At 41.6% G+C, this 144,179-nt stretch overlaps 2 protein-coding genes across 6 annotated transcripts; one reads left to right on the forward strand and one right to left on the reverse strand.

Annotated features, from left to right (window-relative positions):
* Positions 1–13,232: 13,232 nt before the first annotated feature.
* SLC15A5 (solute carrier family 15 member 5) lies at positions 13,233–79,565 on the reverse strand. Of its 4 annotated transcripts, none has more exons than XM_039324942.1 (10): positions 79,524–79,565; positions 77,437–77,962; positions 75,686–75,908; positions 47,332–47,501; positions 42,713–42,933; positions 42,316–42,502; positions 33,833–34,021; positions 28,326–28,457; positions 15,419–15,527; positions 13,233–13,858 (listed from the first exon to the last, which is right to left on the reverse strand). In XM_039324942.1, the coding sequence occupies exons 2-10, from the start codon at positions 77,795–77,797 to the stop codon at positions 13,711–13,713; spliced, it is 1,740 nt and encodes a 579-aa protein (XP_039180876.1). In that variant the 5' UTR covers positions 77,798–77,962; positions 79,524–79,565; the 3' UTR covers positions 13,233–13,710. The 4 variants fall into 4 exon arrangements, with proteins under 4 accessions (XP_039180876.1, XP_039180875.1, XP_039180878.1 ...); XM_039324941.1 differs by lacking the exon at positions 79,524–79,565 and adding an exon at positions 78,664–78,801; XM_039324944.1 differs by lacking the exons at positions 33,833–34,021; positions 79,524–79,565 and adding an exon at positions 78,664–78,801.
* Positions 79,566–102,110: 22,545 nt separating this feature from the next.
* Positions 102,111–119,967, forward strand: MGST1 (microsomal glutathione S-transferase 1). Of its 2 annotated transcripts, none has more exons than XM_039324922.1 (4): positions 102,111–102,545; positions 111,731–111,879; positions 116,401–116,495; positions 117,499–117,748. In XM_039324922.1, exons 2-4 carry the CDS (start codon positions 111,754–111,756, stop codon positions 117,746–117,748), a joined length of 471 nt encoding a protein of 156 aa, XP_039180856.1. In that variant the 5' UTR covers positions 102,111–102,545; positions 111,731–111,753. The 2 variants fall into 2 exon arrangements, with proteins under 2 accessions (XP_039180856.1, XP_039180855.1); XM_039324921.1 differs by having other exon boundaries at positions 102,134–102,541; positions 117,499–119,967.
* The last annotated feature ends 24,212 nt before the right edge of the window (positions 119,968–144,179 follow it).

The raw sequence follows: 144,179 nt of genomic DNA on the forward strand, positions 1-144,179 counted from the left end.
GTTAGTGATCTGCGATCATTTATTGATGAAATTGTCTAGTTTCTATGAGTTTTTTTTTTAAATGGGAACAATTCTATTATTCTGGACTATATTGACAGAGCAATTTTTATCTAATAAGCTCCAGGAAAGCTAGTCAGACAGCAGAGAAACATTTTGTTGCAAATTCTGTCCACCCTCCCTAGGAACAGATTGCTTCTTGAGTTGTGTTATTATTTGTGCAGGGCTGGACAGCTTGAGTGTGAGAATAATTTATTCCCTGTACATTTCTAATTACAGCAAAAGAGGTTTGATCAATGACACACTTGTCCATCTTCTTCTTTCTTGTCTTTCAGGCATGATTGGCTACAGTTAAGTAGGCAGACCAGCACAAAATACACAAGAAACACAACTCTGTCAGAAAAGGACTGAAGTGCTACTGTTAATTATTCTGGACCATGTGCTCGTTTACAACCCATCTAACATGAGAAATTGTCTCTGAGGTGTCAAACAGCATCACTTACGTAAGTGCAGGAGAAGCACTAACAAAATGTTTGAGTGACTGGATTTGGGTGACCTGCCAGAGACCCACACCAGAAGCTTTGAGATTTAACTCCCAATCTGTGTCTTTGAGTTTGATGTGGAATTTAAATTGGGACTTGCTGTGGAACTGTTTCTTCTTTTTTTTAATGATTTTTTTTAATATATTCCCATGTGTCCGATTCATTTGTTAGAATCTACCTTTTCCTTTGCAATTATTTGTTTAAATCAAACCTAGGTACGCAGCTGTCATTCTCTCTTCATTTCTCGCTCAACAAAATAAGAAAGGAGAACAATGATTCTTTTGTAGCAACTCACCTTCATGTACGTTGAGTTAACATGTGAATGAAGAAGATGTTAAGCATGAAACTGGAAGGGTTGCCTGCTTAAGGATGAGGGGGTCCTGCACATTTCTGATGCTTTGAAAACACTCCAGCTCTGCCTGTTAAAAGTACGGAAGGCTATGTTCTAATGATCAAGGGAAGATGGTTGTAGCTAGAAGCTATATTCGTTCTTTATTTAAATATACAGGTTTATATCTATTTCTCTGTCTACTTCTTGAGAGTAATTTCTTTTTTGCAACCCGTGCTACGGTGAGTTCTCAGTTTACAACCATTCATCTAGCAATCATTCAAAGTTACTGTCATAGCATCTTCACGGACACGGGATCAAAATTTGAGCACTTGGAGAGTAGCATGTGTGTACAATGGTTGCATGATCCCGGCCTCATGGGATCCCCGTTTGCAACTTTTCCAGCCATCTTCTGACACACAAAGTCAATGAGGGAAGCTGGATTTACTTAACGATTGCATAATTCACTTAACAACTGCAGTGATTTGCTTGACAACTATAGCAAAAAAGCTCATAAAAATCAGGCACAACTTTCCTAACAACAACAACAACAATAATAATAATCCCCCAGTGAGGCACTACCTTGACGTGGTTGTGGGGCTTGTGTACTCTGAGGAAGATGAGAGCTATGCCAGAGGTTCAACCATACTGGACAGGTCTCATCAGAGGAGTCAGACAAAGAGTGTCTCTCCCATAAAAAATATGGTGAGACGTAAATTTCAGAATGCCATACCGGCTCGGACGTCGCCCGGGTTAACAAGGTCCGCACTAGATATTGGAGTTCCTGGATATCTGGTGAAAAATGGGTTACAGGACTCAGGACTGTTGGCTGAGCAACCAGGGCCAGCAGCTGCAGAACTACTGGAAGAAAAGGTGTTTACCCGTCGCAGATACACAGTGATGGAAAACAAAGAAATAATGATCTGTTACTACAGATCAAGTCCAACAAGACGAGGATATCTAAAACGAATGCACCAGTTCTGGAAAGAACAACATCCAGAATCAGAAATAACAGAACAGAGACTAGCAGATCAACGCCGATTTATAACACGAAATAAAGTATTCACAGAAACAGAATTGGACGAACTGCAAAGGTTTACCCAGGGCAAAGAAATCAAAGCCTTACCAGAAGTAATTCAGAATGTAGAGGCAAACCAGGGGGAGTTGGCAGTGAAGGAATCCAGCAGAGATATACAACTGTTCTCATTTGGAAACCAGGCACCTCTTCCTCAGGAAGAACAAAACCCTCTAACTAAAGAAATAAAAGAATTGAAACAAAGAATAACTGAGCATCTAGAACAGCACAAAAACAACAGAATAAGGCTGCCTGCATTGAAGCTTGTTCCAAAGAAACAGCTAGCACAAGCATTAAAAGATGCAAATACTGCAATATCAAGTATAAGCACCAATTCACTGCAAGAAACAAACCAACTAATGTACAGCACAGCTGCAGTTATAACAGAATACCTGGGATGTAAAATCAACAAAAAGAAAAACAAACAAACAGTGCACCAGAAAAATGGAAGGTTAGACTAGAAAATAAGATCAGCAAGTTAAGATCACATGCAAGCAAGCTAGAACAGATGAAAGAAAAGAAGCTGAAGAACAAGAAGACCAAAGAATACCTAATCAAGAAATACCACTTAGAAACAAGGAAGATCAAGGAAGCACTGGAAATAATAAAGCAACAAATAACAGCTATAGCCAGGAAAATCAGTAGATATGAAGCTCGAATTGCAAACTATAGGCAGAACCTCCAATTTCAATCCAATCAGAAACGTTTCTACCAATCCATCAATGGAGAAACTGCAAGGAATCAGTCAGTACCTGACAAGGAAGAAACAGTGCAGTTCTGGAAGCAGATATGGGATAACCCAAAGAAATACAACAAGGATGCGGCTTGGTTAAAAGAGGTGGATGCAAATAAAACAGAAGTTGAAATGAAAGAACTAGTAATAACAACAAAAATGGTAGAAAAAAGAGCAAAGAAAATCAAAAATTGGTCAGCACCAGGTGAAGATGAACTGCATGGGTTTTGGTTGAAACATCTAACTGTTATACACCCACTCATTGCCAAGCAGTTCAACAATATACTACAAGGAGGAGAAATTGAAAAGTGGCTAACAACTGGGAAAACCTACCTAATAATGAAAAATCCAGCAAAAGGGGCAACACCAGGTAACTACAGGCCAATTACCTGCTTACCAACAACTTTCAAATTACTAACTGGTGTGGTAGCTGATGCAGTACAACAGCATCTAGTTGAAAACAATCTCTTTCCACCTGAGCAGAAAGGAAACCGCCCCAATAGCAGAGGAACAAAAGATCAACTCCTAATAGACAAAATGATCTTGGAAAACTGCAAGAGAAGGAAGACCAACCTGAATGTGGCATGGATTGACTACAAAAAGGCATTTGACTCTCTGCCACATGATTGGATAATAAAGTGCCTAGAAATAACAGGAGTCAGTAGAAACATCAGAAAATTTGTGCAAAGATCGATGGCACAATGGAAGACACAGTTGCAGATCAATGGTGAGAGCTGGGAGAGGTTAATATCAAGAGAGGAATATTTCAAGGAGATTCATTATCACCATTACTATTTGTTATTGCACTGTTTCCTCTGTCAACAATACTGAATAACTCAGGACATGGCTATCAAACATCAAAAACATCTGCTAGACTATCCCACCTCCTTTACATGGATGATCTGAAGCTGTATGGAAAAACATCATCTGAAATAGAATCGCTGCTCAACACTGTCCGTATATATAGCCAAGATATTGTAATGGAGTTTGGCTTGGACAAATGTGCCACACTTACTATCAAACAAGGAAAAATAGTGAAAACTGAAGGAATCAAGATGCCCCACGAAAATAACATTAAGAGTCTGGATGAGGAAGAGTACTACAAATACTTGGGTATCCTTCAAGCTGACAACATCAAGCACACTGAAGTCAAGAAAAAGATTAGAGGTGAATACATCAAGAGAGTGAAGAAGATCTTAAAATCCAAACTCAATGGAGGAAATACCATAAAGGCAATCAACACCTGGGCAATCCCAGTCATTAGGTACACAGCTGGAATAGTGGACTGGACTCAAGCAGAACTAAAAGCAATGGATAGGCAGACCAGAAAAATAATGACAATGAATCATGCCCTTCATCCACGCAGTGACATTGATAGACTTTATCTACCAAGGCAAATAGGTGGGCGTGGAATGCTACAAGTACATCAGATGGTTGAAGAAGAAAAAATGGCTTTGGAAGAATATCTGAAGAACAATGATGAAGATGCACTGAAATTAGTATATCAGGAAGGCTTACTAACTACTGGAGAGACCAAACTGGCCTACAAGAAAGACCAAATGAAGAACAGAATAGAGGCATGGGAAGACAAAGCACTACATGGCCAATACATGAAAAAAATAGCTGGGAAAGCAGATAATAATAAAACCTGGCAATGGCTAAGAGCAGGAAAATTGAAGAAAGAGACCGAGGGACTAATTCTGGCTGCACAAGACCAAGCCTTAAGGACAAATGCATACAAAGTCAAAATTGAGAAGACAGCAACAGACAGTAAGTGCCGCCTATGCAAAGAAGCTGAAGAAACAGTGGACCACTTGGTAAGCTGTTGCAAGAAGATTGCACAGACTGATTACAAGCAGCGGCATGACAAAGTAGCAACAATGGTGCATTGGAAGATCTGCAAAAAATATCATTTGCCTGTAAGCAAAAACTGGTGGGATCATAAAATAGAGAAAGTCATAGAAAATGATAAAATTAAACTGCTCTGGGACTTCAGAATTCAAACAGACAAGCACCTGCAACATAACACCCCAGACTTAACAATTGTCGATAAGAAAGACAAAAAAGTCTGGATAGTGGACGTGGCAGTGCCTGGAGACAGCAGAATAGAAGAGAAAGAACTGGAGAAGATAACAAAATACAAAGACCTACAAATAGAAATAGAAAGACTGTGGCAAAAGCAAGCAAGGGTAGTACCAATAGTCATAGGCTCCTTGGGTGCAATCCCAAAACAACTGGAGCACCACTTGAACACCATTGGCATTGACAAATTCGCTATTAGTCAATTGCAAAAGGCGGCCTTATTAGGAACTGCTTCCATCCTGCGACGATACCTGTAATACCATCAAACATCCACATCTGCCTATCCCAGGTCCTGGGTAAGGACTCGATAGGTAGACAAAATGCCAAATCCAGTCTGAACATCTGGCTGACTGTGCGATGATTGATATTAATAATAATAATAATAATAATAATAATAATAATAATAATAATAATAATAATAATAATAATAATAATAGAGTTGGAAGGGACCTTGGAGGTCGTCTAGTCCAACCCCCTTCTCAGGCAGGAAACCCTATACCATTTTGGCCAAAGGGCTGTCCAGTCTCTTCTTAAAAACTTCCAGTGTTGGAGCATTCACTGCTTCTGGAGGCAGCTTGTTCCACTGGTTAATTGTTCTAACTGTCAGGAAGTTTCTCCTTAGTTCTAGGTTGCTTCTCTCCTTGATTAGTTTCCATCTGTTGCTTCTTGTCCTGCCTTCAGGTGCCTTGGAGAATAGCTTGACTCCCTTTTCTTTGTGGCAGCCCCTGAGATATTGGAACATTGCTATCATGTCCCCCCTCGTCCTTCTCTTCATTAAACTAGACATACCCAATTCCAGCAGCTGTTCCTTATATACTTTAGCCTCCAGTCCCCTAATCATCTTTGTTGCTCTTCTCTGTACTCTTTCTAGAGTCTCAACATCTTTTTTACATCGTGGTGACCAAAACTGGATGCAGTATTCCAAGTGTGGCCTTACCAAGACATTGTAAAGTGGTATTAACACTTTATGTGATCTTGATTCTATCCCTCTGTTAATGTAGCCTAGCACTGTGTTGGCTTTTTTGGCAGCTGCAGCACACTGCTGGCTCATATTTAGGTGATTGTCCACTAGGACTCTGAGATCCCTCTCACAGTTACTATTATTGAGCAAGGTACCACCTATACTATACCTGTACTGCCTTGCTTAGTAGCAGAAATTCAAGTCCCGAGGGTGGCCATTAGGTGAGAACTACTGAATTGCATCATGTTTGTCCACACTACCTGGAGAAAAGATTCTTTGTGACAGAATCGTAACAACAATGTGAGGAAAAGAATTTACGGGTCATTAAAATTTGTCCAGCATTTATGGCAACTTTTATTGTAGTTTAGGCAATTTATCCTGTACAAAAATATTGCACCAAAATGACTGTGATTTCAAAAGAAAGATTAGCTTATCAAAAATAGGGTATGCCCTACCTAATATAGAAAACGTCTGATTAATACTTTTTTTAAAAAAGTAAATGTTTGTCCAGATGAGCCCTGCCACAGAAAAAGAGTTTAGGATTTAGTATGCTATATGAACTCAGGCAACAGTTAATTGGTAATTCCTTCCTCAAAAAGCTGGATGAATCTTGTCTCCCCATTTTTCAGATCTCTTTCTATATGAGATCCTTTTGGCTCTACAATAATATAAAAAAAGGATTTTTGAATGATCAGATTCAGCCCTAGTTCCTTATTCTAGCAAAATGTTTGAGAGTACTGAAGCAATACAAGCCAAAGCAGATAGACATTATGGTGACTTTCTTCCTGGTTGAAATTATGCATTAGTTATAGCGAATGTTCAGCAAGATAGAAGACAAATCAAACATCAAGAAATCTTATTCACATGAATAGATGCTTAGCCTTATAAAGGTCAGGTATGGAATAACCTAAATATTTTACATTGGTCAGATTTCCCAGGAAATATATGACCATACTATTTCTATATTTAGGTAACATGCAGAACATGTCCAAAACAGTCATGCTATGGATAAATATGTTGATAGTTGGGTTCACGCTCATGCCAAGAAACATGAGAACACCAAACTTCATCTTACTCAGCTCACTTAGACATGAAATCCCAGCCTAAACCTGAATCTAGATTTATTGAATTAATCTGTCCAAATTCATACACTACACCAGCCCATTACATTAATTGCCTAGTCCTATTTCAGTGTTATCTCAAAGCAATCTTCATGAATTGGCAAGCTTACTTTGGCCAGAAAACCACATTATTCAAGGACTGTAGGCAGTGCTAGGATTCAAATACAGGAACAACCCGTTCTCTGTGTGGATGCCGCTTCCAGAAGTCCATTCTGGGCCTGGGCAACAAAAAATTAGCTACCGGTTCTGCTGAAGTGGTGCAAACAGGCTGAATCCCACCGACTGTAGGAGATATGATCATTAGATCTCCAGCATATGGAAACAAATACAAGAAAAATAAAAACAGAAAGAATAGAATAGAATAGAATAGAATAGAATAGAATAGAATAGAATAGAATAGAATAGACCAGACCAGACCAGACCAGACCAGACCAGACCAGACCAGACCAGAATAGAATAGCATAGCATAGCATAGCATAGCATAGCATAGAATAGAATAGAATAGAATAGAATAGAATAGAATAGAATAGAATGGAATAGAATGGAATAGATTAGACCAGACCAGACCAGACCAGACCAGACCAGACCAGAATAGAATAGCATAGCATAGCATAGCATAGCATAGCATAGCATAGCATAGCATAGAATAGAATAGAATAGAATAGAATAGAATGGAATGGAATAGATTAGACCAGACCAGACCAGACCAGACCAGAATAGAATAGAATAGCATAGCATAGCATAGCATAGCATAGCATAGCATAGCATAGCATAGCATAGAATAGAATAGAATAGAATAGAATAGAATAGAATAGAATAGAATAGAATAGAATAGAAATGCTTTACTGGACATACAAGGAATTTATTTTCAGTGCACAAGCTCTCAGTGTACATGCAAAGAGAAGATAGTGAAAAAGATGAGAAGGATAAAAGTACTACAGCCATACTACATGGGTAAATATATTTAGACATCAGACAGAACTGTGGACATTCAGTGTTCAGCAGAGTGATGGCATGAGGGAAAAACTGTCTCTGTGTCTAGTTGTTTTGGCATGCAATATTGCATTGTTTTGCATTGTTTTGGCATGCAATATGTTTTAGAGGTGAATGTATGGGTTGATTCAAAATGACAGTGCCAAGATTCTGGTGGTATATCAACCAGTTTGCTGATTATAATTTCTCCTGCCTCATCTGACTAATGTAATCACTGAAGGACAAATAAGATAACTATAGTATTAGTTTGTGTGGACTTTCGCATTCCCACCCTGTTTGCTATGGTGAGACCTCTTTGAGACAGCAGAGTAAATATGGCAATCGTGGGACAACCTTAATATGCCATCAAGCTCACCTATTTTGAAGGTCATAGTCATTGCGACCATTAGCAATTGAATAAGAGATTGATGGCTCAAAATCTGGGTGAGGAGTGAGACTGCTACTTCATGCACTTTGAATTGGAAGAGATTTCTCCCTTCTTCAGATCTGGCAGATGTATTAAGATGTTCATCCCATGGAAAGTTATAAAATCCAAAGAATTCCCACCAACTAAAGATTCTGAAGAGGCTTCCATATGCCTGCACAGAAACTCCGTTTCTGCTGGAAACACTAGACATAATCTCTAAGCAAAGATTCACAGCTGCTTCCTTTCACCTTTAAAGCAGATGAGGAAAGTGTTATTTCACAAAATAGCTTTGATATGCTGCTTTGCAGAAACTTTTTGTGGAAGTGGAGTTCCCCTGAAAAGCTTTGCCCCAGCCTATGTAAAATGCATATCCTTATTCAAAAATGCACATTCCCTCGATCAGGATTATATCAAAAGGACGTGCCATTGCAAGTCCTCAATTTACAACTGAAATTGACAACCCAAATAATAAAAAACAGAAAGAGGATGATGGACCAGCTGGCTTTCAACAGATTATATTCTTCTGAACAACAACTAGACTGTGTTGTTTCTCTATGTCATATATGTGGGTGGGCATATGCATAATTCTGTATTTATTTATTTTTGTCATATTTATGTAGGGTATATCAAAGGTGGTGACCCTTTGAGAGCTGTATGCAATGAAATGTCATTTTAATGTATGCCAATTAGTGTACATTCAAAGTGACAATAAAATTATTATTGTATTCTAGCAGTTACACAGTCTGAGATCTTTCTTGGTCTGAATTGCCAAGCCCAATGCCTTAACTGCTAGGCCATCATGCGCCCCAGATAGATGAGAGAGAGAGAGAGAGAGAGAGAGAGAGAGAGAGAGAGAGAGAGAGAGAGAGAGAGAGAGAGAGAGAGAGAGAGAGAGGGAGAGAGAGAAACATACCTACACATCACCTGAACTTATTTTAGATTGGCTGATTGCTATTTGGTTAGTAGGTTGCTTAAGTGCTATGCCTCTGTCAAATTTTATTATAGTATTGTGCTGTTTCTGTAATTTTAGATATAAATCAATTTATGATTGCCTTTTGTGATGGAACAGCATGGAATTAGAGAGAGGGAGAGAGAGAAAGCTCCATCTCTCTTCTCCAAAAGCAGCAGGCATCTGTAAAGCAAGCATTCCTTTTAGCTAATTGGTATGACGATAGGACTATCCTGTTCTTATTTACAAAACTACAGATTTATGTCAAGCAAAGCCAATTATGCATAATGTTTAAACTATTGCAGGTGCTGAATGACTTTGTTGCTAGGCGCTGGAGATGAAAAATGCTCTTTTAACACATCTCATTGCAATGGAGAGCATGTGCTTCATCACCAGTACAAACTGAACAGATGGATAGCTTAATCCCTGTTCTGAACTCCCTCTCCCCCTTCCTTCCCCCTTCTTCCCTTGTCTACCTGAAACAATGTCCCACGTGTTTTGTCTTGCCTTCTACTCCTGAAATTATTCACGTTTGAAAAACCCTAAAATGAAGTCACCTGGCTTACATCTACCTTGGGGTATGTTTAACTCATTCAGAACCTGCTTGATCAAGAGTGTTGTGTTGTGAAAGAATGTTGACTTTGCTGCTCTGGACCAGAGAGAGGAGCTAAGCAATCAACTCTAATCTAAAGATGGTCTAATCCAGGAGTGTCCAACTTTGGCAACTTGTGGACTTCACCAGCCAGCATAGCTGATTAGGGAATTCTGGGAGTTGAAGTCGACAGGTTTTTAAGTTGCCAAGTTTGGACATCCCTGGTTCAATCAATCTTATCCAGGGGGTGTGTTGAAAGAAAAGTCTTCATCCTGGTTCATCCAAGCCGGGGATAAATAAACAACATGGCGACTGCTTTAGAAAGAAGGTCGCAGTTTATTGAAGAGCCAGACCAAAAGATGTTTCTGGCAGGAAAGAGGAGAGAAAAGAAGGGCTGAGCACATGTGGGTAGTAGGTTTTTATACCCTCTGAAGCCTTTTGTTTGAAATAGTTTCCTGTTCCTGTTTTAGGCTTTGTATTTCCTGCATCACGTATTCTGACCTGAGTCTGGGTGTGCCCTTTGGCCTTTGTGAGTTAATCCTACCATGTCCTGTCTCAGGTGGGGTATGCAGATTTTAGGTCTTTCTCTTCTTGATCTCCTAGCTGGGGCCTTTCTGATGGTTTACATCTGCATTTGTACAGAGCTGGCCTCTGCTTGGGACAGAGAGACTTGGGGGGTAGGGTTGGTTTCTGCTTTTAAAATCCTTTTGATGAAATATATTTTTCTGCCCTTTTAATATTTCCTTCTCTGGGGGGCTGACTTCTCACAGATGGGCAATTAATTTTCCAAAGGGGCCACATGAGAAACTGGGACTGTCATGGAGGGCTGCGGACACTCCCTCCCCTGTTCATGCCCCACCCCCACTGACACTCTGCTCCCTGCCAAAGCCTCACTGACACCACTGACACCCACCCCCACTGATGTCCTGTCCCACAACCTACACTGTCACGGGCTAAATAGGGAGTGTCAAAGGGCCAGATATGGTCTCTGGGGCGTAAAATGCCCAGGTTTGATCTTATCTAACCCAATCAATGGAAGGGAAGAACTGTTAGGGAGGCCCATTCTAGCAGTCTTGTGTTGAACAAACTGTGAGAATTGTCATGAAAGTTCCAGACTGACTCCTATCAGGTCCACAAACGAAACCAGTCTCTCTTTTTGTGTATATAGTAATTCCACACAGCCATCATTTCTATCTCCTAATCCTTCCAAGGCAGTTTGAAGTTACTCCTTGATTTACTTCTCTTCTGCCGTCTCTCAGTGCTGAGAATAAAAAGCGAAAATTCATGAGCTGCTGCAGATCCTAAACAAGATTTTCCTCCCTCTCACTCCTGCCAAGAGGGAAACAAAATAAAATTGCTTGCATGCCATCCAAGATCCCCTTTCATGTAAATCAGGGGTCTCCAACCCTGGCAACTTTAGGACTTGTGGATTTCAACTCCCAGAATTCCTCGGCCATCTGGCTGAGGGATTCTGCGAGTTGAAGTCCATAAGTCTTAAAGTTGACAAGGTTGGAGACCCCCGATCTGGATGCTTTCACCCCCAAAGCTAATTGTTTCTAATTGAAGAGTTCCCATAAATGAGGCAGGAGCTGCTCGTATCTTTTAAAGAAAAGGAATTTTGCAAGGCTAGGCAGGTATCGGTTGGCTGAGCTCTTCAGCACTGCCTAGGTTAAAATTCTGGTCCCAGTTGTGATCATGTGTCAAAGACTACCTGTATTCTTAATTATTAATTTTGACTCACCGTAACTAAAACTGTTTCAAGATTTTAATATAGTGGTAGTGGTAGATCCGTGGCGGCACAATGGTTAGAATGCAGTACTGCAGGCTAACTCACTGCTCATTCTAAGACAGGGGTCTTCAAACTTGCCCCTTTTATGACTTGTGGACTTCAACTCCCAGAATTCCTCAGCCAGGCACGCTGGCTGAGGAACTCTGAGAGTTGAAGTCCACAAGTCATAAAAGGGGCAAGTTTGAAGACCCCTGCTCTAAGAGTTAGATTCTGAGCGGCTCAAGGTTGACTCAGTCTTCCATCCTTTTGAGGTGGGCAAAATGAGGACCCAGATGGTTGGGGGAACAATACGCTGACTCTGGAAACCGCTTGGAGAGCGCCGTAAAGCACTGTGAAGCGATATATAAGTTTAAGTGCTGTTGCTCTTGCCACTTTGAGAACACCTCCAAACCCATTATTATTAGAGAGCATTTGCAAAGTATATAATTAAAAGGTGTAAGAAAGGGAAAGAGAAGAATGTAAGCTATCCAGTTCTCACACGGTCAATTTCATCAGAAGCAACTTTGTTTAAAGCTAGATCTTTAGTTACCCCCGGGGAAAAAAAAAACATACAGACAAATAAAGTGTACATGACAAATATATTGTTGGTAAAATTCATGCCCTCATCACAATTGCAAGGGATATAGAGTTTATAGACAAAGCCTAATAGCCCTTTCTCCTTCCTGCTGCTTTACTAGTACAAATACCTTCTCCTTGCATTATTGCTAAACTTGACATTGGCAAACAAAGAATGGTTAAGTGCTAAACTTGGAGTTTCAAGCTAAATTGATCCATACATTATTCCACACTTGTGGCTGCGTGCTGCTGCCAGCCATTGTTCATGGTCAATTTTCATGGTTTTTATCCAGCAGATGTCTGCCAGGTGAGTCAGGAACTACCGTATTGCAAATATGCAGGTGTTCAATCACTAGCAGCTGAATCAGTCAGCGGTATAAGATTAATTCATAGAGTTTGAACAGAGAATGTAGTAGCAGGCAGAGTTTAACGTCAGCCCAACTAGCCAAGATATTAACAATAAGGGTAGACCCTCAAGTTCAGCAGAAGCATAAAAGCTGTAGGTAGTAGCTGTATTAGAAACCTCAGGATCCCAGCGATTTGCTCAGAGTGCCATCCATTCTGTGGATCATTAGAAAAGATTTTTCAAAGATTCTATGCATGAGCTGGACTTTGTTCTTGTAAATAACTCATGAGAATTTTAGTGCGTTAGTTACTTATTCACTTGAACATTGGCTGGACATACATCTTTTTTGTTCGCCTTTGTCCCTCTGAGATGGACTTAGATATTGATATATTTCAGTCTGATGGGATATATACAAGGGGGCTGTCTCTAGGGGAATAAAAGTCTTCTGCTTCTGCTCAAGGAATCCAGGAGTATGTGTTTCCTCCCTTCATTAAGTGCTACATCTATCCTCAAAAAAGTAGTCTTTCAAAGGGAAAGTTGTACAGTGAGACTTATAAGAAATTTTGTGAGTTCATTCTAAAATGACTTTGGATCTAATAAAGTCTCATACTGTATAACTCCCACTATACAACTTTTCCTTTGGAGATAAGTATATCTCTACATCAGACATGGGGAACTATGGCCCCTTTATGACTTGTGGACTTCAACTCCCAGAATTCCCGAGGCTGGCTCAGGAATTCTGGGAGTTGAAGTCCACAAGTCATACAAGGGCTATAGTTCCCCACCCCTGCTCTACATACAGTACTACCAAATATAGTCTGCAAAAATCTGGATGACCACTACATGGCAGCAAAGGGAAACAAGAAAACACTTACTCTGTGATGCCAACATCTGGTTTTTGTTTTTTTTTGCAGACAAGATCTGATAGTCGTACTACATACAGGAGCATGACATTAGAAAAAAGTTAACGTGCCTTATTAAAAGGCTTTGTCACCCATGAAGCTCTCAGTGATAGGAAAAGGAATGAGATGTATGGATTTAGAATCGTCCAGGTGTTAAGCCCTGAACTTATAGAATTAATTTTCACAGAGAGAAGCAAACATGAAAAAGACAAACTACAATCCACTATTGCTAAGTCAATCCATAAACAAAGAAAGGAACACATCATTAAAATCTGACAGGCAATAGTCTGAAGACAGAGTAGACCAAGTTCTCAGCCAGTCATTTTCAAAGCGTTAAGTTCACAGGAGAGTCTCCATCTGGGATAAGGGAGAGGGACAAACCAGGATGCTATCATAAAATTTAAGTGATTTCTCGTGCTGTAAAAGCTGCTCTTGGAGAAGGCTCCCTCTGAATCCTTCATCATAGTCTTCCCGCAGATTATTATATCTGCAAAGCAAAAATAAATTAAACCTCTTTTGCGGTACTATAAAACATACGGACATGCCTAACGTCTTCAAAGTCTGATGTAAGAAAAAAATCAGAGAGAAAGGGAGAGTTGCTAAATCAAAAGAAGGGTTCTTCCTGGCTGTCAGGAACATCTGGCCAGATTGTTCGTGTGGAACAGGGGTTCTCAACCTTGGCAACTTTAAGACTTGTGGACTTCAATTCCCAGAGAGAATTCTGGGAGTTGAAGTCGACAAGTCTTAAAGTTGCCAAGGTTGAGAACCCCTGGTGTGGAAGGATAAAATTGTCTATCAAAAGAAAGTTTTAAGAGTGGGAGGTGGAATCACCTGTCAACCCAGCCTGGACAACTTTAAAATTCTTCACATTTTCTTTTGTGTAAGCACCATTTCTGATAGAACTATCCTGGTTTGAGAAAGTTTCACTTCGAAAAGCTAAGCATCGAGCTCCTTATCGTCAGATTCAGCAGTTTCTAAACCAGGGATAGACAACCTTGGCTCTTTTATGACGCGTGGACTTCAGCTCTCAGAATTCCTCAGCCAGCATGGCTCAGCTTGCAAACCTCTCCCTTTTCCCTCAGCATGGCTGGCTCAGGAATTCTGGGAGTTGAAGTTCACGAGTCATAAAAGCGCCAAGGTTGCCTACCTCTGGCCTAGGCCTAGGCCGCTTTATTACTCGTGGACTTCAGCTCCCAGAATTCCTGAGCCAGCATGGCTCAGCTTGGAAACCTCTCCCTTTCCCCTCAGCATGGCTGGCTCAGGAATTCTGGGAGTTGAAGTTCACGAGTCATAAAAGAGTCAAAGTTGCCTACCCCTGTTCTGAACCACGGAAGAACATTTTATAGTCAGAAACCTCTCCCCAGGCAAGAGAGACAGACTGGATACCCAGAATGAGATGAGTCTGTATATTGCTGAAGAAAATTTAGAGCACTTTGTATGAAATTCTTAATGTGTTTGCCCCTCAAGGACCTGTGCAAGATCCTATCAGAAGAATGGATTATGTACAGGTAATCCTCAACTTACATTATCCTCAACCATTCATTTAGTGACCATTATAACAGCACTGAAAAAGGTGACTCACAAAAGCGACTTTCACACTCACAACCATTGCAGCATCCCCATGGTCACGTGATCAAAATTTGGATGCCTGGCAAACTGATTCATATTTATAATAGCTGGAGGATCCTGGGGTCATATGACCCCCTTTCATGCTTTTCTGTCAAGCAAAGTCCACAGGGAAGCCAGATTCAATTTAACAACCCTGTTATAACTTAACAACTGTAGTGATTTACTTAACAACTTTGGCAGGAGAGGTGGTGAAATGGGGCAAAGCTCCCTTAACAACTGTCTCACTTTTCAAAATAAATGTTTAGGGTCAATTGTGGTGATAAGCCGAGGACTGGCGGTAATCTCAAGATCAGATTTACTAGCTGTTATCTGCCCGGGGACCATTTAAAGTAGCCCTGGGAGGATACTCCTTCAATTTACTGACAGACTTGTTCTACAAAAGATTAATATACCAAGAGCTGAATAGTTCAGGACTTACTTGTGTGAAGTGGTCCAGAAGCCTAAAGTGTTCACAATCATTAAGGATGCCAAGAAGAAATAAAATCTTTCAAATTTACCCTCATTTAGAATGTTTGGAAACCACTCACCTAGAAGGATGGGGGGAAAATACAGATAGATGCTGAGTCAGAATCCCCAAAAGAAGAAATCTATTACCAAATTCTGCTTGCAATGGGCTCTTCTGGCCCAGTCCCACAACTGCAGAATTATTTTTCTGTTATGGATTATGGGTCAGTTTCAGTAAGATAATCATCTTATTCTAAGATGTAATTGGCGGCTGATAGTCTTTCACAGAGGCCCCACATTCATTTTTGACATTCTTAAAGCTCCTTAGGATAGCACTGTCAAATTCAGCAGCAACATGGCAATTTTCAAAGGTCCATTTCCCTCCCTCTCCCTTAAAAACAAACAAAACCTTAAACAGTAAAACAGATTTATGAAACCTCTGGGAATCTTAATGTACTTATATCATGTCACAATTGAAGAAAAAGGAATTGAGTTCTGCCACCTCTGGTGACAGCCCATGTTGCCTATCTTAGCTTGAGTTTAGAAAATATCCATTAATGATTTGATTAAGCATTTTGCAATACCATCAGCCCTTGCCCCTCCTATCTTCTATCACCTGTCTTTCTCCACTTAAACAGCTTAATTCTTCTCGATAAATCACTGCATCTTAACCCTCTAGTTCAGGGGTGTCAAACTTGCAACTGTCATATGACGTGTCACGACGTATCGTGACTTTTTTTCCATTGCCGGCAATGGGGTGGGCACGGTTTCACCAGGACGCATCCGGCCCGTGGGCCGGCAGGTTGACACCCCTGTTCTAGTTAGAGCAGTGGTTCTCAACCTGTGGGTCGGGACCCCATTTGGGGTCGAACGACCATTTCACGGGGGTCGCCAAACAACGCAGTCCGCCATTTTTCCCCCCTTTTCCTTAGCTGTGCTACTCCCTTTTATTCTATTGGCTTTTGAAAGCCTAGAATAGACACTCTTGAATAGAGTCTAATTCTATTGGCTTTCAAAAACCAATAGGAATTCTCCAGGCTGTCTCTGCCCTGCTGAGCCCGCCAAAAGTCCCATTCTGCAAACGGTGCTGCACCAGTTGAGTAGTCCTCGGCTTACAACCAGTTGAGTAGTCCTCGACTTACGACCGGTTGGGGGTCGCGGGATTAAAAAGGTTGAGAACCACTGAGTTAGAGGATCTGCAGAATAATCAGCTGAGATTCAACTTGCACAAGTGCTTCTCCCTTTCCTGCCTTTAAGTTCCAGAGAACTAAAGAAAGGTCCCTTATTATGAGATGTTCCCTTCACCGCCATTCATGCTTTGGACTCAGACTCCTCTTATCCTAACATTGTCTAATCTGAGGCTTTTCCTCCTGTCTCTCCAGGTTATTCTCACAGACCACTATATCAAGAGACTTGTTTGCTCTCTTCAAGAGCCGAAGAAGCTTCTTGGATGAGAAGCGAAACGTCTTCCAAGAAAAACAAGAAAGTCCAGTTGCCTCTTGAAAAAACACCTTTGGGACAGCCATGACCTGGAGGTCTGAGACTCACCATACACATTTGCAGGTAAACATATCACCTCCTATTGCAGACATGTTAAACACAAGGCCCGGGGGCCAGATGCGGCCTGTGAAATGGTTTCATGTGGCCCGCGAAGCCATCTTGGAAACAGTGAGGGAACAGCCCCCGCTGCCTTGGCCCTGGCCCAAGCTGGCCAGGAGCCAATGTACAATTTTGTGGTGGCCATCTATGCTGAAACGCATTCAGTCTTAGCTCCACAAGGCCGTCTAGAAACAGCGAGGAACCAGCCCCTTCCATGTTGGCCCGGCCCCCTGGGTGCATGCTGGGGAGGTGTCACCCTTTGTGAGGAATGAAGAAATGGACCATGCCTTGGCGCTTGCCCCGGTCCCACCCCCTTCTGCCAGAGACCCTCAGATCTGTCCCACTCCTGCCCAGGCCCCCACAGGCACTCTTGACGCAAACAATGTAGAGCTGGCCATGCCCACCCAGTAGGCCACACCCACTCCATCCACACCCACCCAGTAGGCCACACCCACTCCATCCACGCCCACCCAGTAGGCTGCAGCCATCCTGACCACACCCACCCGGCCTCCCGAGGGCAACTGCAATGCTGTGGTTTGACACACCTGTCCTATTGGTTTGACTGATGTTCCCAAAGCTATCTAATTTTCTCCCTTTTGACTTTCTTCCACTATTGTCTGTGCAATTCAGATGTTCCTCCCCCCTCGATTTTTCTCCATAATGGCGGACACCACACTGCAGATAGTCCTGGACTTGCCACCATTTGTTTAGTGACCATTCGAAGTTACAAAGCACTAAAAAGGGGACTTAGGGCTGGTCCTCGCATTAACTACTGTAGCAGCAGCATCCCCAGAGACACAGGATCCAAATTCAACCGGCATGTGTTTACGATGGTTTGCAGCATCCTGGGATGTGATCCCAGTCGGCTTCTGACAAGCAAAGTCAATGGGGGAATCCCGATTCGCTTAATGAGGGGACGATTTACTTAACCACTGCACTAATTCACTTGACCAACCATGGCAAAAAAAAAAAAAGGTTGTAAAATGGAGCCCAACTCACTTAACAACTCCCTTGCTTAGCAATGGGAATTTTGGGCCTGGTTGTGATCATAAGTCAAGGACTACCAATATATGAGGGTGGAATCAAAGCCAAATGAAATCAGAGACCATGTTTTTGGAGGGGAGCGGGTTTCACATACAAGTAGCCCTTGACTTACCACCACAATTGAGCCGAAAATTTCTATTGTTAAGCGGGACGGTTGTGAAATAGTTTTTGTCCCATTTTATCACCTTTGGCACAGTTGTTAAGTCAGGGGTCTTCAGACTTGGCCCTTTTATGACTTGTGGACTTCAACTCCCAGAATTCCTCAACCAGGCATGCTCTGTGTGTCTGTGTGGGTGTGTCTGTGTGGTGGGTGACCGTCAGAATTTGAAATCTGGGTCATAAGTAACCCCCCCAGGTAAATCCATTGGAATTTTGAACGGTCACTAAACGATCGGTCATAAGTTGAGGTCGCCCTATACTTAAGAGAAATTAATACCATGAATATATGAGAAAAAAAACTATGTGAATGAAATCAAAATACCTCTCATTGCTTCATGACTGAAAACATTTTAAACCAAGGGTCTTCAAACCTGGCCCTTTTATGACTTGTGGACTTCAACTCCCAGAATTCCTCAACCAGGCATGCTGGCTAAGGAATTCTGGGAGTTGAAGTCCACAAGTCATGAAAGGGCCTAGTTTGAAGACTCCTATGTTAAGTGAATTACTGCAGTTGTTAAGTTGTTAATCTGGCTTCCCCACCGGCTTCATTTATCAGAAGGTCGCAAAAGGTGATCACATGACCCCAGGATACTGCAACGGTCATCAAGATGAACCAGTTGCCATGCCTCTGAATTTTGATCATGTGACTATGGGGGATACTGCAATGGTTGCAAGTGTGAAACGTGATTATAAAGTGGTGTTGTAACTCTGATTGGTCACTAAACAAGTGGTTGTAAGTCAAGGACTTCCTGTACATTCCTAGCACTTTTGAGTCCCTTGCCCACACCTCTGTTGCAGATGTAGCTCCAGCAGCATCAATCCTGTCACCACTTATCCATCTGAATCCTAGAGGCATTATATAAGTACAATTCTCGAGCAAGTGACTCTCTTTTTATTCCTTTGCTCTACTTTCCATAGATCGTTAGATTTATAGTCTTAAGTTTCCCCTGTAGCTGAAGACAGCCTAGAATAGAATCTTTCTTTCTTACTTCTTTCCTATAAGCCTAAAATCCTCAAAAATGCAATCCTTCTTATTGAAGCATGTAAACTTTGTCTTCCTTTTTGGATGCTTAGGTATCTGTCTTCGCATTGTTAACTTAAGATTAGCTAATATTAATTATTTTGTTAATATTAAAATTAATAATTTAACATTATTAATAGCATTAAAATTTAATATTAATATTAATTGTTTAATATTAACTTAACATTAACTCATTTACTCTAACAGTCCAACTATGTGCTTTGCAAAATAGGCAGAGAATGAACTGAACTGAAGAAGCTTCTGGGATGAGAAGTGAAACGTCTTCAAGGAAAAAAACGAAGAAAGTCTGGTCGCCTTTTTCAAAAGCACCTTTGGGACAAATGCAACCTGGATGACTGGGAATAACACATCCCTCATCTCAACAATTACCATAATCACGATATACTGGAAAAAAGCTGTGGGCCAGGATTTTATGGTGAACTAGTAAAATTCCGCTACCATATGAATTAAATGGAATAATAATAATAATACATTGAAAAATCTAGGTTCTTGGGAAGAAGTTAATGTATATAAAGACCAAGCACCAGCTAAGGAACCAGAAGCTGTGATTTCACGTTGTTACGTATATAATAATGAATTGGTTCAGACCAATTTCCTTCACTCTTAGCAACCAACTCAAATCACAGTATTTGAGTTTATACCACAACTTTGGATAAAGTTACTTCCATAACTTTCTGTGTGTGAGTGTGTGTGTGTGTAATAGAGAGAGAGTGTGTGCGTTTATGTGTGAGTGAAACAAGGGGGAGGGTTGATGGGAATAGGAATTATCCTATATCTCATTAAAATGTCAAGGGATGCACAAGAGTCTTAAAAAACCAGCTTCCTCAGTGTGTACTGAAAATACCACTGTCACTTGTCATCTGTTTGCAGTCATCAAACTTTTGAAGAAGTCTTATTTTATTATATTCACATTATCTTTCAGAGATGTGATTTTTAAAAAAGCGATGAGCACCACTTAAGCCTCTAAGTGAATATCTTATCCACTTTGCTAGTAGAACATGACTCTGGAAGAACGAGATGCATTGGATGCAAACAGTGATTAAGCCAGTGTTTCTCAATTTTAGCCAATTGAAGATATCTGAACTTCAACTCCCAGAATCCCATGCTAGCTAGGGAATTCTGGGAGTTAAAGTCCACACATCTTTAAATTGCCAAGGTTGAGAGATCCTAGTTTAAGCATTGGAACTTCTAACTTCTGTGCCCATGTAGGGTCTGGAATATTTGGATTATAAATTAGTTCAGGACTAGTAAATGGGACAGACTGTTATAAATTAAAATCAGGTTGAAAAGAAGTTTTTCCATATGCATGAAAGCACAATATAGCAGGGCTTTTCAACCTTTTTACCTATTGTATCACTTTTAGGATATGGCAACATCTGAGTATCACCAGTTACCTAGCAAGGTGTCAAAAACTTGATGACCCAAAAAAAGAGGAAAAAAGTGATAAAGTACAGGTAGTCCTCGACTTACAACAGTTCGCTTAGTGACTGTTTGAAGTTACAATGGCACTGAAAAAAGTGCCCCCCATGGCATAGCCAAGCAAGACACCTGCCTGCCCGCCTGGCGGTGCTCTTCCTCCTGTCCGAGGTTTTCATTGTTGTGAGGCATTTCTGTTGAGGATTGGCAGTGGGGGTGGGGTGGGGGGTGTTTGGTTTTTATTCCCCCCGTCTACTGGGTGGTTGCAGCAGGTTTTGGTCACTCCACATGACCCTGGGACACTGTGACCGTCATAAATATGAATCAGTTGCCAAGCATCTGAATGTAAATCATAAGACCCTGGAGATGCAGCAACATTCCAGCTGATTGGTACTTCTTCAGGGCTCAGCAGAAGCACCAGGATCAGCGCCGAGCTCCAGCTGGAGTCTGGCGCTGATCCTGGCACTTCCACTGAGCCCTGACAGGCCTGCAGCTCCAGCCATCTCTCGCTCAGGCTTGTCTGGTGCTGCCACCGGTTCAGCTTATTCCCCTCCCCCGCTACCACTTTTCTAGGATGGTCGCGTACCACCTGCCAGGTGCCAATGTACCACAAGTGGTACCCGTACCACTGGTTGAAAAGCCCTGCGATATAGCATTGGTAATACCTTTTCCTTGCTAAAATCTCAGTACAAAATTAATCATGGTCAAATTTATTTGAAATATAATGCTGTACAAAATAGTTCCATCTACATTTTCTTGTTAATTTCACCGGGACTGAAACATGAGTAACTTTTTATGGACTAGGACCTCAGAATGCAATCTCTCATTCAGATAAAAGTAAAAATTAAAAAGGCTCAGGCTATTTAACATAGTAAGCCAAACAGCACAGTATCCAAATAACAGCTATAATATATAAAATGATAAGGTTAATCAATCATGGTTAAAAACTGGCCATTTGTGTGACATAAAGATAGTCCTCGACTTATAGTGATTCGTTTAGTGACTGAAGTGACAACAGGACTGAAGAAAGTGACTTATGACCGTTTTCATACTTATGACCGTTGCAGCACGCCCATGATCAAAATTCAGAAGCTGGACAACTGACTCATATTTATGACGGTCGCAGTGTCCCGAGGTCATGTGATCCGCTTTTGAGAACTTCTGACAAACAAAGTCAATGGGGAAGCCAGTTTCACTTAACAATTTGTTTCTAAGTCAACAATTACCGTAATTCACTTAACAGCTGTGGCAAGAAAGGTCGTAAAATGGGGAAAAGCTCACTTAACAACAGAAATTTGGGGATCCATTGTGGTTGTAAATTGAGGACTATCTGCATTGGAGAAACTGGAGGGAAAATGTCAGCAAGGAGATATCAATTGTTCTCATTTAAAACCACACTGACACTGTTAAGTTGAAGCACCCTTTGCTTTATTTATTAGCAAATTTATATAGCTACTTAAAGGTCTTAAATGCAAGGATTGGTCACAAAGTTACCTTTTCATCCCTATTATAATTGCAAATGGTCGCTGAATGAAATACCAAGGTATCCCCACACCCCTCCCTTAATCGAAGACTCACATTCACAGCAATAGAGAATGGAATTTAAAAGAAAAGTTTCTCCCGTTCATGAAAACAAGGCTTCACCTAAAAGCTATGAACATAAATATAATCCCAGTCGTTGTCACTAAACTGGAAGCAAAGGTAAAATACTGCCTCCAATTGAACTCTACTCCTGGTGACCACATGGGATGGTTAATCAATTTCTTTTGACAACAATGCAACTAATCTGGTAATCTCAATTACACCCGGGGCTCCTTAGAGAACAAGCTTTACGATAATTTATTGACTGCTTTTAACCACTTTTGCTTTATAAGGTTTCCATAGCAGCTTGAAGGAATAAGCTTGCGATTCTTTAGGTGATGGTAGGATTTTTCATGTCGCCACAAAAAAATCCAAAAATTGACTGGAAAAAAAAAAGGAAAAACTGAAACTTCGTAATGTTGTTAACCTGGGTCAACTTTCACTGCTATACTAAGGTGGAAAGGTCTATATCATATCAGTTAGGTTGTTTTACTGAAGCTTTGTCCACCACCTTCAGTCTGTTGATTTGTCAGCCCATAAATCCAAATAATGAATAAATCAAATCCATGGCAACCTTTATTTCCTAAATGTGACTAGCTCACTGCATCCAAAGTGAAAATGAGGATAAAATTGTCTTCTGGAAGGGAGGGTTAACTATGCCAATTGTTTGCCACACAGAACACCCCCCCCCCCCAAAGAGGCCAAAACATTGACAATTCTAACTACGGTAGTGGCCGAAATTGTGGAAAGCTTTTGGGAAAAATGTACAGTAGAAATGCCACCTTTGGTTAAGTTTCCACCAATTTTACTTCTAATTTCTTTATAACTGTAGCCTTGTTCACTTAATAATACTATTTTACATCGCTTTCTGGGCAACCAGTCAACTCTTTGCATCATTACTTTAATTTTATTACGTTTTACAAGCTCACTAAATAAAAGAACACACCCCCCCCCAACCAACTTGATAGCGATAACATATCACACTGACAAATGTCCTCCTCTCAAGTTCAATATATGACATCAATCACTGAACCCTACTGTGATCTGATTGGCTCATTGTCAAAACAAGATGACATCTGATTGGCTCTCTATACACTCATGCTCATTGACTACAATCAGATGAAGGAAAGCTACCTGATATCAACCTAAGCAAGTTGTGCTTCCTTTTTCTGGTTATTTGGCTATAACTTTTCTTGGAATACAGTACAGATAATTGAACAAACTATGTTGCATTACATTCTTGATTAAATTATCTTTCCATTGATATATACTTTTATGGTACTACTCCAAAAAAAGTGGTGTTATTAGCCATCAAACTCAAAAATACACTTTTCCCAAAAGGTTTCCACAATTTTGGCCACTAATATACGTTCTGGAGGTGTGTATCTGTAGGCTACACAAGGTCCAAGAACCGTTTTATGCCCCGTCCAAGCATCCCAAGATCACATTGCTAGTTTTGGGTAACACAACTTGCTACATATAGTCCTCAATTTACAATGGTTCATTTAGTGACCATTTGAAGTTACAGCAGCACTGTAAAAAAGTGACTTAGGACCATTTTTCACACTTCTGACTGTTGCAGCAGCCCCATGGCCACGTGATTAAAATTCAGATGCTTGGTAACTGACCCGTATTTATGACGGTTGCAATGCTCGGAGTCACATGGTCATTTTTTCCAAACTTCTGAAGAGCAAAATCAATTGGGAAGCTGGATTCACTTAGGAGTTATGTTACTACCTTAACAACTGCAGGTATTCCCTTAATGATTCTGGCAAGAAAGTTCGTAAAATGAGACACAATTCACTTAGCAAATGTCTCACTTAGCAAGAGAAATTTTGGGCTCAATTGTGATGCTCGCCCCCACAAAAAAGAGGCAAAGATTACATGCTTATTACCTATGTCAGGGGTCAGCAACCTTGGCTCTTTTATGACTTGTGGACTTCAAGTCTCAGAATTCCTGAGCCAGCATGGCTCAGCTTGGAAACCTCTCCCTTGCCCCTCAGCATGGCTGGCTCAGGAATTCTGGGAGTTGAAGTCCACGAGTCATAAAAGAACCAAGGTTGCCTACCCCTATCTATGTCTCGTGGCTCTTGGTTTGAAAAGTTGCCCATCCCTAATCTATGTCCATTTCCAAATGTAACTACCGTATTTCCCCCTAAATAAGACCCAGCTGGAAAATAAGGCCTAGCATGATTTTTCAGGATGCTCGTAATATAAGCCCTACCCCAAAAATAAGCCCCAGTTAAGATCGTCAGCCAGACAGACACATATAGTACGTCCGTTGCAAGACACGATGGATATATTGAATTATAAAATAATATTAATATATAATTAAATATAAATAATAGTATTGGCGTTATTTATTTGAATAAATGTAAATTGTTGTATATGAAAAAAAATAAGACATCACTGAAAATAAGCCCTAATGTGTCTTTTGGAGCAAAAATTAATATAAGACCCGGTCTTATTTTCAGGGAAATACGGTATATGTGCTAGAAAGTAATAAACTGATAAAAATTTTGAAAGCATACCGAGATAGCTACTGAGTAGAATAGTTGTTTTCTCTGTAGGAAGACTGGCACATTTGTTCTATAGGTAGTCCTCAAGTTATCACCATAATGGAGCCTACTCACCATGGTCCTAGCTCCAGTGGTGGGATTCAGCCAGTTCGTACCACTTCGGCAGAACCGGTAGCTAATTTTTTGTTGCCCAGGCTCAGAATGGACTTCCAGAAGTGGCATCCATACAGAGAACCAGTGGTTCACATATTTGAATCCCACCACTGCCTAGCTCATGATGGTCATAAAGGGGCATAGTCACATGATGACCCATTTTATGATTCATTAAGTGAATCCACAGCAGTTAAGCGAATGCCATGATTGTCAAGCAAATCAATGATTTGCTATGGGTGCGGCTTTACCAAAAACCAGAGGCAAATGCTGGTTTTCAGCAAAACCATCATAAAACATGGTCATGTAACTCAGAATGCTGTAAAAAGGGCATCAATGTGGTCCAGTGAGAGAAGACTTGGAGTGAGATCACATGATTGTGTGTGTGTGTGTGTGTGTGTGTGTGTGTGTGTGGTGGGTGTCCATCAGAATTTGAAATCTGGGTCATAAGTAACCCCCCTTATGTAAATCCATTGGAATTTTGAACGGTCACTAAGCGATCGGTCATATGTTGAGGTCGTCCTGTCTTAAGAAAAATTAATACTCACCATGAATATACGAGAAAAAAAATATGTGAATGAAATCAAAATACCTCTCATTGGTTCATGACTGAAAACATTTTAAACCAGAGGTCTTCAAACTTGGCCTTTTCATGACTTGTGGACTTCAACTCCCAGAATTCCTCAGCCAGCGTGCCTGGCTGAGGAATTCTGGGATTTGAAGTCCACAAGTCATAAAAGCGCCAAGTTTGAAGAACCCTGTTTTAAACAGAGAGCGTTTTAAACAGAAAATGAGATCTCAGTGATGCGCCTGTTATTTATTTTAAACTCACAGGATCCCCTAATCAAGCATAGAAGCCAGATTTTTTTTTCCTTCTTAAAAAGAAAATGAAAAATTCCTTATTCTTACAACTGTTGATGAAGTTATGTTATAATTGCAACTTTATGGTTAACAACCTCCAGAATTTCACATAAGAATTTTGGTGGAAACAAAACTCCAAAATATGACAGTAGTGTCTCTTATTTATGTGAAAAGTAGAATATGTTATGCAAAACAGGCATATACTTAAGAAAGAAAGACATTTCCTCTCCTTAACTGATTTATACAGGTTGCAAAAGCAAGATTGTCTGAGGTTGGCGCTTGAAGTCATACATTATTCAGTTCTATGTTTTGGTGAAGGTGCCAAACTGCAGATTAGGAGGATGGGAGTCGTATTTTTCTCTCGGGCACACAAACCAAATGGGTGACTTTGGACCCATTACTTGAAGTATTGTTGTTGTTATGGAGAAAATAGTGCAGGCACATTATGTACGCTGCCATCAGGCCTGAAGAATCCAGACCACATGTCAAGTTCCAGTTCAGCTGATTTATTGCTCATGCCTATACAAAAGGATCTTGTCAACTAATGGTCAGCACTAAATAGGCTCTAGGTAAGAATCAACAGAATTCAAGAGGGGTTGGATGAAGACCATTTGTGAGAATGTAATGATTCCAGGCTGATTGCTCTTTTGACTCCACCCCCAGCTGTGCTTGTTTTTCCACAACTGCCTTGAATTGTACAAAATAAAGGTGGGCTTATATAGCTAAAAAAAAGGTGGGATATACACCTAATAAAAAAAGGATATACACTCTTCGTGGGCCAACATCCTGACTCCATTGTAAGAACTGTATTTGTAGATTGTCTCCAGCTACTGCTAACAATGTGGAATACCCTATGCCAGGCATGTCAAACTCGCAACGTCACATGATGTCGCGCAATGTATTGGGAGTTTTTCCCCATTGCCGGCAATGGGGTGGGCGCGGTTTCGGTGTGATGCACCTGGCTTGTGGGCTGGCAGTTTGACATGCCTGCCCTATACAGTGTGGTTTAGATCAGGGGTCCTCAACCCCAGTCCGTGGACCAGCACCAGTCCATGGCATGCGCAAACAAGCAAAGCTCCATCCGCGGGATAGAAGCAGCAACACAAAACCACAGCCCCTCTGGTCCGCGGATACACCTTTCTCCACAGAACTGGTCCCTGGTGCCCAACAGGTTGGGGGCCACTGGTTTAGATTATCACCCCTGTGCTATCCTTTCTGTACTAGATGAAGACATTTTAACTCTTCAAGACTTTTAAACATCTACTAATTTTTGTCCAAATTCTTTATCTCTTTAAACTTCAGTGTATTTTCACTGACTGATATTGTGCATTTCTTGCTTTGATTGCCTTCTATGCTGTTCTTTTAAAATTATTAACAGAATAACAGAGTTGGAAGGGACCTTGGAGGTCTTCTAGTCCAACCCCCTGCTCAGGCAGGAAACCTATATTTGATGTTGTAACATGAGATTTGTACTAAAGATTTATGTATGTTATTGAACTATTGATTAACCTAGCCACCACATTGCTTTCTAAATACTCAATTATAAAATTAGAAAACTAATAAAATATTATTAGAAAAAAAAAAAAGAAACGGATCATCTTATGAGCTTAATACAAGCCATCCTGGAGAAAATATTTTGAAATACGGCACGAGCATTTCTAAAAAAAAAAAAAAAAAAAAAGCTGAAATACATTTTTTAAAAAAAGTTCTGCCCACCCTATGCACTGGTAGTGTAATGTAACGGCTTTTAATTCATTTTCTGAGGAGAATTAAAAAAAGGAGTTCTGTAACAGCTCCTATTAATTATTCTACCTTTCATAATCGGAATGATTCATTATATTATAAGGAATACAGCTGTAGCTTAGTGACCCATCTTAATCATGAAAAAAATCAATTCACTGCAGGTTCTTAGACTGCTATTTCTAATGGATGTCAATGTTCAATAGGAAGAGTATAAGAATAGCTACTTAGAAAAGGAGTAAGAAAAAATCACCTATCTTCATTTTGGCTGCAGAAAACTTTTTTTGTGTGTGTGTGAATTACCAACAGATCATTATAGGAATTTTATTGAACATTCACATCTGATGGTCATCCTTTGATTATCAATCTTATTATTTATCTCTCTTTCATAATGGGATAATCAGCTAGGCAGCAAAGGAAGCAGATAAAGAAATAGGAGATGGAAAATGAGAAAGAGGACAGAAAAATAATGTGCAAGGTTTTGAACATTTCCTCACTTTGATTTGACAGATGGAGGTAGTCTTCATTACTGAGAGCTAATGAAGGAGTGATTACAAATACAGACAATGTGGTATAGTGGTTAAAGTGCTTGTCTAGCATTAAGGAGAACCAGGTTCAAGTCTCTCTCAGCCATCAATCAAACTGAATCTTTATTACAGTCATAGACCAGCACTTGGCATTCGCTAAATGGCGATTCCCTTATGTAAGAAAAGAACAGTAGAAAAGAATAGTGAGATCCAGACACTGTCTAAATATACGGGATATTTTACCTTGTGAACCAACGTAAGTTATTTGGATAAGGAAGGCACCCATGATGCAACCAGCTCCATTGAAGAAAGTCAAGATTTGCATGGCAACCCCACGAATTTGGCCTGGCAGAAATCTGAATGTAATGAAGACACCTTTGCAAAGGAAGAGAAAAAATAATTATGAAGGAGAACTACCCTGGGGATGGAGAGAGGCAGGCTAGAGCAGTGGTTAGGGAGGTGGATTGGGATATGGCAGGGGTGGGGCAACCTTGGTTCCTTTATCACTTGTGGACTTCAACTCCCAGAATTCCTGAGCCAGACACAAGTCATAAAAGAGCCAAGGTTCCCTACCCGTGGGATATGGGAATGAAGTGACTTCCATATCACCCTTGATATGTTCCATGTCCATATCACCCACTAGCCTTGGCCATGCCTGACTTCAGTAAACCCCAGGTCACAAAATAAAGAACCACTTAAGCTTTTCTGCCCGTACAGGAAGTCCTCAGCTTACAACTATTTGTTTAGCGACAATGGCACTGGAAAAAAGTGACTCGTGACCATTTTTCACACTTACAACCATTGCAGCCTCCTCACAGTTACATGATCAAAATTTGGACACTTGGCAACTGGCATGTATTTATGATGGTTGTAGTGTCCTGGGGTCATGTGATCACCTTTTGTGACCTTCTGACAGGCAAAGTCAATGGGGGAGCCGGATTCAGTATACAACTGTTTTATTAACTTAAGAACTGCAGCGATTCGCTTAACAACTGTGGCAAGAAAGGTCGTAAAATAGGGCAAACCAGACACTTAACAACTGTCTTGCTTAAAACAATGGAAGTTTTGAGCTCAATTGTGGTTGTAAGCTGAGGACTACTTACACTGGGCTAAACTGACAAAATGCAGCTTTCTCCCGCTAGGAAATTGGCAAATATCAGAAACCCAATCAAAACCATAAGAAATCCCTCAGAATATGGAAATCCTTTACAGATGCAATGAGGTTGAGACTGACCAATGGTTGCAAGCTTATTCAGGTAAACAGTCCTTTCAGGATACCAGAAATTATATCCATTAATAAACAAAGGATCCCTTCCTCTGTGTGACTTCTAAATGTTGATTAAGTTAATTAAGAATAGAATGGAATAGAGCTGGAAAGGACCTTGGAGGTCTTCTAGTCCAGCCCCCTTCTCAAGCAGGAGAACCTACACCAGGGGTAGGCAACCTTTGCTCTTTTATGACTCGTGGACTTCAACTCCCAGAATTCCTGAGCCAGCCATGCTGAGGGGAAAGGGAGAGGTTTCCAAGCTGAGCCATACTGGTTCAGGAGTTCTGGGAGTTGAAGTCCACGAGTCATAAAAGAGCCACGGTTGCCTACCCCTGACTTACACCATCTCAGACAGGGGATTGTCCAGTCACTTCTTTAAAATCTCCAGTGATGGAGCACCCACAATTTCTGGGGGTAAGCTGTTCCTCGGGTTGATTGTCCTCACTGTCAAGAAATTTCTCCTTAATTCCAGGTTGCTTCTCTCTTTGATCAGTTTCCAACTGTTGTTTCTCGTCCTGCCCTCTGGTGCTTTGGTGAACAACCTGTCCCCCTCTGCCTTGTGGCAGCCCCTCAGATACTGCTATCATGTCACCCCTATTTCTTCTTTTCTTTAGACTAGCCAAACCCAAGTCCCGCAGCCATTCTTCGTATGTTTTAGCCTCCAGGCCTTTGATCATCTTAGTTGCTCTTCTCTGAATTTTTTCCAAACTCTCAACATCTTTTTTGTGATATGGTGACCAAAATTGACTGCAGTGTTCCAGGTGTGGTCTTAAGCAGGAAATCAGTTGATATGGTAAATAATTGGGGGGGGACCCATAAGCTCAGCAGGGTGCCTAATCACCAAACACCCCCTTTTGCTATACACTTGAGAACCGTAACTTATACCTACCTTCAATTGCTGTACTGCACATTATGCTGTCGAAATAAACTCTGCCTTTACTCTAAGCAACTTGCCTATGTATTCTTTAGATGTCTTGGCTTGGGTTCAAACCCAGATCATAACCTAAGATTTAGTCTGAACTCCAGCCCCAGCCATGGAAGCTTAAGCAATATTTTGGGGGTCAGTATCTCTTAGCCCAGTCTTTACAATCTCAGCAACTTTCAAATGCGTGGACTTTAACTCCCAGAATCTGGGTGGGGAAAACATGCTGACCTGGGATTTCTGACAGTTGAAGTCCATACATTTTAAAGTTGCTGAGATTGAAAAACACTATTTTAGCCCAATATAGGACAAGATTGATAAGACAATAAGCTTGGAGAAAAGAAGACTATGAATTAGAGCTTGTGTAGGCTTCAAAAATGGTTGGAAAAAGTGCTTTGGATTTCGAAGAGGGCAAAGGCACCAACCACCTCTCGGGTCTAGGACAGGGGTAGGCAACCTTGGCTCTTTTATGACTCGTGGACTTCAACTCCCAGAATTCCTAAGCCAGCATGGCTCAGCTTGGAAACCTCTCCCTTCCCTCTCAGCATGGCTGGCTCAGGAATTCTGGGAGTTGAAGTTCACGAGTCATAAAAGAGTCAAGGTTGCCTACCCCTGGTCTAGGACAACATGCTGTGGCCGACTTGCCCCAACTGAGTCACCACAGGCCAACTCGTTGTGAGACAACTTGCCATGGGACAATTTAATGCAAGGTAATTCAAAAGAGGGAGGAGTGAATTGCTGCGGACCTTGTCTTGCTTCAGATTTGAACCTTCTCAAGTTAGAAGTCCTGGAGGCTAGGGTGAGCTGCAATTCTTCCTGCCTCTCTTGAGTTATCTCATGTTCAATTGTCCTGCAGTAAGTTGTCCTGTGACAAGTTGGCCACCGCAAGTTGACCGGGACCAATTGGCCAGGGTGGAGATGACCGGGGCGAGTCAAATGGGGTGAGTTGGCCCCGGTCAGTTGTCCCAGTCCATCACTCTTCTGCAATTCATGAAAGTGGCCTGTTTTTTTTTTTTCCCCAAGCTTCTGCATGAACCTGAAAAAAAAAGATGCTGCACCTTTAAGGAACACACACTTTTTCCTCCCAAAGTCTATGCAGGAGTTTTTTTTTAAAAGGAAAGTGGTTTAGCAAGTAGCAGAAAGTGATCCTATTATGACATGAACTTGGCTGAAACACTTCTTTGGAATCTTTTTTGTAGTCTGCATGGAACTCCTATGTAATATGTTGCCTCAGAGCCCTATAAGAAACACAGGATACTCAATGCAACTAGCAAAAAAACAACAACAAAGAGGCAGGGAGATTTTTTGCTGCAGCATCATATTTGCCGTGGTGTCATCTTTGTAAGGCAAATGTAATTCTGTGTTCTGAAGGGAAGAAAAAGACAGAAATACATCAAGGGAATGCTACATTTGCTTCATTGCTCACCCAGCTTTCCCTGGTTTTTTTCCTTTCTGCACAGATTAGAAATGGGCAATCTGCCCTGTGAGAAGTCCTCCATCCATAAAATTGCCATTGAACTCTCATAGAAATGACTGTTTGGTTGATTTTGGAAAGTAACATCCTGGGTCTTACAGTATACTGAAGAAAGAATAACAGAAGAACAGAGTTGGAAGAGATCTTGGAGGTCTTCTAGTCCAGAGGTCCCCAATCTTTTGGGCACCAGGGACCGGTTCCGTGGAGAAAAGGTATGTGGTTTTCTGTGCTGCCTGCATCTAACAGATGGGGCTTTGCTTGTTTGTGCGGCCCGGTTGCTGGCATGCCGTGGCTCAGTACTGGTCCACGGACTGGGGGTTGAGGACCCTTGTTCTAGTCCCACCCGCTGCTCAAGTGAGACTGGTTGTCCAGTCTCTTCTTAAAAGCCTCCAGTAATGGAACACCCACAACTTCTGAAGGCAAACCATTCACTACTTCAGTGGTGGCGAACCTATGGCACGGGTGCCAGAGGCGGCACTCAGAGCCTTCTCTGTGGGCACGCGCGCCGTCGCCCCAGTCCTAGGCCTTCAGCTGGGTTTTATAAAACCTTTTCGCTTTAGGCCTCCGCCACCATGTGCAAAAAAAAAAAAAAAGGCTCAATCAGTCAATTTCAACTTCTCGTGGGTAAAAAAAAGATCTTGCAAAGTTGGAATTGATTGAACTTTTTAGTCCCACCCAGTCTGCCATTACCACCGCAGCCACGCCCACGCAATGGGCCACACCCAGCCAATGGGCCACACCCACCCGGCACTCAATGATGCATAAGTGAATTCTGGGTTGCAGTTTGGGCACTCAGTCTCTAAAAGGTTCGCCATCACTGCCCTAGTTAATTGTTCTCACTGTTAGGAAATTTCTCCTTAGTTCTAGGTTGTTTCTCTCTTTGATTAGTTTCCATCTGTTGTTTCTGTTGATCCCCCCCCCCTCTTCTTTGTGGCAACCCCTTACATATTGGAACACTGTTATCATGTCACCCCTAGTCCTTCTTTTCACTAGACTAGACATACCCAATTCCAGCAACCGTTCTTTGTACGTTTTAGCCTCCAGGCTCCTAATCATCTTTGTTGCTCTTATCTGCACTCTTTCCAGAATCTCATCATCTTTTTTTATAATATGGTGAGGTTAAAAGGATGGAAGTTAACCTTCTCTTCAGCTCCTTTGATCACATATAATGAATGGAAAGAGTCCCCACCACCAGCAGTAAATCAGGCACTTCTCTTAACCACAAAGAGCATTATCCTTGAGCGAGCAATCATCACAAGGATGACAAACAAAAGCTCTTTCTGTAGGAATGATCAATAAGGAGGCCCAGAAATGCAGTCGAGGAACAGGGTGACGAGAATAATAAAAGAATCCCTCAACCATCCCTGGTCAAACAGGCATCATTCTGGGTTTAAGACAGTTGATCACGATCATGTGAAGTGTTAATACCACTTTACAATGCCTTGGCAACACTGCATCCAGTTTTGGTCACCACAATGTAAAAAAGATATTGAGAAACTAGAAAGAGTGCAGAGAAGAGCAACAAAGATGAATAGGGGCCTGGAGGCTAAAACATATAAAGAATGGTTGCTGGAATTAGATATGTCTAGTCTAATGAAGAGAAGGACAAGGGGTGACATGACAGCAGTCTTCCAATATTTAAGGGGCTGCCACAAAGAAGAGGGAGTTAAGCTATTCCCCAAAGCACTTGAAGGCAGGACAAGAAGCAACGGATGGAAACTAACCAAAGAGAGAAGCAACCTAGAACTAAGGAGTAACTTCCTGACAGTTCGAACAATTAATCAGTGGAACAACCTGCCTCCAGAAGTTGTGAATGCTTCAACACTGTAAGTTTTTAAGAAGAGATTGGGCAACCATTTGTCTACAATGGTATACCAGTGGAATAGCTTGCCTTCAGAAATCGTGGGTGCTCCATCACTGGAGATTTTTAAGAAGAGACTAGACAGTCACTTGTCTGAAATGGTATAGGTTCTCCTGTTTGAGCAGGGGGCTGGACTAGAAGACCTCCAAGATCCCTTCCAGCTCTGTTCGGTTCTGTTCTGTTCTATTCTATTTATGAGGAAATGGAACAGAAAAGGGGTTCTTACAGGTGGGGGTCACCAGAGTTTCTGCTACGCCAAGCAAGAGATACTGTGGGGCCAGATGGAAACACGGCATGGAAGAAACAAGGAGAGCTTTGCCTGAAAGTGTCTGTTCAACCAGAGGGAAATGCTTCCGACGTAGCTCAAAGAAACCAGCAACAACCATGGAAAGAGTTGCAGAAGTGTTACCTACAACTGAGTATCAAACACAAAGAACAATTAATGTTGTACAGTGATATATAAATTGTAAACTGTAACAAAAATTGCCTGTGCCATGCTCAGTGAAAACAGACTTTTTAAATATTCCAAACATTTGCTATCTTAATCCCCAACTTATACCAGGCATTTTTCATTTTCTGTTGAAGAAATTATATTTTATCTGTATCAATTTTTGTGGGGGGAAATGGTGTATTTTTCTAGACCTCAAATTTTTATCACCATCGCTTCTACAGGTTTCTAAAGCTTTTCTTCTAGAACAGAGGTAAGGAACGATGACCCCTTTATGACTTGTGGACTTCAACTCCCAGAATTCCTGAGCCAGCCACGCTTGTTCGGGTAAATTCAGTCTTTGGAACTGCAAAGGGCTAAGTCCATTATGGCGGAGTCTGGTCAAATGATCTGTAATGTTTCTCCCAAGGTGTCTTGCAACTTGGGCCAAGTTGTCAATGTATGAGATTATGAAACTCATCTTACGAATGAAGGCAAATATACGTGTCGCAGGACAATGTTACAGGATCTAATCTGGCTTGGACACCAGGACTAGAAGTTTAGTCTTCCGAGATTTGTGCTGGAGCCCATTCTCTGCGAATTTCTCTTTCATCAGAATGAGAAGCTGAGAGAGAAGTTCTCTGAAATCCTCTGAAGTTCTCCATCACAAGTCCGAAAGCTTGAAACGTTAAATCTCTGGTCCTGATGACTGGCCAAGATTGGACCCTGCAGACTCATCTTCTCTCTCTTAATTTCTGATGTCGATTGTTCCTTCCTTTCCCAGCCCTTCGCAGCCCTTCCCAATCTCTCCCAACAATACCTTTAGCTCCAATTAATATGTTGTTAATTAAAATATCATCTTTAGGCTACCACAATGCCTTATTTCAGGCATCTATAATCAACATTTGAACTATGAAGTTATTTTCCAAGTAACACATCCAGGGTGAACTGATAGGAACAGGACTTTTGCACCAGTGCTACACACACCTGGGTTTCAAGGTCCACAAGTTTGAACAGATTTTTCTATTTAATTCAGACAACAGCCATGCCAGGAACATTTCTGGTTTAGCCATCCATTCATCCTTCTAGAAAGGGATGCACATTCTGTCATTTTTGTACAAGCAGTCCTCAACTTACAACAGTTCATTTAGTGACCGTTCGAACTTACAATGGCACTCACAAAAGTGATCTCATACTTACAACTGTTGTGGCATCCCCATAGACCAGGGATAGGCAACCTTGGCTCTTTTATGACTCGTGGACTTCAACTCCCAGAATTCCTGAGCCAGCCATGCTGAGGGGAAAGGGAGAGGTTTCCAAGCTGAGCCATGCTGGCTCAGGAATTCTGGGAGCTGAAGTCCACGAGTCATAAAAGAGCCAAGGTGGCCTACCCCTGCCATAGACACATGATCAAAATTCAGATGCTTGGCAACTGACTCGTATTTATGATGGTTGCAATGTCCTGGGGTTATGTGATCTACCTGGGACCTTCTGACAAGCAAAGTCGATGGGGAGGCCAGATTGACTTAACAACCGTGTGACTAACTTAACAACTGCAGTGATTCATTTAACAACTGTGGTAAGAAAAGTTGTAAAATGGGGCAAAACTCACTTAACCAATGTGTCGCTTAGCAACAGTAATTCGGGACTCAGTTGTGGCTGTAAGTCGGGGATTATCTACCTAGCAATGTTTCTCAACCTTGGCAAGATGTGTGGACTTAACTCCCAGAAGTCCCCAGCCAGCATTGCTAGTTTGAGAAACACTGGCCTGCAGTATCACATTCATACACGTTTATAAATCACTCCATGTACTGTACCAATGAAGCCAGGAGAAAGAAGAAGCTGGATATTAAATACCACTAAATCTTTCAAATGCTTGTGGCACCCATTAGATTCTAGGCCAACGTGTAACTGAAAGAATTGTCAGCATCATTATCCAAATCTTCTTTTCTGCAGCTCAGCTGAGACATTATTTTATTTTAAATCCTGAGTAATTGCCACCTGCTGTTTCATGTGTTTCTACTTTGCACAAAGCTTAACAACAAACTTAATTAGGCTAATTCTAGTCAGATTAATATTTCCTGTCTTTCGGCACTAGCTGTGCCACATGCTACGTGCTTGCCAAATTAAATGGAGGGATACAGGAAATGTTGATTTCTAACTATGTGCATGTTTTAAGATGCACTGGAGGATGGGAGATAGCTCAAGCTGGGTGAACACTCCAAAGGTCCAGTTCATGCAAATGGAAAGTGATTTCTAAGCAGGAATTGGGAGCTGATGTTCTACTTTAGAAGTAGGCAGTACTACAGCTAGGAACGAGGGAAGAGCGGCATATCACAAAAGCAGGATTTCAGGAAATAGCCCAAATCTGAATAGAGGGGATCAGGAGCTCTTAGTAATACTATGTTTCCCTGAAAATAAGACCTAGCCAGAAAATAAGCCCTAGTATGACCTTTCAGGATGCTTGTCATATAAGCTCTACTCCCAAAATAAGCCCCAGTTAAGATCATCAGCCAGACGGATGCATTTAGTACCATATTTCCCTGAAAATAAGATCTAACTGAAAAATAAGCCCTAATATATCTTTTGGAGCAAAAATTAATATAAGACCCGGCCTTATTTTAGGGTAAACACGTTAGCAATAGCACTTAGATTTATATACCACTTCATAGTGCTTTACAGCCCTCTCTAAGCAGTTTACAGAGTCAGCCTATTGTCCCCAACAATCTGTGTCCTCATTTTACCAACCTCGGAAGGACGGAAGGCTGAGTCAAACTACTGGCACTGGGCAGAGTCAGCCTACAATGCTGCATTCTAACCACTGCACCACCACAGCTCCAGGACTGAGTCTGCCCATGAATGCCAAAAGCAGGTCTGGGGAATGGTTGATCTGATGATTGGAGAAGATAGCAACGGGAAAAGGCTGAACAGTTTAATGCCTATTTTGCATTTGTCTTTTCACGGGGACGCAGTGGCTCAATGGTTAAGACGCTGAGTCTTAGACCATTAAAGGTCTACAGCTTGGCAATTCAAGACCTGAGTGCCATGGGACAGAATGAGCTACCATCACTGTCTCAGCTCCTGCCAACCTAGCAGTCTGAAAGCATGCAAATGCAAGTAGATGAGGTAGGTACTGCAAATAAGCATGCAGGAATGTAACCGCATCCCATGTTCTGCCATATGTTCTGTGGTGCACCGTGATGTCATGCCAGCCACATGACTCTGGGAATATCTCTGGACAATGCTGGTTCTCTGGCTTAAGAAATGGAGATGAATATTGCTCCCTAAAGTCGGTCAAGATTAGAGGGATAAAATCCACAGGGACACTTTTATCTTTTACGTCTATGGAAATTCTCAGTCATCCAGATCATGATTGTCCCAAAGAGGCAACTGGACTTTCTTTGTTTTTCCTTGAATACATTTCGCTTCTCATCCAAGAAGCTTATTCACTTCTGACTGAGTCATGGGGAATGGAAGGATTTATCTGGTCATCTGGTTGTTAGGATTCTTTCTGAGAGTCACTTAGACCAGGGGTTCTTAACCTTTTTGAACGAATCGCCCCCTTGAGCCAATGAGGAAGTTGTCATCGCCCCCCTCCCCCAACATAACCTCTCAATCACAACATAGGAAATAATTCTTCAATTTATGCAAACACTTTTTTTCTTTTCTTTAAAATTGTTCATCAGGACATATCGATGCAAATAATTTATTTCCAGTCTTTTCCCCATATCTCCCATATTCTGGCTAATGGCGCGCCACTGTACGGGTAGAGGCTGCTGCACAACACGCATGAAGATAAGCAATGCGTATTTACATATGTACGGCGTTCTGTATTGAAGCTAGCTGGAGGAACATTTGAAAACACAATTCAATCCACTAAATAGCGAGCGATCTGATGTTTTTGTACGACAGATATACAGCGATTCACTGTACGAAAAAGTCTCAAAAGTGTCCCCAAAACTTCTCGCTCCATCACCTCCATATCACCCCCTTTTCGTTCCATCGCCCCCCTGAAAAACGAAATCGCCCCCTGGGGGGCAATATCGCCCAGGTTAAGAACCACTGGTTTAGACCAGTTGGAGGTTATCTGTGCCCTCAGGGTCACCTGAATAGTGCAAATGGATATGGAACTGCTGAAAGATCTGTGTTGTCAACAGGAGGTAGACAGGGTCATATCCCTCCCCTTCTTTTGACAGAGGGCTTTCAAATGTAGATGGCCTCTTTACCTTTTCACAAAAGGAAAAAATGACCTAACTTGTCCATACCACAGACAGCAGAAGTGAAATGCAGGGCAAGGAAGCCAGGAGAGAACACTTTGCTGCTTTATATAAATTCAGATCACCAAAACTAGATGTATTCCATTTCATAGGGCTAAAAGAACTGGTAGATACGGTTTCAGGTTCACTGACTTTAAGCTTTGAGAACTCCTGGAAGACAAGGAAGTGCCAGAAGATTGGAGAACCGAGTTTGTAGTTGGATTGGAAAGAAGCAGGATGGGAAGAGTATTGGTGCCTTTCAACCATGGCACTGCAGAGGACTCCTGAGAATACCAAGGGAATAACGAAGAAATCAAACCAGTGGCTCTTCAAACTAATCAACCCAGAATTATTATTCAAGACACAAATGACCAGGGCTCTAATTAGCCTAATTTGGACACATACTATGAAGACCCAGTTCTCTGGAAAAGGCGTATATAATAATATGTTCCTTATTTGAACCAGAATAGTACAGAACTGCACAAATGGATCTGATTGGGGTAAATTGTAGGGGTGAAATAAAAGGGCAATTCAGAAATAAGCCTCCATTTGGTTATCAATGACAGACACTTGCAGATGCAGAACTTTTATTGTACACATTAGAAAACTACAACATTACATTACTTTTCGACATAATCGCTATTCAAATTGAGGCACTTGTCATAACATCTTACAAGGTACAATTCCTTAGTAGTAGTTGCTTAGCGTCAAATCTGGGCTATGGGGGGTGATCAAAAACATCCCAACAGAACTGCTTCAAAAGTTCTTGAGTGCGTCTAGCAGTGTGCGAGCAAGCATTATCGTGGACCAACACCACACCGGAAGTCAGCAGGCCCCGATGCTTGTTATGGATGGCTTGCCTGAGTTTTCATAACGTTTCACAGTAGATTTCTGAATTGATGGTAGAACTACGCTCCATGAACTTCACTAGCAGTACTCCTTTGGCATCTTCACATTTGATGGGATTTTCTATGGCACCACTTACGGTGTGGTGTTGATTCACAATAATGCTCGCCTGCACACCGCTAGACGCACCCAGGAACTTTTCAAGCAGTTCCGTTGGGATGTTTTTGATCACCCCCCCACATAAGCCAGATTTGGCGCTGAGCGACTGCGACTAAGGAATTTCAAACCTTGTAAGACGTTATGACAAGTGCCTCAATTTGAATGGCGATTATGTGAAAAAGTCATGTAATGTTGTAGTTTTGTAATGTGTATAATAAAAGTTCTGTATCTGCAAGTGTCTGTCATTGATAATCAAAAGGAGGTTTATTTCCGAATTGCAAATCATACGATTTGCATTTTCTTTTACTTATTTCTTTTGTTCTATTTTTAATATAGGGTCCTATAACTGTTCTGTTTTGTATTTTGTGTTCTGAGATGGTCTACAGCAGTGGTTCTCAACCTGTGGGTCGGGGCCCCATTTGCGGTCGAACGACCATTTCATGGGGGTCGCCATACAACGCAGTCCGCCATTTTTTTCCCCTTTTCCTTAGCTGTGCTACTCCCTTTTATTCTATTGGCTTTTGAAAGCCAATAGAATAGACTCTCTTGAATAGAGTCTAATTCTATTGGCTTTCAAAAGCCAATAGGAATTGTCCAGGCTGTCTCTGCCCTGCTGAGCCCACCAAAATTCCCATTCTGCAAACGGTGCTACACCAGTTGAGTAGTCCTCGACTTATGACCGGTTGAGTAGTCCTCGACTTACGACCGGTTGGGGGTCGCGGCATTAAAAAGGTTGAGAACCACTGGTCTACAGGCTAATCAATAAAGTATCACTGAATGGGAATGCAAGAAGAAAGCTACAGACCAGTCAGCTTGACCTGCTTAGCTTCCAAGTATGGACAGATATATGGCTAGATTGACCAGGCATTGCTATCTGGTAAATTCACTGGCACTTCAATTTTCTTGGCTATGATATGGAAGTGATTTGCCATCATTTTATTCTGGGATGTTTTTTCAACTTTTCAATCTAGAATACAGTAGTGCAATTTCCTAATGGTTGTCTATGGAGATCCTCAGCCATCCAAGTCATGGTCATCCCAAAGATGCTTTTTCAAGAGACAACTGGACTTTGTTTTTCCTTGAAGACTTTTTGCTTCTCACCCAAGAAGCTGGGTCCTGATTCTTGAAACATTAGCCAGATCTGATCCTCCTTAGTCAATTTCCTTTAGCTTTCAGGGTGCTGTCACCTACGTGGACAGATGCTGAAGTACCTTGTTTTAATTTTGCATTTGCCAGAGCATTATGGATTTGGCTTCTGACCTGTTACCGTCTTCATCCAGGCTGATATTCCTGCTTAGTCAAGAATTTTCTCCTATCAGTTTTGATGGTAATGTTATGCACTTGTGGAAAGAGATTTCTGGGTTTGGGACCTCATAGGTCAATTGGTTTCTCATAAGACCCTGATTGGATTTATGACATTACAATTAACTTCTGAATGTTTTATTGTTGGCTTCGGGCCATAAAAAGGGCACCTTCTTTCTTGGATTATTCTACTTTGAATTTGCAAATAACAGTATGAAGGGGAGTGCTATTTCCACACATCACAGCCTAAGCTGCTTTAAAAAATTGCCATGAGCTCTTTTAAAAAATTGACCAAATGCATGCGCAATAAATAAAATAATCATAATATTTCCTTAATGTGAAATATACACTGTTTAACCACCAGACGTTATTTAATAATGAAGCTCCCTAATGATGCACAGCTACAAATTCACAAATACTAATATTGTCCGGTAATGTTACTTGAGAGATATTCTCCATCACCTCATTAATTTAGAGATGGATGCCAGTATTCTCAAAAGCAATAGCTTTTCCTGTGTAAGGGTTATTTGCAAGTTTCTAAAAAAAAAAGTATTTATGATATACAGGTAGTGCTTGACTTACAACTTATAATGGACCCCAAGATTTCTGTTGCTAAGTGAAACAGTTCACGTGACCATGGGGGATTCTGCCATGGTTGTAAGTGTGAAAAAAATATGGTTGTAAGTGTTGTAAGTCACTATTTTCAGTGATGTCGTAACTTTGAATGGTCATTAAATGAACTGTTGTATGTCGAGGACTACCTGTATAAAAAATCAGGAAAATAAGCAGATGTATAACACAGAAATAGATCATAATAAAGACAGACTTTCCAAGCATTATAAAATACAGAAGGGAAAGAAAACAAAATAACATTTGTTTAGTGACTGTTTGAGGTGACAACGGCACTGGAAAAAAAGTGATTTGTGACTGTTTTTCACACACTTAACAATTGTTGCATCATGCCCATGGTCACATGATCAAAATTTGGGCACGTTTTCTGAATAGTTTTTATCCCAGAGCTATAATTGCACTTAATAATGAACTAAAGGGCCACCATCAGTGAACTGTTGGACAGTATTACTTGGTCTGTTGGGTGGATGTTTGGGTGGTTTTAGGGGTGGGGAATTGTGGTGGGTGGGAGTGTGTTTGGGGATTATGTGTGTGGGACCTGGTCTGTGGCTGTCACGTAAATTTCGTTGCATGTATAACATGTGTATACACATACAATGACAATAAAGTTTATTATTATTATTTATGATAATTGCAGTGTCCCAGGGTCATGTGATTCCCCCTTTGACAATCAAAGTCAATGGAGAAGCCAGATTCACTTAACAACTGTGCTACAAAATTAACAACTGGAGTGCTACACTGAACCACTGTGGCAAGAAAAGTTGCAAAATGGAGCTAAACTCACTTAACAACTACCATATATGCTGGCGTACAAGGAGACCCGGCGTATAAGACGACCCCTGTCTTTGTCGCTGAGTCGCATTCCTAGAACGTCGTCTTATACGCTGGAAACTACCAGTATTTCCAGCATATAAGACGACTCGGTGTATAAGACGACCCCTGTCTTTGGCGCCGATTTTAACGCTTGCGGAAGTCACCTTATACGCCGGCATATACGGTATCTTGCTTAGCAGCAGCAATTCCAGACTCAGTAGTGGTCGTCAGTCAAGGACTACCGTCAATAATTTGTGCTATTGTTTTAGTACTCACCAATACAGATCATAGGATACCATCCGCTTGCTTTGGCATTCAACAAACAAGCATTGATGCACTCCAGAAGGGGTGCCAGGATTAAAAATGGCAAGATGCTTATTAAATTCATGGCAGCGATTGGCAAAAGGAATCCATTCAGATTCAAATTGGAATTCATTGTCTGTATATAATATCCGGATGGAATCTGAATAGCAAAGAGAAATGCTTTAGTCTGGTTGATAATCCAACCTCCTTCCACTCATGGAAAAGAAAGAAAATAAAGGGATTTTTTTTTTGTTTACCTCCATTTCTGAAGGGGTACATTTCATTGCATGCTAAAATTAAAGAGACAAAAGTGTGCATCTGAACCAAACTAAACCAAACCAAATTTAAAACCAAAGCACAACTCACTCACCTGCATAATACATGATCTATAGAGGATTTGGAAGGCAAATAAAGGAAAGAGACGGATGAGCAATTTTGTGTTTTCCACTTGTGTTTCGGTGTAACAGCCTCCATAGTTTTCCTTGGCGTGGTCCAGCCAGTTTGCCACATTCCCACTGAAATAGCGGCATTGTACGCAACACAGCTTCAATGCATTGGCAATGATGCCACAGATTGTCAACAGGCAACTACCTAACAACAAGACAGAGGAGAAAATAATTTACAACACAGACTTTATAAGACCAACCTGCCTGCTACAGCAGTTGGCATTCCTTTTTGAAAGTTTTGGCAGATTTCAACTGGTGAAGAAATTAGGTCAGGGGTTTGTTGCTCTAGTAGTTGCTTAGAAATCTCTCCTCACCCCAAAATCCAACCTAAAAATTCAAAGGATTAAAGCAACAGGGCAGAAAACCTGCATTTTACTAAATGTACTAACTATAGAGTGGGGCCATTCTTAGTTCCAATAGGAGTTGTTTGCAGACTGAACCTCAGCACAGAAAAATTCAGTCAGATGCAGATAATAACCATATCCCTGATCTGCAAAAACACCCAACTTTTTCTTACCGTTGACAGTTGGATCATCCCTAAAAGCTGAGAGCCACACTCTTAAGTGAAGTATCAGTACTGTAACACCTGCAGGTATTATGGTAGCTATATCCAACTTCACAAGTGGATCCAACATTAATTTTCAAAAAAAAAAAGGAATGAAAAGGGTTGAATTTTTGTGTTCCTCTCCAAACGTCTTGGGTGATTTTGGCTGAGAATGCCAAAGATTTGATGTCTTTTCATGACTGAGATCATTTTTGGATATGTATACCTGCACTAAAGAACAGTACAAGATTGTTTGATCCAGCCAAGATCTCCAGACCACTGATGGGGATCACTGATCGTCAAGTAAAGGGATGGACATAATCCAGTAGGCAATGCTTGAAGTAGCTTAACCAGTGGTGGGATTCAAATATGTGAACAACTGGTTCTCTGTGTGGATGTTGCTTCCAGAAATCCATTCTGGGCCTGGGCAACAAAAAATTAGCTACCAGTTCTGCCAAAGTGGTGCAAACTGGCTGAATCCCACCACTGAGCTGAACCCTAAATACCTATATAGAATAGAATAGAATAGAATAGAATAGAATAGAATAGAATAAACACTTTATTAGCCAAATATGATTAGACACACAAGGAATTTGTCTCCAGTGTATAAGCTCTCAATATACAAGTTTGGGAGGATAAGAGAGGAACTCAACAGAGTACTTAAAGTAAACAGTGTAGGAAACAAACAGCAAGAGGAAAGAGTTGATAATTGATGTAAGGGATTCTTAGTGACATTGCAGATAATGAGGGTGGCAGACCAAGTGCTTAAATGAGCAATAGTCTAACAGGGTCCTGGAATTGATTTTCTTAGGTCACTTGATTCCAAGTATAAATTGGAAGAATTCCAGGCCAGGGTGCCTATGGTTCCTTACGCTGTCCAACAACCTTTGTGGCTAAAAATCCACATATCTGTTAAATTAATGTTCTTTCCTGTTCTTATTTTGACCATCTTAAGTTTGTTTCACCCAATGCTTTTGCGGGTGCATTTTTAAAATTTCTGTAATATGTGAAAATTGACCAAAGAAATGCAATTTTTGCATGCTGTTTCCCTATCTTCTTTTACATGCTGTTCTCAAAAATACGCATTACTTTATGTACTTTACCTAAATATCCCTATTTTAATGGCATGTCCTAGTTTAGAGATCTGTGCCACAAGGTCTGACAAAGTTGGAACATTGAAGGAAAACCTCAGGCTGGCTTGGGACATTTGTTTGGGAAGCGAAAATTAAATCAGTACGCAATGCAGTCTACTGAAGGATTTTGGAGAATGCATAGAGTTATGGAGCCTTAAATTTTTCACCTTGATAGATATTCCTTTGATGCTCAGGTGTCACGTCAGCCTTTACCTAATAAAATCTTTGCACTCATTTCAGCTGAAAAATGACCGCAAATATGTAGGGTCCTGTCTGATAAAGTGAAAGGGCAATCATATTTTCATTAATGTGCTCCATGCATATTTTGGTCTTTGCTGGAGTTTGCAGGAAATCCTTGACTTACAACCATAACTGAGCCTGGAACTACAGTTGTTAATCATGCTGGTCATTAAAAAGGTCATCGTGTGAGCATGCCCAATTTTAGGCCTTTTTTGCAGCCATTTTTAAATGAGTCACTGTGGGTCATTAAGTGAATCCATTGTTCACAATGGGCATTTTTTACTGGAAAAATGTAAATGCTAGTTTCTGACAAAAATCATTGTGAAACACAGTAATGTGATCACAGGCCATAAAGTGGAGGGGCACGGGGGAGGGGGTGTAGCCATTGAAACTTTGAATTCTGGTCATAAGGAGCATAGGGAAAGACTCCTAAGTGGATGTTAAGTCAAGGACTATCTGTAATAAAAACATTATTGTATGTATCTCCAAACGTGCATGTAATATATCCTGGAATTTTGGAACAAAACTATAGGAACTGACTAAAGTATGTTCTATACACTATATTCCTTTCCTACCTTTGTACCTTTTCTCCTTTAAAATCTTGGCTCCTGTGTTCTCCTCTGACCTTGAATTAATCTATGCTACTTAATTATAGTAGTTTAAAAAGCTAGATGGCTCTCTAGATGATTCTCCCCATCCCTACCTCAATCTTTGGTCAACTGCCAATTGTCAAAATTATAGCCCAACAAAGACATGGAAATGAAATCCTTGCTTGACATATGCTGGGCCCACGTATGAAAAAGAAAAGACCTCTTTAAAATAGAACTCGGTAATTTCTTTAAGGTCACTGATGGACTTGAATTATTGGCTTGAGAGAAAATTCTAGCCAGACCATCTTATTGGAAGAAGCTAGAACAAGGTTATAAATTTAGCTATTTGGAAACAGGAGTAGCGCTGCTTGAACAATTGGTCAAAAGGGGTGTGAAAAGAGACAAAAAAGCATCCCCAAGGAACAAACATCATTTCAATCTATTGGGAAGATTAATGCAATCCAGAGAAGATTGGTCTGAAGTAAAATCTGGGATAATTTAGCCAAAACATTATTTCTCTCATAACCCTGGAATCCCCTGGGAGTGCCAATCACTCTCTTTCAGAGTTAGGGTTTGGGTAGTGCTAAAAGGCACCTGATTAAAAAGACAGAGACCCCGAGTTCTAATCCTGCCTTAGGCACAAAGTCAGCTGGATGACTTTGGGCCAGTCCTTCTTTTTCAACCTCAGGAAAAAGCAAGCAAGAGCAAAACCACTTTGTCTTGCCAAGGAAACCGCAGGGACTTATCTAGACAGCCCTAGACTGATCTGAAGATGCACAAACACCCCAGTTGGGTCAGACCTGATTAGTACTTGGAAGATCGTATTTCAAGTCTGTAACTACCTGTAGAATGAGATATTGAAAACAATACCACTGAAGAAAACAGTGGCAAACTACTTCCACAGTGTGGCTGCCCTCCAAAATGTCATGGATGTGTCTGTGTAGATATCAGCAGCTGACTTTGAGTTGAGGATGTTTCATTTTTTTGCCCCCAGACCAAATCTGACATCCTCCAATTCTAAATATCTAGACATCTCAGTCGACGAGGCCATTATTGAGAAATTCTGAATCACAGGTTTTCCATCTTTGCAATCAAGAATATGACAATTTTAGGAGCTTAGCAATGAAGGCATCCTATTTTTTCCTATTTACTTTTAGTTCATCAGATTTCAAGGTACAGGTAGTCCTCGTTTTATGGCCACACTTGAGCCCAAAATTTCTGTTGCTAAGTAAAACATTTGTTAAGTGAATTTCGTCCCATTTAACGATCTTTCTTGCCACAGTTATTGAGACACTGCAGTTGTTAAGCTAGTAAGAGCAGTGGCAGTGCAGTGGTTAGACTGCAGTATTGCAGGCTGACTCTGCCTACTGCCAGGAGTTCAATTCTGACCAGTTCAAGGTTGACTCAGCCTTCCATCCTTCCGAGTCGATAAAATGAGGACCCGAATGGTTGGGGGCAATATGCTGACTCTGTAACCCACTTAGAGAGGGCTGTAAAGCACTATAAAGCGGAATATGCGTCTATTGCTCGTAACGCGGTTGTTAACTAAATCTTGCTTTCCCCATGGAATTTGCTTATAAGAAGGTTGCAAAGCTTGATCACATGAACCTGGGACATTGGAATCATCATAAATATGAGACAGTTGCCATGCATCTAAATTTTGATCACATGACCATGGGAATGCTGAAATGGTCGAAAGTGTGAAAAATGGCCATAGGTCACTTTTTTCAGTGCCGTTGTAACTTTGAATGGTCACTAAATGAACTGTTGTAAGTCAAGGACTACCTGTATATCCTAATCCAGGGGTAGGCAACCTTGGCTCTGCTGACTCAGGAATTCTGGGAGTTGAAGTCCACGAGTCATAAAAGAGCCAAGGTTGCCTACCCCTGGACTAGTCAAAGTCAATGTAACTGTGGCCTATATTTGAAGCTTTAGGTGTTAAGAGAATCCTTACTGGACAATCTTAAATGGCCGATTTTAAAACCTAGGGTGTTCCCCCTGCTTGATTAAATTAATCATATAATGTAACTGCTTACCTCTGGGGGGCTGGTAAATCATTTCACTACGTGCCATGTGAATCGTGATCAGTCCCATAAGGACAGAAACGAATGGAATAAGAAAACCCAGGTTTTGGGCCACCGACTGCTGGATGTATGAGATGCTGATGAAGACAACAGCTGAACTGAGGTTGATCAACCAATAAAACCTGTAAGGGGAAATGGCAACAATCATTATTTCTAGAGACAGGTGAAAAAGAACTTTTATTTGTGAGAAGAAGCTGGTTCCTTTTCCAACGGAAGTCACAGTGCCAGCCTGAATGGAATAAACCCAGGCCAATGCTCGACAGGATCCTGGGATCATGTGATCACTTTTTGTGACCTTCTCACAAGCAAAGATAAGATAAGTGATAAGACAACCTTTATTGTCATTTTTTTTACTGTGGGCACAACGGCACACATCAAAAATGAAATTTAGTTGCCCGCTCTCAAAGTGAAACACATACATGACACATACCTAAACATACTATGTACAACATATGTATAGACCCACACATCTTAAGAAGACAGAACTCTTGGAATAATTCTTCCAACAGGAATCCTTTATTAAGAGAAAATGGTTGCAGGCATGCTAGACAGGACTTGGGGTTCAAGCTCTCCCATTCAAGGTTTTAAGGGGTTCCCCAGTAGTCCCACCCAATCAACCCCCCTTCCAGTGATAGTTTCAAGTATCACAATTCCATCCCCTTTCTTCTTCCGTCTGGATGGAGACTTCAGATAACTACATGAAAGGCAATTACTCTTCTTTGATATGTTAAAGCTTAGAGGCCACAATAAACACACATTCAGTCCTTTGAAGTGTGCTGAAGGAAGTGAGGGCCATAAAGCCCCTTTGCTCTCCCCCTTTTCTCCCTCTTATGGCAGAATCCAGAGAAGGCAGAATTGGGAGTTTCTATGTTTGATAATTAAAGATGAAATATAATTGGATTCTGACATCCGGCCCCTCTTAACAATAAGAGAGATCCACCTGAAAGAAAACACAAGTAAAAAATTTAGTTAGGCTTGTTAGGATACTCTGTGTGAAACTTCTTCAATAGCTTCGGGGCTCTGACGTGACGTTTATGGACCCACTCATTTTGTGAGGCAGGGAGGTGTTTCCAGGCAACTAGGTACTGAGTTGTTCCACGATATCTCCTAGAGTCAAGGATCTCTTTTATTTCGAAGTGTTGTTCCCCCTCCACCATGATTGGAGGTGGTGGGGGGGGGATTTTTGGCCGTAGAGGTGACTGATGCTCTCTTTTCAGCAAGCTGCAATGAAAAATTGGGTGTATTTGCCTGAGGTTTTTGGGTAATTCTAATTCTACTGTTACTGGATTTATGATCCTTTTAATTGGAAAAGGTCCTATATATTTTGGTCCAAGTTTTTTACAGGGCTGTAGGGACTTTAGGTATTTTGTAGATAAGTACACCATTTCTCCTATAATGAATGGTGTAGGCTCAACCCTTTTTTTATCGGCTTGTGCTTTGTATGCCCGCCTAGCTTCATCTAGTGATTTTCTGACTATTGGCCAGGTGTTTTGTAGGTTTTCCATCCATTCTTTCAGTGAAGGGATCGTTGGTTCTTTTGGGGTTAACTCTGGCATAGGGTTGAAACTTTGGCCGTTGGCTATTTGAAAAGGAGTGTAGCCTGTGCTGGAGTGGACTGCATTATTGTAGGCAACTTCTGCAAAAGGAAGTAAGTCCGTCCAATCACTCTGTTGGAAATTTAAAAAACATCTCAAATATTGCTCAAGTACCGACTGGCAGCGTTCCGCTTGTCCATCTGTCTGAGGGTGATGGCTAGATGTCAGTCCCTGAGTGGTCCCTAAGAGGGATAAAAATTCCTTCCAAAATGTAGACGTAAATTGCACTCCCCTATCAGAGATGATGCGTTGGGGTGCCCCGTGCAATCTGTAAATGTGCTGGATAAAAAGTTTTGCTAAGGCCTTTGCAGTGGGAATTTTTTGGCAAGGGATAAAGTGCACCTGTTTGGAAAATAGGTCCGTGACTGTCCAGATAACAGTATTCCCATTGCTTTCAGGCAATTCCACTATAAAATCCATGGCTATTTCCCTCCAGGGGGCTGAGGGACTTGCCACTGGTTGTAACAGCCCTGGCGATTTCCCTTGCAACCTCTTTGCTGATGCACAGGTTGGGCAGCTGGCAACATAACTTTCTATGTCCTTTTTTATTGATGGCCACCAAAATTGCCGTTTAATTAAGTGTAAAGTTTTTACAAATCCAAAATGCCCTGCTGATTTTGTGTCATGGCAAAGTTGCATGAAAGTTAGTCTTTGAGTTGTTGGTATATATAACTTTTCCCCTACCCAAGGCAATCCGTCTCTCATTGTGCACACATGTTTGTTTTTCTGGAACCAATCATCTGTTTCCAAACTTTTTCTGAATTCAATCCCAGTTTGGCTGTCCAGTTGTGGTTTTATTTTGGCTTGGGTTCTTGTGGTTACTGGCGCTGCCAGTTGTGACTCTGCCATTATTGGTCTAGAGTCTGTGGTTCGTGCGCTGTTATATTGGGGCATGCGAGATAGTGCATCTGCCAGGAAGTTCTTTCTTCCTGGTAAATGTTTGAGCTTAAATTGGAATTGGTGAAAATGCTGGGACCAGCGGGCTTGTTTGGGATTGAGTTTCCTGGGAGTTTTCAGGGCTTCTAAATTTTTGTGATCAGTCCATACCTGGAAGGGGATTTTGTTGCCTTCCAGGAACTGTCGCCACGTGAGTAATGCCCAACGTATCCCATAAGCCTCCTTCTCCCATACGGGCCAGCGCTGTTCTGTTTCCGTGAGTTTCTTAGATGTATATGCACAGGGTTGCAATACTGCATCATCATTTTCTTGTAATAGCACAGCCCCCACTGCCACATCACTTGCATCTGCCTGTATTATGAAGGGTTTGTCCATGTCTGGGTGCCTTAGTACTGGTTCGGCAGAAAAAAGTCTCTTTAGTCTCTCAAACGCTGCTTGGCACTCCATTGTCCATTTTAGTGGCTGGCTAGGTTTTACTGAGGATGTTCCCTTCGTTTTTAGTAAGTTAGTGAGGGGCAAGGCTATCTGTGCAAATGAGGGGATGAATTGGCGGTAAAAATTTGCAAAGCCCAGGAAACTTTGTAGTTGCTTTCTTGTGCGGGGTGGTGCCCATTCTAATACTGCTCTGACCTTCTCTGGGTCCATTTCAATGCCCTGTGGGGATATGCGATAGCCTAGGTAGTCTATCCTTTCCTGGTGGAATTCGCATTTTGAGAGTTTGGCATATAGGTGAGCGGCTCGCAGCTTCTTTAAAACCGCTCTGACAAGTTTGACGTGTTCTTCTTTTGTTTCGGTAAAGATAAGAATGTCGTCCAAGTAAACAAGGACCCCCTTAAACAGGTGCTCCCTTAGAACGTCATTGATTAATTGCATAAAGACTGCAGGGCCCCCTTGTAATCCAAATGGCAAGACTTTGAATTGATAGCACCCCATGGGGCAGTTAAATGCAGTCTTCCATTCGTCCCCTTCCTTGATTCTCACTCGATAGTAAGCTTCCCTTAAGTCTAGTTTAGAAAAAATTTTCCCTTTCGATAGGTGTGACAGCATGTCTTTCATGAGGGGCAGCGGGTATAGGTTGCTTTCACTGATTGTATTCAGGGCCCTATAATCCACGCATAAACGTAAGGAGCCATCCTTCTTCTCTCTAAAAAGGACCGGGGCAGCCACTTTAGGCTTGGCTGGCTCAATGAAACCTCTCTCCAGGTTTTTTTTTATAAATCTTTCCATTTCCTCCTTCTCCTTTGGGCTCATGGAGTATAATCTGGGCTTCGGGAGTTTTGCCCCAGGCTTGAATTCAATGGTACAGTCTGTGGGTCGGTGGGGGGGAAGCTCATTCGCCCTCTCCTCACTGAAGACTTCAGCAAGGTCCCTATATTCCTCTGGTATTTCTGTTAATCTTTTTTCCTCTCCTATGGATGCTTTTTCTATTCTTGATTCTGGTAGCCTCCCTTGGGGTTTTAAGTCCATAGGGTCCCCCTTCGGGAATTTGATTTCTGTCGTCCTCCAATTTACCCAGGGGTTCCATTTTTTCAACCATTCCATCCCTAGAATCATTGGGCATTCCATACCTGGGGTCACCACAAACGTTAAGTCCTCTTCATGGTTGCCCAGGGAGAGATGTATTGGCAAAGTGGCTAGGGTAGCTGGCACCCCCCCTGCTATGGATCCATCTAGCTGGCCAAATGAGATTGGTTGTTCCAGTCTCCTGGATGGGATGCCCAGATTCCCCACTAGTGTTGGGCTAATGAGGCAGCGGGTACAGCCAGAGTCTATTAAGGCTTTCACCTTCACAGCTTCGGGCATGGGGGGGATTAATATAGTCACTGTTTTGAAGATGGGTGTGATGCATCCACTTACCAGGGGTTCGCCCTCCGAGCTGTCATCTGAGGCATCCACCGGCCCTGTGGTGTAGGCTGGAGTCCTTTCCCTTTGGTGAGCAGAGGTGGGGGTTTCTGCAATTTCCATCATTCTCATGGCCGTTTCTTTTGGCTTAGCTGAATACTTTCCGGGTTTGTTGATTGGGGATCTGTCTGGGTTGTGCTGGGGGGCCTTTGAGCGGCATTCTACAGCTCGATGCCCTTCTCTTCCGCACTTGAAACATCTCATTTGCTTCTTGGCTGTATCCGATGATTTCACCGGTTGGTGTGTCAGCTCAGGCGGGGGGCGGCTCCATTGTTTTCCTCGGCGGTGCCTCTTCAATATGTCGATCTCTGCTTCCTCTGCCAAGACGTACCATTCCTCAAGTCGATGTGGGTCCCCTCGGGGTAGGCAAGCATCATATAGATCATAGTTTAGTCCGTCTTTGAAATGGCCAAGGAGGATGTCTTCTGGCCAATTCAGTTTGCTGGCAATGGCCCGGAATTCTTGTGTATACTCAGCCACTGGGCGTTTGCCCTGCCTCATCGTTGTTATTTTTTCACGGGCTTTGCGATCAGCCAGGGGGTCTTCAAATCGTCTTCTCAAAGAGGACATGAAACGGTTGAAGTTACTGAGTTCTGGGGCATTGGAGTCATGCAAGTTCACTACCCAATCCGCAGCTGGTCCATCCAGGGCAGATTGCACGATCCGGATGCGGGCTTTGTCGCTGGGAATGTCCTGCCCATATTCCTCCATGTAGCTGAGGACTTGGGTTAGGAAAAATCCCAAGCGTGTTGGCTCCCCTTTGAATTTCACTTCCAACGGTGGACGTCTTGGAATGGATCGGTGCCTCTGTTGTGGGTGGTAGTGCCTTCCGTCCAGATTGCCATCTGTGGTCCGGTAGGGGGTGGGAGCTCCTGGATCAGTAGATGTCCCTGGGGTTGCAGGTTCCACGTTCCCCTCGGTGTCTCTCCCTTTGCGGCTCCAGGAACTGGGGCAGCCGTAGGGTTCAGTATTCTCCTCTCCTAGGGAGCTGAGAGTTCTCTTCATCAGGTCAATAGCTTTCTCTAGGATCCAGTCTGAGTACGGTGCCCAGCTTCCTCCCTCTTCACTTGCGTGCAGGGATTTCTCCATCTCCTGCTTCCATTCTGGTTGCTTGGTCCCCCGTCTCAGGGTCACCTTTCTTGATTCCTTTCCCCACTCACTTTTCTTTCCAACGCCCATCGACCAGCGAGGCTTGTGGTCCTGTGTCTCCACCACTTCTTCTCCTGAGGAATCTGGCCTCTCGGATCCCAACATCTGGCAAGGTTCCAACTGGGTCAGCGGCTCTCTTTCCAGGGAGTTTTCCCCCTCTTTGCTCCATTGTCTGACATGGTAAATTTTTGCAAAATCCCCCGGCAAGGGTCTTCCTTCCAGGTGGATTAATTTTGCAAGTCCTGTCTAATGTAAGGACCCACCCCACTTTGCATCTTAAGAAGACAGAACTCTTGGAATAATTCTTCCAACAGGAATCCTTTATTAAGAGAAAATGGTTGCAGGCATGCTAGACAGGACTTGGGGTTCAAGCTCTCCCATTCAAGGTTTTAAGGGGTTCCCCAGTAGTCCCACCCAATCAACCCCCCTTCCAGTGATAGTTTCAAGTATCACAATTCCATCCCCTTTCTTCTTCCGTCTGGATGGAGACTTCAGATAACTACATGAAAGGCAATTACTCTTCTTTGATATGTTAAAGCTTAGAGGCCACAATAAACACACATTCAGTCCTTTGAAGTGTGCTGAAGGAAGTGAGGGCCATAAAGCCCCTTTGCTCTCCCCCTTTTCTCCCTCTTATGGCAGAATCCAGAGAAGGCAGAATTGGGAGTTTCTATGTTTGATAATTAAAGATGAAATATAATTGGATTCTGACAATACTGTCCATCTTGAACACATAGCGGAAAGAGGAAGCTTGAGAGTTCACCAGGTTAATGCTGTATGGAACAAAACTGTGACTGGATGTTCTGCTTCGGATACCACGAAGCCTCCTCCCAGAAGGTAACAGGGAAAACTGGTTGTGAAGAGGATGTGTAGTGTCCCAGACAATCTTGCGGACCCTGATCAAGCAATATTTACGTGCTATGTCCTGGATGGAAGGGAGGGAACTGCCAATGATCTTTTCAGCCATCCTCACCACTCTCTGCACCGCCTTCCTGTCTGAAGCAGTGATGCTTCCAAACCAGACTGTGATGCTGTATGACAGGATGCTCTCAATCGTCCCCTTGTAGAAAGTGGTCAGGACAGGGGAAGGAAGATGTGCTTTTCTCATGCAACGCAGAAAATGCAAGCACTGCTGTGCCCGCTTCACCAGTTTCTCGCTGTTGAGCAACCAAGCCAGCCTATTCATTAGCTGCACACCTGATGCTGGTAACCATCTCCACAGGTGAATCATTAATGTGCAGAGAAGTGTGGCTGTGCCTGCCTTTTCTGAAATCGACAATGATCTCTTTGGTTTTTCCAGTATTTAAAACTAGGCTGTTTTCCTTACACTAGTTCACCAATCCCTCAACCTCCTTGCGGTAAGCTTTCACCTTGTCATCCTGAATAAGGCCCATTACTGGACAAGAAGCAACGGATGGAAACTAATCAAGGAGAGAAGCTACCTAGAACTAAGGAGAAATTTCCTGAATTAATCAGTGGTACAACTTGCCTCCAGAAGCTGGAAGTTTTTAAGAAGAGACTGGACAGCCATTTCTCTGAAATGGTGTAGGGTTTCCTGCCTGAGCAGGGGGTTGGACTAGATGACCTCCAAGGTCCCTTCCAACTTTATTATTGTTATTGTTATTAAAGTCAGTGGGGAAACCAGATTCGCTTAACAACCGTGTTACTAACTTAACAACTTCAGCGATTGACTTAGCAACTTAGCAAGAAAGATCATAAAATGGGGGCAAAACTCATTGAACAACTGTCTTTCTTAGAAAAAGAAACCTTGGGCTTAATTGCAGTCGTAAGTCGAAGATTACCCAGTCTATCCTGGTGGGAGCAAGCCCACTAGGCTTTTCACATGACAATTTCTTCACCAAGGAGTTTTACCAGACGGCCTTCATTGGACCTCTGTTGGATTTTTTTTTTCTTCTCACAATGACAGACATAATTCAAAAGTGTTTTTTTTTTTAAACCCCAGTAATTTTAGATCAAAAGCATTCAAGGGACTCCAAAGGTCAAGACAGAATCTTTGTATGCTGGAAGACGAGAGACTGGGGGAATCCCCCAGTGGGTATTAACACTGAACTAAACTATCTTTCATCTTGTTAGAGCAGAATGGCAGTGGCTGAGTCAGAGCCATCTAACTGCCTAATGGGCCAAAGAGAATACAGGCAGCAGTTGAAGAATGGAATAATGATAGATCCAACTGGAGTGCTTTTTGAAATAGAAATAAAATCAGAGGGCTGGAAGCGACCTTGGAGGTCTTCTAGTCCAACCCCCAGCTCAAGGCAGGAATCCTTATTCCATTCTGGACAAATAGTTGAGTGGTCTTTACTTCAAAATGCCCACCAATTCAGCTCCCAGGGCAGTCGTGGGATTCAAATATGTAAACATAATAATAATAGTAAAGTTGGTTGTGATGGTAATGAGATTATTTTAATGTTGAATTTAATTACAGCAGCAAGGTTGCTGATTGGGCAATACTGGAAGAAGGATTTTTTGCCTACTTTAGAAGAATGGTTTCTTAAAGTTTCTTATTTATCTGAAATGGCAAAAATTTCGGCTTATCTGAAAGACCAGTCGCAAGAGAGATATATTTTGGTGTGGAAAAAATGGGTGAATTTTATACAGAATAAATATGATATTAGAAAGTATTATTTAGCTTTTGAATAATGTATATCTAAGGGTAAGCTTTTGAATAACTTATGTTTAAGGATGGTAATTTCTGTTTTTATGTACTGGAGTTAAAGTGTTTAAAATTTTATTTTTTGGATGTATGTATAATTGTTTGATGTTCATTTAAGTTCTATGTTTTTTGTTGTTTTTAACCCTGTATTCAGCTCTGGGAAGTAGGGGGGAGGGGGTTGGGGGGTTGGGAGGGGGGGAGTATTTTATTGTAAAATTTTATAAACTTTCAATAAAAAAAATAATAATAGTAAAGTTGGAAGGGACCTTGGAGGTCATCTAGTCCAACCCCCAGCTCAGGCAGGAAACCCTATACCATTTCGGACATATGGCTGTCCAGTCTCTTCCTAAAAACTTCCAGTGTTGGAGCATTCACTGCTTCTGGAGGCAGATTGTTCCACTGGTTAATTGTTTTAACTGTCAGGAAGTTTCTCCTTAGTTCTAGGTTGCTTCTCTCCTTGATTAGTTTCCACCCGTTGCTTCTTGTCCTGCCTGGATCTGCCCCTAGAGCCTCTCTGGACGTGGTTCTGAAGAGGAGGATGAGTTTGAGTTGGCAGAGGAGTGCCAAGCGATGGTCCAGGTTGGGGCTCAGAGAGTGCTAGCCGAAGGAGCAGCCTCAGTTGGGTCAGTTAGATAAGTGACAGGCTGTGGCTGAACCAGGCTAGCTGTCAGGTCCCCCAAATCCTCATTGTTTCCCCTGCATAGTTATTCTACTTTCGGGGCCTGCCATTCTGCTGGGGGGAGGGCGAGCACGCTTTCACTTGGGATAACTTTCGATTTCTACTTTCCCTCTCCTGCCTCTATCACAGTGGTGGTGAACCTATGGCACGGGTGCCAGAGGCGGCACTCAGAGCCTTCTCTGTGGGCACGCGCACCGTCGCCCCAGTCGTAGGCCTTCAGCTTTAGGCCTCCGCCACCATGTGCAAAAAAAAAAAAAAAGGCTCAAACAGTCAATTTCAACTTCTCGTGGGAAAAAAAAGATCTTGCAAAGTTGGAATTGATTGATTGAACTTTTTAGTCCCACCCAGTCTGCCATTACCACCACAGCCATGCCCACCCAATGGGCCATGCCCACCCAATGGGCCACACCCAACCGGCATTCGATGATGCATAAGTGGGTTTGGGGTTGCAGTTTGTGCACTCAGTCTCTAAAAGGTTTGCCATCACTGCTCTATCATCTTGAGAAAGGAATGTGTCTCCCTTGTCAGGGAGACAGGTACAGAGAAACGAAAGCTGGAGAAGACCTTGAGATGTGCGCCAACTGTGCCAGCCGGCCACACTTTGTGCCACCTGTGGATTGGCTGGATTTAAAATGGACATTATGACTTTGGTGGGAGGAGGAATTTTGCTAGCTTAACTATACCCTTTGCACGGGTTTTTCCCCAGATCTCGCCTTGACTTTCCTACTGTCACTGACCCCCAATAAAAATATCCTTTTGAACACTTGGGCACCTGAATAGTAAATGGATATGTTAGTTTAAGTTTAAATATTTGCAAAATTAAGAAAGCATGATACAGGATCTTTGGGATGGATAATGAGTTTTTAAACTTTTATTGATTAATGAAATTTATATAGAGTGACATATTTAATGAAAATTTGTTTTAGAAATGTTTTAATGAGCTTATAATAATATAAATAGATAGAGAATATTAGTTTATTTTTAATTATATAACTTGGATGAAATGTTATATTAGTGAATGAATTGGTTTTAGAAAGATATTGACTTGATTGTTTTTAAATAAACGGAGAGTTTATTAAGCTTAAGTTTAAATGTGTGAAGAAATATAGGTTTTTATAGATTAAATTTTTTATTGATTAATGCAGTTGACGGTTAGATATAGTAATGAATGAATTCATCTGAAAATGTATCAATTTGAGTATAATATTCTATATAGATAGAGAGGGAAATTTTTAAGAAATAAAGTGTATATATTTACTACATTATTGTTTGTTTTTTAAAAAAATTGATCACCATGTTTCCACGTGGATCCTTAAGCTGTGTTGGTGTAAAATGGAAAACTAATAAAAATTGTTTTGGAAAAAGAAAATATCCTTTTGAGACAATGCTTGTTTCAAGAGTTCTGCTTTCTTGGGTGGTTAGTTGAAGTGGGTCCTTACACTAGCCAGAGGTGCAGCAAGTTGGCCAGGAGGCTCCAGGAGCAGCTGCCACCCATTAGCAATAAGAGGAAGGTGTAGTCCATACCTCCTACTTATCCAAGGACACGTAGGGTGGAGAGGAGACAGGCAGACTACTATTTACTTGAGAGGAGGTAATCTCGCCTCTGGTGAAGGGCTGCATCCAGTGGTGGGATTCAGATATGTGAACAACCAGTTCTCTGTATGGCTGCCACTTCCGGAAGTCCATTTGGTCCTGGGCAACAAAAAAATAGCTACCGGTTCTTCCAAAGTGGTGCGAACTGGCTGAATCCCACCACTGGCTGCATCTGAGGACCTGTTTGGGGGGGGATGTTGAATAAACACCTTGCTATACGTATGTCTGTCTGTCTGTCTGTCTGTCTGTCTGTCTGTCTCTCTCTCTCTCTCTCTCTGTGTGTGTGTGTGTGTGTGTGTAAGCGGGGCAGCACACACAGAAGAAATAATGGTGCAATATAAATCTGGAGAGTGGCTAGGCCACTGGAAATCTACTTTATGAAGAATTGCAATTGTGTACCTTAGCGCTGTTCACATGAACTGGCAAAAAGCACAAAGTTTCAAATAAGGGTACTTCCTAGTTTTACCTGAAGAAGTCATAAATTGAATAAGTCCATCTGCATGCGTAGATTCTGTCCTACGCTTGAGTTATCACTCTTTGGGGCCTCCTCAGTTTACCTGTAAATGCAACTCCAGATTTTCCCAGAGGTGTGAGATACACATAGCGCAGATTTATGTACTATTATATGAGGAATCACAGCTTCTCACTCTCAGATTATGGATTAATTTGCTCAAACTTTCAATCTCACAAAGATAGGGATTGGTTAACTCACTGAACATTTCTGCTTACAGATTAATGGGCAACAAGTAGCTCTGATAAGCATTAAAATATAGAATTGTTACACGTGTATTTTAAACACAGAGAAGCACAGGTAAGTGTTCTTTCATTTACTATCTTGATTGGTATATCCACCCTTAAGAGGAACCGAAATTAAAATTCACTGAACATGGAAGAGGAAGATGGTAAAGGACAAATAACATAGATAAAGGGCTACAAAAAATGTTGTGAGTCAGAATCAAAAGGGATAATCTTTGTTCCGGAGCAGTTTATAGTCATATATCCTGAAAAAAAGTGGAAAGTCTACACTAGGGGTAGGCAACCTTGTTTCTTTTATGACTCGTGGACTTCAACTCCCAGAATTCCTGAGCCAGCCATGCTGAGGGAAAAGGGAGAGGTTTCCAAGCTGAGCCATGCTGGCTCAGGAATTCTGGGAGTTGAAGTCCACGAGTCATAAAAGAGCCAAAGTTGCCTATCCCTGGTCTACACCAATGTTTTTCAACCTTGGCCAATTTAAGGTAAGTAGACTTCAACTCCCAGAATTCCCCAGCCAGCTTAAAGTGACCAAGCGTAAGAAACACTGGTCTACACCAGGAGTGTGAAACTGCCGGCCGCGGGCTGGATGCATCATAGCGAAATCACGCCCACCTCATTGCTGGCAATGGTAAAAAAGTCGTGATAGGTCACGACACGTCACGTGATGCTGCGAGTTTGACGCCCCTGGTCTACACTTTAATTCTCAGAGAGATTTTTTTTTTTAAAAAAAAGTACCAAGTTCCCTTTTTTAGTTTAGAATCCCAAACAGAATAAAGTCAACAGATCTCAAGTGGGGACAATTCAGGATGATTAAAGGCACTCCTTGACTTACAACACTTCATTTAGCGACTGTTCAAAGGTACAAGGACACTGAAAAAAGTGACTTATGACCGTTTTTCACACTTACGACCATTGTATAGTCATGTGTTCAGAATTCAGATACTTGGCAACTGGTTCATATTTATGACGGCCACTGTCCCAGGGTCATGTGATCAACTTTAGAGACTTTCTGACAAACAAACTCAGTGGGGAAGTCAGATTTACTTAACCACAGCGTACTAACTTAAAAACTGCAGCCATTCTCTTAACAACTGTGGCAAGAAAGGTAATAAAATGGGGAAAAGCTGACTTCCGGTGGTTAAAGCGGTGGAGATGGCGGCTACTTTGTAGCCGTCCTCCTGAGAAGGTGTCAGATCCGCGGAGCACAGCGTTTACCAGCTGGCCCGCGGCTCGCAATCCCCTTCCCGGGCGAAGGGAAGGGGTAGAGATCGCATGAATAGAGGTAGAACCTCTTAACTCTCCCTGGATTTTTATTTTTAGGGGGGTAGAAAGAGGGTTCCCTCGGAGTTCATTGCCTTCTCCGCCTCTCAGCTGTCTTTGTTTCTTCGGAAACAAAGCGAGACGCCGCTACCATCTCCGTACTTAAAGAAACCGTGAGTAATCTTAAACCGGACAGAACTGTTTAAAGGATTTTATTTATAGTTTAGCTTCATTTTATTTTTTTTAGTTTATTTAGTTTATTTAGTATCTGCTGATTTTTTTTTATTTTTTTGAGCTTTCTCTTTTCTTTCGGGCGGAAAAGTGAGAGTGAAAGTAAAATGGCGTTTTGAAAGTTTTTTTTTCCTTTAAAAGACGGATCGGCTGAATTGCTGTTTAATACTGCTTTTTTTTTACTTTTTTTACTTTTTTATTCTTGGGGACTTTTAGATTGATCTTATTTTATTCTATTTTATCTTATTTTTAATTTTTTTTTGGATTACTTATTTTTATCGGTATTTTTAAGAAGAAAGGAAGATAAATTAAAATGGCTTCAAAACGACAACCAGCTACTGCAGCTTCTAAAGTAACTTCTTCTCCTGCTCCTTCTACTGTGCAACAACAACTTAAAATAATACCCTCAGTGCAGCAACCTAAATCCACTCCACCTTCACCTCCCCCATCTGGCACATCAGCACAAGACATTAAAGAAATAATGGTAAGTGCTGTCTCACAGTTTAGGGAGGAAATGAAACAACTTTTGGACCAGAATAAATCTGAAACTAAGGAGGAAATGAAGAAAGAGATGAAGGAGCTTTTAGAACAGAATAATGCTATTTTGAGGGATGATATACTTCTAGCTCTATCTGGAATGGCCTCAGTGGTTGTGAAGCTGGACTCCAGAGTAGAGGAAATTGAAGAAACAGTTGAACTTTTGGATTATAAATTTCAAGATATGGAGAAAAAAGTGGAGACTTCACAAGATGATATTCTTATGTTCCAGTATAGACAGATGGAATATGCTTTGAGAATAAGGGGTCTGAAAGAAGATAAAACTCAAGATTTGATGGAAATGGTGATTAATGACTTGGCTGTTATTTTGAATATTGATAAAGAAGAGTTACGTGGGGATGTGGAAAGAATTTATAGAGTTAATTCTTGGATTGCAAAACAGAGGAATTTGCCTAGAGATGTGGTGATATATTTTGCTAAGAAGTCTTTGCGAAATCAGATTCTACAAACTTTTTATAATAAAAGATTTCAGATTGCTGCCCAAGATATTATTATTTTAAAGGAAATTCCACCTAAAATTTTAAGAAGCAGAAAAGATTTTGCTTTTTTAGTAAATGAACTTAAAGCAAGACAAATGCCATTTAGATGGGAGATTCCGATGGGCATTGTTTTGAGCCATGCGGGGACACGTTATAGACTTAATACAGTTGCTAAAGCTAAGGAATTTTATAAAACGGTCCTGGGAGCAGGCTCTCCTTTGCCCATGATGCATAAAGTCTTGAGTGACAAAGAGATGGAACAGAAATCTGAAGGTACAGGGATGATGACTGCTGGACAGGTGGTATGGATGTCTCAACCAGAGGTTAAAGAACAGAGAATGACCCGTGCAGCACATAAACGTAAAGAAAAAGAACAACAGAAAAAAGAAAAAGAAAAAGAAATTGAAGAATCTACTCAGCAAATTGCTTCAGTGCCGGTGGGAGGAGCAAGACCCAAAAGCTCTGCTACATATTCATCAGCAGCAGAATTTGAGCGGATCTTCTCCAGGCTGAAGGCCAAGGGAGATGGCAAAGCTCCTGTCCTGGAATGTTAATGGATTAAACATTCCTCAAAAGAGAAAAAAAATTTACCACTATTTGAAACAACATAACAATGATATTATTTGCTTGCAAGAAACTCATATTACAGCTAAAGATCAAAAATATTTAAATAATCCTCGCTTGGGATCTCATTTTGTATCTCCCGCCCCTGGGAAGAAAGGGGGTGTGGTAATCTATGTTAAACAGAATTTATCCGCTACCTTGTTAGAATCAGACCCTTACGGAAGATATGTTATGCTTGAACTTGGTTTATATGGCAAGAAAATTCTTATTGTGGGGTTGTATGCACCAAACCAGCAACAGGAGCAATTTTATAGGTTACTACATCAGAAAATAACTTTGTTGGACTATAGATCTGTGATTTTAATGGGAGACTGGAATGGTGTCTTAGATATACAAATGGACAAAAAAGGCTCTTCTACCTTTTTTAAACAGGCTAAATTACCTAAAGCCTTTTTTGATATGAAAGAAGATTGGGAATTGAGAGACTATTGGCGTGAACGTAATCAAGAAGAAAAGGATTTTACGTTTTTCTCAGATAGACACCAATCTTTCTCAAGAATTGATTTCTTTTTGATCACAACAGATTTATACAACAGGGTGAAGAATGTAAAAATTTTTCCTAGGACATTGTCCGATCATAGTCCAGTTTGGATGGAACTGTTTGTAGAGAAGGAAGATAGGAGATCCTGGAGGGTGAATGAGAATTTATTTAAACAAGAAAAAAATGTTCATAAATTAAAGGAATGTTTAAAGGAATATTTTACTTTAAATATGAACAAGGGAACATCAATGTCAATGGTCTGGGATGCAAGTAAAGCTTTTATGCGTGGTATTTTGATAAAAATGAATAATTTGCATAGACAGAAACAGACTCAGAAACGGAAAGACTTGGAAGAGGAGATTAAATTAAAAGAGAAACTTTTAATTTCAAATCCCTTAGATGAAAAGGTTAAAGGAGCTTTAAAATTGTTAAAAACACAATTTAACATGCTGATGGCTGATCAAGCTGCAACTAATTTGCTATTTATGAAACAAAATACATTTTGTAATGCTAATAAACCAGGGAGATGGTTGGCTTATCAGTTAAGAAAAAAACAGAAACAGAGGAATATAGATAAAATAAATTATAATGGTAAATTGGTTTATCAGAAAGAATTGATTAAGAAATCTTTTTTAGAATACTATCAAAAATTATATAAGGGTACTAATATTCAAATTACAGATATAAATAATTATTTAGGCAAAGTTAACTTTCCTAAATTAACAGAAGATCAGGAAAAAAAGATTAACGGTTTAATTACTAAGGAAGAAATTGTTACAGCTATTAAACAATTGAAATTGGGCAAAGCGCCGGGTACGGATGGGTTGACATCTATTTATTATAAAGCTTTAGTAGAAGAGATGACTCAACCGTTGTGTGAACTGTTTAATAATTTATTACAGGGGTTAGAGATCCCTCCATCCTGGCGTAATGCATTTATATCATTGATTCCAAAAGATAGTCAAGATCTTACTTTGCCTAAAAATTATAGGCCTATATCTCTTTTAAATGTGGATTATAAAATTTTTGCAAAAATTTTAGCTAACAGGCTTATGGGGATCTTGCAGCAGTTTATACATAGGGATCAATCGGGTTTTATAACTGGAAGGTATATGAAGAATAACGTTAGACAAATTATTAATTTATTAGAGTATTTAGAAAAGAATAACCAAGTCTCTGCAGGCCTGATATTTTTGGATGCTGAAAAAGCCTTTGATCAAGTGAATTGGCAGTTTATGCTGTGTTTAATGAAGGAGATGAATTTTGGACAAAATATATTACAAGTATTATCCAATATATATCAAAAACAGACTGCTCAAATTATTGTAAATGGGGGTTTGTCAGAGGCTTTTGTAATAGAAAAAGGAACAAGACAGGGATGCCCGTTGTCTCCGTTATTGTTTGTTTTAACACTGGAAATTTTGTTGATTAAAATTCGGGAGTCTCAAGAAATAAAAGGAATAGAAATTAATAAAAAAGAATATAAATTAAGAGCCTTTGCAGATGACTTGGTTGTTACTTTGTCTCAACCTGTTTCTTCGGTGGTGAAATTATTACAATTGATTCAACAATATGGACGTGTTTCTGGCTTTAAAATTAATAATAATAAGACCAAAATATTAGCTAAAAACATGACTAATGGTGATAAACAGGCTTTAGTTAACTTAACAGACTTTGAAATTGTTGATAAGGTAAAATATTTGGGGGTTACATTATCTGCTTCTAATGTAAAATTGTATAAAAATAATTATGAAAAGCTGTGGATGGAGGTACAGAAGGATTTAAAAAACTGGAATAATTTACAGTTATCCCTTATGGGCAGAATTGCAGTTATTAAAATGAATGTCCTGCCAAAGTTTATTTTTTTGTTCCAAATGTTACCTATCTTAAAGAACGAACGTAATTTAGATGAATGGCAAAAAGGTATTAATAAATTTGTTTGGGCAGGGAAAAAACCAAGGGTGAAACTTAAAATAATGCAAGATTTTCGTGAGAGAGGTGGACTCAAGGTACCAAATATGAAATTGTATTATGATGCTGTAGTATTGACATTGATTAGCGACTGGGTGAATTTAACAAATACAGAAATACTTCATTTGGAAGGCTGGGACCTATTTTTTGGATGGCATGCCTATTTAATATTTAATAAAAAAGTGGATTGGGTTTTTAAGTCTCATATTATAAGAAACTCTTTGCTAAGAGTGTGGAGAAAGTATTATAAAAGTGACTTCAAAATACCATTATGGGCTATACCTCGGCATGCCATAGAAGGTATAAGGAAAGGGGTAAATATGGACAAGGTCTCTTACGTACAGTTATTAAGATGGGATGGCCAAGACTGGCAGTTAAAATCTTTGGAAGAATTAACACATGAAAACTTAACTTATTCATGGTTCCAATATAGACAAATAGTGGATAGATGGAAGATGGATTGTAAAATGGGCTGGCTTAGAGAAGATGAAATTTTTTTAAAACAAGTAAGAGATCAAAGGCCAACCCATATTAAGAGAGTTTATGGGGTTTTAGTGGAATTAGATTCAGAACTTGAACTAGTTAAAGATTGTATGATTAAATGGGCACAGAATATTGGTGAAACGATTTCAATGGATACTTGGGAACTTATTTGGATAAGAAATGTTAAATTCACACAAGCGCAAAATTTAAGAGAGAATTTTTATAAGATGTTTTATAGATGGCACCTTGACCCAAAGAAAATGTCCATTATGTACCCTAATCTACAGCCGAAATGCTGGAGATGTGGATATTTGGATGCTACCTATTACCATATTTGGTGGACGTGTAAGCATATAAAAGCTTTTTGGATTAAGATATGGTGGAATATTCAAAGAATTTTTAAAAGGAGGGTAAAATTTACTCCGCAATTATTTTTACTAGGTATTGTTATTGACTGTGATGCTAAGGAGGTTATATTGATGTTAAATTTGATTACAGCCGCTAGGTTGTTAATAGGACAATATTGGAAGAAGGAATCTTTGCCTACTTTACAAGAATGGTTTCATAAAGTTTCGTATTTGGCAGAAATGGCAAAGATTTCGGCTTTCTTAAAGGAGCAATCTCAAGAAAAATTTTTTGCGGTATGGGAAAAATGGATAAATTTTATACAACATAATTTGGATATGGAAAAATATTATCTAGCCTTTTTATAATTTGTAATGATTGTTTTTTCTTTCTTTCTTTCTTCTTTTTCTTTTTTATATATATACATTTTTTATGTATTATTATTCATATATTTTTTTTTTTTATATATATATGCTTTATTCTTCGTCTACTTTCTTCTTTCTTCTTTCTCTCTCTCTCTTCTCTTTTTATTTATTTTTTTTTTCTTTTTTAGTATATATTATTCATTTTAAAGTTTATGTTATGTATATTATTATTATATATATTATTATTGTGATTTTTATTATTATTATTAATTATTTTATAAATTGCAAATGTTATTTTTAAAATATTTGTTAAATAATCCTATATTCAGTTCTGGGAAGTCGGGGGGGGGTGGGGTGGTTGGGGAGGGGGGGGTGGATTTTTATTTGTAAAACTTTTGAAAAATTTCAATAAAAAAAAAAAAAAAAAAATGGGGAAAAGCTCACTTAAAAACTATCTCGCTTAGCAACAGAAATATTGGGCTCAGTTGTGGTCATACGTCAAGGACTACATATAGTCAGAAAAAAACCCGAATGGAACAACTATCTAGTTTCTTTTAACAAGAATGTGCTGAACTTATGTATTCAATTGCAGCCGATTTGTACTGATTTTCAGTTTATCTGCTACCAATTTGCAATCTAATAGTTGTACATGATTAAACACACACACACACACACACACACAAATCCATTTGTTAAGGTAGTCCATGAGGAATCTCTATGGGATACCAGCGTGAGGGAGCAAACAAGCAACTTACACAAAGTGTAACTTTTTTAGAACTGTTGACTTCCCGCTAGCTAAACATCTGATCCATCCCTGTTTCTTAACAGAGGGTTTCTTTTGTTCCAATTAATATCATATATATTCATATCCCAGCTATTATCTGCTTGTTGCTTGGTTAGAAGGAAATAATGATGTCTCCAAGTGAAGCTGTGAGCAATTAAGGTATACCCAGAATAGGGACCTCAAAAGACAAGGAGTTAGATTAATAGTGCCTTGCAGTGCAGGGCCCCCCAAAACTCAAAGCAATTATACATTTTTTAAACATAGGGTGGATCTTCCTCACTTCTCCCTCTCATATAGTGACACCCCCCCAAGAAATAAAAGGGCGAATGTGCCAGTGATTAAAGGAGGGGGAGAAAAAAATACACAATGGTTAGATTCACAGATTGCACTAAGCTATCCTGTGTGATGTGGTTTTAACAGAATATAACAGAATAACAAAGTTGGAGGGGACCTTGGAGGTCTTCTAGTCCAACCCCCTGCTCAGGCAGGAAACCCTATGTCATTCCAGACAAGTGGCTGTCCAGTCTCTTCTTAAAAGTCTCCAGTGATGGAACACCTACAACTTCTGGAGGCAGGTTGTGCCACTGGTTAATTGTTCTAACTGTCAAGAAATTCCTCCTTAGTTCTAGGTTGCTTCTCTCCTTGATTAGTTTCCATCAAACATATAAAACATCAAGCATATTAAATTAGTTTTGTATTCACTTTATGTGTTGTAGGCCACTGTGCCACCATTTACAAGTTTATTTTTTTGCAACATTCATAGTCATCCCTGACTACGACAGACAGCTCACCGAAAATAACAATGTATTCCATCTGAAAGTCCAGAAACAACTGTTCAGAAGTCTCAAACACACTGAGGAGTCCATCATCCAACCTGACCCATCGTTCACTGAACCATGTTTAAACAAACCATGCCTTCATGTGATGTGCCGTAAAACAGTCATAAAATGGGGCAAAACTCACTTAACACCTGCCTTGCTTACCGAGAGAAATTTTGGACTCAGTTGCGATTGTGAGGACCACCTGTACCACTTTTTAAAAACTTTCCTAGTTAGACACAAATAACTCAGATTTCAATAGATCGGGGTATGAGGTTGGCCCCTTTGGAGAGACTGGGGGCTTCCATCTTGTCATCGTAAGAAACAGCCCTTTAAGAAAGGATTTCTGAACTTGTGTTTTTTCACCCTTCTTCCACTCTCCTTTCCTTGGGTGCCATATGTTTTCAACTTTAATCAGCTCCGAGGAAGGATTGCAAACCTCTGCAAATGGTTTGCAGAGAGATGGTCTTCCCTAAATAAACCTACATCATTTATGGCCAATGAAGCTGACTGGAAATAGATTTACGTGAAATACTTCTCAACACAGCATATAATTAATCTGTGGAATTCATTACCCAAGACATACTTATGGCCCAAGTAATGGGGATGGCTTTAAAAGGGGTTTTTTTATACTTTCATGGAGGGTAGGTCTATCCGAAGCTAACAGCTTTGGAGACCATATGCTGTCTCCATGTTTGGGGCCATATGCCTCCCACATACTAGCTTCAGGGGAATAATGGAAGGAGAATAGCACTTAGCAATAGCCCTTACACCAGTGGTTCTCAACCTGTGGGTCGGGACCCCATTTGGGGTCGAACGACCATTTCACGGGGGTCGCCAAACAATGCAGTCCGCCATTTTTTCCCCCTTTTCCTTAGCTATGCTACTCCCTTTTATTCTATTGGCTTTTGAAAGCCAATAGAATAGACTCTCTTGAATAGATTCTAATTCTATTGGCTTTCAAAAGCCAATAGGAATTGTCCAGGCTGTCTCTGCCCTGCTGAGCCCGCCAAAAGTCCCATTCTGCAAAAAGTGCTGCACCAGTTGAGTTACGACCGGTTGGGGGTCGCGGCATTAAAAAGATTGAAAACCACTGCCTTAGACTTATATACCGCTTCACGGTGCTTTACAGCCCTCTCTAAGTCAGTGGTTCTCAACCTTTCTAATGCCGTGACACCATAATATAGTTCCCCATGTTGTGGTGACCCCCAACCACTTATACATCACCGGGTGCCAGGGGCGTGGCCAAAGAAAAGGGGGAAAAAATGGCGGACAGCCTTGTTTGGTGACCCCCGTGAATGGTCGTTCGACCCCAAATGGGGTCCCGACCCACAGGTTGAGAACCACTGCTCTAAGTGGTTTACAGAGTCAGCATATTGCCCTCAACAATCTGGGTCCTCATTTTACCGACCTCGGAAGGATGGAAGGCTGACCCAACCTTGAGCCAGTTCAGAATCGAACTCCTGGAGTGAGCAGTGAGTTAGCCTGCCGTACTGTATTCTAACCACTGCAGCACCATGGCTTAGGAGGTGGGACCACTTGGGTAGGGTGGTTCAGGAACTCTGAGATAGGTCATGGAAGCATCTACAATACCTTCCCAAATGCAAAAGAGACCTCAGTTGAGAGGTTCCAGGAGCCACAGAGAAGATGTTGGGGGACCCTCCTTTTTGAACCCTAATCTAAGAAATGCAAGTCAGGCACTATGGAGTCAGGGAATGATTACTTCAGACAGCAAGCTTACAGGGATGGGGGTCAAAGATGTAGTTGTATTTGGCTAGTTCAGGGGTAGGCAACCTTGGCTCTTTTATGACTTGTGGACTTCAACTCCCAGAATTCCTGAGATAGCTATGCTGAGGGGAAAGAGAGAGTTTCCAAGCTGAGCCATGCTGGCTCAGTAATTCTGGGGGTTGAAGTCCACGAGTCATAAAAGAGCCAAGGTTGACTACACCTGGGCTAGTTCTATTACTATGAAGGGGGACAGTTTGGTATAGTGATTAAGGTACCAGGTTAGCTACCCAAAGACCAGGAGTTCTGGTCCCAGTTTAGGCACAAAACCAGCTGAGTGACCTTGAACCACTTACTCTCTCTTAAACCCAGGAAGAAGCAGCAATGGCAAACCATTTCCAAAAAATCCCAGCAGTCACTCAGAGCCAACACTGACTCAAAGCACCAAAAGAAAAAAAAAGTACAGGTAGTCCTCAACTTATGACCAATCATTTAACAACTGTTCAAAGTTATGAAGGTGCTGGTCCTTGCACTTATGATTCTTAAGAGTGTCCCTGCAAATTATGTGATCATAATTTGGGACCTTGGCAACTGGCATGTATTCATGGCAGTTGCAGCATCCTGGGGTTGCATGATTGCCATTTGCGACCTTCCCAAAACGCTTCCAATAAGCAAAGTCAGCGGGGGAAACTGGCTTTTCTTTGTGAGATTTGTTTAATGACCACTGCAAAAAGGCTATAAAATTGAGCAGAACTCACTTAACAATTGCATCGCTTAGCAACAAATGTTCTAGTCCCAATTGTGGTCATAAATCAAGGACTATCTGTATTACAACAGTTCCTTCCTTCCTCCCTTCCTCCCTTCCTTCCTTCCTTCCTTCCTTCCTTCCTTCCTTCCTTCCTTCCTTCCTTCCCATCCATCCTAGAAATTCATTTTCTCACTTGACTTTCTTCAACTAGCCTAAACTCCTATAACACCCTGCTCAGATTACCTCAAGGATTTATTTTATAAAAATTAATCTTTTCTTTTGTAATCAACGCTAGGAAATGTCACTTTGATTAAATAACCCACCTTCTCCTGAATTACTAGGACTGCAGTACCATAAATTCTCCAGAGCAACCATTTAGATGGATCTTCAGCCTTAATTCTCTGGAGTCTTATTTAATCAAAATGATGTTGCTAATTAAGGATTAAAACCCAGAATTGAATTTTTAAAAAGGAAGCCTTTTCTCTTTCATTCTCTCTTTTGCGTAGGTCAAGGAGGAAGAATTTGCTGGGAAGAGCCAAACAACACTTTTCCCTTCGGTAAAGCTGCAATATTTAGGAACAGACTTCTTCCAAAAAGTAATTGGGAGGGCTGGTGGAGGAGAATAAAGAAGCTAAACTGAGCAAAACCATTCTCCAAGGAAACAAAAAAGTAGCACATTCTCACTGAAGCTTTAATTCTCAATAATAAAATGTATTCAGCTTCATTAAAGCACATTTTCTAAGTTTCTCTGCTCCTCTCCCACATTCACAATGGTAAAAAGCTCAGCGATGAGACTGGGTCACATCTAAAACTACTGTAGAATGGCGTTTTTCCCCCATGTTGTGGAGATGATCTCCTGAATTTTGTTAAAGGATAATCTGTAGCTGAGGGGAGAAATTTCCTTTATGACGCCCCTCCATTTCTGAAACATACATCTCAAGCAAAACAGTCAGCCATGAGCCTTTAGAACAGACATGTCAAACACAAGGCCCGGGGGCTGGATGCGGCCCACAAAGTGGTTTCATGTGGCCCGCAAAGCCATCCTGGAAACAGTGAGGGAACGACCCCCGCTGCCTTGGCCCTGGCCCAGGCCGGCCAAGAGCCAATGTACAATTTTGTGGTGGCCATCTTGGCACTTGCCCCAGTGGACCATGCCTTGGCACTTGCCCCGGTCCCACCCCCTTCTGCCAGAGACCCCAGATCTATCCCACACCTGCCCAGGCCCCCACAGGCACCCTTGACATGAATGCTGTAGAACTGGCCATGCCCACCCAGTAGGCCACACCCACTCCATCCATGCCCACCCAGTAGGCTGCACCCACCCTGGCCACACCCATCCGGCCCCCCAAGGGCAACCGCAATGCTGATATGGCCCTCAGTGAAATTGAGTTTGACACCCCTGGTTTAGAAGCCTGTACAGTGGGCTCAATATCTAAGAAGCTACCTGAAGAAGAGGGGGGGTCACCCTGTTCTCCAAAGCCCCCGAAGGCAGGGCAAGAAGCAATTGATGGAAACTAATTAAGGAGAGAAGCAACCTAGAACTAAGGAGAAAGTTCTTGACAGTTAGAACAATTAATCAATGGAACGACCTGCCTCCAGAAGTTGTGGGTGCTCCAATACTGGAAGTTTTTAAGAAGAGATTGGACAACCATTTGTCTGAAATGGTTATAGGGTTTCCTGACTGAGCAGGAAGTTGGACTAGAAGACCTCCAAGGACTCTTCCAACTCTGTCATTCTGTTACTCAATTGTCTTATGTGAAAACTTTCTCTCCTTCATGTTTGCATCATGGGTAGAATTGCAGATGCTGCTTAAGACATTGCTACCAAATAATATCAGTGCTGACTTTTACCTTCCTATTTAATCCAAAAAGAAGAACAGACTATCAGTTTTAAAATGCCTATTTTGTGGGGTCCATGGTGCTCTCTGAGCTTGGATGTTTTCTTGCAGATGTTTTATTACCAACTAGGTAGCATCATCAATGCGCAATGAAATGTCTGCAAGAAAACAACAAAGCTCAGGAAGCACCAAGGACCACACAGTTCAACCGTGTGGTACGGTTGCAGGAATTGGGTATGTCCATTTTAATGAAAAGAAGGACGAGGGGGGACATGATAGCAGTGTTTGGGTATGTCCATTTTAATGAAAAGAAGGACGAGGGGGGACATGATAGCAATGTTCCAATATCTCAGGGGCTGCCCCAAAGAAGAGGAGGGATCAAGCTATTCTCCAAAGCACCTGAAGGCAGGACAAAAAGCAATGGATGGAAACTAATCAAGGAGAGAACCAGCCTAGAATTAAGGAGGGATTTCCCGACAGTTAAAGCAATCAGTGGAACAACTGGCCTCCAGAAGTTGTGGGTGCTCCAACAATGAAAAATTTTAAGAAGAGATTGGACAACCATTTGTCCAGAATGGTGTAGGGCAGTGGTGGTGAACCTATGGCACGCATGCCAAAGATGGCACTCAGAGCCCTCTCTGTGGGCACGTGCACTGCTGCCGCCAGTAGCTTACACAGGTTGGGTGAGCGAGGTGAACAGGCTCCATGCATGGGCAAAGGGCAAGATCTGTGAGGGGGCAAGATGACCAGCAGCGACCTGCTCTCCAACCGCAAGCAAAAACAGATGGGATGGGTAAGCGCGTCCAGCAGTCTACATCACGTGCCCCCCCTACACCACCTGCTGCTGGAGGGCTGGCCAGGTATTGGCAGCAGGCTGCAGAGCCCCAGAGTGTGCCGGTCAAAGGGCCAGCAGGCTGTGGCTGCTGATGGACACCGTGGCCCCCCATGCGCTCACTGGCCCGTGTGTGGGGGCCGATGGTGTCAGGCAGCAGTCGCCCCAGCCCCTGCCTCGCCTTGCCCCATGGCAAAGGTACCCCCCTGCCCCGCCTCACCCCTCAGGACGAGCCTTCTGCCCACTGCCTCACCCGACAGATACCCACTGGATCTCCCCCAACCCTGCTCAGCCCCCATAGGCGTCCCCCCCGAGCAACATTGTGGTGGCTATGACTACCTGAGCCACACCCACCCAGTGGGCCACGCCCCTACCCATCCCTGAGGGCACCACAATGTTGATGCAATCCTGGCACTTTGCAATAAATAAGGGGGTTCTGGGTTGCGGTTTGGGCACTTGATCTCTAAAAGGTTCACCATCACTGGTATAGGGTTTCCAGCCTGAGCAGGGGGTTGGATTAGAAGATCTCCACGATCCCTTCCAACTCTGTTATTCTGTTATTCTTCTAATGTGCATTTTTTTTTCTTCTGATGTGGAAGTTGCTATTCCAGTTCCGCTGTTGGCACCACATCTGCTTACCTCAATTGCTATCTCTCACTGATGAAAAAAATTATCAAGTTGCATCCGATTTGCTTGCTTAAAAAAAACCAAACAAAAAACACCACCCTTATGCTTGCCCAGGAAAGAAAAAGAAAAGCAGTTTTTGATTTACACCTCAACAATATCCTGAGAGGCTATTCCGAAGTGAGAACTTGGCTTTGTTAACAAGACTCCTAATGAAGGAAGATAAAAATAAATAAAGATCCTCATTAGCTCCAGACCTTTGAAAAGAAGAAAGGTATACCCAGTTAGGATCTCTCTCTCCCTCTCTCTCTCTCTCTCTCTCTCTCTCTCTCTCTCTCTCTCTCTTTTAAGAAAAACCTGAGCTGCTTCCAACATATCCAAGCCAGAAAAACAAGGATGGGTATACAGTTATACAAACTCCTATTTCTTCTCCTTGGTCCAGAAGTTAATTAACATTCATGAATTCGATAACTGCAAACTTTACTGAAGTATGCATCCAAAGTTTCTTTTCATCTCCCTTACAGTTTGTTCTCAGTTTTGCTTTTAGGTGATTCTTAACCTTTCTTTTTCCCACCCTTTCTCAAACAAGCCTTGCCTAGTCTCTTTTCAGTCACTCCGCCATTTCCAAACATAGATATATGCACCTTTGCTATAGGGAAACCGTAGATGCGATTTTGTAGCTCAGCTCTCCCCTACAAACATTATTTTCATGAGTCTTTCTGCAGAGAAAGACCACAAACACTCCCCAGATGAACTTCCTTCAAATGCTTTAACTTGCAGTAAGACATTTTACAACTTTAAAATTAAATGTTCTTCAATTAACCTGAACTGCTCTGTTAAAGTTTTAATCACAGCTAAGCACATCCAACCAACCATCCATTCCGTATTAAATATATGACTGGGCTTTGCTAACCATTGTGCTTTCTACACCTTTTCTGTTTATTGCACTTGTGGGGTTTTTAAATTTTTGTTTCAGTGTAAAATGAAGTATGAAGGCAACAGTCACCCACAGTGTCTGAGCCTTAATTTTGCCATTAAAATTGTGCTAAAATCAGAGGGGAGACTTAGCCAAGCAGTAGTACCTGTGAAAAGAATCTGGGTGTTCTAATAGATCAAAAGTTCAACATGAGTCAAGAGCGTGATACAATTGCCAAAAGACAGATGCTGTTTTGGGATCTATTAAGAGGAGCATAGGATCCAGATCACAGGATTTCTCCAGTCAGGCCCCACGTGGAATTCAGTGCACAGTTCTTGACATCACAGTCTAAAATCCAGCTCAAGAAATGAGTTTCTTCAGAGGAAGCCTGCATAATGGTGAGGGACTGGAAACGAAGTCTTGTGAGGATTGATGAAAAGAACTGATATCATTAATCAATTTCTTTCACATGTTGGCCAGCTCCCAGCAACAAATGGGTCATTTACAAATGGATTAAAAGGATAAAAACCAGAAAACTAACATGTGTCAAAATGAAGAATAAAAATGGCAAGGATGATGAAGCCAGATGGGAACACTCATACAATCAAAAGGGGTCTTCAGTCACCCTTGCCAAAGGCCTGGGAGAAGAACAAGGTCTTCGAGTCCCTTTGAAACACAAGTAGCAGGGACTGTTCAAATCTCGGGGGCAATCTTATTCCAGAGGGCAGAGCAGCTGATTTTCTGGAGTTCTGATAGATGGCTTTGTTTAATTCAAGGAACCTGGAGTGCAACCAACCCTGACAGATCCAACCAACTAGGCAGAGACTATAGGAGACTAGCAGGTCTTCAAGCAACCAGGCCCTATGTCATTAACAGCTTTATAGGTAATGACCAACCCTGCACCCAGAAGCAAACTGGCAACCAATGCAGCTCATGAAGCAGGGCTATTACACGGGCAGTTTGAGGCATGCCCATTACTGCTTGCATGGGTGCCCTCTGGACCATTTGAAACTTCCAGGAGGTCTTGAAAGGCAGCTCCATGCAGAGCACATAGCAATAGTCAAGCTGTGGGATGAACAAGGAGTGACTGACTATCTGAAGAGACCCCCAACCTAAGCAATGTTAAAATTGGCACAAAGTTCTACAGAGCATCCATGAAGCTACGCAAAGGCCATGATTGCTACCTGCTCATCAAGCAGGACGATTAAGTCCAGGAAGACCCCCAAATTGCACATCATACTTAAATGGGAAAGTTCCACCCTGTCCAAGATCAGAGGTGAATATCCCCAAATTCAGGTGGCCCAAACACCCACAGCCACTCAGTCTTGATAGGTTTGATTCGGGTTACTCTCCATCAAAATCCATACAGCCTCCAGATACTGGGATGGAAGCTTGACAGCTTCAATTGACCCGAGTCAAAAGATATCACTGGGTATCCTCAATGTACTCATGATACTGAACCCCAAGCTGGCAGTTGACCCCATGGTTTCATCTAGATGTTGAAAACAATGAGAGAGAGAGGACCTATTTACCTTGCAGCAGAGAAGATTAAGAGGAAATATATAGGAGTTTTCAGAAATCGAAAGGCCATTAAATAGAGGGAGTGGATTTCATCTCTTTTCCCTGAGAAATTCCAGATATCAGGAGGACTTTTCTGACAATAAGACCTGTCAACAATGGAAAAGCTTGCCTTATGAAGTGATATGTCTTGCTTCATTGGAGATCTTCTAACAGACCTGTCTAAAATGCTTGAAAGGATCCTGGATCAAGAGGAGGTTGAACTAGATGACTTTTGAGGGGCTTCTGTGATAAATTGACTCATCAGCAACCATTGGACCTTACCATTTGCCGTCTTTGATAATTAACTACACAAGTGAAAACGTGGCATTAATTTCCATAGCTTGCAACAAACAGACCATTTTCAGGTTTTCCAAAATGATACCCTCCCACAGTTGACCATTTGTATCACCTGCACCTGGCACTGACCAGTTGAAGAAGGACAGAAGCTCCTTTGGTCTATGTTCATCGGGGTTATAAACACTTAAAGGGCACACAATGGCTCTTATTCCTCCAGAGCCAAGGCAGGTGGCCAACAACGCAATGTAGAAGAGGGCTTCCTGCTTCTTTTTAGCCAAAGTGTGAAGGACGTAGTGCTTATCTATGAAAAAATCCTCAAAAGGGAAGGCCACCACAGGTAGTAGGGCCGTACCTGCAGAAAGAAAGAAGAACATCTGAAAGCATAAAATAGACATGTCATTTTGGGAAGTTCTGAGGGAACAAAGACTTTTTTGAATTTGTAGGTGCGTTATAAAAGTTGGGAGCAGATCATGGTGGTTCTTATAAAAGGGCCAAAGGTAGCCCTTGGCTTACAACCATTTGTGTAGCGAACAAATGTTACAACACTGAAAAAAGTTATTCACAACTGGTCCTTGCATTTAAGACTGTTACACCATCTCCACAGTCATGTGATTAAAACTTGGGCATTTGGTAACCAGCATTTACAATGATTGCAGCATCCCCAGGGCTATGTGATTGTTATTTGTAATCTTCCCAGTCAACTTCTGACAAGGAAAGTCAATGGGGGAAGCCAGCTTTGCTTAACAAACAGTGTGAGTTAGCAAATGCAATGATTTGTTTAACAACCATGGCAAGAAGGGTCATAAAATCAGGCACAGCCCACTTAACAACCACCTTGCTTAGCAGTGGAAATTCTGGTCCCAATTGTGGCTGTTAAGTCAAGGATTACCTATGTTACAAGTGAGGTTGGGGACTAACAAAATGGCTGCCATAGTGGACTTTGCCAGTTAGAAGATACAGTTTACTGTCCTGTCACTCCCTCTCGATTACCTGTTGTAGCTTTGTCCTTTTTAAAGTCAACACCTCCAATCAAAGCCATACTGCTGAAGCAATCTGCCATTCTGATTTTTTAAAAAATATGCCTGGGAGCTGTTGCCAGAGGCATAATAAATAAATAACAGAATAATAGAGTTGGAAGGGGCCTTGGGAAGTCTTCTAGTCCAACCCATGTTTAGGTAGGAGACCCTACGGTATACGATTTCAGACAAATGGCTGTCCAATCTCTTCTTAAAAACCTCGTGATGGAGCATCTACAATTTCTGGAGACAAATCGTTCGTTAATTGTTCTTACTGTCAGGTTGCTTCTCTCCTTGATTAGTTTCCAGCAATTGCTTCTTGTCCTGCCTTCTGGTGCTTTGGAAAATAGGCTGACCCCCCCCCCTTCTTTGTGGCAGCCCCTGAGATATTGGAAGACTGCTATCATGTTACCTCTAGTCCTTCTTTTCATTAACCATTCATCAAAAATAATAAAGCTCCACCTTTAATTTTCTGAAATTAAACCAAAACGTGAAGTACTGTAAAGTCAGAAAGACTAGAGACAGTATCACTTATTCTTTCCTTAACTTGATATCAGTTTGAATTTCCTCAAACTTGATAAAACTCTGTTTGTTGTTTCAAGGCCAGTTAGTTTCATCCATTATGGGCTACATGATTTTCATAGCATGAATGGCAGGAAATGCAACACATGTTCCCAAAAAATGTAAAAAATTTTTTTAAAAGAGGCCAAATATACTATTTCAAAATATGCTGCATATTCATTTCTCAAATGTCCACTTTGGTACAGAAACATTTCAGATTTTATAAAGCCATCATGTGCACACCATCAACATTTGGAAATAATTGCCAGCTACCATAAGGTGCCCCAACGAAGTGATACCTACCGATAAAATGCAGCAAAGCACACAGGTACACCAGTCTGATCTGTCCCACTGGGTGCTCAGCAAGCCAGCCCATCAGCACTGGGGCCACTGTGCACGCCCCAGCAAAGCAAACATTGAGCATGGCGGCTTCGTAATTGTGATAACCAAGCTTGATGGTGCAGAAAAGAAGCATGTTGCAGACGATGCCGTAGAAAGTAAATTTTTCACACAGTTCCACCAGCAGTAAGCAAACCATCGCCTGGAATTCTTTCTCAAACTTTGAACTAGTCAGGCCAAGTGGATTGGTTTGTCTTCTTTCTACCTTGGAAATGTGACTCAGAAGCCGTTCTTCCTGCCTCAGTCTTAAGTCTAAGAGAGGCATGGCTTGAAGGTTGCTGTGAGCAATGGAACGTTTGTGAATGTGTCGATGTGTATATGTGTATGTGTGTGCTTCAGTTTACCCTCTTCTATAATTAACACCTAAGTGAGAGATTTGTGTTAGATTCCATCCTTGGTCACAATTTTCAGAGCGAGTCCTATTTTCATTCTGTTTAAAAAAACAGATTCAAAAAATTGGTATCAATTTTATAGGATGGTGCAACTTTTACAAAAAACAAACAAAAACACCTTACCAAAAAATAAAACTACCTCCGTTTAATTAGCTTGTTAGGTGGCAAACATGATCTGTGCCCTCTTTTACACCTACCTCTAGACCACAATTGCCGATTAAAATTATGTGAATCCAATACAATGTGCAGCAAACTTTATCTGTCTGTTACAGATAAAATACCTCGGCAAAATTCAAGTATTAGTATTGAGAAAATAACATGAGGCTAATATTCCGATGCTTTAATTAAACAGCCACGAATGAAACTGGAAGTAAACAGATAAAGATGTGATGGATACACATTACAGGATGAACAACAGCTTATCGTTATTACATTTTGCTATTTTCTTAGTTAAATTCAGATAAGAAAGTTAATTAGAAAAAAAACTATATTCCACTAGATTTAAGTGTAGTGAGTAGGATCTTCATCAACAAACCTTCTTCCAAATAATTGCAAAGTGCTAATGAAAAGTTTGGGAGCCACGAAGAAAATCACCTGGGATATCTCCAAACCAAAATATATTACATATTTCTTTCTTGCAACTTCGTTCTAATCTCAACCTTCTTTGCAAGGTTTCCAGAAAAATTCTTATAGCTGAAATCTATGGTGTCAGTCTGCAATTCAAACAGAGAGACTGTACCTTATCACAGAGATCCCCAACTTCTGGGCTGTGGACTAGCATTGGTCTGCGACCTACCAGGAACCAGGCCGCACAAGTGAGCAAAGCCCCATCTGCACATGCCCAGGATCCAGGCAATGCATGAAACTATGCCCACCCCACTCCCCAGTCTGTGGAAAAACCAGCTTTCATGGAACTGTTCCCTGACACCCAAAAGGCTGGGGGCTTTTTTCCTATGCATTAATATTTAAAGCAATATCTCTCAGCCTTGGTCTCTTTATGATGTATGGACTTCAACTCCCAGAATTCCTTAGCCAGTGTGGTAGCTAGGGCATTTTGAGAGTTGAAGTCCACACATCTTAAAGTAGCCGAGATTAAGAAAAACTGCAGAGACATCACTTGTTTGTAACCTTCCTGTTTTCACATCATTTATTTTGTCTATTTATACAAGAAAGCAAGCAAATTTCAGTTAAGGTGAAATCAGAGAACAGGTTCACAGTTCATACTATAGCCATCATATTGGAAACACTGGCTGGATTCACATTTTTAAGCTGTTGCTTTGGGACCCATGTTTTTTAAAAATAAACCATAATTGGCTGAATTCATGCAACATATTAAGCCATAAATTAATCCACTGCATAGGCCAGGAGGTTTGTGCAACAGGCTAAAACATAAGCCAGCCTACCTTGCAAAGCGTAAGCAGCATATACATGCAGGTAAGAAGACAAACCATAATTTACAAATCAAAATGGCTGGCTAAACCAAACAGTTATTCTAAAAAAAAAAAATCCATGTCATATTTTTAGCCCATCTCTTCTTCAACTTCTTTTCACAAACTTGGTAAATTTATTTTATGCTAAAATAGATATCTGCAAACTCACCTCTTAATCTGCATTCCCTCTTATGAATGAGACTTCTTCCTGTGAGAAAAACATGCATCTCATCATTTTTTCATGCTTGATTTGTGTCTTCAGCTGGAATTAATTTGAACTGTAACATTAAACTGAATGCTAGACATTTAAATTCTTGTATTTTATGTGATCAATGAATATTCGTAAACTCCTGGTGACCATTTTTCATAAAGTTAACACTTTTTGAATAATTAACACAACCTGCTCACTTATTTATCCAATTATGGCTAAAACATAAGGTAGATTGTCTGGTTTTTGTTTAGAGCACTCTGTGAATATCACCAATTTGATTGATTGCTGTGTTTGATTGATAACCCAGTTTATCAATCACACAAATGTGCCTGGATACTTCTACTCTTAATATTGCAAGCAGTCTGCGCCAACCTAGTCTCCTTTTCATTGGGTAGATAATAGTTTCCATTACCGCCAGCCAGCAAATCTACTCTGGGATGGCAGAATTGACAATCCAATTCAATTTAGGACAGTTAGTGTTGACTTACCTGCCTGCTCTTGTCCTTGGCCAGCTGCTGAGCCTTCAGTTCTGTTTTATGTTCTGAGGCCCAACCCTGAAACCACTTAGCTCCATGGGAGAAATCTTATGCACACTTACTTGCAAGTAGATCCTGTTGTTCACAACAGGACATTCTTCTAGATAAATATGCAAAGGTCAGAGCACAGTCATCAAAGATGGAGAGTCTCTTAGTTCCCCAGGAATTTACATTTCACACATTCAGCCTGTTTGGGTTAACAGAAGGAAATGTTCTACAGATTACAGTATTACAAAGTATTGTGAGAGATTGTGGTAGAGAGTTGGAATATTAGAAAGCAAAACCATTCGACCAAAGAGGGACTTTTCAGATTTAGGAATATAGCATGTATACTTTTAAATAATTTGGAACAGTGGTTAAGCCACTCTGTAACTCAGGATATATTTGCATGATTTATTGTGTTTCCAGGAACAAGAGTTTCAGATATTGTGTAATATTCTTGGAAGATCAGTGTAAACTAAAAGGGGAAAAGGTGTGGAAATAAGGCAATAAAGACATACACACTATAAACTTCCTTTCTGATTACTGGAGGGCACAATAGGGTTGCTTCGGGTTGCCTTGTTGTCTAGCCCAGGGGTCTTCAAACTTGGCCCTTTTATGTCTTGTGGACTTCCAGAATTCCTCAGCCAGTGTGCTGAGGGCCAAGTTTGAAGACCCCTGGTCTAGCCATTAGGGCCTGGCTTATGACTTAGTATATTGTATGACTGCAGCCATATAACATATAATTACAATACCTTTAACACCCTCAAACAAAAACATCTTCCTATCCCAGGTCTTTGGGAAGAACTTGATAGGATAAAAATGCCTAATCCAGCCTAAACATCTGGCTGACAAAATACATAGACCAGGGGTGTCAAACTGCCGGCCCGCGGGCCGGTTTCATCATACCAGAGCCGCGCCCACCCCATTGCCGGCAATGGCAAAAAAGCTCCGATACGTCATGCGACGTCACGTGATGTCGCGAGTTTGACATGCCTGACATAGACTCACAAATAGAAGTAGAATAACAATGGCAAAAGAAAGCAAAGATAGTACTAGTAGTGATAGGTGCCTTGGGTGCAGTCCCAAAACAATTGGAGCACCATTTGAACACCACCGGCATTGACAAAATTTCCATCAGTCAATTGCAAAATGAAGCTTTACTTGAAACATCTTATATCCTGTGGCAATACTTTTAACACCATCTGCCTATCTGAGGACCTTGGGAAAAACTCGATAGGTGGACAAAAATGCCAAATCCAGTCTCAAAATGTGGCTGACTCTGTGACCGACACAGATAGTTCTTGTTTGATGATTGTGATTTGGACTGGCAATGGTCATTAGGTGATGCAGTCATAAAGCATGATGTCACATGGCCATGATGTCTTACAACAGCAGTGGCAGCAGTCCTGGTTGCTCCACTTGATCACCATTTTATGGCCTGCTGCCAGCTTCCTCAATGATTTTGCTTGTTGGAAGCTGACAGTGAAGGTTGCAAATGATGGTCACGTGACCACAGGAATGCAGTGATGGCCTCAACTCCTCTTTCAATGCTGTTGCACTTCTGAATGGTGTCACTGAATTAAATGATGACCACCTGTAATATATTAAACATCTCACCCAGCTCTCCATGACTCTGGAAAGCTTACAATAATTAAAGAAATTACAATAAAATCAACAAAACATAGAAAGGATAAAAGATGGCAAGCATGATGGGCGCACACTATGTATGTACGTATGCATGTATGGTAAACTACTAATGTGTTGGCACATAGCCATGTTCAGCAATGATTTTATTACTCTGCAGGATTCAATGAAAGGCACCAATATGGTCTCTATTAGCATCAATGGATGATAGATGCTTATTATTCCACTTTTCTTTCTCCTTCTATATCTCCTTCTTCGTTAACTTCAAAGCAAACATACACATTATATCTGTGCCAGGCAGTTTTTCATATATTCATAAGTTCTTGTCTTACTTGCACCTATTTGACGTTTTTATAATTCAGAGGTAATTGCATTGCGATTATTTTTCATGATGCATGGTGAAGTTTTATATCGGGCAGTCGGCAAATATTCTTTACGAGATTGTTTTCACTAATGGGTAAAATTAGACCCAGCTTTATCATCTGGAAAGATTACTTTTTAAAAAATCAAATGACAAATTGTAAATGGGAGAAAGTACTCAAGATTCTTCTCTCTCTCTCTCTCTCTCTCTCTCTCTCTCTCTCTCTCTCTCTCTCTCTCTCTCTCATTGCATATCAGACACAGAGAGAGAGAGAATCACAAACTCCTTACAACTGAAACATTAATTTACTTGGATTTGTTTCTAGCCATTCATTGCTAGTAACGGACAGTAACCATGATTAGGATGGAGGAAAAATCCCTTTTAATTATACTTCCATGGTAAATATGATCTGCTAAAAAGTTCCAGATTTGGCCCATGGCATGTCAGCTGAAGCTGAGAAAGACACAATCTAAAACTTTAGGGAGATGCTTCCAGACAATGAAAATAGTTCTAAGCTTTAATTAGGTCTTTTTCAAGTATTCACTAACTTAATTGCTGTGTTCCACCCTTAGTAATCTCTAGCATGAAAGCACAATAAGTACCTGTGGCACCTGGGAATTGTTAGCTCAGTGAGCTGATTACATGGATAATCTCCTATAGTGCAATTGTATAGATAACATCAGGATGAGGAATCTGAGCCTTCCACATGTTGCTGAAGTTTCATTTAGTGTGGGCAGGGAGAGATGCAAAGAGCTATAACTCAGCAACCTCATGAGAGTTAGGGTATCTATTTCTCGATAGATACAGTTCTATAAGTGTAACATTTTTGATATGGAGTCAGTTCATAGGTAGAGATGGGGATGAGTTTTAATCTTGTTCCATTCCTTGAATCTACATGCCTGAACACAGCTCTTGTAGCATTGAGTAGGAACCAAGGAATTATTACCCCTTTGAGACCCACTTTGGTATGGAGGTTTAAGGCGCCAGGCTAGAAACCAGGAGACATCTAGTCCCACCTTAGGCAAAACACCATTGCACAGTGCAGGAAGAGCAATTAATTTCTGATAAAAGTGGAACTTTCTTCTCCACTGAAAATTGACTTTTACCCAGGTGCTTTTGGGAGGGTAGGGTGGGGAAGTTGAAGCAGTCTGTGTGCGAACTGGCTGCACCGAGAAAGCTCTCAAATGCGATTCTCTCCAGGAAAAAATAATCAAGCAAACTAGAATTTTAAAAACAGTTTTGTAGTTGTCTATCCAAGTTTCCTTTTTTTTTAAAATCCAATTCCTTGCAAGAGGCCTTTATGATGTAGTAGAAAGAACATCAATTTCTGCAAAAGAATACCTAGGGAGCCAGCTTCTAGTCCCCATTCATCTGCAGAACTCACTGATTGATTTTTCAGCCAGACTTAAAGTATCTTTCAACTTAATTTATTTTACAGGATAGTTGTGAAGCTAACGTAAGGTCAGGAAAGTCGAGAGCATCTTGGTAGAAAAGCAAAGGTAGAGTTCAGTGAATATTAAATATAGTGAACTCTCATGGGCCATCTGAGTATCCTCGCACACTTTATATTCTTAGAGTTAAGAACATGATAGACTGAAGAGTTTGTATGCTACAGAACTGTGATAACGCCAGTGTTTCTCCCTACTTCACCTCCTTGATATGCTAATTCAGTGGTTCTCAACCTTTTTAAGGCCGCGACCCCTAACCGGTCGTAAGTCGAGGACTACTCAACTGGTGCAGCACCGTTTGCAGAATGGGATTTTTGGTGGGCTCAGCAGGGCAGACAGCCTGGACAATTCCTATTGGCTTTTGAAAGCCAATAAAATTAGACTCTATTCAAGAAAGTCTATTCTATTGGCTTTCAAAAGCCAATAGAATAAAAGGGAATAGCACAGCTAAGGAAAAGGGGAAAAAATGGTGGACTGCATTGTTTGGCGACCCCCATGAAATGGTCGTTCGACCCCAAATGGGGTCCCGACCCACAGGTTGAGAACCACTGTGCTAATTAGAGTTTTGTCTGAAAAATATCCATTCTTCCTGGGCTAAGGGCTATGTGCTAAAAGTTGTTTGCAGAATTATCTCTATTATCTTGACTAGGTGATTAAACAATGACCTCTGTACAAGGATGCCAAATTGCATCTGGGTGTATGTTCTTTGGTGTTTTATAAAAAGTGATATATGTCTATTCAAAGACACTTGATTTCAGAAGAGGTTCTCCAGCTGTCACTGAGGTGTGCTAGGACTGCAAATTCAAAATTAATCTGAATTCAGTTACAATTAATGTTATTGGATTGAGTTCCTTTTTAGAAGTAGCTACTGGTATGTGGATGGGTGTCAGCCTCACTTATTTAACAATCGTCTTATGTGTGTATGTAGATATATGTTTGCTAGTATGTGTGAAAAGTGTTTGAATGAGCAAAACACAAAGAGGATCTGTCTGGGAGAAATGTTTCTAAAATGCTTGAAACGAGTTAGATGGGGGATAACTAGCCAATCTAGGAATATTTCCAGTGTTTATAACATAGAATCATAGGGCTGGAAAGGATTTTGGTGGTCTTCTAGTCCAAAACCCTACTCAAGGCAGAAGACCTTATACTATCCCGGTCAAATGCTTGTCCAATTTTTTGAAAACTTCCAGTGATGGAGCATCCACAACTTCCAGAGACAAGCTAATCCACCGATGAATTGTTCTCATAGTCAGAAAATTCCCCCTTACTTCTAGGTTGGAATTCTCTTTAACAAGCTTCCACCCATTACTTCTTCTCCTGTCCTTGGGTGCCTTGATCAACCCCCTCTTCTCTTTAACAGCCTATCAAGTACTGAAAGACAATTATCATGTCTCCTTTAATCCATCTCTTCGATAGGCTAGACCAGGAGTAGGCAACCAGGTAGCTGGCTCAGGAATTCTGGGAGTTGAAGTCCACAAGTCATAAAAGAGCCAAGGTTGCCTACCCCTGGGCTAGACATACCTAGCTCTCTCAACTGTTCATTATATAATTTAACCTCCAGACCCTTAATCATCTTTGCTGCTCTTCTCTGCACACTTTCTAAGATCTCAGCATCTTTTTTGTATTGTGGTGACCAGAGCTGTTGGCAATACTCCACGTGTAGCCTCACTAGTGCAGTATAAAGCAATACTATCATTTAATTCTGGAAAAAAAAATAGCAGTCACAGTTTCTTCCTGAATTCTCCTGACTCTAATTCTGCTATTTTAAGTTACTTCACGTTATAAACTGTGTTCTCCCCACAGTGGATTTCAGATACACATTTTATAAAGATGTAGTTTAAATAGAAATTACGACTCAACTTTAAGTCAATTTTAGAGTAATGTATGCTTCTACATTCTCAAATGAAATTAACTGTTCTCCATCTAGCCATTATCTTTCCCAAGGAGAAATGGGGTGAAACTGAGTTGGTTTCAAGTCATTCAGGCTCTCTGATATGGTTTATTATTAAGAAATATGCTTCATAGGGGGATCATGATGCATCTATAATTGAACTGATATCAGCTGGAAGGTAGGTGTAGCTGGTTGCTTGTCTCCAGATGCAGACTTGCAATCCTTAATTCCCAGCTTCATAACAACATGTGCAGGCAGCATGTGTATAGGGGATCTACATTATAGAAATAAAAAGGCTTCCTGTAGTTTGGGATTTGGGGATACAGCAGCCTCCAATGTGTCCTCTTTGCTGAAGAAACTGTACCTCTACAAGGGTTACTTTCTCCTCTCCCCTATTTTTTTTCCTCTAAGAAGACCAGGCTGATTATGTGCAGCTCTGCACAGTGTTTAACACTTCTGAGACATGATGATTGCCTTTGACTGGTTTTTCTCAGGGGAAACCTGACAGTATAATTGGGCTCCGTCTGAGGCCGCTAATATAGATGGTTTTACTAATGACACCTCTGAACACACAGAAGCAACCCATTTTAATATGGGCCCAACTTTACCAGTTAATGTAGATAGCAGGTAAGTTCTCCAGCTTAAAACAGAATATTCATTTCAAGAGGCAGCTACCTTATCCTTGCATAATTGCAAGGATAAATGCAGTATTGCAGGCAAACTCTGCCCACGGCCTGGAATTTCAATCCTGAACTGGCTCAAGGTTGGCTCAGCTTTCCATCCTTCCGAAGTTGGTAAAATGAGGACCCAGATTGCTGGGAGCAATATGTTGACACTGTAAACCGCTTAAAGAAGGCTGTCAAGCACTATGAAACAGTATACAAGTCTAAGTGCTATTGCTATCTGCAGCAGCTTCAGGTCATAATGAGTCTGAATGGGTGAGTCCCAGTTAAGATAATGAGGTGCCAGATATTGGCAGGATGTGTAATCTAAGAATGCAATAATGAAACCTGACCCAAGGCAGTGAGCATATCTCTTTGACAAGAGAGGGCAGCCGTATCTTTAATCAAACCACACTAGCACCTGAGGCTACATAAGAGCACCTTCAAGGTTTTTGATTTCTCTGAAAAACAATTCTGGACTTTTTTTTCATTCTTGTTCCTTGTCCTGCATCCAGATCCTAGGCTTCATATTTTCTTCTGCTACTTCTGCTGATCTTACAGATAAATCTTGTGGCTCTATTTTTCTCTTGCTGGCAAATGGCTACCACTCTAGTTACAAGGCAAGTTATGGACTTTTTGAATTTTCTAAGACTTAAATGCTCTCCAGCTAATTGCTCACATGAATCCTGACTATTCTCAGAAAGTTCATAGCAGTAAAGCCATTCAGGCATAAATTCACCTAGTTTTCTGTTTTGGGTTAATTGCCACAAGGCAGGAGTGGTGCGTGAGCCAAAATTAAGAAAAGACTCTCCTTGGCCAAAGTTTCCAGGTGCTGATTGTGCAGAAGTCATGAGTCCAGATCAATCCTCCTAAGATTGCTGTACTTAACAATGCTTTATTAGACTTCATTGCACAACATGATTCTAAGCAACAAAAGATGCAAGGAAAACATGAGAGTGTGTTACCACAGAGAATTCTCCACATTCCACAAGTCTTAGTTTACTAAACAAATTTGAGCTAATATTCCTAGGTCCTTTGAGTTTTACACACACACACACACGTTAATTTGCAATTTGTCCAATCTAACTTGGTTTTTCCAACATTTTTTGTAATATAATATAATTCTTCATTATATGAATTATTTTTTGTGAATATAGGCATTTTGTATTGATATTTGTCTAATCTACTTACTTTACTTTTTTTAAAAAAAAATATCTACTTTGTAAATGGTACATCACTCAACAAAACTTGGAGAATAAATATATCCCCCATCATGTACTCATTCACAAATGTACAATTGGGTAAGTTCCCTGTTCAAGTGCACGCAAAGTAGATTGTGCTGCCTGTCACTTCCTTTCAACGCTCTGAGTACAACAAATGAAGGAGAATGTTTCAGGCATCGCTCTGTCAATGAAGTGGTATGTAATGATAGTAATCATGATGATAATCATTTTTGTGATAGCCATTTTAATGCCTCTTCTTCTCAAACTGCTGCAAATGCTTCACAAAGACAGCTTCATGTTTAAAAAAACTAGAAGAGATTAGAATTCCCTGTCTGGAAGGGTTTGGACAAGTTTATGCCTTCAATTAATGAAACAATTTTAAAAGTATTTTTTGGATTATCTATTCTGGACAGAATACTTTCCAAGGAGGCAGAGGCAAATAAATAAAATTTGATTTTCCAATAAAATAATTGTTCAGTGGGGAGGGGAGTATTGATAGCTAGATATGAGACAAACATACATGCAGTACCACAGGTAGTCCTTGAATTACAACCATTCATTTATCGATCTTTTGAAGGTATAAGCCACTTTTTTCAGTGCTGTTGTAATTGATCCTCATACTTACCACTTGCGCAGCATTCCCATGGTCACATGATCAAAATCTGGTTGCTTGGCAACCGATATACGTGTATTTAGGATCGTTGCAGCATCCAGGCCTCACGTGATCACCATCTGCCATGTTCTCAGCCAGCTTCTGACAAGGCAAGTCAATGGGGGAAGCCAGATTTGCTTAACAACCACATGATTCACTCAACAACTATAGCGATTCGCTTAATGACCATGGCAAAAAAGGTCATAAAATTGGGTGCAACTCACCACCACCTTACTTAGCAACAGAAATTCTAGTCTCAGTTGTGGTCATAAGTTGAGGATGACCTTATTTCGCAAATGGCGAACTTGCTGACAAGATTCTATCATGCTGTTCATCAATTTATTTGGCCTTGCAATTTGTTTTCTCTATATTTTTCAGGCAATTCTACTTTTTTGTTTGTTTTTTTCCTTCAAGGAACTGTAAGGGATCTTGGCAGAGAGATGGCAATTTTGTTCCCTTCCCATTTCTCAAAAAAAAAAAAAAAAAAAAAAATCCCATCTCCATGGAAGGTCTAAATCTACTTCATTTTCAGGGCTGACACAGGCCCACTTTGGCTTCGTTCATGCTGCTTTCTCTGAAGTCCACACTGACCTGGAAATCAATGACACGGAGGAGGAAGTGTCAAATGCTAAATTTCCCTGTGTGATGAGAGGTTCTGGGATAATCTGAATAATTCTATGGGTCAAGAGATATTGTTTTAAAGTTCATATGTAATATTATCGCTCTGCTCCTCTGGGTAATTGTCTGAGAATATTTCACCTGCCAACTGATTCCCAGGATAGCTTTGCAAAGATAAAAAATTAGCAAATAACAATACAGTAAAGTAAGAGTGTCCCTGTGAAAGATTTGCTTGTGAGATGAGATCCCTCAAAGAATTTGCTTAGCCACATTTGGGAGTATTATACTTAGTACTAATATACTAGATATTGTACTATATACTAGATATAGTACATTATTTATTGAATAGAATAGAATAGAAATAATAGAATAGAATAGAATAGAATAGAATAGAATAGAATAGAATAGAATAGAATAGAATAGAATAGAATAGAATTCTTTATTGGTAGGACACACAAGGAATTTGTCTATGGTGCACAAGCTCTCAGTGTACATACAAGTAATACTGATAATCATATTTATAAACAACATGAAAATGCATTCATCATAGTATATTAGTATATATACTATACTACAACCCTAAACTGTATTGGTGAGAACACCTCAAGCAGGTCTGTTAAGATTTCTTCCTCCATCTAAGTTAGGGGGACATGGATGAGATGGGATGCCTTTTCTTTGAAACTCCCCCAACCCCCTTCTTCCAGAGGTTCATATAATCTCCTCCCTTCTAATGTGTAGCACATCATTGAAGACACCGTTATTTTATTTATTTATCAAAGTTGCGTGCTGCCCATTTCACCAAAGGTGACCCTAAGTCAGTGATGGAAAACCTTTTAGAGACTGAGTGCCCAAACTGCAACCCCAAACCCACTTATGCATTGTCAAGTGCCGGGTGGGCGTGGCCCATTGGGTGGGTATTGCCCGTTGGGTGGGAGTGGCTGCAGTGGTAACAGCAGACTGGGTGGGACTAAAAAGTTCAATCAATCAATTCCAACTTTGCAAGATCTTTTCTTTTCCCGCAAGAAGTTGAAATTGACTGATAGAACTTTTTTTTTTTTTGCACACGGAGGCGGAGGCCTAAAGCGAAAAGGTTTTATAAAACCCAGCTGAAGGCCTAGGACTGGGGCGACGGCGTGCATGCTCACAGAGATGGCTCTGAGTGCCACCTCTGGCACCCGTGCCATAGGTTCGCCACTACTGCCCTAGATGGTATTCACTGAGTCTTCATCATAGTTAAATGCTATTGGTATCTCTCATGGGCAAGAATTTATTATAGATATTTTTTAAAAGGGACTCTATTGCAATCTTCCCAGAACTTGATCTCCAGTTCCAGACAGCTACAGCGCTTTTGACTAAATGAAATTTCTGGACCATCTTCAAGGACAACATCACCTGTAAATTGGTTGCATAACAGTGAAAGATGCAGTATTTACAGCTGTCAGTCAAGTAGCCTCTTAGAAATACAAATCGCTTTGGAGGAATTAATTGAATGCCTCCACCTCTGCTTCCTTCCCCTTCCCCTCCCATATAAATATAATAAGTGATAAGTAGAAAGTAGTAATAATAATAAGTGACCCGGCAAGGCAGTGAGCCTCATTCAAAGTAATTAGCAATCCATCATTTCTCTCCACCCGCACCAAACTTTTATACTGACCTTGGGCCAAATGCATTTGAGATAAAGCAGCTCTGTGTTAATTATAAATAATGCCTAAACTGCCTCCACCAAGGTTGGCCCCGAAAAAGATGGGAATGAATCTGGCAGTGGCTCAAGAAGGGAGGTGAAAAAGCATGACAGAATGAGTTCACCCAAATTCACCACTGAGATTGTCCAAATTCAGCATCTAGAAAGCTGCATGCTGTTCATGTCAAGTACAGGTAAATCCTCAATTAGAACAATTTATTAAGTGACCAAAGTTACAACATCACTGAAAAAAGTGACTTATGACCATTTTCACACTTATGACTGTTGCAGCATCCCCATGGTGATATGATCAAAATTCAGACAGTTGACAACTGACTCATATTTATGACCGTTGTGAGGTCCCGGGGTCACCTTTTAAGACCTTCTGACAAACAAAGTCAACAGGGAAGCCAAGTTCACTTAACAACTATGCTACTACTGTAGTGGTTCATTTAACAACTATGGGAAGTAAAGTCCCAAAATGGGACAAAACTCACTTAACAAATGTCTCACTTAGCAACATAAATTTTGGGCTCAATTGTAGTCGTAAGTTGAGGGCTCCCTGTAGTCTACTGTTTCTGTAGCTTGCATAATTCAGATTGTTTAGTCTGGTTTCTACTACTCATGGAGGTGAGAATAAATCTTAAAACAATTTTTCTGACCTCCAAGTGCCATTTCTGCTCTATTACAGAATCAGAATTATTTTTGCAAAAGGTATCCAACATCTATTTATGGAAATCCTCCATTAGAAGGAACACTCAAAGCCAATAATGCTTTGCTATATTTGCTTGTGCGTACACTTTTTCTATTTTTCCTTAAAATAGCCCATGGGGAAACCTTCCACGTGGGAAATCCTATCCATGTTACATTCCCAAGGCAAAAAAAAAAAAAAAAACAAACTATCTCCTTTTTCAGTGTTTAGGAACAGAGAGGTCTTTGTAAGTCCTGTAATCACACTCAAAGCAAAAAAAAAAAAAAAAAAAAAACTTCCTTCCCTGTGTGGGAAGTCAGCCCCCCAGAGAAGGAAATATTAAAAGGGCAGAAAAATATATTTCCTCAAAGCAGTGGTTCTCAACCTGTGGGTCGCGACCCCATTTGGGGTCGAACAACCATTTCACGGGGGTCGCCAAACAACGCAGTCCGCCATTTTTTTCCCCTTTTCCTTAGCTGTGCTACTCCCTTTTATACTATTGGCTTTTGAAAGCCAATAGAATAGACTCTCTTGAACAGAGTCTAATTCTATTGGTTTTCAAAAGCCAATAGGAATTGTCCAGGCTTTCTCTGCCCTGCTGAGCCCGCCAAAAGTCCCATTCTGCAAACGGTGCTGCAAGTTGTCTGCAGTGAAGGCGAGCTGTCTGGAAGTTTCCACCCCTCCCTGCTGAGCAACTACTAAAAATGTAAGTAAAAGAGGGCCAGGGGTGGGAGGCGGGAGGCCGGCAGGCGCAGGGAGGGTTGCTGGTGCGCGTGGGGCCCGGCGGATGCCTTATCTCCCTTGGGCTGGGCCAGCTGGTAGCCCAGCCGGTGGTCGCCCTGCGCCGTCGCTGCCCCTTGCCAGCTATGCCTTGGCTGGCGCAGGGGGCAGCACCACGCATGTGGGGCGCTCCCAGGCAGGGAAAGTCCTCGACTTATGACCGGTTGAGTAGTCCTCGACTTATGACCAGTTGGGGGTCGCGGCATTAAAAAGGTTGAGAACCACTGCCTCAAAGGTTCTTAAAAACGCAGGAAAGCATGGCCAGTTTTTCTTAATAGGCCCAGGTCTCCCTCCCCCAAGAAGAAACTAGCTCTGTACAAATGCAGATGCAGACCATTCAGGAAAGTTGGAGCTAGAAGCTTAGGAAGACAAAGACACCTAAAATCTACATATCCCACCCAAAGTCTAAGACAGGACATAATAGGATTAACTCACAGATGTCAAAGGGACACAAGTCAAAATACATGATGCAGGAAATACAAAGCCTCAAACAGGAACAGGAAATAACTTCCAAACAAAAGGCTCCAGAGGGCATAAAAACCCACTCCCTACATGTGCTGGGCCCTTTTTTTCCTTTTTCTGCCAGAGCCATGTTCCTGTCTGGCTCTCCTCTTCAATAAACTACAACCTTCTTTCTAAAGCAGTCGCCATGTTGTTTATCCCTGGCTTGGACTGAACCATGATGAAGACTTTTCTTTCAACACCTGCATGTAGAAAGATAAGACAGCAGTTTCTCACTCATCTGTTATTTTTACAAGGCTGGATGGAGATGGAAGCGGCTAAAAAAAAAACTAGACTAAAAAAAGCACAGTTGAAGATGCATTTTTTTTTTTAATTTAATTATTTATCTTTGTATATTGAGCTAGGGGAAGGATGCACTTTGAATGCTGGTTGTCCTTAAAATGTTTTTCATGTCTTGGCTGTTTACACATTAGATCCTTTTTTTCCTCTGCCCTGTGAAACCCCCTTCAAGGAAAAATGTTGGGGATTGGAGGGAAGCCTACGGGAAGTGAAGAGAGAGAGAGAGAGAGAGAGAGAGAGAGAGAGAGAGAGAGAGAAGAAGAAGGAGGAGGAGGAGGAGGAGGAGGAAAGGGGAATGGGGAAGAAAACTAACAAAGTCTTGCCCCACATGGATTTTGACTACACACAGGGGTTGCCACAGAAAAATAGGATGAGTTATGGAAAACTCTGCTCCTCAGTGACATCAAGGGAGGGGCTTGGACATATACAAGCCCCTCCCTTGTATATGTCCAAGCCCCTCCCTTGTATATGCTAAGCATGGAGAGCATGCTCAGTGGCTTGTTTTCTGCCAGTAATTGCCAATAACCAGCAAGGAGTATGTTAGCTCGTTCTGGCCTGTTTTTTGTTGCCAAGAAATAATTAAACCATTAAAATTATGTTTTGCTATCCTTGGTTTAGATTTAAAAAAACAATCTGAGAATTAGAGTTACACAACTGGTTCTTTATTGCATTCCAATACATTTGTATAAAAAAGGATTGTCTAAGACAGCATTTTATTGGAGATATAATAAGGATAATGATTCTTTATAATGTGTTTTTACAATGTCCTATACATAACAGGTTTGGGAAGAAAGTAGTGGTAAAAGGTAAAATTTTCAGAGGATGATCTTCCCTTGAATTATATATGAACTATGTGAAATCTGGAATTTCCATGAACTACATGGAATTTAAAAACTGGACAATGTCAATGGATTCTGCCTGCTCTCGCTAAGGCTAAAAGGCCGACATTGCAACACTGGAAAGGTAAATGTATGGCTGCCCCATTCACACAATGGATTGATGACCTATGATTGATTGTCACCTATGAGCAGATTACCTATAAACATAGATTTTGGATGGAGAAGTATAATGAAATATGAAACTCAATTATTCCAAATACAGTAGATCAGTTAAAAAAAGATGGTTATATAAATGAATCAGAAATGTATATTCCCTGAATATTTACATTAGACTATGTAAATATCTAGACTAATAGAGTAATATATATATATATTAGTCTATATAGAATTACAACTATTGTTATAATAATATATTATACTTTGTTTCTATTTTTATATTGCATTTGTCCCTTTCTAAAGCACTTTTGGGGAGCAGTTTTTATACATTAAGAGCAGCCCCCATCCATGCTAGTTTCGCCCTGTGTGTGAACCCAGCCATAAAGTTGTAAACCATACTTGTTGGCTTTATTTAATATGGGAAGCCTACCATGGTGATTTATGCCATAAACCAAGGTTAAAACAAAGCATGGCTTAAAGCACAGGGTGTATCCAGCCAATAAATTGGAGTTCTGTGGAGGTAGTACAGGAAGAAAATGGCTTTGCAAAACCCAAGAACAGAAGAGTGTGTAGGTTTAAAACTAGGCAAATAAAGCTGCTTAGAGTCCACGGGGTTAACATGTGAAATGTCATTCATAACCTGTTGGAATGTCTTAACTACTATTAACACATATTTCAGCATCTGAAATTTGAGCTCACTGATACAATGTAAGATTAAAAGATCTCTTTCACCCCAAAGACCTACTACACACCTGCTCTCTTGGGAACAGATGCTCCAGTGACTGAAATACTTATCTGAGTTTCCCAACTATAAACCTTGATCTGTTAGTATTTATTTAGATAATCCCTCTCACCATCCAGATCCAGAAAAGATAATTCTTTTGCAAGGTTACCATGATTAGTTAATCCTGCACAAGAACTCTTACAACAACACTCTTACACAGTGGAAGCATTTTGTGCATTCGCCGTGTCACACAGGGGGACTTGGTCTACGGTTGTATGAATTGAACAGACAACTCAGGCAGATATTCTTGCTCAGGATGTATGATGTTTTTCAGAAAGAAGGTTGTTCTCGGTCTGTGGGTGGCATGCTGATAAATATATTTACATAAATAAATAAGCAGGCAGCCACATCCAAGTCCTTGAAACAGAGCGTGCACCTGCTCAGGATAGGGGCTACCAGGAAACAATTAGTTCTAATCCGGCCTTAGGCATGAAAGCCGGCTGGATGACTTTGGGCTAATCACCAGGAGACTGTGAATTCTAGTTCCAACTTAGGGTTGACAGATGACTGGGTGACTTTGGGCCAGTCACTCTCAAACAGCCCATCTCATCCCACAGAATTGTTGTTATGGGGAAAACAGGAGGAAGAAGGAATATTATGTATGTATATATGTATGTATGTATATGTATGTATGTATGTATGCCACTTTAAATTATTTATAAAAACAATACAGGTAGCATGGAAATACATTTTAAAAGCAAACAAACAATAGGAAAGCTGCTAGGAAAGATTATCTTCATAGATGATGAAGAGATGAGAAGAGTGTCAAAAATTGTCTGATAAGGAGAAGGCTTACTTTGCTTCCCGTGTTGACTTGAAACGACATTTGCTAATACCCTTGAACGAGATTATTTATTGTTGCATAGCTTCTCGCCATGCTAAGGGGGCTTAGCATGTTGGGGAGGGGGCTGCAGCTGTGTTAACATAAGCCATGGTTTACGGCTTTAGCATATAGAGTTCACCAGCCAATTGTGCTCATTCAAAAAAGCACCGTTTGCTTAATGTGAGCAATGAACATTCAACTTCCTGTCAACTTGGATGGGTGAAGAATCGTTGTGCAACTCTCCAAAACACATCGGCAAAACAAATAAGTGTGGTACAATGGGAAAATGTGTAAATGTATAGGAGCCCTTGTGGTACACTTGGTTAAACTGCAGCATTGCAGGCAAACTCTGCCCATAGCCTGCAGTTCGATCCTGATGGGGCTCAAGGCTGACTCAGCTTTCCATCCTTCTGAGGTCGATAAAATGAGGACCCAGATTGTTGGGGGGCAATATGCAAATAATGCTCATATTGTAAACTGCCCAGAGAATGCTGTAAGCACTATGGGGTGGTATATAGGTAGTCCTCAATGGATGACCACAACTGAGCCTGAAATTTCTGTTGCTAAGTGAGTTTTGCTCCATCTTATGACTTTCCTTGCCACAGTTGTTAAGTGAATCACTGCAGGCGTAAGCTGGTTGTTAAGTGAATCTGTCTTCCCCACAGATTTCGCTTGTCAGAAAGTTGCAAAAGGTGATCCCATGACCACAGAACACTGCAACTGTCATAAATATGAATCAATTGCCAAACCTCTGAACTTTGATCATGTGACCATGGGGATGCTGAAATGGTCCTAAGTGTGAAAAATGGTCATAGGTCACTTTTTTCAGTGCTGTTGTAACTTCGAATTGTCACTAAGTCAGCGGTTCTCAACCTATGGGTCGCGACCCCATTTGGGGTCAATCGACCACTTTTCAGGGGTCACCAAAGGCGGCGATCCGCCATTTTGTCCTCTCCTGGGCGGCGCCGTGCATGGGCGCCGCGCATGGGGGTGGCGCCGTGCCCCCAGGGGTGGCGCCGCGCATACGCCCCGCGCATGGGGGGTGGCGCGCCTCCGGGGGTGGCGCCGCGCATGCGTGCCGCGCATGGGGCAGCCCCATGCATGCGTGCCACGCGCGGGGCCCCCGCCCCCATGTGCGCCGCGCCGCGCCGCGCATGCACATAACGTTTGTGTGACGGGGGTCGCCGTCACACAAACGTTGAGAAGCGCTGCACTAAGTGAACTGTTGTAAGTCGAGGACTCCCTGTATAAGACTAAATGCCACTGCAATTATTGCTAAATCTGTGCTTCTAGCTCAGCATTTGTACGGCACCTTCCAAACAAGCCAGTTTTGTAGCACACAGTGTTTCTTTCAAGGGGGACAGAGTTAATATCCCTAGTGGCTACTAATAACTAGCACAGGCCCATAAAATCATTAGGAGCAATGCTACACAGCAGCAGAAAATCTTTGCCGAAAGAGTCAGCCTGGTAACTATTCGAGAAAGGACGGCACATTCCTGCAAGCTAGCAGAAAAGTTCAGGGTGAAAAGAATCTTTGGGGGGGGGGACGAGGGTGGAAAGACAGATACTTGCACTTTTAAGCTATCTCTGCCTTTGCTGGCTAAGCAGATTTTGATTATTATCATGACTCTCAATTGGCTACAGAGGTTGCTGGGCCCTGGAAGGAGGAGGAGGCTAGGAGAGTACAATAATGGATTAATATATTCCAAGTTAATAGCTGTCTGAGATAAATCTTCCAACCTTTCTGCCTTTTCTGTGTCTCCTGCTCTTTAGCCCTCTGTTTGGGGAGGAGCTGTTTTATGGTGTCTCCGAGTCTCCGGGTGTCTATAAGTAAGGCTGTGTACGCAGGTGTGGATGTGCACGCAAGTGTGTAATGAGAATCTATGAGATTAGTGAACCACTGCGGGGTAGAGTGGTGAGCTGGGCTTGCAAGAGAAGAAACTAAAGAGCTGGGTGCGTAAAAGTGTCCAAGCAAGCCAAACAGTTGCAAAACTTAAGTCCGTTCGAGGAATGGTGGACACAAAACATTTGAGAACACAAATTTGTTAAATTTTAGAATCTATTTGATTTTATAGTGGCTAGGAAAACAATCAGCATGGTAAAAATGTTTGCTTTTTTTTTTTTAACTGTAAAACTGTAATTTCACTCTTTGAAGAAATGGGATGTTAGAGAAACTTTAGGAAAGTTTCACCTGTTGGAAATGGCAGGTCGTCCTCAACATACAATCAGAATGGAGCCTGCCCACCACGGTTGTAAGTTGTGACGGTCATAAACTGGGTCACCCACGTAACCGACTTATTTTTATGACCTTTTTTACAATGGTTATTAAGTCAACGCCACAGTCGTCAAGCTAACCAGCGGTTCAATATGGAACAGTTTTGCCAAAAAACTGATGTAAATACCAGTTTTTGGCAAAATCCATTGAAAATCAAGGTCATGTGATGTCCAGTTGCTGAGCATCTGACTTGCAGTCATGTGACTGCAGGGATGGGCCAGCCATTGGAGCTTCAGAATTGGATCGTAAGTACCAGAGGGAGATCTGTTGCAACTTTAAACAGTCACTGGTCATAAGTTGAGAATTACCTTTATTTTATTTATGAATATGAAGGTATATCCAACAAAGCACAGCAATGTTCTCTATTTCTGCTATAGAAAATTGATTCCCAGAATTCTCTGGGATGGCCAAATTTGTTATGGATTTCTGGGAATTGAAGTCCATTGATCTGGAGAACATTGAAGCTGTCAAAGGCTGTATAACAGACTGATGAGCAACATAGCTAAATTTCTGTAATAAACCCCAGAACAGAAGACTTAGGGTACTAACGCTGTAACAGCGCTACAACTAGCAATATGAGAATGATGTTTAATTAAGATTGCAGGTTGACAGGGTGACAGATAACACAGGAACTGCTTGATCACAGGCAAATTGTCTGAAATTCTTTGTTCTCACAAGCAGATGTGTGGCGATCTAGATAATGCTATCAGCAGAAAACAGTTTTTTTGCAAGGAGCAATGCCCATTAAAATCCAATTAGAAAGACCCAGTCATAATCTTTGATAAATGGTTTTGATTAGTCATGCTGATTGCTTAATTAATGGGTTTAGCTAGCCGTGGGTGGGTGGGGGTGGGTGGAAAATGGTGACAAAAGAGCGGAGGGCCCCTCCATTTTTATCTTTCAGCAAGATCTGCAGAGAGACAGCTGTAGCAATAGATTATGACTGAATGATGTTTTGCAGTGTGGAACATGACTTAAATCCAGGGAATTGTGGCTAGGCATGAAACTCACATGGGGCTACTGGAATATAACAGCCTTCCCAATCTGGTGCCTTTAAACTCCGGGAAGTTTCAGTCAGAATAAGCTGCATTGAATTTCTATTTAAATTGAAATTATAAATTAAATGAGTTTCTAAAATCAAACAGATGAAAGCTACTGTAATAGATGCATTTCTTTTTTTTTGCAAAGCCACATCAGTTTCTGTTTTCCTTTTTGGAAATCATGAACTTGGAGACAAGGTCAATTGATCTGCCGTAGGTGTGAACAGAAATGTCCTGTGGAAAGTGGACAATTAAGAAGAGGTGGTCCTTTTCACTATTTAACACTATTCCAAAGGTATCTTTACCCGTAGATGCTGCAGCCCTGCCTAACCTCATTGTAGTGTCTCCCAAATACTGCAGGATGTTGAAGTGGCTTTTGTTCCTTATTTGTCAGTTTCTCTGTGTTGATCAGTTTCACACACATCTTCCCAATAAAAAACCTGCTTGTCCGTTAGTCACTTTTACTCTACAGTCCCTTGCTCTTCTGTGGAGCCAACTATGCTGTCTTTGGTATGTCTCACATTATTTTAATTTGGGAGATGTCCAAATAGGGTGTTGGAGAATAGACACACAAACTAGGCTGGGGAATTCTGGGAGTTGAAGTCCACACATCTTCGAGTTGCCAAAGATGAGAACATTAATCTAGGAGAACAACTTCTTGAAAATCAATTCTGTATTCGGGTATATATATTGTAGCATTCTTCTTTCCCATTAAAACCAAGAAGTTCTTTATTCTTGTCTGGCCTTCAGGAATGAGGCTCCTGAGAATATAGGTAACCCATTCATTTAGCAATGGTTTGAAATTAACAGCGGCATTGAAAAAGGTGATTTACGACCTGCCCTCGCAATTACGACCATAGGAGCATCCCTCCCCGATCACAACTGGCAACTGGCATCTATTTATGATGGTTGCAGCATCCCAGGTTCACATGATTGCAATTTGTGACTTTTCCAGCACAGTTTCCGACAAGCAAAGTCAATGGGGTAAGCTGGACTGACTTAATGACCGTGTGACTCATTTAACAACAGTGGTGATCTGCAAACCTGGCAAAAAAGCCGAGGTGGCTCAGCAGTTAGAGTGCAGTACTGCAGGCCACTTTAGTTGACTGTGTTCAGCAGGTCAGCGGTTCAAATCTCACCGGCTCAAGGTTGACTCAGCCTTCCATCCTTCCGGGTAGGTAAAATGAGGACCCAGATTGTTGGGGGCAATGTAAATATATATATATACATTGCTTACTGGTGTACACCGCTTAGAGAGTGCTTGCACTTAAAGCGGTATATAAGTCTCATAAATAAATAAATAAATAAATAAATAAATAAGATTGCAAAATCAGGCATGACTTAATAATTTGTTGCTTAACAACAAAAATCCTGCTGGTTATGGTCGTAAGTCGAGGTTTGCCTGTGACTATTCCTTGAACTGCCTTGTGCCTTGAATTTATGGCAGAAAAGTTTCCGACTACAGGTAATCCTCAACTTACCACCACAATTGAGCCCAAAATTTCTGTGGCTAAGTGAAACATTTGTTGAGTGAATTTTGCCCCATTTTACGACCTTTCTTGCCACAGTTGTTAAGTGAATCGCTGCAGTTGTTAGGAACACGGTTGTTAAATGAATCTGGCTTCTCCATTGATTTTGCTTACAAGAAAGTTGCAAAAGTGGATCACATGATCCTGGGATGCTGAAACTGTCATAAATATGAGTCAGTTGCCCAGCATCTGAATTTTGATCAACTGACCGTGGGGTTGCTGCAATGATCGTGTGAAAAACGGTCATAAGCAGTGGTGGGATTCAAATATGTGAACAACCAGTTCTCTGTGTGGATGCCGCTTCTGGAAGTCCATTCTGGGACTGGGCAACAAAAAATTAGCTACTGGTTTTGCCAGTGTGCAAACTGGCTGAATCCCACCACTGGTCATAAGTCACCTTTTTCAGTGCCGTTGTAACTTTGAACTGTCACTAAATGAACTGTTGTAAGTCGAGGACTACCTGTACACAAATACTACAACTGAAGCCTTATAAATAAACATATTTGTAAGGAAAACAAGATAGCAGGAATTTATGCATTTCCCTTGTAGCTGCACAGTGGAAAGAGCTGAGCACAGTTCCAAAGGGCAAAAATATAATTTGAAGCACAGGTGAGAATGATTGTTACACCTGCCAGGAGCATCTTAAACCAAATGGATCTTTTCTTGACGTTATGAAGGGATCCCAGAAGATCAAGCAATGAGGATAGAATGCGATCCATCCGAGATCTCACCAGATTGTTACACAGTCTCCTGGACAGTGAGGTCGAAATTGCTTTTATATTTTGCACCAGGCCTCTCGGGCAGTTGATTTAAGAAGTTTTCATTGACATTTTCCGTTCCTTAGTGTAAACCTTCACCCATTAATGTGGTTCAAGTGGAAATATTAAAAAGGGAGTAGTAGTGCACTAAATATATATATAAAACTTTATTAACCTACAGGCTTCGAAAGTCATGTCATGACCTGCTTGCTCTAAGAAAGTGAGCCAAAGCAGATCAAAGAATTTTAAAAGTGGGTGAGGCAAGAATACTATTACACAACTATGAGTGTGGTCGGGTAAGTAATATGTAAGCAAACCAATCTCTGCCCTTGTTTAAATCAATCTGTCCTGTTACACCATCGTGTCACTGAGAGATAGCAGCATACCTGTAGGAGTTTAATATTTAGAAACTACCTGTTAAATGAACACAGTTGTGTTTTATTAAAGTGCGTTTAAAATTTAAATATCTGAACCCTGCTTTATATGGATCTCCCTTCTCTGACATCTTGACTTAACCCATTTTTCATTTAAAACTCGATAAACATAGGGCAGTGGTTCTCAACCTGTGGGTCGGGACCCCATTTGGGGTCGAATGACCATTTCACGGGGGTCACCAAACAACGCAGTCCGCCATTTTTTCCTTTTTCCCTAGCTGTCCTACTCCCTCTTATTGGTGGCCACACCCACTTGGGGGTCACCACAACATGGGGAACTGTATTATGGGGTCACGGCATTAGAAAGGTTGAGAATCACTGACATCGGGTCTTAAAAAAAATAGGGAATTATCATTATCCTTCTGCTGCTTTCCGATGAACTGCTCACCTGGGGCAGCCACATTTTATTTCTGTTTTATTTATTTGTCAAACAACAATTACAAATTCGAACGAACAAAAGCTAAAATGTGACAGGGACGACAGGCAGGTTAATGCACTTAGCACTAACTCCAAGGTAATCTTTTCAAAAGGCAACTGGATTTTCTTGGTTTGTTTTCTTTGAAAACATTTCGCGAAACGTTTTCAAATAAAAACAACGTCCAGGTGCCTTTTGGGAAAAGAGAAAAAAAAGCACCTTTGGGACAACCATGACTAGGATGGTTGAGAATCTCCACAGGCACATAAACAACTGTGCCAGATGCCTTTTGCAACGTTGAAAACGACTTAATTCACCACCAGCAAGTTTACCTTCAAGCTCAGTCAGCGCTCCTCACTCCTGTTAGGTCAGTGTTTCTCAACCTTGACAATTTTAAGGCATGTGGACTTCTGGGAGTTGAAGTCCACATGCCTTAAAATTGTCAAGGTTGAGAAACACTGTGTTAGGTTTACAGCGGCTCTCTGCACACGCCGGTACACCTTAAACCAGCATAACTGAAAATAAACCGAGACACGACCCGAAAGCTCCCCAAAGAGCTTTCACTGGAAGATTTTAAGAAGGGATTGGACAGCCACTTGTCTCAAATTGTATAGGGTCTCCTGCTTGAGCAGGGGGCTGGACTAGAAGACCTCCAAGATCCCTTTCAGCTCTATTCTGATTAAGGAAACAAGTTAAGTTGCAGGGCCTAGTGGGCGGCGGGAAAGACGCAAAGCCGAAGGGGAACGCATGTCGCAAATAGCGTTGCGTGTTGCGTGAGAGTGGCTGAGAAAGCGCAAAGTCAGTAAGTTGCAACACAAAAGCTGAGAGGGAGGAGCGAACCTTTCTGCTGCCCCGGGCTGAGCAAAAAGTGTGCTTGGCGGGCGGAACGGCTCTCAGCAACTCACGGTCGGCAGAAGCAGAGAGGTGCAAGGAGCAGAAGCAGCCCGGCCTAGGTCGGTAGGCAGAACGTATCTCTTTGGGCGCGGACTCGAGTGGATCAGTGGGTGGGGTGGGTGGGTGAAGGGCGCGCGCGCGACTGGAAAACAGGCGCGCTTTTGCAGGCGCCAAGTTCCTTTTGCCCGCTGCGCCCTGAAGGCGGATTGGCGTTTTTGCAAAAGTTGCGCCCGCTTGCCAGCTTGCTTGGTGCTAATTCCTAGATGGGAGGGTGGTTGGTGTGTGTGTGTGTGTGTGTGTGTGTGTGTGTGTGTGTATGTATGAGAGAGAGAGAGAGAGAGAGTTGAGTGAAAGCCGGGCGGTGTTTTCCTTAGAGATCAGCGGAGAGTGCAGCTCTCTCCACGCCTTCCATCTGGGACTGGGAAACCTGCTCATGTGCAGGCTTAGAGACGCGCACCGATCTGCAGGGCTTTTTACAAATCCGGAAGAAGCTCTGCTTTCGATAGAAGAGGCTGTCTGTAGCTCGGAGCTGAACTGTGAAGGCTTTTGGTGCGCTGCGAGCTTGCTTGCAGACATTTCATTGTCCCGACTAGGTCGCATCATTGGGGCTGGTGAGCTTGGGAGCAAACCTCACGCTCCCTCACACTGATGATGTGACCTACTCGTGGAATGAAACTTCAGCAACCAAGCTGGGAGAGCACGAAGGACTCCAGGCCTCTACTTCGCTGCCTGAATCCTTGATCTGTTGCCTCATTATGGGGAACGGGAATTCTCAGAGGGGCTGTGCAGAAAGGCGTGGGGGTTGCACACCATTCATTTCACTGGTGGATTTCAGTGCCCTGTTGCACAGCTTGGTCATAGTTCAGAGTGTAACTCAATTACTAGATAGTAAATCTGGTTTGATTGCAAAATGGAATGGCATTTGTATAGAACAGGGGTAGGCAACCTTGGCTCGCAGGAATTCTGAGAGTTGAAGTCCACTAGTCATAAGAGAGCCAAGGTTGCCTACCCCTGATACAGAGATCAAGCAACCAACTTATGTTAAGGCCAAATGTAGATTTCATTTAAAAAGAAAAATCATCAGTCCAATCCAAGCTGGGAGTAAACAAAATGGAGACTGCTTTAGGAAAGGTTCTTGTTTGTTGAGTTCCAGGACCAGACAGAAATATGGCTCTGGGGCAGCTAACCACATGGAGCTGGGAGTGGTGGGTTTTTAATACCCTCTTGGACTTTTGTGTTTGGAGTTCCTGTTCCTGTGGCATGAACTTTGATCTGAGCTTTTGAGTGTGTCCTTTTGGTATTCTGATGGTGGTGGGTTAATTGTATTATGTTCTAAAGGTCATGTCCTGCTTTCGCTGGGGCTGATGGCTATGACCTATGTTAGATTTTTGGGTGAGAGATTGCTGTTCTAATTCTATCACTCTGCTATTGTTAATTATCAACTCTTACTCCAAGGGATTTCGAAAAATCCTGACTTCTGCAGGTACTATTTGCTCATGAATGGGCCTGAATGGGATGATCAAATCTGTATTTCTACAGATCTGGCCTGCTTAGTTTCTGTTTGTGGCCATTAAGAAAATCTGGGCCTGCTTTCCTACCTTAAGATCCTTTGGAGAAATATAATATTCTGCCTTTTTAATATCCTCAAAAATATTTCCTTCTGGGGGGGGGGTGTTGACTTCCCACACTAGATAGTAATTTAATTACTAGACAGTAAATCTAGTATGATTGCCGAAATGCAGTGGCATTTGTACAGAGATTAAGCAACCAACTTTGATTTATAGCCAAACATAGATTTCATTTAGTGCCAGTGGACTTGACCTGCCTCCCAAACTGATTCGATCTTAGCTGGTGGGTCACAATTGCTCTGTCCTTGAGCCTAGGGGTGAGAGTCAAGGGAGTGGGAATTCATATTTGCACAAGATGTTAGTTAACGTTTGGCACAGAGTGAAGTCCATCTGCAAGATGCAACTGAGATACAGATTTCGCCACCTGTGGGAATTCAGTTTCAGCCTTAGCTGAGCCAGGAAAAGGGTGAGAAAGAAGTACAAAGGATTTAAGGCGTGTTACCAACTTTGGGGAGGAGAAAATGATTACAGGCCACAGTAGCTGGCTTCGCATCACATACCGTAGTGGTTTTGTGCAAGATAGTTTTCCAGCCAAAAAGGGCAGGAATATATTTCTTCTTTGGACATTGGGTTGATTCAATTTTAAGTATTTACATGCAGGTCATAATCTAAAGTTTAGGGACAGACTGAGATTAGTGGAAAATATTGGTTTGAAGTGTTGTTCGTCCATAGATTTCGATGAAGACCTTGACATCTTGTGGGTTATGGGCCATCAACGATGTGTCCGTAGGTGGCTAATAAGACCGATGTTAGCACGGAATGTTCTGCCACATACTGAACAAAGAAATGTAGACACTGTTAATTCAGCAATTGCAGCTCTGGCTTTGCGGAGTGCTCGCTTTTCTTGTGCCAAGATTGTCCTTCTGTGTTCATATGTCTGGCAACCCTGGTACACCAAGGTGCGCCATGTCGGTCGATCATGCGCCAGAAGTTCCCAAGAGATGGTGTTAATATCCAGGGACTTAAGAGAAGCTTTTAACGTGTCTTTGTATCGCTTCTTTTGTCCCCCGTGTGATCGCTTTCCTTGAGAAGTACCAGACGAGTGTAAATCCAGAAAAAAAATACAGTGCTCATTTATTTATTTATTTGATTTTCTTCCACCTGTATTGTTTTTATAAATACAGATAGTCGTCAACTGATAACCATTCATTTAGTGACCGTTTAAAGTTACACTGAAAAAAGTGAGTTATGTTTGTTTTTCACACTTACCAGCCTTGCTGCATTCCCCTTGGTTACATAATCAGAATTCAAACAGTTGGCAATTGGCTCATACTTATGACAATTGCAGTGTCCTGGGGTCATGTGATCCCCTTTTGTGACCTTCTGACAAGCAAAATCAATGGGGAAGCCAGATTCACTTAACAACCGTGTTACTAACTTAACAGTTGCAGTGATTCACTTAACTGTGGCAAGAGAAGTCATAAAATGGGAAAAAACTCACTTAACAAATGTCTCATTTAGCAACAGAAATTTTGGGCTCAATTGTGGTCCTAAGTCGAGGACTTCCTGTAGTTGGCCCCCATGGCACAACTTTGCTTTTCCAACCAAACTTCTTTAATTGCTGCAGCAACAATTTAGAAAAGCTGTAAAGTGAGGCCTAGCTTATCAAAGGCCCCAAATCTACCACAGAGAAGAAGAAAATCAACGCAAGAGTTTACAGCAAAGTAAAGATGAAAATAGTATCTTCAGCCAGGTCTGGTTGAAGTGCAGTTTATTTTCGTAAGTGCTATTTAGTCAACCCTAACTAAAGGTATATTACAGGTACTGTGTTTCACCATAAATAAGACCAGGTCATTTATTTATTTATTGCCTCCAAAAGAGGCACCAGGTCTTATTTTTGGGGTAGGCCTTACCTCATCTCCGCCACTGACAGCCCCACCCATTTGGTCCACTTATTCTGGGGCCAAAGTTCTGCAGCTGCATTCAGGCCTGCATTTTGCAGTCAGGCCTTTCCAGAAGGCCTAAGCAGACAAGTACCGAGCTATGGATTCAATCCATAGCTTGGTGCTCAACTGCTGAGGTTTTGCAGAACGGAGCAATCTTGGCTGCATAGACCATCTGGAAAACCCTGTGACTGAGAAATGTAGGCCTGGCTGCAGAAGAGGCCTCAGAAGAAGAAGTGGGCCGTCAAGGAGAGGCCTGGCTGCAAGGTAAGTGGGTGTGGGGTGGGTGGGGCACCCCCATACCCCCACCCTAGCTTGATTTTTAGGTGTGTACCTCACCCCCAAAGTGGGGGTTATTTTTGGGATAGGGCTTATATTAGGCCTACCCCCAAAAATCAAGCTAGGGTTTATTGCTGGTGTAGGCTAGGGGTCTGCAACCTTAAACACTCAAAGAGCCACTTGGACCCATTTCCCAGAGAAAAGAAAACATTGGGAGCTGCAAAACTTGCGCGCGCACGCACGTGCACGCACACAAGGGGGGAAAGCTTGATTGAAGAGTTTAATTAAAAAGAAATAGAGGCTGCTGTGCATGAGTTATCTCTCTCTCTCTTTCTTCTCCCCCTTTCTCTCTTTCCTCTCTTTCTCTCTCTCCCTCTCTTGGTCTCTTTCTCTCTTTCCTCTCCCTCTCTCTCTCTCTTTCCTTTCCCCCTTTCTCTTTCTCTCCCTCTCCTGTCCCTCTCTCTTTTTCTCTCTTTCCTCTCTCTCCCCCTCTCTTTCCTTTCCCTCTCTTTTCTTTCTCTCTCTTTCCTCTTTCTCTCCTTCTCTTTCCCTCTTTCTCTCTTTCCTCTCCCCTCTTCCTCTTTCTCCTCTCCCTCTTTTTCTCTCTTCCTCTCTCCCTCCCTCTCCTTCTCTCCCTCTCTCTCTCCCTCTTTCTCTCTTCTCTCTCTCTCTTTCTCCCCCCTTCCTCTCTCTGATCTTCTGCTCACCCGGCAAGCTGGCTTCAAGCTGTTCTCCAACAAGCTGACACAGATTCTTATTGGGCTGGCTCTCTCCTCCCCTTCCTGCTTCCTACTTCCTGCTTCCTGGAGAGACGCAGCCAAAGCAGGAGCCCCACCCAATAAGCTTGTCAGCTCGTCAGAGAATAGGGTGAGGCCACTCTCTTTTACACACACACACACACACAGAAAGGCTCTCTCTGTCTCTGTCTCTCTCTCTGCAAATGGCAGAGGAGGCTGGGAGCTGCAGGAGAAGGCTCAAAGAGCCGCATGCGGCTCTGGAGCCACAGGTTGCTGACCTGTGGTGTAGGCCTTACTTTTGGAGAAACACGGTAGTTTTTGACTTACGATCAAAATTGGGGCCAGAATTTCCAATGCTAAGCAAGGCAGTTGTTAAGCGAGTTGCACCTTTTTGGAAGCCAGCTGGGAAGATTGCAGATGGTGATCAAATGACTCTAGATGCTGCAGTTGTCATAAATACAAGCCAGTAGCGAAGCACCGAAAATTTGATCATGTGACCATGGGGATGCTGCAACAGTTGTAAAAGTGAGGACTGGTTGGAAGACACATTTTTCAATGCCGTTTTAATTTCAAACAAATGATTGTAAGTCAAGGACTAATTGCATTTAGTCTCTCCCCTGCCTCCACCAGGGTATGCCAGATGAGAGAAAATATAGTTTTGCTCAGTTGCAATATTCTTTATACGGTTCAACCTTTAGCAAACAGGAAAATATATTTAGAATGGGTCAGTCTGTAGTGCATGCAGTATTGCACAGTGTTGTTCTCCTACAGTATCATCTGCCTGTAGATGCAATTGCTTATGACCCAGTGAAGGTCTGAATAATGACATCTGAGCCAACAATTAAAACTTGGCCTGCATAGAATACAATTCCATGTATCTAGTCCTCTGAGGCAAGAACTCCAGAATGCAAGCTTGACTGTTGCACTAGAAGTGAATTTGCTTCCCTCTGTGAGCTCCAGAAATTAACTAGGGGATGAGTGGGAGATGCTTCTTCCTCATTTGGGAAAAAAACAAAATTGAATGCTTTTAAGCTTCTCTGACCAGAGTGAAGGATGTTCCTAACTAGAAGCAAAGAAAAAAAAAAACCCATCAAAGTCACCTTGTAGGGGAGATGGGAGGTGCAAAAAATTAGTAATAAAATAAGTAAATAAAATATTTTGCTGTGGAAATTGGCTTGTTAAGTAATAGCATGCAAATGGGTTGCACATCCTTTTGATTCAGCACAAATAATTGCTGCAAATGTATTTTTTGTTGTTTATTTGCAGCTGTATGTTCAGAGCTGAGTGGTCTCTCCATTCATTTAGTCATGCCGCTTAATGTTGATCAAGCTTGTGCAAAATCTGCATTTTCTATGGTGTTGGGATTCGGGCTGAGTGAAAGACCCGGTGTTTGAAGCAGGGCTCAGTTATGCAAGTTGGCGGGATGACTTAGGGTCAATCTTTCACTCTCCTTATAAGCACATCCTGATCATACTTTATTTGAGCTGTTGGGAGAAAGGTGGGTTAATGTCAGACCCCAAGCCAAGAATGATGTGTGGTGGTTTTTCCAAGCTGAGTTCTTTTTATTGTTTCACATCTACAGACAAAATGTTGTCAGAATAAGCACTGCATAAGAGAATAATAGTTGATAGGGACCTTGGAGGTCTTCTAGCCCAACCCCCTGTTTAAGCAGGAGACCCTAACAATTTGAGCAATTGGGTATCCAGTCTCTTTTTAAAAGGGGGGGGGGGTTTAAATTATTCTCCAAAGCACTAGAGGGCAGGAACAAGAAACAAGGGTTGGAAACTGACCAAAGAGAGAAGCAACCGGAAATTAAGGAGAAACTTCCTAACAGGACAGTTAACCAGTGGAACAGCTTTGCCTCCAGAAATTGTGGGCGCTCCATCACTGGAGGTTTTCAAGAAGAGACTAGAGAGTCACTTGTCTGAAATGGTATAGGACAGTGGTTCTCAACCTTTTTAATGCCGCAACCCCAAACTGGTCATAAGTCGAGGACTACTCAACCGGTCGTAAGTCGAGGACTACTCAACTGGTGCAGCACCGTTTGCAGAATGGGACTTTTGGTGGGCTCAGCAGAGCAGAGACAGCCTGGACAATTCCTATTGGCTTTTGAAAGCCAATAGAATTAGACTCTATTCAAGAGAATCGATTATATTGGCTTTCAAAAGCCAATAGAATAAAAGGGAATAGCACAGCTAAGGAAAAGGGGAAAAAAATGGTGGACTGCATTGTTTGGTGACCCTCGTGAAATGGTCCTTCAACCCCAAATGGGGTCCCGACCCACAGGTTGAGAACCCCTGGTATAGGACATAGGTTCTCCTGCTTGAGAAGGGGGCTGGACTAGAAGACCTCCAAGGTCCCTTCCAGCTCTGTTCTGTTCTATTTGCCTCCAGTGATGGAGCACCCACAGTTCTGAAGCCAAGCTGTTCCAATGGTTAACTGTTCTCACTGTTAGGAAGTTTCTCCTTAATTCCAGGTTGCTTGCCTCCTTGATTAGTCTCCACCCATTGCTTCTTGTCCTGCCCTCCGATGCTTTGGAAAATAAGTTGACCCCCCCCCCTTTTTTTTTTTTGCAAACCCTGAGATATTGGAACACTGCTATCATATCCCCCCTCGTCCTTTTCTTCATTAAACTAGACATGCCCAATTCCTGCAAGTGTTCTTTATATATTTTAGCCTCCAGCCGTCTAATCATCTTTGTTGCTCACTGTTCTATTTGCATCTACATTAACTCCCTTTTTTACAACATGTACTCTGTGTACTATTAGGGAGGGGCTGTTCCTCGCCCTCTTTCTCTCACACATTTGGGCTGAGCTGCCTCTTACTCGTCTGGAATGCACCCCCTCTGACCTGGGCATCCATCTTCTTAACCACATTCCCTCACAAACGTTCTTGGGTTTGGAAAGATTGATCCTGCTGCATGGTGTCTGGTTCACCTATCATGCTAAATCATTATGTTTGGCTTGGGTTTGGCTTAAGTGGGATGAGGATCAAAAAGTTTATTAGGCCATGACAAAGCTAAATTAGATGTAATTTAATTTTAAATAAGCAAAATTCCTAGGATTGGTGTTTTGAGTGTTCAACCGTTTCCTGGTTTTTTTTCTACACATAAAAGGCTGTGTATTTTATTTTTTTTTTTAGTTCTGGCGTCACAGTGTTTCTCAACCTTGACAATTTTAAGGCATGTGGACTTCAACTCCCAGAATTCCACAGCCAGCATTGCTAGCTGTGGAATTCTGGGAGTTGAAGTCCACATGCCTTAAAATTGTCAAGGTTGAGAAACACTGGTAGTAATCCAAGATATGAATAATCCAGAGAATGAGATGGCTGGATGGAGTCACTGAAGCAGTAGGTGTGAACTTCAATGTCTCCAGAAGATGGTAGAGGACAGGAAGACCTGGAGGAACATTGTCCATGGGGTCGCAATGGGTCGGACACGACTTCGCAATTAACAACAACAATTCAAGATAAGTCCTCTTATATCTACCAGGAGGCAGAAGTAGCGATGCAGATAGTCCCAAACTTACGATCAGTCGTTTTTGTGGCTATTTGCAGTCACGATTTAGGATGCTTTTGCCAAAAACCAGTGTTTACTTCCTTTTTTCAGCAAAATCACCTTATAGTGAACAATGCTTAACTGCCGCTTAATGATCATAAAATATAAAATCAGGCCTGGTTATATGATAACAAGAATAACAGAGTTGGAAGGGACCTTGAAGTTCTTCTAATCCAGGGGTAGGCAACCTTGGCTCTTTTATGACTCGTGGACTTCAACTCCCAGAATTCCTGAGCCAGCCATGCTGAGGGGAAAGGGAGAGGTTTCCAAGCTGAGCTGTGCTGGCTCAGGAATTCTGGGAGTTGAAGTCCACGAGTCGTAAAAGGGCCAAGTTTGAAGACCCCTGGTTTAAATATTTAAATATTTTTCCTCACAGTCACATGATCAAAATTCAGGCATTTGGGCAGGGGTAGTCAACCTTGGCTCTTTTATGACTGGTGGACTTCAACTCCCAGAATTCCTGAGCCAGACATGCTGAGGGGAAAGGGAAAGGTTTCCAAGCTGAGCCATGCTGGCTCAGGAATTCTGGGAGTTGAAGTCCACCAGTCATAAAAGAACCAAGGTGGCCTACCCCTGTTCTAGTCCAACACCCTGCTCAAGGAGAAAACCCTATACAGGTAGTCCTCAACTTACAACAGCTCATTTAGTGACCATTCAAAGTTACAACGGCACTGAAAAAAGTGACTTATGACCATTTTTCACACCTATGGCCATTGCAGCATCCCCATGGTCCTATGATCAAAATTCAGATGCTTGGTGGCTGACTCATATTTATGATGGTTGCAGTGTCCCAGGGTCATGTGATCCCCTTTTGGAACCTTCTGACAAGCAAAAGTCACTGGGGAAGCCTAATTTGAATTAACAGCCAGGTTGCTAACTAAGAACTGCAGTGATTCACTTAATAGCAGTGGAAAAAAAGGTTGGAAAATGGGGCAAAACTCACAACAAATGTCTCACTTAGCAACAGCAGTTTTGGGGCTCAATTATGATTGTAAGTCGAGGTCTACCTGTACAATTTCAGACAAATGGTTGTCCAATCTCGTCTTAAAAACCTCCAGACTCTCACAGTTTATGTCTATAGTTGTGGGGTTGTAATTTGAGGATTGCCTGTATCATATCATAGCTTGAATGTTGTCCTATCTACTTTCCTTCCTTTGTGTTTCAGTTCTTTAGTGGAAATCGGCAAAGATGCGAAAGATGCATGAAATTTTGGATAATGAAGTCACTCTGGCATTTGTTAGATATGGACTCATTGTTATTGGGAAAATGATGCTCATGAGCACAATCACTGCTTTCGTCCGAATGAAGAAAAAGGTGAGAGTTGAGGGCATGGAGTGAGACTTTTGGGCACAACACTTTGCATGACGGTGATAAGACAGGATTGATGGGAGTTGGGCTTTCAAACCTATCTGAAACGCTCCAGGTTAATCTATACAGGCTAATCCAGGGGTAGGCAACCTTGGCTCTTTTTATGACTCATGGACTTCAACTCCCAGAATTCCTGAGTCAGCTATGCCTACCCCTGGGCTAATCCATCATATCTTTGGGTTTGTAATTTATTATGGACTAACATTATGTACAAACCAGGCCTCTGTGGGTTTTTTTTTAATAAACCATAGTTCAAAATATCTTGTGCATAGTTTTCTTTATTCCATTTGTGTACTACCACAACTGAATCCTAACTCTCGGGGAGTGTAATATAGGTGTAATAATATTAAAGTATCTAAAATAAATTAAGATAAATCAAGCATCCATGATAGATTCATTTCTATTGGCATCCACATTAACTATGTTAACTACAGTAATAATAACCAAAGATTTGAAAGGGTTTGCAATAGTGGTGAATATCTGTAGCTTGGATGTAGAATGAGGGTGAAGGTTCATTCTCCAAGCTTGTGGGTTGGTTTCCAAACGTTTCGTTACCAAGCTAAGTAACATCTTCGGCGGAGTTTAGGGGATGTCAGTGTCAGTGTTCTTCTGTTTATAAGGGCTGCAGGTGTGGGTGTGTCAAGTGAGGGCCTTGTGATAGGTCAGGTGTGAGTCATCTTGTGAGGGGAGGTTACATCAAGTCAGTCATTGGGGTGAACTGGGGGGCGTGCGTGCGTGGGTTGGTTGAGGGTCGGTGCTGACTTTGGTTGGCTACATGGTTGATCTGGATTCTGAGGCGTTTGTAGGCTGGTTGTAAGTCAATGTGTCCGTTGATGGAATTACTTGTGGAATCAAAGCCCCCCCCCAAAAAAACTGGACCAGCAGTTCATCTCACAATGATCCTGAACTGATGTAACCTACCCATCACAAGATCCTCGCTTGACACACCCACACCTGCAGCCCTTATAAACAGAAGAACGCTGACCGTGACATCCCCTAAACTCCGCTGAAGATGTTACCTAGCCTAATAACTAAACGTTCGGAAACCAACCCACAAGCTCAGAGAATGAACCTTCACCCTCATCTTAAAAGTAATAGGACCCAATAGGAATGGGTGGGATTTCAGTTCCTCAGTTACAAAAAAATAGTATCATATCCTTAGTCTAAGGAAAGTGCACTAAAGATATCCTTAGACAAAATTAGTGGACCAGAGGAATGCTGTGGGTATAATTTACTTAGACTTCAGTAAGGCATTTGACAAAGTAGACCACAACCTACTACGTGATAAGATAGAAAAATGCAAGTTAAACAACATCACCACCAGATGGATCCGTAGCTGGCTGACCGGCCGTACTCAGTGTGTGGTCCTCAATGGAACCGCATCTAGACGGAGGGAAGTGTGTAATGGGGTGCCCCAGGGCTCTGTTCTGGGCCCAGTGCTCTTCAACATGTTCATCAATGATCTAGACGAGGGGATAGATGGGGAACTCATCAAATTTGCAGACGACACCAAGCTGGCAGGAATAGCCAACACTCCAGAAGATAGGCTTAGGATACAGGAGGATCTGGACAGACTTGAACATTGGGCGCTATCTAACAAAATGAAATTCAATGGTGAAAAAAGTAAGGTTCTACATTTAGGCAAAAAAACCCAAATGCACAGGTATAGTATAGGGGTACCTTGCTCAATAGTAGTAACTTTGAGAGGGATCTCGGAGTCCTAGTGGACAATCATTTAAATATGAGCCAGCAATGTGCTGCAGCTGCCAAAAAAGCCAACACAGTGCTAGGTTGCATTAACAGAGGGGTAGAATCAAGATCACGTGAAGTATTAATACCACTTTACAATGCCTTGGTAAGGCCACACTTGGAATACTGCATCCAGTTTTGGTCACCACGATGTAAAAAAGATGTTGAGACTCTAGAAAGAGTATAGAGAAGAGCAACAAAGATGATTAGGGGACTGGAGGCTAAAACATATAAGGAACGGTTGCTGGAAATGGGTATGTCTAGTTTAACAAAGAGAAGGACGAGGGGGGACATGATAGCTGTGTTCCAATATCTCAGGGGCTGCCACAAAGAAGAGGGAGTCAAGCTATTCTCCAAAGCGCCTGAAGGCAGGACAAGAAGCAACGGATGGAAACTAATCAAGGAGAGAAGCAACCTAGAACTAAGGAGAAACTTCCTGACAGTTAGAACAATTAAACAGTGGAACAACCTGCCTCCAGAAGCAGTGAATGCTCCAACACTGGAAGTTTTTAAGAAGAGACTGGACAGCCATTTGTCCGAAATGGTGTAGCGTTTCCTGCCTGAGCAGGGGGTTGGACTAGATGACCTCCAAGGTCCCTTCCAACTTTAATATTATTATTATTATTATTATTATTATTATTATTATTATTATTATTATTATTATTATTATTTTACAATATTTATAGCTTTCCTAGATCTGGCGAAATGCAAATATAATATAATATAATATATAATAGTAGTAAAGTTGGAAGGGACCTTGGAGGTCATCTAGTCCAACCCCCTGCTCGCAGGAAACCCTACACCATTTCGGACAAATGGCTGTCCAGTCTCTTCTTAAAAACTTCCAGTGTTGGAGCATTTACTGCTTCTGGAGGCAGGCTGTTCCACTGATTAATTGTTCTCACTGTCAGGAAGTTTCTCCTTAGTTCTAGGCTGCTTCTCTCCTTGATTAGTTTCCACCGTTGCTTCTTGTCCTGCCTTCAGGTGCTTTGGAAAATAGCTTAATTCCCTCTTCTTTATGGCAGCCCCTGAGATATTGGAATACTGCTATCAGGTCCCCCCTTGTCCTTCTCTTTGTTAAACTAGACATACCCAATTCTAGCAACCGTTCCTTATATGTTTTAGCCTCCAGTCCCCTAATCATCTTTGTTGCCCTTCTCTGTACTCTTTCTAGAGTCTCAACATCTTTTTTACATCGTGGTGACCAAAACTGGATGCAGTATTCCAAGTGTGGCCTTACCAAGGCATTGAAGAGTGGTATTAATACTTCACGTGATCTTACAATGGCCTTGCAAAAGGTGCTTTTACAGCCCATAAAGCATTTCTGGCCATCATAAAGCGCAGCCCACCACCACCACCCAGCGCAGTCACGTAACTACATTTTGGCCATTTGGCAACTGGCTCACCTTTACAACTGGTTGCCAAGTGCCTCGCAACTTTGTGATCATCATTTGCAATCTTCTCTGCCGGCTTCCCCAGAAAATAAATGAAGGGGAGCTGAAATCCTCTTTGTGACAGAGAGAAAGAAAAATTCTTCAGCAGGATTTCTGCAGCCCTACAAAGGTGCAGGAAGGGGATGAAATCTTTTGGTGGCTGCAGGGATGTATAAGACCAAACCAGCTGCCTTCTAGGAAGGTTTCACCTCCATGCGGAGCTGAAATCTGTTGGCAGGCAGCTTTTTCATTATATAATAATAGTAGTAGTAGTAGTAGTAGTAGTAGTAGTAGTAAAGTTGGAGGGGACCTTGGAGGTCATCTAGTCCAACCTCCTGCTCAGGCAGGAAACCCTATACCATTTCGGACAAATGCTGTCCAGTCTCTTCTTAAAAATTTCCAGTGTTGGAGAATTCACTGCTTCTGGAGGCAGGTTGTTCCACTGATTAATTGTTCTAACTGTCAGGAAGTTTCTCCTTAGTTCTAGGTTGCTTCTCTCTTTGATTAGTTTCCATCCGTTGCTTCTTGTCCTGCCTTCAGGCGCCTTGGAAAATAGCTTGACTCCCTCTTCTTTGTGGCAGCCCCTGAGATATTGGAACACAGCTATCATGTCCCCCCTCGTCCTTCTCTTTGTTAAACTAGACATACCCAATTCCAGCAACCGTTCCTTATATGTTTTAGCCACCAGTCCCCTAATCATCTTTGTTGCTCTTCTCTGTACTCTTTCTAGAGTCTCAACATCTTTTTTACATTGTGATGACCAAAACTGGATGCAGTATTCCAAGTGTGGCCTTACCAAGGCATTGTAAAGTGGTATTAACACTTCACGTGATCTTGATTCTATGCCTCTGTTAATGCAGCCTAGCACTGTGTTGGCTTTTTTGGCAGCTGCAGCACAGTGTTTGCTTAACAACATGGGAGATAGCTTAACAACTGCAACTGGGAAATGCCGTGATTGTGGTCATTGAGCGAAGCAGTCATGTTGGTGTTTTAATGTCTTCTTCATTCATTGATTGAGATTCTGGTCTTAATTGAGGACTACCTGTAGTCAGCAGTACTAAATCCACTCAGAATTATCCACTAGACCGTGTGAATAGCAGTAACAATAATATTAGTAACCATAATAATAATAGGCGTAGTAGTAAGCCAGAGTGGCATATCATTTCTTTCAATGCTGAAAAACTGATTCTAACCATTGTGTCACCACAGCTCCTTTATTCGTCGTGTTGACTCTGGCATGGTACCTCATAATCTATTCTTTTCTGTAAACCTTTCTCTTGAATAGGCGTTTGCTAATCCTGAAGATACAGCATCGTTTGGAAAAGGAGAGAATGCGAAAAAGTTTCTAAGGACTGATCCTGATGTGGAACGTGTACGGAGGTAATTCAGGAGCTTCTTATCAAGCACGCACATAAAGAAAAAAAAATACGCAGGGTGGTGGAGTGCAAAAGGCTCTCACCTTATGTGCTCGCACTTTATTTTCAATCACTGGCTTAGAAAAAATATTGATAGCGCCTTTTCTCGGTCCATTAATAACCCTGTTGTTTCTTTGATGGTCCTCTATAGGGGTGTGCAGAATGTTCCGTGACCGTTTGCTTGCACACTCCTGTCTCTCCACTCTCCTGGCCGTGTTTATGATAGCCTGTGCTATTGCAGCGTCTCGAGTTTGCATATTTAATTCCCACAGTCAATATGCGACCTAATTCACACCAGAAATTGGTAGTAGCATGAATTGGCCATGCTATTGTTCTGGTGCTGATTTCTTGAATACAATTTGCTGCTTCCCCTTTTTGTAACAAAACAAACAAACAAAAAAATGAATCGGATGGAAGGAGAAATTATCTCCAGGCTGGGATAACTAGGATTGCCTTTTCCCCCCCTCAAATTAAAAAAATGAAGCTTGAGTTTTTATTTTCATATGTTTATGATCTGATGAACAGATGGCCCTTAATCCAGAAGAAAAATCAGCCGTTTTTCTTTTGAAGATTAATGTGAGTTCAAGAACAGTTGTTAATGTGACCGGTAGAAAAATCCTTTGATTATAGACATAAGGACGTTTTTACAGGATCCAATCTGGGTCTGTGTCTAGGACCAGAGGTTTAGTCTTCTGACCTTTTGGACTTGTGCTGGAGTCATCCTTGGGGATCTTCTCTCTCACCAGAATGAGAACATTCTGGTGAGAGAGAAGTTCCCTTGAGGATGGGCTCCAGCAAACGTCCGAAAGCTCGGAAGACTAAATCTCTGGTCCCAAAGACTGGCCCAGATTGGATCTTGCAACATTATCCTGGGACACGTATATTGCCCTTCATTCATAAGGACACTTTGTTGGCATCAAATATGAAGAAGCCTCTAACACTGAATCTCCTTTGCTTCTTTCCCTTAGAATTCATCTCAACGACCTGGAGAACATTATTCCATTTCTTTTCGCTGGGTTCTTCTATTCTTTTTGTGGCGTGACCCTCTCTACCGCTTTGATGCACTACCGGATTTTTCTCGGTTCTAGGATCTTCCACACCCTTGCTTACCTGATACCGCTTCCCCAGCCCAGTAGAGCTTTGGCTTGGATGGCTGGTTACTTAGTGACCTTTTCAATGATGTACAAGATTGTAATGGTTGCTTTCACTATGTCTTAGAAAAGAAAGCTAACACTATTTTCAGCCTGTCGTACTTTGGAGAGTGCCTTGTCCAATCAATAGAAGAGAATATATTTTAGCTCTGGGTTGAATTGTGGACTCCTTGGTGCTCTCTGAACTTGTTTGTTTGTTTGCAATGTTACATTACCCAACTAGGTAACGTTATCAGTGCTACTGAGTGTGGATTTTTCTCCCTGTTTATATATAGTACCCTCAGTGTGCCACGTCTGGTGGGAGTGTGGTTTTCTCCTTGATTCGAGGAATTATCAAAGCCGTATAAATATGATAAATGAACCTTGCTGAATCAAGGAATTACTAAAGAGAAAAACCACAGCCCCATCAAAACTGGAAGGACAAGCTGCTCTATATAAATGGAACAAGCCCCAAACTCGTGAGCATTGATAATGTTACCTAATTGGGTAATGAAATGCCTGCGAACATCCAAGCTCAACAAGCACCAAGGACTCCACCATTAATTCTTCTTCAGAGAAACTCTTTCGTCTCTGCCTCCCAACTTTCCAGAAGGCATACTTGTGCCTTCAAGAATCTTGGACCTCTAGTTGCTTTTTGGACCTAACAGTTCTAGAACTCTTTTTTTTTTGCCATTATATGCTAAAACTGTTTTGTATGGAGAATCTGTCTTCCAAGGAAATGTGTCCCTGATTCTTCCTTCCTCTTAATGGAGCATCACTCAGTGATAGTGCAAATACTTGGTATCCTAGGCACAGTCTCTGTTAGCATAAAAAGTCAAATATAAGACAGTGGTTATATTCTTTTTTTCTCATTCCTTCCTCTCACTCTCAATATGTGAGAAATTCAGTGTGAGTGATTAAATCTGAAGCCATTACATACACAAAACATTGGCTCTGCCACTGAGGTGATTTCTCTCTACAGTTTTGCCTTTTTTTCCACAGTAACTGAGGCTGGTTTATCCTCTGTTGTCTTGTCTAATACCCATGTTTTCTATTTTTCAAACAAGATTGTGAGCCATGACGTACATGGAGGCAGGTTTTTTTGAAGGTGTCAAATGTGGAAGACTGACAGTAAGACCGTGTTCTCTAACTTAGGGCCATCCTGATATCTTATGGTCGTTATCAGTGGTTCTGGTTGGAAATAACAAACGTTGTAGACCACCACATTTGGAGACCCACAAGCTGGAGAAGACTATTACAAAGAATGGCCACTCTCTTTGACTTTCCAGTTACATCAGTTTGATGGCTGTTGGCAAAAACGAAACAAGGATGAGTTGGATTTCTGGTGTAATCCACTAAATCTTTCTTGGATTTGCTGGCAAAACTTCCTTGTTTCAGTGTTATGAGAGAAGGAAGAATGTTCCTCAGTTTTTAAGCTTTGGAACCTGGCCTACAATAAGCGATGGTAGAATCCCTTTTTCTGGGATACTATTTTTTCTAGGATATTAATTCTTTAATTTGTAATTTTTGAGACATTGCATTATTCCTGCAATAAATGCAGGTCATATGAGAAGCAAATAGGGCTTACTCTATGTTACATCTTGAGTGGTTGAGATGTAGTTTTCTAGATGACCTCAGAATACAACTCCTTTTATCCCTGGTGATTAGCTATGCTAACTGATGAATTTTGGAAGTTCAACAGTATCCAGAAAGCTATACATTTTGGTAGGTCCTAGGATTGTAGATCTGGGAAGTTAACTGTGTGTTTGAGACTCACAAAGCATGTCTCAGTTCCAACTCTTTAGGCCTGTTAACTTCTCATCGTCATCCTGAGTTGAGTTCTTGTTTGATTCCTGAATAGTAAATTTAAGCCAATGGTTCAGATTGATAGTTCCACAACATCTGGAGAGTCATAGGTTCCCCACCTGTCTTCTATGTTTTGAATGCACAAGGCCAGAAGCTAGAAGTTATAAACCAATTAAGAGAATTTGTACTTTGAATGGTTGGGCTTTGAATGTTTCACGATGTTTGACGTTCCTCGTGTTCTATCAGTGTTCCAAATACTTTGGTTAAATTTAAGTTGGTTTCTGTTCCCGTTTCTGTTTCTTAAGATTTGAACCTTGTGAACAACTTCCTTTATTCCTGCTTTCTCCTTCACATGTTGTCTTAGCTCATGCAAGCTTTAAGATTTTTAATGTGCACCATCTCTCTTTTGAGGGCACATATAAATGGTAATTTTCTACATATGCTATTTTGGGATGTATCTTTTTGAAGCATAAATAATAAAGACAACAGCAGGAAAAAAAAGTGTGTTGGAATTTTTGTAGCTGTTTTTTTTTTCCCCCTCGACTACAGTCAGCAAATAAGATGTCACAAAGAATCAGGGACTCAGAGCATCAAGTTCTTTGAAGAATATTTACCTTCATAATAAGATACCGCAAGCAATGCCAGTCCTTGTTGTAAAAGAGACTTTGATACAAATAGGTATTTTAACCAAGTGCTGGAATAAACACTGGGAATGAAATTTCTCTTTGTCTAATGTACCTATACAAAGGGGAATATTTTAAGTGGCCCTTACTATGTCTTAGCAGCTTTCTTGTAATTTTTATTTTTTAGAAAACAGAAGAGGCGATTGGACCCTTCAAATCTATCTCCTGAAAGAATAATATATGACCAGAAGTTTATATATGTACTAGGAAAGGGTGACCAAATTTAGTTTGGTGACACCACAAAACATCAAGGGTAAAATATGAGAAAAAGCCCTTTCTTGGCATAGAAAGATGGACAAGGAGATGTTCTCTGCCTTTAAAAAAAAATACTAACTCTCCATCAGATCCCAGAACAGGAATTCTTAAGAGTAAGTAGTAACACAATGAGCAACGTAACAATCCATGGAGTACATTATTTTCAAGAATAAGAGCATAATGATGTGGCCAAATACTTAGAAGTCACATATAGTATAATTAGTCCTCAACTTTTGACCACAATGGATGGGAATTTCCATTGCTAAATGATACAGCTGTAAAGGGTGACATTGCATCACTGCATTGCTTAGTGACTGCAATCTCTGCAGTCCTTAATGCCGTCGTAACTCCAGATGCATGGATTGTTAAGTGGGAAGTGGATGGTGTCCCGCATAAGCATGGGGTGCCTTGAGGGTGGGGGAAGTCCTGGGCAGGCTGCACGGGAATTATAACTGTATAAAATATGCTTTTATTGCAACTCAATTACTAAAGCAACACGTTAATGCACTTTGACCATATGGCATATTGTATACTGCCTTATTCTGGCAATAAAAGAATCAGTTCAAAGTGCACAACCTTTGGTATATGACATGTAAGCCTCTTTCCAAGATCACACTATTCTTTTTGACCTTAATCCAGACTTGATAGATCCCAATTCTTCATAAATCAAAGGATAGCAAAGAAATAAACAGACCAATTCCAACATTTTTTGAATACATACAGTTTTAAAGTTAGCATCTGAAGTCATAACTTCTGTGAAGTTAACTTCAGTATATGTATGTACCCGTATCTGGAATTTATGTGAGCTGGGAGGAAACAAACTTGGGTTCAGTCCCATCAAGACCATATAGATTTGGGGCTTCTTGGATCTCAGTACTTTCCATCTTTACTTTTAGATGGGACTAAGCTCCTCATTCGAGACTGATCATAATCAATCTTGGATTCTGCAGCTTCGTATGGTGCTCCTGTTGCATCCATTCCTGGATCAGGCACTTTTCCAGGTGCTCATCAGTCACCTCACCACAATTGTACTACTGCAGTGGGCTCTACATGAGACTGCCTTCAAAGACTATTTAGAACAGTGGTTCTCAACCTTTTTAATGCCGCAACCCCAACCGGTCGTAAGTCAAGGACTACCCAACTGGTCGTAAGTCGACTTTCCCTGCCAGGGAGCGCCGCGCATGTGTGGTGCCGCTCCCTGCGCCGGCTGAGGCGTAGCTGGCAAGCGGCAGAGATGGCGCAGGCCGACCACCGGCTGGGCCACCAGCTGGTCCAGCCCAAGGGAGATAAGGCACCCGCCGGGCCCCACGTGTGCCAGCAATCCTCCCTGCGCCCACCGGCTCCCACCCCTGGCCCTCTTTTACTTACATTTTTAATAGTTGCTCAGCAGGGAGGGGTGGAAACTTCTAGACAGCTCACCTTCGCTGCAGGCAACTTGCAGCACCGTTTGCAGAATGGGACTTTTGGCGGGCTCAGCAGGGCAGAGACAGCCTGGACAATTCCTATTGGCTTTTGAAAGCCAATAGAATTAGACTCTATTCAAGAGAGTCTATTCTATTGGCTTTCAAAAGCCAATAGAATAAAAGGGAGTAGCACAGCTAAGGAAAAGGGGAAAAAAATGGCGGACTGCGTTGTTTGGCGACCCCCGTGAAATGGTCGTTCGACCCCAAATGGGGTCCCGACCCACAGGTTGAGAACTCCTGATTTAGAAGCTACAGCTGGGCACTGGGCATGTCTAGATGCTTATATAACATCTATATTCCATTTGCTTCTATGTAAGTTCAAGGTGCTGCTTGTCACCTTTAAAACCCTGTATAGCAGAGGTCCCCAACCTTTTGGGCACCAGGAGCCGGTTCTGTGGAAAGAGATTTTAATGCAGACCAGAGGGTTCGTGGTTTTGTGTGCTGCCTGCATCCCCACAGATGGGGCTTTGCTTGTTTGTGCGGCCTGGTTGCTGGCATGCCACGGACCGGTACTGGTCCACGGACCGGGGATTGGGGACCCTCCTATACTGCATAGGGCCTAATTATTTGAGAGATTACCTGTCTCCCATGGTGTCTTCCTGTCCTGTAAAATATGCCAGATTTGGTTTTCTCCTGGCTCCATCAATTAAGCAATATCATCTATTCTAATAGACTCAGGTCTTCTCTGATATAAAGCTTGCCGTCTGGACTATCACCTCCCCAGATATTTACATACAGCATCCCAGTGATCCATAACCTGCGCTGCGTACCAAGTAGGCTTCTAGGTACAATTCAAAGATGTCTGTCCCTGTTAAAGCCCTTCATGGTGCAGGACATGATTATTTGAGGGTGCATCTATCTTCCATGGTCTCTGCTCTTGTGGCAAGATCAGGCAGATGAGCACTTCAAGGGCAGCGTCATCTAGAATTACATTGTCATAGTGCAATTTTGAGAGAACTTAGGGCATGAATAGTCTACAGGATTCTTGGTTGAGTAAGGGCACAAATAGTACACAAACTGGCCTTTAATGCCCTCCTGACCACAACTCCCACCTGCTCCTTGAGTAGAAGCTAAGAATTCAGGAAAATCCTCATGTTACACGCTAGTCTTGAATGTCGAAGTGCAAAACCCTGCAAGTAAAATAAAGGCATCCCTGCGGATTTTACTCTGCTCGTCCTTGCCGACTATAGGGGGCAGTGCTCACCTCCACTTCAAGACCATTGAGCCAGCTCTGTCCAAAGACATTTCCATGGTCATGTGGCCAACATGACATCATGGAGCACTGTTACTGTCTCACCAAAATGGTACCTATTTATCTACTTGCGTTTGTATGCTTTTCAACTCAGGTTGGCAGGAGCTGGGATGAGGACAGGAGCTCTCTCATCGCTTGGAGCTCAGGTCTTGAACCTGGACTGCCAGCTTTCTAGTCAACAAGCCCAGCTTCTTAACCACTGACTCAGCATGCTGCCCCAGCCTCCTGGAACATCAAGGTCAAAACCTTCCTGATCCAGGAGTCCAAACATCTACAGACAGAGCCTGAGGCTCTCCTTCCCCATCCAGACTCAAATGGGCTCCAGGTACCGGGATAGCAACTTCACCTGCATAGCCCATTATTGAGATATAAAATTGGGTTCTGTCACAGAGCCAAGGTGCTGGATGGCTACGCTCAGTGCTTTGTAGACATTAAACAGGAGAGGGAGAGAGAGAGTCAACTCCTCAAGTCAAAGAGAGATCCAACCTAGATCTAAGAAGAAATTTCCTGACAGTGAGAGCAATGAATCAGTGGAACGACTTGCCTCCAGAAGTTGTGGGTGCTCCATCACTGGAGGTTCTCAAGAAGAGACTGGACAGCCATTTGTCCGGAATGGTATAGGTTAAACTGGATGACCTCCAAGGTCCCTTCCGATTCTGTTATTCAAGTGGGGCTGCAGCATGATCTCTCCTCTCCTGTTATCACTGACTGGAACCAAGATGGAGGCGAGTCACTGCAACACTAGTGCCCCCCTACTCCTCTCCCATCCCCCTTTCCAGTGGTGGGATTCAGCCAATTTGCACCACTTCAGCAGAACCAGTAGCTAATTTTTTGTTGCCCAGACCCAGAATGGACTTTCGGAAGCGACATCCACACAGAGAACTGGTTGTTCGCATATTTGAATCCCACCACTGCCCCTTTCCTTAGCTGACATGCGTGTTAGAAGGGCAGCCTATGAGTAGGGACTGTCCGGCTCCTTATATATGTTAGCCTTTCAGCATTTTGGGATAACGAGCAGATTAAAAACATCCAAAGGACATACTTCCGTGCCAAATATGAAGGGTATGAAGTACAAAGCTCTTTTTCAAACTAAACCATTTATATAACTGCCAAATTTTATCGGGCTGCTACAAAATTGTTTTGTCATTATTCCTAAACGCGGGACAATGTCGGCCGATGATTCTCCTTCATTTGAGAAACTCTGCTGCTACTTTTTGTTAAACCATTGAGAACTGCCACTAGATGTCTCTCTTCGGCTTTTCATGTTTTGCAGACCCAGAAGCCACCTACACCGACATATCCAGATTGCCAAGTAAAATTGGTTTTGGTTTCCCGTCCTGCACCAAGAAAACTGAGGTTTTGGACATTGTAGTAACATGGCTCAAATTGTTTCTAGAACAATTGCAATTCATAAAAGAAAACTGAAAGAAAATATAGAGCTGTAGCTGGTTGTGGCAGTAACACAACACTATTTCTCCATTTTGGCATGTGAAGCCATCATAAAAGTCAAGCCAGAGAACATTTTAGACGCTCCAAGTCCCCTACTACTAGAAGGCATCAGGTTGGAGAAGGCTATACAAGTAATCCTCAACTTACAGCAATTCATTTAATGCCAATTTGAAGTTACAATGATACTTTAAAAATGACTTATGACACGTCCTTGCACTTATGACTGCCATATCCACATGGCCACATGATCAAAATTTGAGAGCTTGGCAACCTGTACTCATTTATGATGGTTGCCACATCCTGGGGTCAACATGATTGCCATTTGGGACCTTCCCAGCCAGCTTCCAGCAAATAGATGGTGGAAGTCAGTTTCTCTTAATGATTATGAATTTCGCTTAACAACTGCAGTGATTCGGTTAACAACCGTTGCAAACAAAGGTCGTAAAATCAAACACAACCCACTAAACATGAAACATTAAATATTCCCTTGCTTAGCAATGGACATTCTGGTCCCAAGTCATGGACTACCTGTATATTGTTTAAAGAAGTAGATCGTTCCCCCCATTTTAAGCAATTCGTGAAACTTATAAAGGAGAATATTTGTAGCTCAGGGTTGAAATGAGGGGTCCTTGGTGCTCTCTGAAATTGCTTGTTTTCTTGAAGAAGTTTCATTACTCACACTGGGTAACATCAGCAGCACCAATGATGTTACCTAATTCAGGTAATGAAATGTATACAAGAAAACAAGCAAGCTCAGAGAGCACCTAGGACTCCCCCCCCATTTCTGAAATTTGTCTAGATGCAATAGCAAAAGCCTTTGATTGTGTGGATCACAACAAATTGTGGCAAATTCTTAAAGAGATGGGAGTACCAGATCATTTCATTTGTCTCTTGGGAAACCTATATGCGGGTCAAGAAGCAACAGTGAGAACTGGACACGGAACCACTGATTGGTTAAAAATTGGAAAAGGAGTCCGGCAAGGCTGTATACTATCGCCCTGCCTATTTAACTTATATGCAGAGCACATTATGAGAAAGGCAGGGCTAGATGAATCAAAAGTTGGAATTAAGATTGCCGGGAGAAATATCAACAACCTAAGATATGCAGATGATACCACTCTAATGGCAGAAAGTGAAGAGGAACTAAAGAGCCTCTTGATGTGGGTGAAGAAGGAGAGTGCAAAAGTTGGCTTGAAACTCAACATTAAGAAAACCAAAATCATGGCATCCAGCCCTCTCAATTCCTGGCAAATTGATGGGGAAGAAATGGAGGTAGTGACAGATTTTATTTTTCTGGGCTCAAAGATCACTGCAGCCAAGAAATTAAAAGACGCTTGCTCCTGGGGAGGAAAGCTATGGCAAATCTAGACAGCATACTAAAAAGCAGAGACATCACCCTGCCAACAAAAGTGCGTATAGTCCAGGCCATGGTTTTCCCAATTGCAATGTATGGCTGTGAAAGTTGGACCATAAGAAAGGCTGAGCGCCAAAGAATTGAGGCCTTTGAACTGTGGTACTGGAGAAGACTCCTGCAAGTCCCTTGGACTGCAAGCGTTCAAACCGGTCAGTCCTAGAAGAGATCAACACCGACTGCTATTTAGAAGGCCAGATCCTGAAGTTGAAACTCAAATACTTTGGCCACCTAATGAGAAGGAAGGACTCACTGGAGAAGGGCCTAATGCTGGGAAAGATTGAGGGTAATAGAAGAAAGACAACAGAGAATGAGATGGCTGGATGGAGTCCCTGAAGCAGTAGTCTCCAGAAGATGGTAGAGGACAGGAAGACCTGGAGGAACGTTGTCCATGGGGTCGCGATGGTTCGGACATGACTTCGCAATTTACAACAACAACAACAACAAATAGAGGAGAAATATTGTATCATCAACTAGAATCCATTGATGGCTTAGCACAACACACTAGATTAGGCTACTGTGACCTTGTGAACTCCACCAAATGCTGAGTAGAAATCAGGAATTGTTGGATCTATTTGTGGTGTGGTCTCAGTGTGGTGGACTACTGAGGAAGTCACAGCAGGCACCTCAGTTCTCCTGTTTTGCCATTGAACTGCTGTCAGGATGCAAAGCTTCAGAGCTTTGGACTCTGAAGAAGCTTCTTGGCTGAGAAGCAAAACGTCTTCAAGGAAAAACAAAGTCCAGTTGCCTCTTGAAAAAGCACCTTTGAGACAACCACGATCTGGATGATTGAGAACCTCCATAGACATTTAGCACTGGTGATGTTACCTAACTGGGTAATGAAACATCTGCAAGAAAACCACCAAGCTCAGAGAGCACCAAGGACCTCAGTGTTCAACCTTGAGCTACAAATATTCTCTTCTATTGATATTTGGCACAGTACCTGGGTTTCTGTATATGGAAACAACAACTATAAACCCCACTGCCCCAAATATTCCCCAAAGAATCTAGGGACACTCCATAACTTTAGTGATACTCTAACCCAGGGGTAGACAACCTTGGCTCTTTTATGACTCATGGACTTCAACTCCCAGAATTCCTGAGCTGAGTGTATACTGAGGGGAAAGGGAGTTTCCAAGCTGAGCCATGCTGGCTCAGGAATTCTGGGAGTTGAAGTCCACGAGTCATAAAAGAGCCAAGGTTGCCTACCCCTGCTCTAACCAGTCAAAAAACTGATGCAGTTTTGAAGAGCAAGTACTGTATTCTGAGAAAAACACCTGGGCCTTAAACATTATCTTTATGACGTTTGTTATCTTTTGTGGAATGATTTGAGGGAAAGGGTGATTGCTGATAGGTCCTGGATCCCAAATTATGGACAAGTGGACTAAGCAATAGAGAGTCCATTTTGCACAACCCGGTGCTGAAATCACTAATGATGCAACTCCTTTTAAAGTCCTGTTTCTCATTTGGACACCACAGCACATCCCTATTTGTATTTCATCTCCTTTGCCTGCTACTTTATCTCTGTCCTCCCTTAGCCAGTAGCAACCCAAGGGACAATGTTTTTAATCATCGGCGGTTCCTATCTGAACTTTTTCACATGTATTTAGTATTACTTTGCTTTGAGGCAGGGACATATGGAAAAGTTATTTTTAATTCTCACGGTGAGGATCAATTACTTAAAAGGCATTTTATTCCCATCTGCCTGGAAATAAAGTATTCAAAATCTCCTCTGTTTTCACAGCAGAGGAGAAAGAGTCTTCCGAACAGAACTAGGTCTTTAATTTGTTGGGGGTTTCGAAAAACTTTTTTTCCGCCACTGATCCTCCCACCAAAACCTCTTGCTGCCTAAAGTGGGGGACACGATGGGGGTCTCCCTTTCCCCCAATTTCTCTTGCAGAGAACCCAACTGGACTTCTGTGGACTTGAGGCAGTTTGGGGGTGGGCAATGTATGCCAAGTAACAAAGTCTGGGCCTTGGACTTCAAGTTTACGAACTGGACTATCAATGTCTTCCTTGGCTGCTGTGTAGAGATAGTCTTTGACTTACAACTATTTGCTTAGCGACTGTTTGAAGTTACAACGGCACTGAAACTGTGCCTGTTTTTCAGATTATGACCCTTGCAGCCTCCCCCACGGTCACCTGTTCAAAATTCAGACGCTTGGCAACTGGCCTGTATTTATGATGGTCGCAGTGCCCCAGGGTCATGTGATCCCCTTATGCGACCTTCTGACAAACAAAGTCAACGGGGAAGCCGGATTCACTTAACAACCATGATACTTACTTAACAGCTGCAGAGATTCACTTAACAACTGTGGCAAGAAAGGTTGTAAAATGGGGCAAAACTCACTTGTCTTGCTTAGCAATGGGACTTTGGGGGTCAATTTTGATCTACCTGCATCTGTGACTGGAATGGTTTTTAATTGGTCGTAAGATGGTTTCACCCCCCAGAGTCATTTGTTGAGATGTGTAGTTATGCAAATTGAATGCATAAATAAATAAAATAATAAATAAATATAAAGCTCTGCCTTCAAGAAATGTAACCATTTCCAGAACTAACCAAACAGTAAGGCCAGCTCTAGATAAGGTCCAACTTGTACATGACTGGGGCAGCAGCCATGTAGCAGTAAAATATGAATTATGTTTTAACCCAAAAGAATTTAGCTTAAATCTGTAACTGCTCTCTACTTCTTACCTTTACAACAACCCTGTGAAGTCATTTGGTTAAAAGAGGGCTACTGGATCTTTATCTGAATGAATGGTCACCATTACATTATTTAGGGATGCTTATGTTTGATGCTGGGTTTTATGGTCTTCTTGTGCTTTGATATTGCAGACTGTCAGAAGTAATTCATGTGGATCTGGTGGTCTATAAACATGATAAACAAGTGAACAAACCAAGTGGCCCAGGACTAGCCAAAGATTCCACGTAGAGCTAACTTCATCTTGAGCGTATCTGCAGTAGTTTTTATTCATTCGTTAGACTCACATCCCGTCTTTACAAGTACAGTGGTACTTTGGTACTCATCGTTAACTGGTTCCGGGAGGCCTGGAAAGTACCCCCCAAAAAATGAGTACCAAACAATTTTTTTCCCATAAGGAATAATGTCATGAGTCAGAAGCTAGCCGACACCGACAAATTCTAGCTTGTGCATTGATTACTAAATAAATGATGAGTACCGGGATAAAATTTTCATGTTGAAGTGTGTTGAGTACAAAATTTGATGAGTTTCAAAGCAGTTGAGTACCCAGGTACCACTCTGGTTCTCGATTTACAACCATTTGTTTAATTACCGTCTGTAGTTTCAACAGCACGGAAGGAAGTGATTTGTAGCCAGTCCTTGCCCTTAGGATTGTTACAGCATCCCCATGGTCACACGATGAGAATTTGGGTGCTTAACCCCCAGCATCTATTTACATTGGTTGCAGCAACCCGAGGTCATGTGATCATCATTTGCCACCTTCCCAGCTGGCTTCTGACAAGTGAAGTCAATGGGGAGAGCCTGATTCCCTTAACAACCATATGATTCACTTAACAACAGCAGCGATTCACTTAGCTGTCTCAAGAAAGGTCCTAAAATCAGGCATGACTCAGCTGAAAACCACTTTGTTTAGCCACAGATATTCAGCATGCAACACTTGAATAAAACATGCTATGCTATCAATTTCCAATGCTCTTCTTTTGGATAAATTTGTTAAATCATTCTTTCCCAGTTTGTTTTCAACTAAAGGATAATATGTGAAATTTGTTTCCAAACATGCCATACTCCTCCTCCTCCTCCTCCTCTTCTTCTTCTTTTTCTTCTTCCTCCTCCTCCTCCCCCTCCTCCTCCTCCTCCCCTCCTCCCTTCCTCCTCTTCTTCTTCTTCTTCTTCTTCTTCTTCTTCTTCTTCTTCTTCTTCTTCTTCTTCTTCTTCTTCTTCTTCTTCTTCTTCTTCTTCTTATTCCTCTTCTTCTTCTTCTTCTTCTTCTTCTTCTTCTTCTTCTTCTTCTTCTTCTTCTTCTTCTTCTTCTTCTTCTTCTTCTTCTTATTCTTATTCTTCTTCTTCTTCTTCTTCTTCTTCTTCTTCTTCTTCTTCTTCTTCTTCTTCTTCTTCTTCTTCTTCTTCTTCTTCTTCTTCTTCTTCTTCTTCTTCTTCTTCTTCTTCTTCTTCTTCTTCTTCTTCTTCTTCTTATTCTTCTTCTTCTTCTTCTTCTTCTTCTTCTTCTTCTTCTTCTTCTTCTTCTTCTTCTTCTTCTTCTTCTTCTTCTTCTTCTTCTTCTTCTTCTTCTTCTTCTTCTTCTTCTTCTTCTTCTTCTTCTTCTTCCTCTTCTGAATTCAGAGTAAGCTGGGGCAGGAGCCAAGAAAACAGGTTTTTTTTTCTGTCATCGCCCTTCCCTTTCAGTTTTACAAATATTTCCCTCCCATCGAGATGCCATTTTTTATTTTGGTTGGCAAAATCAATAGCTTGGTAAATAAGAATATATGGGGAAAATTCCTGAAATTATATAGATAATCAGTTATACTGCTTTCAGTGGAAAAGGGTGATTCATGAGGCCAATGTTTCTCAGTCTTGGTCATTTTAACAGGTCTGGACTTCACCATGCACTAGCCAGGGGTAGGCAACCTTGGCTCTTTTATGACTCGTGGACTTCAACTCCCAGAATTCCTGAGCCAGCCATGCTGAGGGGAAAGGGAGAGGTTTCCATGCTGAGCCATGCTGGCTCAGGAATTCTGGGAGTTGAAGTCCACGAGTCATAAAAGAGCCAAGGTTGCCTACCCATGCACTAGACCAAGGGTATCTAACCTTGGCAACTTCAAGAATTATGGACGTTAACTCCCAGAATTCCCCAGCCCACATGGCTGGCAGGGAAATTCTGGGAGTTGAGACCCACAAGTCTTAAAGTTGCCAAGGTTGGTCACCCCTACACTAGATCAGGGGTAGGCAACCTTGGCTCTTTTATGACTCGTGGACTTCAACTCCCAGAATTCCTGAGTCAGCCATGCTGAAGGGAAATGGAGAGGTTTCCATGCTGAGCCATGCTGGCTCAGGAATTCTGGGAGTTGAAGTCCACGAGTCATAAAAGAGCCAAGGTTGCCTACCCCTGCACTAGACCATTTCAAATAGTGGATCAGACTTCCATTGGTGTGACTCAGTAAAATTGCTCCCATTTCTCTAAAAACACACTTTGATGAAGGGGCGGCATTACATGCCAAAGTATGGGATGAAACTGAAGCATTCCAGAAACTGCAAATCTCTTCAGAATTGTACAATGAATGTCACACTCCACCTGTGAGAATTTTACAAATGTTTCTTCTCCTTTGAAAGGAATTTCAAAAGCAAACATCTTGAAGAAGTAGAGCGTGAGAATGGGGAACCTTCAAGAAACTCTCCTTCTTTCCAGCCATTCTGTTGGGATGGCTGTTTCTGGCCTGAAGCTTAGCCTAGTTCCACTGGTGGAAAGTCCCGGATTTTCCATGAGGTTGATGCTTCCTGTTTCTGTCTGCCATCTTGGCAATTGCTGCTGTTGTTGGAAATTAAGCATGCGCTTAAATGCTTTGATGAACAGCTACTGGAGTGCTTCAGCTTCTCTCTTTATTACTCGCTTTGAGTATTGGTGACACATACGCTCCTTTACAAGCCTACCCTTGTAGTAATTTTCTTAATGAGAATGGCAATTGGAAGGAACATTTTCTACAAAAAAAAGAAAATGACACACAAGTGCTCCTCTTTATGCCCCCCTCCTTCTTCTCCCGCTATTCATTATTCACAATCAAAAGGAAGAATTAGCTTTTCAGAGTGATCTCTCCAAAAAGGGGTTATCACTTTGAAAGAAGCACTTCTGGTGCTAAGGAAAAGGAATGCGGGAGGAGGGTTAGAAATGAATTGAGTGGCTCACATGGGCTTGCAGCGGGCGGACAGGAATTGCATTATGAAAAATTATGAGGAGACAACTCTCTGGGACAACATATAATTTTATTAGAAAAGACAAGGGAGAATTTGTGCTAGGAACAAAAATCTGCACTTTGTGTAAGTTATTGAAATTGGGCACTTTCAGGTGTGATGATGTTACAAAATGCTAGAAATTTCTTCCCCCAGAAGTTGTATGTTGGCCTAGCACAGGGGTAGGCAACCTTGGCTCTTTTATGACTCGTGGACTTCAACTCCCAGAATTCCTGAGCCAGCCAAGCTGGCTCAGGAATTCTGGGAATTGAAGTCCACGAGTCATAAAAGAGCCAAGGTTGCCTACCCCTGGCCTAGCATATGCTTCTAATTCAAAGACAAAACAAAAGACGTGATGAAAAAGTCAGTAGGCAGAGGTTCTCTCTCCTTCTGTTTGCTGACACAGCCCATGAAGCCATAGTTTGTTGAGGAAACCCTAATTAAATAATATACCAAGTTGCTGTTACAGTTCAAAGTAAGGCTTAGGTATTTGGAGTGAGAACCCCACAGTGACCACTTCCATGTTACCACCATGCTACTCTGTGATCCCAACTGGAAATGCTGAGAACCTGTTAAAGTGATATAAACTACCACCACCACCACCTCCTCCTCCTCCTCCTCCCTTCTTCTTCTTCTTCTTCTTCTTCTTCTTCTTCTTCTTCTTCTTCTTCTTCTTCTTCTTCTTCTTCTTCTTCTTCTTCTTCTTCTTCTTCTTCTTCTTCTTCTTCTTCTTCTTCTTCTTCTTCTTCTTCTTCTTCTTCTTCTTCTTCTTCTTCTTCTTCTTCTTCTCCTCCTCCTCCTCCTCCTCCTCCTCCTCCTCCTCCATCACTACTACTTTTTCTCCATTGTCACCTCCCCACTCTTATCTGAGCAGTCAACTTTCATTACAAATAGTCCTTCAGTTATGACATAATAGAGTTTCCCCATTATGGTCATAAGTCATCTTGATTGTAAAGTGGGTTGGTCATGTGATTGACCCAATTTTGTAACCTTTTTTACAGCAGTCATTAAGTGAACATCACAATTGTTAAGAGAACCCATGATTTGTTTTATGGGGAGGTTTTGATGAAAACCAGGAGGGAATGCCATTTTGGGGCAAAACCATCGTAAAACATAATCATATGACTGTGGGATGCTGCAAATGGTTGTAAATGCAGCCCAGTTGCTGAGCCCTAAAGTGTGGTCATGTAACTGTGGGGGGTGTCTCCTATTGTTGGAACTTTGAATCGGGGTTATAAATATCCTTCGGATAGGTCCATTGTAACTTTGAATGCTTGCTAAGTGACTTGTCATAAGTTGAGGAGTACAGTGTACAATATCATCAACACAAGTAGTAATTAGTGGAACACTATTTCTGAAAAGAGTCATTCATTGGGTGACAGACTAATGGAATGGAATGGAATGGAATGGAATAGAATAGAATAGAATAGAATAGAATAGAATAGAATAGAATAGAATAGAATAGAATAGAATAGGAGAGTTGGAAGGGACCTTGGAGATCTTCTAGTCCAACCCCCTGCTCAGGCAGGAAACCCTATACCAGTGGTGGCAAACCTATGGCACGCGTGCCAGAGGCAGCACTCAGAACCCTCTCTATGGGCACGTGCACCATTGCCTCAGCCCCGCCTTCCCCTGCAACCCCCTCCTCACCAGCAGCCCCCCTGGAGGAGAGTCGCCCCCAAGTGTGGCCCACATGGAGCAGCATAGCCAACAACATGGCAGCTGAGTAGTGGGGGCAAAACTCCGCCCTCATGTCCCAGCATGCGCAGTTGATGCTGTGGGGTGCAGGCGGAGGGCGTGGCCACCATGGCACTGCTGGGCTGCCTGGGTGATCTGCGGCAGGCCGTGGAGGTGGTGAGTGGCCCTGAGGGTGGGTGGGGTGGGGGCGGAGCTGGGGCGGGGGCAGAGGAGGGGTGGGTTTTGGGCACCTTGTCTCTAACAGGTTTGCCATCACTGTCCTATACCACTTCAGACAAATGGTTGTCCAATCTCTTCTTAAAAACTTCCAGTGTTGGAGCATTCACAACTGTAAGAAGAAGATTGGGAAAGTTGAGTTCATTTTACCGTATTTGAGGAGAGGCAAGCTAACCCAGATGGAAAGATGGTATTTAAAGAGATTTCAGCTTCATGGTTATCTTGTAAGTCTGTCTGGAAATTTACTCTTGCCTTTTTCAAGACATTTTCACCCACAACCAGCATTAATGACATCTTTCTGAAATCCATAAGGTTCTCCCTACCTTGGTTGGCTGACTATGTAGATCTTGACCATTTGTTCTCTACCTATTGCTATGGTACAGATCTGCCCCATGGAGTTATGGCGCTTCTCCTTGTTGAGTTTCTTCACTTCATAGAGACAAAGCATAACTGATTGGCTACTGTGATTCTTGGGTCAAAAAGGTTTTAAAAGAAAGGGGTGACCTTGTGGCACTGCTTACTTCTTTGAAGATTTAACACTCCCCATTCATTGCAATTCATTCGCTCTGAAAGAGCATCATACACACTCAGGGCACACTCAATTTTCCAAGTGTGAATTCTTTGTAATGTTAATTGTCTTTTGTGGAAGGATGGTGTGTTGAAAATATGTGGAGGGGAATGGAGTGGCGTCTTTGAGCATGGCCAGCAAGCTAGCGCCTGAATACTGATGAAATGTTCTGAAGGAGTGTATTGTTTTTGTAACAAGTCCCAGTTGCCACCTGTCGGTAAGTTACCTGACTCAAGGAAAATGCTGCTATTTCTAATTTAACACATTCTGAGAACTAAGTAAAAATGCTGGCTTTTTCACAAAGGATTCAGGCCAGTGGCCCTGAGGCCAAAACATTGACCAGGCTGTTCCCACCACATCCCATTTCGTATTGATTAGCAACCCTACCTTAGTAGCAGCTGAAGGATAGCAGGGTTTATAATCGTCGTTAGCTGCATGAATGCCGTTATTGAAACCTAATTTCTGATCCAAAGTGCAGCATTAAGTTAAATCAAACATGGTTACATGTTGAGTCTTCTGAACTTTCCCCAGCAATATTGAGATTTTTTTTTTTTCAGGCTGCCTTCTGCTATCAGCGTTTCAATCACACCTGAAGCAACTGATAACTTATGCACAGTTCTTTAAGAGCAGTCAAGTAAAGTTTGAATTTTATGGATAAATGGATTAGGGATTTGTCAGGCCAATTTTGCAGATTTCGTTCAAGAACATCACAAATCCATAAATTGTCAGGTCGCTTTTCAACTCCAAAATGCCATAAATATTTATCTTGGGGAGAGGAGACAGGTTATTTGTAGCTTCACCTAATCGTTTAAGCGTTTGAAATATTCAGAGATATTTTGTTATTCAAATAGGGACAACTGTAGGAGGGCAAATAAGGCAGGCCACGTCCACAGCAATGTGCCACCAATTTGGGGCTATAACTATGGCATTTGGGGAGTTGAAGTCCACAAGTCATAAAGGGGCCAAGTTCGAAGACCTCTGGCTTAAAGGGACCAGTCGTGGACCCTAGTCTTCTTTCTCTCGTTGGATTCAGGTTTTGTGGCCAGGTTGACTTGAGTCTGTAGATAGGGATCTGCAAGAAGCTCGCTATAGAACAGTGGTGGCGAACCTATGGTACAGGTGCCAGAGGCGGCACTCAGAGCCCTCTCTGCGGGCACGCACATCGTCACCCCAGTCCTAGGCCTTCAGGTTTTATAAAACCTTTTCGCTTTAGGCCTCCGCTGCCATGTGCAAAAAAAAAAAAAAAAAAGGTTCAGTCAATTTCAACTTCTCGTGGGAAAAAAAAAGATCTTGCAGAGTTGGAAGTGATTTGAACTTTTTAGTCCCACCCAGTCTGCCGTTACCACTACAGCCATGCCCACCCAATGGGCCACACCCACCCAATGGGCCACACCCACCCGGCACTCGACGATGCATGTGGGTTTTGGATTGCAGTTTGGGCATTCAGTCTCTAAAAGGTTCACCATCACTGCTATAGAATCTTCTGAAAACAAATTTAGAATTTTCTCCCCAAAGGAATCCCATTATGGTTACAAATAAAGTCTGGCTTCCATTAATTAGCTTACCTCCTGCCCTCCCCCAATAAAACCTATCAAGAAAGGAGTTAAGAAGTGGTAAGAAGAACTTTTCAAACATGGCTCCTACGTTTTAAAACACAGCCTGCTAGCAGTAGCACAAATTTGCGTGCAGGTGGCTTTTTTCTAAGTTTCCCAGTGCTTTCTGGACTGGGAAGTTTAAAGCTCAATCTTTAAACTTGAAAGACTGGAAATACACTCTTTTTTTTCCAGATGTTCTCACTAATCTAGTCAACTTTGCCAGCTGAGAGCATGCATGGGCTCTAAGAATTATCTGTCCAGGAGCATTTAAAAATACAGTGTATAAATTTCCAGGTGGCTATAGATTAATTCTTGTACAACTCCCAAGAAACAAGATACTTTATTGCTTCATTATTTGTTATTAATAAAACTGGCCAGGTTCTTTCCAATGATTCATGCAAGATTATTGCCTATCTGACTCTGGCACTTCCCCATTATACTATGTTAACATATTTCAATAAGTAATCAATTTAGCTTGCCATATGCTATTGGAATGCAAGTTCCATTACTTGCACCATATTTATTTTGGGTGATAGGTTGTCCATCTTAGTCTCAAGCTCCCCTTTTTGCATTTGCCATTTTAGGATGAAATACTTAAAATATTTGCATTTAAAAAATGAACTCAGAAACTGGACCGCCTCCAGACAAAACCAAGTAATTATGTCATTTGTATTGCAAAGCAAGAATGGCTGTAAAGCATCGGTATAAATGGGAGTAGGAGAATAGGGGAGAAGGGTACATGAAAGATTGATAGGCTTCACCAGTCTTACATTACACATAGAAAGACCAGCTGGGGGGAGGGAAAATCACCCTGGTAGCCTTTTGTGCAAGTGGGTATACACAAAAGGGGCAAAGCTTTGACTGGGACGCCATGCAGGGTAAATGTGGATGCCTCACCCTTGTGGAATCCCTATTGTAATCAACTTTGATATTCACCAGTGTTGTCCCTTGCTTTTTATCAGTTTTAAGAGCCAGTTTGGTCTAGTGGTTAAGGCACTGGGCTAGAAAGCAAGAGACTGAGTTCAAGTCCTACCTTAGCCATGAAAGCCACCTGGGTGACTTTGGGCCAATCATCAGGAGACGATGAGTTCTAGTCCCACCCCCTTAGGCATGAAAAAAAAAACAGCTGGGTGAATTTGGGCCAATCATCAGGAGATGATGAGTTCTAGTCCCCCCCCCCCTTAGGCATGAAAAACCAGCTGGGTGAATTTGGGCCAATCACCAGGAGACGGTGAATTTAGTCCCGCCTTAGGCATGAAAAAAAACCAGCTGGGTGACTTTGGGCCAATCAGCCAGAGACAATGAGTTCTAGTCCTGCCTTAGACATGAAAAACTAGCTGGGTGACTTTGGGCCAATCACTAGGAGACGATGAATTTAGTCCCGTCTTAGGCATGAAAAAAAAAAAAAAACAGCTAGATGAATTTGGGCCAATCACCAGGAGACAATAAATTTAGTCCCGCCTTAGGCATGAAAAACCAGCTGGGTGACTTTGGGCCAATCACCAGGAGACGATGAATTTAGTCCCGCCTTAGGCATGAAAAACCAGCTGGGTGACTTTGGGCCAATCACCAGGAGACGATGAATTTAGTCCCGCCTTAGGCATGAAAAACCAGCTGGGTGACTTTGGGCCAGTCACATTCTCTCAGCCCAATTCGCCTCTCAGTGTTATTATTATGGGAAAATAGGAGAAGAAAGGTGTGTTGAATATGCTCGCTGCCTTGAGTTATTTGTGAAAATAATAAAGGTGGGATATAAATAAATATATAAATAAGATACATAAATTCATCAGAAGTAAAGGAAGGGAAAAAAAAAACTAACTGAGATACAGGGGTCCCAGGTGTGTGAAGGGCTCCATTTTTTGGTTATGCTGCCACTCACAAATTATATATCCCTGGGCTGTTATTTGTATTTAATGTCTTTCCCATATTGAATTTTAATTGTTTTTATGTTTGTTCGCCGATCAGCGTCATTGGCTTGAGATGGGTGGCTATACAAATTATGAATACATAAATAAATACTGGTTTGTTTTTTCGGTCCCCTTACTGCTCTTGAAGAAATTCATCTAGAACAGGAGTGTAAAACTGCCAGCCCGTGGGCTGGATGTGTCACACCGAAACCGTGCCCACCCCATTGCCGGAAATGGGGAATAAGTCACGATACGGCATGACACGTCACGTGACGTTGCGACTTTGACACCCTCTGATCTAGAAGTTTCATCAACTGGAACTGTGAAAGCCAAGATTCCAGACAGAGGAATCCAGAGTGGATTCAAAAGATGAGAGACATGTTTGGAGAAGAAAGAATAAGTGAAAATGTTTTCAGTCCATCTACACAACGTCTTCCAGTTCAGCATTTTCCACATGACTTGATCTACAAATAGAAGGGAATTCTAATATATCAGGTTTTAGAAATGAAGTTTAGAATTTGTTTTACCAGGACAGAAGACTTTGTCCTTTGCATTTCCCCTGTTTTCCCTCTTACCAAATATGGGGTTAGTTGCAAAAATAAGAATTTCAGTCATAACTTAACTTTCTCAGTATGGATACAGAAGCAAATCTTAGATATCACACTTCAGAATGTCCTGATTAGAGCTCACACTTTCCAGATTTTTTCTCTACAGTTCACTATGGAAAGCAAAATCTAAATTCCATATTCATTTCATATATTGTTTATTATGGTCAATGACCACTCAAGGTATCAAAAAAGTACAAGTGAAATATATAAAAGATAATATAAGACAGTGAAAATACGGTCACCTGGCCAAAGCCTAAAATAAAATAAAATTGTTTGGATATCATGAGAACATAGCAAGATGAAATATTGCTTATTATTGAGTGCACATTTAAATCTACTTCTGTAATAAAAATAAATCAATTTATACTCATTAATTTATTCAATTTCTATTGCAGCCCATCTCAGTAAATGACTCTGGGCAGCTTACTTGATATACTTGATATTACAGAGTGAACAGTATGGGATAATTAATTTGAGGGCTAGATGGTATATTATGAAAATATTCATAATAAAATATGCATTATAGAAAAACAAGGAAATGCATTAAGTTGCATCTCTCACTTGACCATCTACCTCAGTGGTTCTCAACCTTTTTAATGCCGCGACCCCCCACCGGTCATAAGTTGAGTACTACTCAACCGATCATAAGTCGAGGACTACTCAACTGGTGCAGCACCATTTGCAGAATAGGACTTTTGGCAGGCTCAACAGGGCAGAGACAGCCTGGACAATTCCTATTGGCTTTTGAAAGCCAATAGAATTAGACTCTATTCAAGAGAGGAGTAGCACAGCTAAGGAAAAGGGGGAAAAAAATGGCGGACTGCGTTGTTTGGCGACCCCCGTGAAATGGTCGTTCGACCCCAAATGGGGTCCCGACCCACAGGTTGAGAACCACTGATCTACCTCATAATGGTTATTTCATCAAGCCTTGGGAACAGGGCTGCTATGGGTATTACCTCTGGATGATAAATTAGTCTAGTGTTTTAAATGTTGATTGAGTGATTGATTAGGTGCCAGCAAATTGTTATTTACTCTTAGCAACTACATAGACCTTCTCCAGGATGAGCTAATCAAAATTTGGACCTTTAGGTCTGCCAGTGGTGCACCCATCACTTCTGTAACTGAGCTCATTCCCTTTTAAGCTGGCCGTCCTCTTCTTTTTCCTTTCCTCTTCCCAGCTTTATAGATGTTACAAGAGAAAATGATCTACACATAATGTTTTCAAAATGCCGAGCTTTTTTTCTCATAGAACGCCTAGAACGGAGTTCCGGCACCTTTTTGGGATGGAACCTTGTAGGCTAGGCAAGGCGGGTTGTATGACGTGTGTGACTTCCGGCACCTTTTTCTTTTTTTAACAACAAAAATAAAACCACTGTCAAAATGTAACAATTTGATCCATATATATTCTACTCTGCGTTGGATAATCCTAAACTCTTTCACTAGCATATGAAAGAGTACGTATATGGTACAATAGTTTGGACTCTCTTGAAATATCTTCTCTTTTTCTTTTTGATATTGATATGTATGTTGGTTTCTTCCAGTGTGTTGACTGACACTGTTTTCTCCTTCAGTTCTACTGGAATAATTTGGTTAAAACCTTTACAGATTCTTCTTCTGTTGCTTGCCACATCTCTGTGGTTTTTCAACTTGGTAATACAGTAACCAGAATGCAGATTTAATTCCATCTTCTATTACTAGAGTTATAAATAGGAACATCTTCTAAAGTATCTTAGATGTTGACACTTCTACTGCTTCTTGAATGAGTTATTATTTTCCCATTTTTCAGCATATCAGCTCTGGGTTGGACTCTTCTTCTGAGTTCACAGATCCTTTTGATATTTGTTTTGTTTTATTTTTCCATGTCTGTTTCCATCTTCAATGTCTTTAAGTCTGCCACTTTAACAATGCTTCATGTCCCTTCAACCAGCTTCTGAAATTCTTTCCTAAATTCTTTCTTTGTCTTTATTGGACATGACTTTTTTTTCCCCTCTTGGCAATTTCTATAGTCTGTTCTGACATCTAGTTAGCTTTCTTCTGTTTATTAATCTTTGGCAGTCTCTTTTCACTTTAATTTTAGCAACTTCCTTGACTTCATTCCACAGTTTCTCTTGCTTCCTATTCAAAGATTCAGGATTTCAAAGCGATTCCTGATGCTCTCCTTGAAAATGGTGGGCATACTATGCTCAAGACTATGGCATGATAACTTTGTTTTTCTGCTTTAGCTTGCCTTAGAACAGGCATACTTCATAATAAGTTTCACATTCAGATTCTGACCACAACTTTGCTATTTTCACTGAGTTCTTTACCTCTTTGTACCAATAATATAATTAATTTCAGTGCCTGACTTCTGATGATGTACACATGCATAGATATTTTTTTGATTGTTTGAATAATGCGCTGCAAATGAAGAAATTATTGGATTTGCAGAAAGTGGTGTTTAATCTCTGATTCCTATGCCATACAGTCCAACTAACATTTTCCTCATAACTATTTTCAACTTTGACATACCAGTCTCCAGTCATAAACAACACATATTGCCTGCATGCTCTGTCGATTTCAAATTAGTCTTCACCATAAAACTTGTCAACCTCTTCTTCTTCTGCATCAGTGATTGGAGCATAAACTCACATAACCATCACATTAAGGGTTATCCGTGATGTCTAATTAATGTTATTTGGTCAATAACTGCATTGTACCGATGTTCTATTTTTGCTGCATCTTTTCTGACTCTGAAAGCAATGCTATTCCTTCTTTATTTTTTGCATCCAGAGTAGTAAACTTTGATTGTCTGATTAAAAGTGTCACATTCCAATCCCTTTCAATTCACAAATGCTTATCTTTTGCTGTGTTCAGCTGTCCCATGATCAGGCTTCTTCATCTTCCTATTATAATTCTATCTTTGCAGGTTCAGATTTTATTTACTAGCAACTGAATATCCAAAATCTAGTTTTAATGTAGTCATGCCATAAACACCATTGGTAAAGATCCTCAGCTATTCTTCAATAACATGTTGAGTGTCATTAGACCTGAGGGATCCGTCATCCAGTACTAGATCATCAATCTTTGCTTCTTGATTATCCATGTGATATTCTTGGTAAAATACAGAGATGGTTCACCATTTCCTTCTCTTGCAGATATGATGTGATGCCATTAGCAAAGCCTCCAGCATCTCCCTGTATTACTGCTGCTTGATACAGATTCCTACTTGCTTTAGAAGGGAAGCTGGGATACTCTTCACATTTTGGTTGACCTTGCTGGGATTATACATTCTTAACAAAATAAAAGAGTTGGAAGGAACCTTGGAGGTCTTCTAGTCCAGGGCTTTTCAACCTTTTCACCCATAGTACCACTTTTAGGATATGACAACATCTGAGTACCACCAGTCGCCTAGCAAGGTGTCAAAAACTTGATGACCAAAAAAGAAGGAAAAAAAGTGATAAAGTACAGGTAATTCTCGACTTATAATAGTTCACTTAGTGACTGTTCAAAGTTATAATGGCACTGAAAAAAGTGCCCCTCCCCAAGCTATAGCTGAGCAAGACACCTGCCTGCCTGCCCAGTGGTGTTCTTCCTCTTGTCCGAGGTTTTCATTCTTGTGAGCATTTCTGTTGAGGATTGGCAGCGGGGGGGGGGGTGTTTGGTTTTTATTCCCCCTGTCTGCTGGGTGGTTGCAGGAGGTTTTGGTCACTTCACATGACTCTGGGACACTGTGACCATCATAAATATGAATCAGTTGCCAAGCATCTGAATGTAAATCACAAGACCCTGGAGATGCTGCAACATTCCAGCTGATCGGCACTTCTTCTGGGCTCAGCAGAATTGCCAGGATCAGCGCCGAGCTCCAGCTGGAGCCTGGCGCTGATCCTGGCGCTTCCGCTGAGCCCTGACAGCCCTACAGCTCCAGCCATCTCTCACTCAGGTTTGTGCGGTGCTGCCACCAGTTCAGCCCATTCCCCTCCCCTGCTACCACTTTTCTAGGATGGTCACGTACCACCTGCCAGGTGCCAATGTACCATAGGTGGTACCCGTACCACTGGTTGAAAAGCCCTGTTCTAGTCCAACCCCCTGCTCAGGCAGGAAACTCTATACCATTTCAGACAAACGCTTGTCCAATCTCTTCTTAGAAACCTCCAGGGTTGGAGCCTCCACAACTTCTGGAGGCAAGTCATTCCATTGATTAATTGTTCTGTCAGGAAATTTCTCCTTAGTTCTAGGTTGCTTCTCTCCTTGATTAGTTTCCATCCATTGCTTCTTGTTCTTCCTTCAAGTGCTTTGAAGAATGAGATGACTCCCTCTTCTTTGTGGCAGCCCCTCAAATATTGGAACACTGCTATGATATCACCCCTAGTCCTTCTTTTCATTAAACTAGACATACCCAATTCCTGCAACTGTTCGCATGTTTTAGCTTCCAGTCACCTAATCATCTTTGTTGCTCTTCTCTGCACTCTTTCAAGAGTCTCAACATCTTTTTTATATTGTGACAACCAAAATTGGATGCGATATTCCAAATGAGGTCTTACCAAGGCATTATAAAGTGGTATTAACAGGAAGGTAACAGTGTTCTGTGTTTCACCACACCTTCTGCCCTGTGGCGTGATGTCATGCTGGCCACATGACCACGGAAACATCTTCAGACATTGCTGGCTCCCTTGGCTAAGTAACAGAGATGAGCACCACCCCTTTGAGTTGGTCATGACTGGATAGGGGAAACCTTGACCTTTATTAAGTGATCTTGATGAACACTTCTAGTGTTTTTCACTTATTCATCCCAGAGTCAGCATAGCAGAACATGGGGGAGGGATTAAAAGTTGTTTCCTGGTTTTATAAGGTTATTTTATGGTTATAGATTTTAATTTTGATTATTTATTTGCTTCTAATCCCAAACTACAAATTCAAGGAGCTGTACTTTGCTGAGAGTTGGTTGATTGGAGCAGCCTATAAATCCTGTAAGTGTGTAAATCAGTGGTTCTCAACCTTTTTAATGCCGCGACCCCCAACCGGTCGTAGGTTGAGGACTACTTAACCGGTCGTAAGTCGAGGACTACTCAACTGGTGCAGCACCGTTTGCAGAATGGGACTTTTGGCGGGCTCAGCAGGGCAGAGACAGCCTGGACAATTCCTATTGGCTTTTGAAAGCCAATAGAATTAGACTCTATTCAAGAGAGTCTATTCTATTGGCTTTCAAAAGCCAATAGAATAAAAGGGAGTAGCACAGCTAAGGAAAAGGGGGAAAAAATGGCGGACTGCGTTGTTTGGCGACCTCCGTGAAATGGTCGTTCGACCCCAAATGGGGTCCCGACCCACAGGTTGAGAACCACTGGTGTAAATTATCTCTTTGTCATCTCAGAGAACATGTGGGATATAACTAGAACAAGGGTAGGCAACCTTGTCTCTTTTATGACTCGTGGACTTCAGCTCCTAGAATTCCTGAGCCAGCATGGCTAAGCATGGAAACCTTTCCCTTTCCCCACAGCATGGCTGGCTCAGGAATTCTGGGAGTTGAAGTCCACGAGTCATAAAAGAGCCAAGGTTGCCTACCCCTGAACTACAATAATGAATTACTAAACAGTATATGTAAGAATAGACATAAAGAGGAAGGTGACATATCTAAGAGATATGTGTAGGTTAGGGCATAAAAATATTTGCATGAACTTTCTCTGCTATTTTCATAGAGAAATTGCAGC

This window comes from Crotalus tigris, unplaced genomic scaffold (genome assembly GCF_016545835.1).
Source record: "Crotalus tigris isolate CLP2741 ecotype Arizona unplaced genomic scaffold, ASM1654583v1 scf7180000024310.2302065, whole genome shotgun sequence".
NCBI classification, from domain to species: domain Eukaryota; kingdom Metazoa; phylum Chordata; class Lepidosauria; order Squamata; family Viperidae; genus Crotalus; species Crotalus tigris.

Bases quoted from the DNA above. Each gene is read 5' to 3' on its own strand.
- SLC15A5 (XM_039324942.1), bottom strand. From the start codon at position 77,797: ATGCCTCTCTTAGACTTAAGACTGAGGCAGGAAGAACGGCTTCTGAGT. The intron at 75,909-77,436 runs GTAGGTATCACT...TTCTTTCTGCAG, and splicing joins TGCTTTGCTGCATTTTATCG to GTACGGCCCTACTACCTGTG. The intron at 15,528-28,325 runs GTAAAATATCCC...CCATCCTTCTAG, and splicing joins AACTTACGTTGGTTCACAAG to GTGAGTGGTTTCCAAACATT.
- MGST1 (XM_039324922.1), top strand. From the start codon at position 111,754: ATGCGAAAGATGCATGAAATTTTGGATAATGAAGTCACTCTGGCATTT. The intron at 111,880-116,400 runs GTGAGAGTTGAG...TCTCTTGAATAG, and splicing joins TCGTCCGAATGAAGAAAAAG to GCGTTTGCTAATCCTGAAGA. The intron at 116,496-117,498 runs GTAATTCAGGAG...TCTTTCCCTTAG, and splicing joins GATGTGGAACGTGTACGGAG to AATTCATCTCAACGACCTGG.